The sequence below is a fragment of the Panicum virgatum genome, chromosome 7N (assembly GCF_016808335.1).
Source record: "Panicum virgatum strain AP13 chromosome 7N, P.virgatum_v5, whole genome shotgun sequence".
NCBI classification, from domain to species: Eukaryota; Viridiplantae; Streptophyta; class Magnoliopsida; order Poales; family Poaceae; genus Panicum; species Panicum virgatum.
The window spans coordinates 42,375,219-42,512,660 of NC_053151.1; the positions used below are offsets into that span (position 1 = coordinate 42,375,219).

The 137,442-nt window shown below is 48.0% G+C and overlaps 12 protein-coding genes, 5 long non-coding RNA genes, 1 other non-coding gene and 2 pseudogenes across 28 annotated transcripts; 14 read left to right on the plus strand and 6 right to left on the minus strand.

Moving 5' to 3' along the window:
• The first annotated feature begins 6,491 nt into the window (after positions 1–6,491).
• LOC120681280 lies at positions 6,492–8,024 on the plus strand. Its single transcript, XM_039962792.1, has 7 exons — positions 6,492–6,498; positions 6,663–6,739; positions 6,826–7,076; positions 7,157–7,300; positions 7,384–7,500; positions 7,640–7,727; positions 7,839–8,024. The coding sequence occupies exons 1-7, from the start codon at positions 6,492–6,494 to the stop codon at positions 8,022–8,024; spliced, it is 870 nt and encodes a 289-aa protein (XP_039818726.1).
• A 23,587-nt stretch (positions 8,025–31,611) lies between these two features.
• LOC120683424 lies at positions 31,612–34,157 on the plus strand. Of its 3 annotated transcripts, none has more exons than XM_039965509.1 (7): positions 31,612–31,714; positions 31,889–31,910; positions 32,458–32,781; positions 32,874–33,028; positions 33,121–33,190; positions 33,313–33,364; positions 33,568–34,157. In XM_039965509.1, the coding sequence occupies exons 1-7, from the start codon at positions 31,682–31,684 to the stop codon at positions 33,596–33,598; spliced, it is 687 nt and encodes a 228-aa protein (XP_039821443.1). In that variant the 5' UTR covers positions 31,612–31,681; the 3' UTR covers positions 33,599–34,157. The 3 variants fall into 3 exon arrangements, with proteins under 3 accessions (XP_039821443.1, XP_039821442.1, XP_039821441.1); XM_039965508.1 differs by having other exon boundaries at positions 31,615–31,714; positions 31,889–31,915; positions 32,463–32,781; positions 33,514–34,157; XM_039965507.1 differs by having other exon boundaries at positions 31,617–31,714; positions 33,514–34,157.
• On the plus strand, positions 34,073–34,146 carry LOC120684148 (annotated as a pseudogene).
• Positions 34,158–34,359: 202 nt separating the features above from the next.
• On the plus strand, positions 34,360–34,455 carry LOC120684152. The gene has a single exon (XR_005679132.1). It is a non-coding gene; the product is annotated as a small nucleolar RNA R64/Z200 family (small nucleolar RNA).
• A 2,880-nt stretch (positions 34,456–37,335) lies between these two features.
• On the plus strand, positions 37,336–38,188 carry LOC120681282 (protein SPIRAL1-like 4). The gene is made up of 2 exons (XM_039962793.1): positions 37,336–37,730; positions 37,858–38,188. The coding sequence occupies exons 1-2, from the start codon at positions 37,422–37,424 to the stop codon at positions 37,939–37,941; spliced, it is 393 nt and encodes a 130-aa protein (XP_039818727.1). The 5' UTR covers positions 37,336–37,421; the 3' UTR covers positions 37,942–38,188.
• Positions 38,189–41,775: 3,587 nt separating this feature from the next.
• LOC120681425 lies at positions 41,776–43,543 on the minus strand. Its single transcript, XR_005677865.1, has 3 exons — positions 43,030–43,543; positions 42,247–42,919; positions 41,776–42,155 (listed from the first exon to the last, which is right to left on the minus strand). It is a non-coding gene; the product is annotated as an uncharacterized LOC120681425 (long non-coding RNA).
• A 445-nt stretch (positions 43,544–43,988) lies between these two features.
• LOC120681283 lies at positions 43,989–46,560 on the minus strand (annotated as a pseudogene).
• LOC120681424 lies at positions 46,288–47,171 on the plus strand. The gene has a single exon (XM_039962918.1). It carries the CDS (start codon positions 46,609–46,611, stop codon positions 47,020–47,022), a length of 414 nt encoding a protein of 137 aa, XP_039818852.1. The 5' UTR covers positions 46,288–46,608; the 3' UTR covers positions 47,023–47,171.
• A 2,430-nt stretch (positions 47,172–49,601) lies between these two features.
• Positions 49,602–50,590, plus strand: LOC120683685. Its single transcript, XR_005678881.1, has 2 exons — positions 49,602–49,988; positions 50,071–50,590. It is a non-coding gene; the product is annotated as an uncharacterized LOC120683685 (long non-coding RNA).
• Positions 50,591–50,658: 68 nt separating this feature from the next.
• Positions 50,659–51,825, minus strand: LOC120683686. Its single transcript, XR_005678882.1, has 2 exons — positions 50,975–51,825; positions 50,659–50,900 (listed from the first exon to the last, which is right to left on the minus strand). It is a non-coding gene; the product is annotated as an uncharacterized LOC120683686 (long non-coding RNA).
• Positions 51,826–54,702: 2,877 nt separating this feature from the next.
• LOC120683322 (beta-carotene hydroxylase 2, chloroplastic-like) lies at positions 54,703–56,787 on the plus strand. Of its 3 annotated transcripts, none has more exons than XR_005678767.1 (6): positions 54,703–55,223; positions 55,342–55,401; positions 55,504–55,710; positions 55,833–55,958; positions 56,045–56,184; positions 56,318–56,787. XR_005678767.1 is itself a non-coding variant. In XM_039965394.1 (6 exons), exons 1-6 carry the CDS (start codon positions 54,813–54,815, stop codon positions 56,387–56,389), a joined length of 933 nt encoding a protein of 310 aa, XP_039821328.1. In that variant the 5' UTR covers positions 54,703–54,812; the 3' UTR covers positions 56,390–56,787. The 3 variants fall into 3 exon arrangements, 2 of the variants coding, with proteins under 2 accessions (XP_039821328.1, XP_039821329.1); XM_039965394.1 differs by having other exon boundaries at positions 56,128–56,184; XM_039965395.1 differs by lacking the exon at positions 56,045–56,184.
• Positions 56,788–58,678: 1,891 nt separating this feature from the next.
• Positions 58,679–60,225, plus strand: LOC120681284 (serine/threonine-protein phosphatase 7 long form homolog). The gene is made up of 4 exons (XM_039962794.1): positions 58,679–59,172; positions 59,258–59,490; positions 59,642–59,900; positions 60,142–60,225. Exons 1-4 carry the CDS (start codon positions 58,768–58,770, stop codon positions 60,223–60,225), a joined length of 981 nt encoding a protein of 326 aa, XP_039818728.1. The 5' UTR covers positions 58,679–58,767.
• A 164-nt stretch (positions 60,226–60,389) lies between these two features.
• LOC120683525 lies at positions 60,390–61,289 on the plus strand. The gene is made up of 2 exons (XR_005678820.1): positions 60,390–60,465; positions 60,547–61,289. It is a non-coding gene; the product is annotated as an uncharacterized LOC120683525 (long non-coding RNA).
• Positions 61,290–62,887: 1,598 nt separating this feature from the next.
• On the plus strand, positions 62,888–70,616 carry LOC120681857 (mechanosensitive ion channel protein 1, mitochondrial-like). 3 transcript variants are annotated; one of them, XM_039963499.1, is made up of 8 exons: positions 62,890–63,090; positions 64,127–64,988; positions 65,530–65,801; positions 66,276–66,376; positions 68,041–68,148; positions 69,123–69,341; positions 69,705–69,835; positions 70,226–70,616. In XM_039963499.1, the coding sequence occupies exons 2-7, from the start codon at positions 64,207–64,209 to the stop codon at positions 69,807–69,809; spliced, it is 1,587 nt and encodes a 528-aa protein (XP_039819433.1). In that variant the 5' UTR covers positions 62,890–63,090; positions 64,127–64,206; the 3' UTR covers positions 69,810–69,835; positions 70,226–70,616. The 3 variants fall into 3 exon arrangements, with proteins under 3 accessions (XP_039819435.1, XP_039819433.1, XP_039819432.1); XM_039963498.1 differs by having other exon boundaries at positions 64,163–64,988; positions 70,226–70,579; XM_039963501.1 differs by lacking the exon at positions 68,041–68,148 and having other exon boundaries at positions 62,888–63,090; positions 70,226–70,572.
• A 3,536-nt stretch (positions 70,617–74,152) lies between these two features.
• On the minus strand, positions 74,153–76,670 carry LOC120683362. Its single transcript, XM_039965436.1, has 2 exons — positions 74,835–76,670; positions 74,153–74,388 (listed from the first exon to the last, which is right to left on the minus strand). The coding sequence occupies exons 1-2, from the start codon at positions 76,260–76,262 to the stop codon at positions 74,269–74,271; spliced, it is 1,548 nt and encodes a 515-aa protein (XP_039821370.1). The 5' UTR covers positions 76,263–76,670; the 3' UTR covers positions 74,153–74,268.
• An 11,485-nt stretch (positions 76,671–88,155) lies between these two features.
• On the minus strand, positions 88,156–89,450 carry LOC120683539 (brassinosteroid-responsive RING protein 1-like). Its single transcript, XM_039965621.1, has one exon. The coding sequence runs from the start codon at positions 89,269–89,271 to the stop codon at positions 88,618–88,620; it is 654 nt and encodes a 217-aa protein (XP_039821555.1). The 5' UTR covers positions 89,272–89,450; the 3' UTR covers positions 88,156–88,617.
• A 16,242-nt stretch (positions 89,451–105,692) lies between these two features.
• On the plus strand, positions 105,693–109,140 carry LOC120681285. Its single transcript, XM_039962796.1, has 11 exons — positions 105,693–106,358; positions 106,437–106,604; positions 106,685–106,801; positions 106,938–107,505; positions 107,606–107,789; positions 107,887–108,073; positions 108,193–108,291; positions 108,389–108,535; positions 108,645–108,757; positions 108,864–108,936; positions 109,036–109,140. Exons 1-11 carry the CDS (start codon positions 105,726–105,728, stop codon positions 109,138–109,140), a joined length of 2,394 nt encoding a protein of 797 aa, XP_039818730.1. The 5' UTR covers positions 105,693–105,725.
• Positions 109,141–109,778: 638 nt separating this feature from the next.
• On the minus strand, positions 109,779–113,082 carry LOC120681286 (protein FAR1-RELATED SEQUENCE 5-like). Its single transcript, XM_039962797.1, has 6 exons — positions 112,960–113,082; positions 112,665–112,754; positions 112,483–112,542; positions 112,335–112,397; positions 112,120–112,209; positions 109,779–112,022 (listed from the first exon to the last, which is right to left on the minus strand). The coding sequence occupies exons 1-6, from the start codon at positions 113,080–113,082 to the stop codon at positions 109,779–109,781; spliced, it is 2,670 nt and encodes an 889-aa protein (XP_039818731.1).
• An 8,551-nt stretch (positions 113,083–121,633) lies between these two features.
• On the plus strand, positions 121,634–125,221 carry LOC120682907. Of its 5 annotated transcripts, none has more exons than XR_005678640.1 (3): positions 123,108–123,179; positions 123,403–123,457; positions 124,131–125,221. It is a non-coding gene; the product is annotated as an uncharacterized LOC120682907 (long non-coding RNA). The 5 variants fall into 5 exon arrangements; XR_005678639.1 differs by having other exon boundaries at positions 123,145–123,280; XR_005678638.1 differs by lacking the exon at positions 123,108–123,179 and adding an exon at positions 121,634–122,404 and having other exon boundaries at positions 123,403–125,221.
• Positions 125,222–129,818: 4,597 nt separating this feature from the next.
• LOC120682420 (BTB/POZ domain-containing protein At1g63850-like) lies at positions 129,819–132,029 on the plus strand. The gene is made up of 2 exons (XM_039964332.1): positions 129,819–130,665; positions 130,751–132,029. Exons 1-2 carry the CDS (start codon positions 129,853–129,855, stop codon positions 131,747–131,749), a joined length of 1,812 nt encoding a protein of 603 aa, XP_039820266.1. The 5' UTR covers positions 129,819–129,852; the 3' UTR covers positions 131,750–132,029.
• Positions 132,030–137,442: the final 5,413 nt, after the last annotated feature.

Consider the following 137,442-nt stretch of genomic DNA (forward strand, 5'->3'; position numbering starts at 1 on the left):
TTCTTCTTCTTCTTTTGCTTGTTCTGAATTTCTTCTCAACCTTCATAAGTTGATGGTGAGGCCCATCTTTGAGGAAGACCATATGCCTCATTGAGTTGATTTCCTTCAAGCATTTGTTCATCTTCTTTACTTGCTTGTAGAGGTTGGGGTTCATTGACTCTTTTTCATCATTTGAGGAGCTTCTTGCATCCTCTTCTTTCTCATCACTTGAGTTACCTTTGATGGCCATCTTCTTCAACTTTTTTAGGTGTTTGCATGCAAGTGCGCTATGTGTTGGTGAAGAAGATGACGCTTTTGCCTTGATGTCATTGTATAGCTCATGGGCGATCACCTTGTTGAGGACTTGATTTGGTGTCATTGTGTCGAGCTTTTTCTCATATAGAATTGTGGTCACCAAATCATAGTCCGGCCTTCAGAGTGAATGAAGTATCTTGCGAATGAGTTCCAAATCTTCAATTTAATTCACACATAAGGAATTAATCTCATTCACAAGAGTATTCAATCGTGAGTACATTGATTCGGCATTCTCATCATCAAGTTGCTTAAAGCTATTAAGCTTATCAATGAGAATATGATATCTTTCGTTGGCAACATCCTCTGTGCCCTCATGGTTCTCAATGATCGTCTTCCATAGCTCTTTAGCATTTTCACAAGAATAAACACGATTGAACACATTGTCACTAAGAGAAGATAAAATTATGCATTTAGCGGTGACATCATGTTGCTTCTCTTGTTGACCACCATTCTTTTTCATGCCATCACTCACTACTCTCCAAACATTTAGGCTCGTTGCTTGGAGATGGGCTTGCATTAAAATCTTCTAACGTTGGAAGCCCGTGCCATCAAACCGTGGAGTGGGTCTAAAAGAATCCATCCTTTCCCCATAAGAGCTAACTCACTAGGCGGGGAAGCCTACCGATCTAATGAACCGATAAACACAAATTTATCAATGAAATTGGTTTTCTTTGTGAGAGAAGTGAGTCCCTGCTCTGATACCAATTGAAAGCGATCGGGTGCTCTAGCCTAAGAGGAGGAGGGGGTGAATTAGGCACTATTAAAACCTTAACTTATGGCTCCAACTAGTTTGCACAAAACTTAAACTAGATCAAGCTATCTAGATGTGCAACTACGGTTAACCTTAGTGTAAAACCCTCATTCCAAAAGAGTTTTGCAACCTCTAGCCAATCCTAGCAAGATACTACATTAAGAAAGTAAAAGCACACAAGTTGCAATATGAAATGCGGAAGCTTAAATGGAGAGATGAGAGGAAGCGAACTCTCGACACGAGGATTTATCCCGTGGTTCGGATTGCCACAAAGGCGCCCCTACATCCACGTTGTTGAAGCACTCACGAAGAGTATCGCTTCCCGGCAATTAAGTCTCTTCCGTGAACACAATCACGGTCATCTTGATCCCAATCTTCACTAAAGGAGATTGCCCACGAAGGAGGGGTCTCCGTCCGCCGCAAAATGTTGTCGACGCCGCTCCACACCAAGCCGGAGGGTCGTTGACTTGCCGGCGAGCCACCAAAGCTCCAAGGATGGCCGGCGCACCAAGATACACTTTTGGTTCACTTTAAAACCACAGCACAAGGATCTAAACCTTTCTTGATCACTCACTTAAGAGCTAACATAATACTAACACTCACAAAGTTTGTGCTAAGAACTAAGGATTTGATCTTTATGCTCTTGGATGGCTTGGAGGTGTTCTGGGGTGTGTATGTGATGTCTTGGGACTCCAACAAGCTTCAAATGGCCGGGGGAACACATATATATAGGCCTCCAACTTGAACTAGCTGTTTAGAACCGTTGGGCACATTTCTGCGTAGGCATCGGAACTTCCGGTGCTAGCACATCGGTTCTTCCGGTCACTAATAGCTTGAACTAGCCGTTGGGCTTTTCTGACGAGTTCTGCAGCTGAAAAATTGTACCATCAGAATATCCGGTGGTAGCATCGGAACTTCTGGTGCTAAAGGAACTTTCTGGGGTCAAAAACATGCTCTCTGGACAATAGTACGGGCATTGCACCGATGCCCTTTTTTTAGTATCGGAATTTCCGGTGCTTATAGAAATCAGCTTCAAGGTGCTTCGTATTTTGCCCATAACTTTTTACTCCGAACTCCGATTTGGATGATCTTGTACTCTTTGGAAAGCTTGTGAAATTCTCCACCAGATTATGCTAAAGTCCATCTCATTTGACCAAATTTTGAGCATCGTAATAACCGGTGATAGGCATCGGTTCAACCGGTGCCACACAGAAATCAGCTTCTCCGTATTTTGACCATAACTTTTTACTCGGAACTCCGATTTCGATGATCTTGTACTCTTTGGAAAGCTTGTGAAATTCTCTATAAGATTCTGCTAAATTCCATCTCATTTGAATAAGTTTTGAGCGTCAGTTAAACTGATGCTTGTCGGAAGGTCCGATGCAGGGTCATAGGAAGAACCGGTGCTACTGATTTTTGCATAACTCGTCCAATTCAGAATTTCTTTGAGTTCTTTCTTCATGTTTTTCTTTGCTAACCATTTTTAATACATTTTTGGGACCTAGAAAGATTCACTTAACAAACTTGTTAGTCCCATTGATTGCGTTGTCATACGATCACCAAAATCACTCGAAATGACATAAATGGTGCTATCGCGCAGGCCGAGGCCACCGGGGAGGGCACGCTCGTCATGGAGCTGCATCCAGCGGAGGGGGCTGGAGGACGCCCGCCGAATCTGAGGGCCATGGTGCACGTCGCGCAGGCCGAGGCCGCCGGGGAGAGCGCGGTCGTCATGGAGGAGCATCCAGTGGAGGGGACTGGAGGACGCCCGCCGGATCCGCCGGCCATGGTGGACGGCGCGCTCGCCGAGGCTGTTGGGGACATCGCGCTCGTTGAAGGCGTCGGGAATGGCGACCAGGCCGGGAACGGCGGGCAGCTCGAGGCGCCGGCGCCTACGAAACCAAAGCATCGCTATGTCCACCCGATCTGCTACGATGACATGGTAGCGGCGTCGTTGATATTGTCGGAACCTCCCATGGGCGAAGAACCCATCTACTGCATGGACGAAGGACCCGATTGCATGGTCGAAGGACCGGCCGTCCAGGTTGAGGAACCAGTCCATCCGCTGCCGTGTTTGGGACGACAGTCAAGGAGCATAGTCTATTCTAGCGATGGCTGTCTCTCTCGTGGCGAAAAGAATCACTGTTTCTGGCGACATGCTATGCGCGATTTTGGTGGGGCGCCAGAGCTGCTTTTAATAAAAAACAAACGCGCCCCTCACCCGGTACTCACGACGGCCGCTAGGAGCACTGCCCCTAGGGAGGTCAACTCACAGCTGGAAGACCTCATTGAGACAGTTTCTGGAGCCACGGAGAGTGCTTCCAAGTCTGAGACGGTTTCTGGAATCACTGAGAGTAAGTCTGAGATTGTTTCTGGAGTCTCTCAGAATGCTTCGAAGAAGAAGAAGAAAAATAAGGACGAAAAGAAAAGAAAGAGCGATGGACAAAGTCTCCAGTCACATTCTGCTCCTCAGCCGAGTCCTGCATTTGGAAGCTCTTTGAAAGATGATGAGAATACCACCGCCACCATGGGCGAATCTAGCCCCTCAATTGGCGACTAGGCCGGGAACGGCGGGCAGCTCGAGGCGCCGGCGCCTGCGAAACCAAAGAGCCGCTATGTCCACCCGATCTACTACGATGACACGGTAGTGGCGTCGTTGATATTGTCGGAACCTCCCATGGGCGAAGAACCCGTCTACTGCATGGACGAAGGACCCGATTGCACGGTCGAAGGACCGGCCATCCAGGTTGAGGAACTAGTCCATCCGCTGCCGTGTTTGGGACGACAGTCAAGGAGCATAGTCTATTCTGGCGATGGTTGTCTCTCTCGTGGCGAAAAGAATCACCGTTTCTGGCGACACGCTCTGCGTGATTTTGGTGGGGCGCCAGAGCTGCTTTTAATAAAAAACAAATGCGCCCCGCACCCGGTCACTGAGATAGTTTCTGGAGCCACTGAGAGTGCTTCCAAGTCTGAGACGGTTTCTGGAATCACTTAGAGTAAGTCTGAGATTGTTTCTGGAGTCTCTCAGAATGCTTCGAAGAAGAAGAAGAAAAATAAGGACGAAAAGAAAAGAAAGAGCGATGGACAAAGTCACCAGTCACATTCTGCTCCTCAGCTGAGTCCTGCATCTGAAAGCTCTTTGAAAGATGATGAGAATACCACTGCCACCGTGGGCGAATCTGGCCCCTCATATCCACTTTTGCCAGATAAAGGAAAAGAGTTGGCTCCTTGCTCAGATACACCAGCACATTCATCAATGCAAGGGCCCAATGCTAAGCCGCTTGGCTTCAGCTCTTTGCGTGGTGAGTTTTGCCACACAAGGATCATTCGATTTATGGGCAGGAAGTATAGAATTCTCCTTCAGGATAAGGATGGATCCTGTTCCTTGATCGCAATTTGTAAGATCATGTGACCCCATGTTTCCTTGCATTCAAACTAACTGGTAATATAATCAATTTAATCATTCATCTTCTTTTGCAGCAAATTACCTTATCCTTAAGGGAAGAATGACTTTGCCAAATTTGATGGAAGTTTGTTTGGAAAGCGTAGCTGAGTTAGTATATGTTGAAGTCTTCAAAAACATGAAGGTTCGGTCTGATCTCAAAATTCTAGCTTTCTGTTTTTTTTTTGAAAAAGAACATTAAGGACATTACCATGTCCTGTAGAATGAAGAATACTCAGAGGTGATGGATGTACTGGTGCAATCAGCTAAGGGCCTGGATATTGATATCCTCTTTTTAAGGTCCGTGGTTAAGTGAGGTTTTAATATAGTAACATGTCTTCCATTTATACATTCTGATATACTTTGTACGTGTAGTGTTGATGGCTTTGAAGATACACCCCAGTATTGTATCTTCGGAACCCTTGGTATCCCATTATACCACTCCTGCGTGTTAAACCTTGATTTGGAGGTATGCATCTCATTATGAACTACTATATAATACCCTACTTGTTTCTATTGGAATTTTGCAGCATTGTAGACATTTGTGGGTATATATAATTGTGCTTGTCAAAATCAAATTGCAACTGTAATATTTAATAATCAGTCAGTGGGGCATCTCCTATTTAGATATAGAAGATACAAGATTGGGAAATGTCTTTGAGCATGATTGCCCACCTATTACATGGATCAATTTCGCATTGTGGTCATGCCAATGTTTTTTCTTAGGTTTTGCATAATATTTTTATGGTATGTGTTGGATATTGAGGTGGCCCTAATACCCACTAAGTTGAGGATCTACCCCTATGACACACCAACTCACTCCAGAGTCGGTCAGCTTCTAGTTACTTAGTGTACCGGGTCCTTTTGACTGCAGAGCCGCCTTTTGCTTCTAGGAGGCAGAGCCTACCAACATATGAAGCTGGCTTCCGGGTGACAGAGCCAACCTTCGATGAAGCCCATACCCTTTTGTGATCCCGGGTGACAGAGCCAACATTCGATGGATCACAACTTATACACTAAGTACTTAGGCTTAACCGGGAGACTAACACTTATAAAGACACTTACTTTATTGGAGCAACAAAGTTACAAAGGAACACACACCTTTAAGTGGCTAGCCTAGCACTCACCCTTCTAGCCCTACCACAACTCATCTACCTTGCTCATGGATGGATGTCATGGCAAGGAGGAGCTCTCTATTTATAGGGTTACAAGGCCATTGGATTATTGACATGTGGCAAAATCATAGCCCTTGATCTAAATTCTACACTCTTCCATGAAAATATCTAGTTCTAGAAAAATCTTTGATTTACTTTATTTAGATATTCTAGAGAACACCATGGAAAATATCTTATCCTTGAATTGTGGAGAAGAGTGTAGAAGTTTGACTTGCTTCCTTCAACAGTATGTTTGTGAACAGGAAGATGCTTCTACATTTTCTGCTATTGAGGGAAGGAGTTTTGATCAGCTTCACCTTTATCATTATAAACAAACTGGACCTTCTTCTGTTATGAGTGACATTGAGAAAACACAATGTGGTTATTCTACTTCTCCATCTATCAATAATTTTCATTTGTCAATATATTTGTTGATTAATACTTTGGTTTTGAATTATTTGCAGTTGACCGCATTGACAGATTTCTAAAGGTGGCTAATAGTCAGACGACAGATTATGGGTATGTACTGTATGCCATTCTTATATCTGATTCCTACTGTTAGTTGTTACTTAAATTTGAGAACTGTAAACATTGCAGCTTCTCCAATTTGAAAAAAGAACACCCATGATGGAAACCATTTTTGTGTTCTTCTTTAAACAAAAATACTTATATCTAATTCCTACTGTTAATTGTTAATTAAGTACGAGATTTGTAAACATTACAGCCTATCTACTTTAAAAAGGAACATTCATGATGGAGATCATTTTGTGTTCTTTTGTACATATCATTCTTAAATCTGAGTATCTGACCCCTACTGTTAATTTGTTAACTAAATGTGGGAGTTGTAAACATGACAGGTGCAGCACTTTAAAAAAGAATGCGAATAATGGAGATCTTTTTGTGTTCTTTTGGAGCAACCATTTCACTATTGTTCTCAAGGTATTTATAATTTACCAATTGTGGCACTTAATATTCTAATATGTTAAAATGCTGCTAGAATTTATTTTCTTCTGCTCTTTAGGAAAATGGAACTCTTTAAGACTTCTAACGGATGTGAGGCACCAAAGTAGCAAGTTTGCATGGCAGGTTTTTGACAATGTACGTGATTTAAAAATTCTATGTTTCATTTGTCTTAGATTATATCTGTTCTAACTGCATTTTGTTTTATGATTGAAAACAACTAGCTTAATGCATGTGGGGAATTTCTGGAGGATGTATTGATATTATCAAATTTAGGAAAAGATCTTGATGTAAGGACTGCTCCTAAAGTACTCTGGAATACTCCGGTTACTCCAATTCCAAGTGTAAGCGTGAGTTCAAAATCAGTAGAAAAGATACCTTTGTCTTGTGGTCGTTTCAAAACTCAGTTTGCCTCATTTTTCACTGGAAGTGAAGACAAGAAAGTTGAGAATAAATTTCTTGAGTTTTTAAGAAGGTAAAAGTTTAATTTCTTTGTTTTCTGTGGTTTCTAAATTACGTTGCCAAAAATATTAATAACATATTTACTGTTGTCAAGTACAAACAGAATGGCATTGTATATTATGAGCCAATTATCACTACCTTGAAGAAAATGGGATGCCAGGAAATGTTTGTTTTTTACGAACATATTGATGCTGTCGATCCTGAATTTGCAAGATCTTTGTGCATGTGTTATGAGAGGTACTTCAACTTCCAAATTTCTTATTCGCATGCTATGGTAACAATTATATCGTAATATATATAAATATATTTGTTTGCTTCAGGGTTCGAAACAACCTGAGTCATGCAGTCAAAACCTTTATTAGAGAGGATCTAGGTGATCCTGATTTTCATTCTGAACATCTAAGTGTTCGCATCTGTGATATGCCAAAGCCTGACAGGTAAGACACGACTCTGCATTTGATTGAATATAGCAACTTCTAATTAAGTCTGAATGTTTGATTTACTTTGACAGCTTCAAATTAAATTAAATTTGATTAATCTTAACAGTTTTATGTTCATGTCATTCTGTTTGTATAGGTGGATTCCAGCTAAAGAATTTTTTGGTTTAGCCGGTAATCATCCAGCTGAGGCCCGCACCATTGAGTGCATTGACTATTCTCTGGAGGTTACACATACTACCCCCACAGGGAGAATAGCTCTTACAAATCTTCTCATAAAGTTGTCAACAGACCACATGAATGGCAGGAGTTATAATGGAAACTTTACACTCGATCAGATTTTGGTTAATGATGAACTCGAAGTTGATATTGCTGCTCAAGTTTGTTTGGAAACGACACCAACGACAAGGCAACTTGATTTTGTCAGAGTTGCTACTGATTTTCTTCCTGAATATGCTGTTTGGAAACAATTGCCAGGTTTTTTCTTGCATCTTGAAAAGTCTAGGTCTACATTGATAATTTGAGATTTGGCGCAAGTATGTTGCAGAAGTTTCACAACTTTATAACTGCACATCCTGCTCTTAAGGCATCTTTGGTCAGGTTGGCAGTTAAGCTAGATGCATACACCTTGCCCTCTTACGAGAAATTATAAATACGACACCTTGGAATATTCCCGGGTTGAAATGCTGCAATGATAGTTCCGTGCGCTTGCGGATTTATTCTTACTGAGCTATCATGATTGGCGTAACTAAGTACCATTACTTAAGGACTGTAATTCTTGCACCCACGGCGCCGTGCTACAGGATTGCACTCGTAAGTAATGACTTTTAGGAAGGCCAATCAGGCACTTCTAACCATTATTACCAGAAATGCAATACCTTAGCCTTTGTCGTTAGGCCAAGAGTTACTCTTCTGAAGTGATGGTAGTTAGATATGCTAACAAGCATTTCTGGCGTCATTGCCGGGGATGGACTTTTAGTCTATCTTTTGTGATGACGTTAAGAAATGTCAACACTACATCCAATTTTCCATGTATTTTTTTCCATTTAAAATTGTATATGTTCCTTGATATTTGATAGAGAGTGCAGCAGGGTTAGTTTTGAGCAGGGTGGCATGCTTGTACCGAGCTATGTGGACAACTTTGGCCTTACCAACTATGGAGGATGTTGTCAGACACGTTCAACCAAATGCAGTTGAACATGGTACATACAAGACGACATAATAAAGAGTAACAATAAGCATGTGAATGATACACAAATGAAACGAAAATCTACTTCACGGCACTGCCACGAACTAGCTGATTGTCCTTGTTGAGGCCGAAGTGGCGCTCCTGGTTCCTCTTCGCCGGATCCTTCCTTTCCTTCATTATCTTGATGCATAAGAGATAGTCCGAGCATTGCAATTCTGACCCAGCCGGCCACATCCCATGTAGTGTGCACATTTGTGCAAACATATTGGTTCACAGCGTAACGTTTACCATTATCTTGCTGCACACGAGATAGTCCGAGCATGGCAATTATGAACGGGTCGGACAAATATCCCTCTTGGCAACCACACATAGGGTGTGTTTAGTTCGGTAGAGTGTAAACGCAAAAAAAATTTGCGTTTCGAATCTTTCCAATTTGAAGCACTAAATGAAGTCTATTTACAAAACTTTTTTGCACAGACGGGTTGTAAATCGCGAGACGAATCTAATGATGCTAATTAATCCATGATTAATCAATAATTAGCGGATGGTTACTGTAGTATCATTGTTGCAAATCATGGATTAAGTAGTCTCATTAGATTCGTCTCGCGATTTACAGCCCATCCATGCAAAAAATTTTATAAATAGACTTCATTTAGTACTTTAAATTAGCAAGATTTTTTTTCACTTTAATGCGTTTACGATTTTTTTGCGTTTACGGGGTGGAACTAAACACACCCATAGTTTCTTGGAGTGGAGCAAGCCTGCCATAATGCAGAACACATGTGCATTGGTGCTGAATTTGCTTCAGTGGACCGCACATTGAATGCAACTCGTTCACCTTCACTTTCCAGTCTGCCCCTCGACACATGTGAAGGCCTCTGACCTATCGCAATGGCATCTGACTATCCTGACTATTTATTGTAGACCTATCCCTCTGTTCACATTTTAGTGGTCACATAAGAAAGTCTGACGCCTTGCTGGTTGAACTCAAGAGAACGTCCGACGCCCTGCCTGATGGACTAATGAGATCGTCCGGCCGCACCAGTTCGGTGGGGCGGAGAGGTTTGCTTGTTTCAACCCAGCTAGGTTAACCTTGCAGATTTTGTTCGTCCCTATTTTTACTCTTTTAGCATGAACTTGCTGTCTGTGGGATGACACAGCTAACTATTATCAAGACATGTTAACATGTGTAGTTAGGATTAGTTTGATGCCTAATGTTATTGTTGCATGACTTGCTTTGAGCAGTGGGATACCGCTGCTCACTACTACAATGAAGTCATGTTAATCATCTGCAGTTACTTGCTTTTTAGTTGGGTTTTTTTTTGAAACTTTTTTGTTCTCGATATGGCTCAAAACTTCGTTTTTGAGTATCATTATTAGATTGGTGTATTCTTATCTGTATTAAGGAACAGCCATATGCATTGATCAATGCAGAAGCTGGGATATTAATATATTCCCCTTTCTAAAAGCATCTTGGGGACCAAGAAGCAGCCATAGCTAGCACAGTGTCTTCTCCAGATCCATGGACCGAAAAAGTAAAGACAAGGTGTAGCGAAAATGGTCATTCATGCCATATTTCAATATAACGTTTTGGTGATTGATATAGACAACACAACACTTGGACTAATATGATTGTTAAGATGATCATTCTCAGGCTTTTAGGTTCAAGTGATGACAAAGAGAAGATAAGCGTAGCTAGGCCCGAAGCCGGTTAAACCGATGATGAGCAAATTGTACTCACCGGTGCAATGAACCCAGAAGCTGAGGCTAGGGTTTTGCGTCGGTTGAACCGACAATGAAGATATTGAATACGTCGGTGCAACGGCAGAAGAAGACCAAGAGAAATGCATACATCGGTTGAACCGATGATACACCTGTCGGTGTCCCGGCCCGGAGGCCCGGATCCCAACTGGTGAATGCTGCGTGTTTTCTCGTCCCAGATGATGATGCAAGAGGCAATCACAGTAACGCACGGTTTACCCTGGTTCCGGCCGTGGGGCCGTACGTCCAGCAAAGGGGGTGTGCGAGGGCACTGTATTATCTTGCACCCGGAGTGCTTGTAGTAGGGGGTACAAGCGAGGCGAGAGAGGGAGAGAAGCTCCCAAGTCTCGGCTAAGAGTGGAGTCGGTGGAGATGAGTGCTCTGTAGACCTTGCGCGTCCTCTTGAGGAGAGAAGCCAGAGAGGCCAAGCAGACTAGAGTCCAGACCAGAGAGATTAGCCCGCCCCCGCTAAAGGAAACCCACCTCCTCCTTTTATAGGCATAAGGAGGGGTGGTGTACACGAGTGGGGGCATGGAGGTCGTCGTTTTCCCTTGAATCGCGGGGTTACAGTGGTCGGATACTGTAGGATGTACACTGTGGGAAGGCGGCGTGCGTCGCTGTCATCCTGGATGTCGTCCTTCGTCCTGTGAGGATTGCGCCGTACGCCCTGCAGTGTTCCGGTGGTAGTAATGGCGCGGGATGGCCCCGGACTTCCTGGTCGGAGTGCTGGCGTGCACACTAGAAGGTCCGGGGGACGCGTGACGTCGCCGGGCCTTCGAGAGGAGGGAGGATGTCCGGGATGTCGGCGGGAGCAGTACCGAGCCCGTCTTGTCCCGCGTCGCAGGTCCCAAGGCGCTGCCACAGCGTCCGGGATGGTGGTGTGGTGACCAGAGTCAATGGATGGGACCCCGGTCATATCTACTGTGGGAGTGGCGGCCTGACGCCGCCCGTCCTTTGAGCCATGGTGGAGTGGCTGGCTTTGAATCCCTTCGTACGGCGAGCGGTTGGGCGGCGGAGCCGTTTGTCCTTTGTGCCGAAGGACGGCCTCGAGCGAGGCGAGAGATGAGACACCGCTCGAGGGTAGATCCGCTACCCTCGAGCGAGGCGGAGAATGAGTTACCCGTTCGAGGGTATATCCGCTACCCTCGAGCGAGGCGGAGATTGGTTTTCTGCTTGGGGGTAGTTTCGCTACCCTCGAGCGAGACGGAGATTGCCCAGCGGAACCGAGAGGGACCCTCGAACGAGGCGGAGATTGTTCAGTGGGTTCGAGGGGAATGTGAATGGGCCGCACGCTGGGCTTCTTTGAGTCCTTTCCTTTCTTCCGGACGGGAAGCAGGCCGTGGGCCTTCGTGGGCCCAGTTGCTTTAACAGGTGTTTGTGTTTTTTAATGCGATCTTAGTACCCTGTTTAGGGTGTCCCTAATTGTGGTACCCGACAGTAGCCCCCGAGGCTTTGGTCGAGTCAAGGGATTCGGCCAAAGGGTATTTCGGCGATTTCTCCCTTGATGTGATCGGAGACTGCCGTGCCCCCGCCAGGCGCGCCGGGGCGCCGGCCCGGCGGATGTGACAACTCGTCAGACGGGGTAGTGCGCCTGCGGGCAGGGTGCTCGAGGCGCGTGCCCTTTTGTTTGTTTGTTTGAAGGACGAAACGTGTCTGTGTGCTGAGGGGGGCCAGGGCGACGGTGGCGCCCGATGCTTGGCAGCTGGCGCTTTCGTCGCGCTGCCCCGCACGCAGGGCCTTGGCCCCGGCGTTCCTGGTCGCCTTGCGGCGCGCCGTTCGAGGGCAGCCGGCCAGAGCCAACGCTGCACCGCTTGGCGTCCAGGGGCTCAGCTCTGCTTTATTTCGTTCGGTCGCTTCTCGGCGCGGTGACTGAGGGCATCCTTTGTTCGTGGAGTGCCGCGTTGTCACGGACGATACAAGCCTCCGCTCTTCGCCAATCGTGAAGCTTTGTGCCCGGCGCAGCTATAAATAGGGGTCGTGGGGTTCCCTTTCTTCTTCAACCTCCCAACTCTTTTTTCCAGCGTCGCCCAACTCTTGTAATGTTTCCTTTGCCTTCTCGTGACCGGCCCCCGGACGGGGTGGCCTGGCTTTTTTAGGCTTTTGGCGCTAGAGGAATGCTTGCGAGCGGTTGGGGAAGACCGGAGTGGGCGTGCGCTCCATCCCTTAGGTTCAGTGGGATCAGCAGAAGAGCATTGGGCCCGTGGGGTCCTGCTTCTGCGATGTCCCCTAGCCTGAAGGGGGATGGAGACGCCTGACCATGGCGTTCATCCCAGGTTGGGCGGCTGTTATTTGCCTCGTCCCCCCAGGCGACAAGGTTGCTCTCGGGGAGACGGTGCGGAGGGCGCTGTCCGCCAGCTCGACCCCCCGCGTAGTCTTCGGTGGAGGAGACGCTAGAAGAAGGCTTGCGAGGAGAGCATCCCGCTGGACCCGTGAGGTCTGGGGGCCGCTTCTCGCATCCCTAGCAGCCTCGCTGTTGCGTCAGCTAAGGGCTCGGTGCCTATCTTCGTCGTTTGCTCCTCCCCAAGACAGGGAAAATTGCCACACAGGTGGCAATGTGTTTGTATCTTTTGATGGCTTCGCGCCGGTAACCGTTTGTAATCTTTATTCGCATTGAGCAATAAAGTCCCCTTTCTCCTCTGCGGGGAGGATTACCGAAGGTATAGGGGTGTACATAGAGTTACGACCCTCGAATATGTGTGAAGTCTCCTTCGCGGGGGCGCGTCAGCGCACCCGCGGGTGTAGCCCCCGAGGCCTTGGAGGAGCGTTTGTGCTCGTCCAAGGGCTACAAACGTTGTCCCACTGGGTAGCTTTACTGGGATGGCCGTCCAGCGTCTTTTTCAGCCGGCATCGGCACTTTTTCAGCCGGCCTCGGCATTCTTAGTGCTGGTACAACGACCCGGCGTTCAGCTTAGCCATTAGGGGAGCGTACGTTAATAGCGGAGGGTTTGATCAGACACATGGAGCTTCACAATGGACGGTCGTCGACTTATTCGAGGGTGTGGTTTGTACCGTGGCGTGCGGGGATCCCCCGAGCCCAGGCCCGTGTGAAGGCGTTCAGGGGAACCCTCGACTTTGATTACGACTCTCGTCGCCCTTCCGCAGGGAGGAGGGGTGAAGCACACCATGCTACCCATGCCCGGGCCGCGAGCTATGGCTGCTTCTGTGAGCTATTAGCGGGTTGTTCAAGCGGACGTCCGTGCCCCGTTCGATAGGGGTCGGCTCGTGGTCCATAGACATGTCTCATAAAGCGCTCGCGAGGGTTCGCTAGGCGGGGCTCGAACCCATTCGTTAGGGTTCGAGGGCTCGATGCTCTCCCTCGATGGGATCCCCCATCTAGGCACCCTCGACCGGCCTTGAACACTGCGTAGGATGTCTCGAATTCCGCGTTCGAGGGTAGCTTGTACGGCACATCCCTGCAGTCCCTGACTCTGGTGATCTGGGGCGCCTGTCGAACCCCCTGAAGGGCCAGGCTTCGACCCCCTGATCAGTAGGGCCTCGAAACGCGACTCCTTCGAGGGTAAAGGGACCCACAGGAAGGAATATTCCGTCGTGATCTGAAAACGTTGCAGAGTCGCGAGCCACGCGCGTGCGCGGGTCTTCCGCCAGTAGCGGGTGGTGCGGCCCGATTTGTGCGGCACGGTGTGGGCGCGCCTTTTCAGGCGACAGCCTCGGGCAGACGAAGCGGCGTGGGCGGCGGCTGACGGATGGGATAGCGCAACAGTCGCGCCGCGCCCGCCGGTTACCGTGCCACATTTGTCGGGCGTGCGTGCGTGGGAGACTCCGCGGTCGTGGGGCCCACCCGTCAGCGATAGTGAAATCTACCGCATTCAATGCGGTAGATTTGGGCCGTGGCTACGGATGCGCCCGACTAGGTGAATAAATACGAAGAGAAAGTGGGCATTTTGGGTTCACCTGGCCATTTGCCTTCATCCTGTTTCGCCTTCTCCGCCTCCGTCGCCTCCTGAACCCATAGCCTAGAGCGAGAAGGAGAAAGGAGAAAGAGAAAGAGACTTAGCCATTTCGGAGCCTTCCTTTTCGCATCCCCCCTCGACTCTCGGAGATGTCGGACATCCAGGAGCCCTTGCCATGGGGGAAGTCCTCCGCCACCGAGGCGGTGCTGGAGCAGCTGGTCGCCGAGCGGCTGCTGCCGCGGAACCCGGACTTGGGGGCTCCGGCGTGGATTTCCCCGCACCCGGACGAGACCGAGCCGAAGCCCCCGCAGGGCTACGTCGTAAGCTTCGTGCGCCTCCACGAACGGGGCTTCGGCGTCCCCATCAGCAAGTTCATGAGGGCCCTGTGCGAGTACTACGGAGTGGAGCTGCACAACTTCAGCCCCAACTCCATCTCGCAGGCGGCGGTCTTCGTCGCCGTCTGCGAGGGGTACCTCGGCATCGACGTCGGGATCCACCTGTTCCGCGGCGAGCTCCTCGTCGAAAATGCACGGAACCAGCCGAGGCGGTTCGCGCGCGCCGGTGGCCTGACGCTCCATGTCCGCCCGAACCGGAGGAACCTTTACATCACAAGCAAGATGACGACAAACAACTCCGGGTGGAGCCGAGGGTGGTTCTACCTTCGAAACTTCAGTGGCACGCTCCCGGCGTTCACCAACAAGGTTCTTCGGGAGCGTCCGGCGAAGTGGGACTGGGGGTGTTGCCCCCGGCGCAACAAGCCAGGCTCGAGGGCCTCACCGATGCGCTGGCGCGTTTGGCGAGGAAGGGATTGACAGCGGCGGCCGTCATCGCGAACTTTCACCGGCAGAGGGTGATCCCTCTTGTGGAGAGGGCCCTGCCGATTTACCGGCTCATCCCCGGGAGCAAGGTCGAGGGCTCGAGGACGTCGAGCAAGCTTCTCTCCCACACCAACGCCGCCCGAAGGGCGAAGTATGCGGTGGCGGAGTTTCCCCAAGATCCCGCGGATCTTTGGAGGATCAAGATGCGCCCCGAGCCGGGGTATATTTCCCTGGTGAGTTTTGGCTTCGAACTCGTCGTGCATCGTGTAGTTCCCCTTTCCTGACCCCATCTCGGGTGTGTTGTACAGGGTTTGAGATGCGGCACCTCGAGGCCCCTGGTCCCAGAACAGCGCCCGATCAATCGCCTCCACGCGGAGAAGATGAAGAGGCGGAAGGATGCGGCGGAGGCAAAGGCCGAGAGGAAGAGGAAAAGGAAGGCGGCGCACGACAAGGCGCGCCAGCTCGCTCGGGCGGAGGGGAAGCCGCAGCCCGCCACACCTGAGTCCTCGGAGGAGGACGAGGAGGAGGCCTCAGACGCCGAGGACCAGGCTCCGAGGAGGGGACGGGGAGGGCGCGAGCCCCCCACCGTTCTACCTGTGGGATGATGAAGAGGGAGCGACCGTGGCGCCAGAGGAGCCGAGGGCCGCAGGGGGGTCATTGGCGAACCTCTCCCTCGAGGGTGCGGCGCGGGGGTCATCCTCGCCGGCGGCCGGCGAGGGGTTGCCTGCGCCCCAGTTGCTGATCCGTGGCCACGAGGCCGCGGCGGGAGAGGAGTCGTCCGTGCTGGCAGCCTCGAGCCACCGGGCCGACACGAGGGGTGCAGCTTCAGGGCAGACTTCGAGGGACAGCACGATGCCCCGAGCCCGGAAGACCGCCACGAGGAAGCAGAGTATGAGCGCTCGATCTGGGTAAGTATTTCGGATCTCGTTTTCGTCACGTATTTGGCGGATTTCTCGATCCTGCTCAACTCGCGTCTCTTGATTTCCAGCCCCGGGGCCGTTCCCAAGGACGCAGTGCGGCTTGCCCCGGCCAAGGCTCTCAAGACCGGGGCTCGTAGCACTCCGCACACGGCGCCGCAGCCCCCGCCTGCCTTGGATCTCGAGGCGGCGGCCGCTAGGCTACGGGAGGCAGTGGCCCGAGGGGCCCAGGCGGCGCAGCAAGCCCGGGAGAAGGAGGGTGACGCCGGTCAGAGCGACGCCGGCCACCATGGCGCCGAGGCGGCTGCTCAAGCGGTCGACGCCGAGGAGACCGGCTAGGGCAGTGCCGGTGGTGCCGCCCAAGCGGTCATTGATGTTGAGGCCGGTCAGGGCGACGCAGATATCGCCGCCCGATCGGACATAGAAGGAGAAACTGGCGGGGGCGCGCAGGAGCACCCTGCCGGCCAAACTGCGGAGGAGACCCCCGTCTTCGAGCCTTCGAGGGCCGAGGGCGAGGGCCTCGCAGAAGACATGGCGCAAGAGGCGCCAGCGGTAGAAGGAGCCCCCATCTCGGGGCCCACCGAGGCCCGGGACGAGGGTACCATCGCGATAGTGCCCGTGCCCACGGCGCAGGAGGGCGCAACGGCGGTGGTGGAGCTGCCAGACAGCAGCGAGTAGTACGGGGACTCGATGGATATCGACCCCGCTGCTGCGGCGAGCGCCGCCGCACATATTGCCGAGTTCGCGTCGGCCAGCGCGGGCGTGCTCGAAGCGGGGGCGTCGGAGGGGAGCCACCTCGGGGTTATCGTCCCGTCCGGTGTCCCCTCAGAGTTCCTTCGCAAGGAGCAGGAGGAGGAGGAGGCCTGGAACAAGCAGATGGGCGTTGGGCGCGAGATCTTGCAGGCCCTCGACCGCGCTTATCAGCTTCATCAGAACGCGGATTACCAGGTCAGCCAGGTAAATATTTCCCGCCGAAAATTAATCAGATTTGGTTTTAGTTTTTTGCGTGTCTTCACCCACGCCGTCCCCCTTTGCAGCAGCTGAGAGAAATCTCGCGCGAGAAGAGCGCTGAGATGAACCGGCTGTACTCCCAGATGAGCCAGCTCAGGCAACACAACGCCGAGCTGGTGCTCAAAAATATCGATGCCAACACAAAAATGGCCGATCTGGGAGCGCGTCAGCAGGCGCTGGAGGAAGAACTGGCCCGGGTCACCGATGAGCGGGACGCCCAGAGGGCGGCAGCGGAGCAGAAGGCCCGGGAGGCCGAGGCGCAAGCCGCCGAGCTGCAGCGCCTTCGGACGGCGCTCGAGGATAGAGCTCGGGAGGCTGAGGCGCAGAGCGCCGAGCTGCAACGCCTCAGCGCCACTCTCGAGCAGCAGAAGGCCGAGCTCCTCCACAAAGAGGTGGCCATGGTTGCGCTCGCCGGGACCCTCCAGGAACAGGGTGTGGCCCTCGAAGAGAGGGAGGTGGCCCTCCAGAACATGGGGGCTAGCCTTAAGGAAAAAGAAGCCTCCTTGTCCTCGCTCGAGGGGGCCGCCCGTACCCAGAGGGAGGAGGCGCAGAAGAACATGGCGGGTGAGTACCTTCGATTTTTTGTTGATTTGTTTCTTTTCGTAGCTAATGTTGATTTCCTTTACTCAGAGCTGAGGCAAAAGGTGGCGGACGAGACCGCGGCGAAGGAAGCAGTTCACACCGCGCTCACGGTGGCACAGATGGAGTTTGCTGAGCTGGAGCAGACTGCCGTGAGTGTGTGTCAAGAGCTCGAGGGGGATGGTGCCGTCTCGGGCAGTTCGGTGATCAGCCGCCTGCGCGCGTTAGGCGGCCGGATTGCCGAACACGCCAAGAGTACCTTCCGCCTCGGTGTCCTGCGGGCTCTCGTCGTGGCCTCGACGCATTACCTCATGGATCTCCAGAGGGTGTCGTCGGGGTACGTCGTGCCCGATGATGCTGACGCGGACGCCGCATCGGCCATCATGGATGAAGCCGACGCGGCCGCGGAGGAGTTCGCCACCGTCCTTGCCGAGAAGCTCGAGGCGGACATCCCTCCCATCGCCGAATTCGACGCCCCTGAAGACCCGCAAGGGGGGGATGGTAGCCTGTAGAACAGTTGGGCCTCGAAGCCCATGTAAATAGATTAGTGTTTATGTCATAGTCGCACTTTGTTATCGCATCCGATGAGTACAAGAGATTTCATAATTTGAATGTGTGGCCCGTCGAGGCCTTGTGTGTTCGAGCCTGTGTTTCTTTACTTTATTTCCGTGTTCTTCGTATGCGACTTAGATAAACATCTGCGAGGAAGTTCACGTTCATAAGCAACATAGGCGTAGGGTGGTGAGGGGGGTGCCGTATCCCGGAGGCGTAGGCGGCCCCTCGACTCGGCCGGCCCCGTACCGTAGTTGCTTACGCCTCGCGTCCGTTTTTTCCAAGGATACGAGAAACTTAGGGTCGAGACGGAAATATTTCGAAAAACATTGGCGACTTTTTGGGGACGTTCGGGGGTTCCCCCCGTAATAGCCCCCGAGGGAGGCTCGGCTTTGCCGAGGGTAAAGCCGGGCGTACCTCAGTGTTAACGCGCATCCTAGCCTTCGAGGGCCCGGACGGTTCCCAAAAACAAGCCAGTAAAGCGTACTTTATTATTTCGGGAAATTGAAGATACAAGTACGAGCAAATGCACAAAAAACTTGAAATTTCTAGGGATAAAAACGACGTAGCTGTTGTATATTCCAAGCGTTGGTGAGGACTTCGCCTTTTTCGTTGGCCAGCTTGTACGTGCCGGGCTTGAGCACCTTGGCGATTATGTACGGTCCTTCCCATGGAGGTGAGAGCTTGTGGCGGCCCCTGTTGTCTTGTCGAAGCCTTAGCACCAAGTCCCCTTCGTTGAGGTCTCGGCGCCGGACCCTCTGCGCTTGATACTTTCGCAAGGACTGCTGGTAGCGCACAGAGTGGAGGAGCACCATGTCTCGAGCCTCGTCCACTTGGTCTAGTGAGTCTTCGCGAGCTCGCTGGTTTCGTTGCTCTTGATATGCCTTGAGCCTCGGCGATCCGTACTCCAAGTCAGTGGGGAGGATAGCCTCGGCACCATAGACCAGGAAGAACGGAGAAAAGCCCGTGGCTCTGCTCGGGGTCGTCCTCAGGCTCCAGATGACCGAGGGTAGCTCCGTGAGCCACCTCCGGCCAAACTTGTTCAGCTTGTTGAAGATTCTTGGCTTTAGTCCTTGGAGGATCATGCCGTTGGCACGCTCCACTTGCCCGTTCGTCTGCGGGTGTGCCACAGCCGACCAGTCCACACGTATGTGGAAGCTGTCGCAGAACGCCAAGAACTTCTTGCCTGTGAACTGGGTGCCGTTGTCGGTGATGATCGAGTTCGGGACCCCGAACCTGAAGACGATGTCAGTGAAGAATTGGACTGCTTGCTCGGATTTGATCTTGCCGATGGGTCGAGCCTCGATCCACTTGGAGAATTTGTCGACCGCCACCAGCAAGTGGGTGAAGCCCCCGGGCGCCTTTTTTAGCGGACCGACGAGGTCCAGTCCCCACACAGCAAACGGCCATGTGATGGGGACCGTCTGCAGGGCATGAGCCAGGAGGTGTGTTTTTCGAGCGTAGAATTGGCAACCCTCGCAAGTCCGTACGACGTCAGTGGCGTCGGTGACCGCGGTGGGCCAGTAAAAGCCTTGCCGAAACACGTTACCCACGAGGGTGCGTGGCGCGGCGTGGTGGCCGCAGAAGCCAGCATGGATGTCGCGGATCAGCTCCCTGCCCTCGGGGATGGGGATGCATCGTTGCAGGACACCCGAGGGGCCACGCTTGTGTAGCTCATTGTCGATTAGGACGAAGGACTTGGCCCGCCTGGCGAGGCGTCGCGCCTGAGCGTGGTCCGAGGGTAAGATCCCTCGAACTATCCAGTCAAGGTACTGGACGCGCCAGTCTTGCGAAGTGGGGGCCTCGTCAACTTCCATTGCTTCGGCCTCGTCCGAGGAGGTGGTCCCGAGGTCAAAGTCCATGGGCTCGACCCCGTCCGCCGGGGGGTTCCCGCCGGAGGGCCCGGCGGACAAGGGGCTTGGCTCCGTCGGTTGATTGAACTCGACGGAGGGCTTGGAGATGTCGCGAGTGAAGACGTTCGGGGGGACGGTGGTCCGCCCTGAAGCTATCTTGGCCAGTTCGTCGGCGTCCTCGTTATACTTGCGCGGGACATGATTGAGCTCAAGGCCGTCGAACTTGTCCTCGAGGCGGCGTACAGCGTTGCAGTACGCCTCCATCTTCGGGTCGTGACAGCTAGACTCCTTCATGACTTGATCGACGACAAGTTGAGAGTCCCCGCGTATGTCGAGGCGTTTGACGCCAAGTTCGATGGCAATGCGGAGGCCACCAAGGAGGGCCTCATACTCCGCCATGTTGTTCGAAGCAGGGAAATGCAAACGGATTACATACCGTATGTGTTCGCCGAGGGGTGAGATGAAGAGGAGGCCGGCACCGGCGCCGGTTTTCATCACCGACCCGTCGAAGTACATAGGCCAGCATTCGCCCTGGATTTGCGATGGGGGTAGCTGAGTGTCCGTCCACTCAGCCACGAAGTCAGCCAAGATTTGGGACTTGATTGCCTTGCGAGGGGCGTAAGTGAGTGTTTCTCCCATCAGCTCCACAGACCATTTGGCAATTCTACCCTCGGCTTCCCGGTTGCGAGCTATCTCTCCCAAGGGGAAAGATGAGACCACGGTGACGGGGTGAGCCTCGAAGTAGTGGCGCAGCTTGCGCCGAGCCAAAACCACTGCGTAGAGCAGTTTTTGAATCTGTGGATAGCGTGTCTTAGTTTCAGACAACACCTCGCTGATGTAATACACTGGTCGTTGGACGGGCTGAGCATGGCCCTCCTCTTGTCTTTCGACCACGATCACCGCGCTGACCACTTGGGTCGTCGCGGCTGCGTACAGATAGAGGGGCTCGCCGTCCGTAGGCGGTGTGAGAATGGGAGCTCGAGTGAGCGATGCCTTCAGCCTTTCGAGGGCTTCTTGAGCTTCGGGGGTCCACGTAAAGCGCTTGGTTTTCCTCAAGAGTCGGTACAGGGGTAAGCCTTTCTCGCCGAGACGCGAGATAAAACGGCTAAGGGACGCTAGGCATCCCATGACCCTCTGTACCCCCTTCAAGTCTCGGATCGGTCCCATCCGAGTGATGGCCGAGACTTTGTCAGGGTTGGGTTCGATGCCCCGCTGGGAGACAACGAAACCCAAGAGCATGCCTCGAGGCACCCCGAATACGCACTTCTCAGGATTTAGTTTTACCCCTTTGGCCCGTAGGCAGTCGAATGCGATCCTGAGATCAGCAACCAGGTCGTCCGCCTTCCTGGATTTCACAACGATATCGTCGACATATGCTTCTACGCTGCGCCCGAGATGGTCTCCGAAAACATGGAGCATACACCGTTGATAGGTGGCTCCGGCGTTTCTGAGGCCAAAGGGCATCGTAACGTAGCAGTACATGCCGAAAGGTGTGATAAAAGAAGTCGCGAGCAGGTCGAACTCTTTCATCTTGATTTGGTGGTAACCGGAGTAAGCATCAAGAAAGGACAAGAGCTCACATCCCGCAGTAGTGTCTACAATCTGATCGATTCGTGACAAAGGAAAGGGAACCTTCGGACATGTCTTTTTTAAACTAGTGTAGTCTACACACATCCTCCAGCTCCCACTCTTTTTCTTCACTAATACTGGGTTAGCTAGCCACTCGGGATGGAATACCTCTTTGATGAATCCGGCCGCCAGAAGTTTCTGCAACTCCTCGCCGATCGCCCGGCGCTTGAGCTCGTCGAAGCGTCTTAGGCACTGCTTCACCGGCTTGGAGTTGGGTCGGACATCAAGAGAGTGCTCGGCGACCTCCCGCGGTATGCCAGGCATGCCCGCGGGGCTCCACGCAAAGATATTTGCGTTGGCGCGGAGGAAATCGACGAGCACCACTTCCTATTTGTCGTCGAGGGTGGCGCTGATCTGCAACACCTTGTCGTCGGAGTGGCTTGGGTCGAGGGGTACTTTCTTGATACCCTCGGCGGGCTCGAAGCTCCCGGCGTGTCGGTGCGTGGAGTCTAAGGCCTCGCTCGCCATTTTGTCGAGGGTGGCTGCGAGGGCCTCGTCCTCCGCTTGAGCTTCCGCGCGCTCAACGCACTCAACGTCGCACTCGTAGGCGTGCTCGAACGAAGAGCCAATGGTGATGATGCCCTTTGGACCCGGCATTTTGAGTTTGAGGTAGGTGTAGTTGGGGACGGCCATAAACTTGGCGTAGCAAGGACGACCAAGGATGGCATGATAGGACCCTCGAAATCCCACCACCTCGAAACTGAGTACCTCCTTGCGGAAGTTGGCTGCTGTGCCGAAGCACACAGGCAGATCGATCTAGCCGAGGGGTTGGACTCGCTTCCCCGGCACAACGCCATGGAATGGTGACTTGCTGGGGCGAAGCTTGTCTAGTCCGATCCCCATGAGCTCCAAGGTTGGGGCGTACATGATGTTGAGGCCGCTGCCTCCGTCCATGAGCACCTTGGAGAAGCGGGTGTTGCCGATGATGGGGTCGACAACGAGCGGGTACCGTCCCGGATGCGGGACGTAGTCGGGGTGGTCCTCGTGGCCAAAGGCAATGGTATCCTTCGACCAGTTGAGGTAGGATGGCGTGGCTTTGGTGACGGAGAAGACCTCGCGGCGCTCGCGCTTGCGCTGCCGAGAAGTCATGTTCGTCGTTGCTCCTCCAAAGATGAAGAAGGTGTTCTCCACTGGGGGGAACTCGTCATCTCCACCTTTGTCGCCCGCATCCTTCTTCTTGTCTTCGTCGCGATGTGCGACGCGGTTATAGTACTTCTTGAGCATTTCGCACTGCTCGAGGGTATGGTTGACCGGCCCCTTGTGATAAGGGCACGGTTTCTTAAGCATGTCCTCGAACTGGCCACCGCCACCTCGAGGGGGCCTCGAGGACCTTTGCGGTCTGGGGCGGCAGCGAAGGCCTCCTCGGAGTCCTCCGCCCGCCCCGACTCACGCTGGTTTGGTGGGACCGGCTTCTTTCCCTTCCTCCCCTGCTTCAATTTCTTGGCGGGGGCGTTGGGCTTGACGCTGCCACCCTCCGCGGGCGCATCGTCCTTGCGCTTGCTCAATTTGTCGTCGAAGATGGCACCAACAGCCTCCTCGCCGGCGGCGAAGTTGGTGGCAGCGTCGAACAACTCGTTGGTATTAACGGGTCGGCTTCTCGCGAGCTCATGCACCAGATTCCTGCACGTCGTACCCTCGAGGAAAGCGTTAATGACCTCGACGTGGGTGACGCTGGGGAGCTCGGTGCACTGCTTGGAGAAGCGCCGCACGTAGTCACGCAGGGATTCGCGGGGCTTCTGACGACACCCTTTGAGGTCCCAGGAGTTCCCAGGGCGTACGTACGTGCCCTGGAAATTGCCCACGAAGATGTGGACCAAGTCGGCCCAGTCGTGGATCTGGCCCGCAGGCAGGTGCTCGAGCCACGTTCGTGTGGCGTCAGCAAGATGGAGAGGAAGGTTGTGGATGATGGCCGCGTCCTCCGTCGCGCCGCCTAGCTGGCATGCTAGGCAGTAGTCGTTAAGCCAGACTGCAGGATCAGTCTCGCCCGAGTATTTGACGAGGGTGTTGGGTTGTCGGAAGCGCGGGGGAAAAGGCGCGGTTCGAATCTCCCGGCTGAACACCCGGGTGCCCGGAGGCTCTGGTGACTCACCCCTATCGTGCTCGGGGTCGAAGCGTCCACCTCGTCGAGGGGTGTACCTCCTGCCGTCGATGACGTTGCGGGCGTCGCCGTCGCCGGCGTGTCCGCGAGTGTCACGGATTCGCTCCCTTACGGGAACTCTCCCGATGCGCTCGTGCACCGAGGGTGCCCTCGCAGCGGGCACTACGGCTGCCTTGCCCCTCCCCTCTGGGGGTGTGTGCACAGAAACCTCACGGTCCTGGTGCGCAGTCCCATCACACTGCTCCGGGGCCTTCGTGCGTATGCAAGACGCAGAACTCTCGGCCTGCTGCACGGCAGCTTGCTCGATGAGCTCCTGTGCCTCGCGGCGCAGGTTGCGACCCGAGGGTGTCGATGGCTCGGGCATAGCTTGGAGTAGGTAAGCCGCAGCGACGAGCTTCTCCCCCGCCGTCTTCAGTTCTGGCGATTTGTCGACGTTGTCGTCGGCCATGATGCGCTCCCGGGCGACACGTCCCGCCGGCTGGGCATGTGTACCGCGCGCGGTACGCTGCTGCTCGAGTACGGCGCGCAGCTCCTGGGTTTGTTGACGCTGCTCATCGAGCTTGGCTTGAAGCTCTTTGAGCTGCGTCATCTGGGCTTGTCGCGCCGCCGAGCTTGACGAGGAAGGTGCTGCAGGTGGGTTCGCCGGTTGCTTTGCACGCGCGTTTGCCCCGGCGTCCCCGTCGTTGCTTGGGGCGTTGTCGTTTTGCTCGCCCGCAAGGTCCACCATGAAGCATTCCCGGGAAGGATCGAAATCCCCCTCGCTGGAGTCTTCGGAGCAGGTGAGGCAGTAGGCCGTCGCCAGCTGGAACGAGCGAAGAGCGTCGTGGTCGTAGACCCCGGAGTAGTCCTCGGCCTCCTCGGCCGCGAAATTGTTCATGAAGAAGTTGACGTCGTCGGCGATCGAGCTCGCCGTCTCAGGGTAGGATTCGTCGAGGGACGACGTCATGAGGTTGCGGATCGATAGAAGATGATGACCCGGCAGATCCTTATACTCGGTGAGGTTAGTGCTGATTGAAGAGGTGTAAGTACGGGCGGCAGTGTTGCGCATCCCGAAGGGGAAGGGCGAGGGCGAAGTCGAGGCCCCCCTGGGAGACTTTAGCGCCGCTGCAGGTGACGGTGTCGGCACAGATGATGCCGAGGCATGTGATGACGAAACGGTAGCCCCGTTCACCTCGATGCTGAGTTGCGACATGCCAGCCTCGACCCACGTGGGGGAGCTGTGGCATGCCGCGCGACGATGCTCCGCGCGCGCTTGTCGCGAACGCTGACCCGAGCGCCTGTCGCGCCGGGCTGGCGTAGTCGGAGCGATGGGGTTGCGTCTGGGCGAGAGGAGCCGCATCAGGTAACCGTTGCCGGTCGCTCTGAACTCGAGACTCCCGAACCAGATCACAAACCCAGCGGGGAGCGGATCCGAGACACCCATGGGGTATGGGTTGGATCTGCTCGCCATCCCTGGAGATCAAATGGGAAAAAAGAGAGAGAAAAAATGTCACGCGGCTCCCCTACCTGGCGCGCCAACTGTCGGTGCCCCGGCCCGGGGGCCCGGATCCCAACTGGTGAATGCTGCGTGTTTTCTCGTCCCAGATGATGATGCAAGAGGCAATCACAGTAACGCACGGTTTACCCTGGTTCCGGCCGCGGGGCCGTACGTCCAGCAAAGGGGGTGTGCGAGGGCACTGTATTATCTTGCACCCGGAGTGCTTGTAGTAGGGGGTACAAGCGAGGCGAGAGAGGGAGAGAAGCTCCCAAGTCTCGGCTAAGAGTGGAGTCGGTGGAGATGAGTGCTCTGTAGACCTTGCGCGTCCTCTTGAGGAGAGAAGCCAGAGAGGCCAAGCAGACTAGAGTCCAGACCAGAGAGATTAGCCCGCCCCCGCTAAAGGAAACCCACCTCCTCCTCTAATAGGTATAAGGAGGGGTGGTGTACACGAGTGGGGGCATGGAGGTCGTCGTTTTCCCTTGAATCGCGGGGTTACAGTGGTCGGATACTGTAGGATGTACACTGTGGGAAGGCGGCGTGCGTCGCTGTCGTCCTGGATGTCGTCCTTCGTCCTGTGAGGATTGCGTCGTACGCCCTGCAGTGTTCCGGTGGTAGTAATGGCGCGGGATGGCCCCGGACTTCCTGGTCGGAGTGCTGGCGTGCACACTAGAAGGTCCGGGGGACGCGTGATGTCGCCGGGCCTTCGAGAGGAGGGGGGAGGTCCGGGATGTCGGCGGGAGCAGTACCGAGCCCGTCTTGTCCCGCGTCGCAGGTCCCAAGGCGCTGCCACAGCGTCCGGGATGGTGGTGTGGTGACCAGAGTCAATGGATGGGACCCCGGTCATATCTACTGTGGGAGTGGCGGCCTGACGCCGCCCGTCCTTTGAGCCGTGGTGGAGTGGCTGGCTTTGAATGCCTTCGTACGGCGAGCGGTTGGGCGGCGGAGCCATTTGTCCTTTGTGCCGAAGGACGGCCTCGAGCGAGGCGAGAGATGAGACACCGCTCGAGGGTAGATCCGCTACCCTCGAGCGAGGCGGAGAATGAGTTACCCGCTCGAGGGTATATCCGCTACCCTCGAGCGAGGCGGAGATTGGTTTTCTGCTCGGGGGTAGTTTCGCTACCCTCGAGCGAGACGGAGATTGCCCAGCGGAACCGAGAGGGACCCTCGAACGAGGCGGAGATTGTTCAGTGGGTTCGAGGGGAATGTGAATGGGCCGCACGCTGGGCTTCTTTGAGTCCTTTCCTTTCTTCCGGACGGGAAGCAGGCCGTGGGCCTTCGTGGGCCCAGTTGCTTTAACAGGTGTTTGTGTTTTTCAAAGCGATCTTAGTACCCTGATTAGGGTGTCCCTAATTGTGGTACCCGACAACACCGGTCAATTACGTCGGTGTAGTTGTCCAGAGAGTTGGTTTTCGGAAACTCTGGGACAGTTACATGCACCGGTTAAACCGGCGATGAAGATGCATTCACCAGTTGATTACGTCGGTTGATTAAGGTAGCCGTTGAAGTATAACGGCTAGTTGGAAAAAGGTGTTCACCGGTTAAACCGGTGATGACACAAAGTGGATCATCGGTTTAACCAGTGATAGCGCTTTTTGTCAGCCACTTTTCCAACGGCTCTTTTGTGGTGTGTGGGCTATATATACCCCCCAAGGCAGGTTGCTGCATATGGTTGGACACCAGAAAAGTTGAAGGAAGTGTTGCCCAAGCAAACTAACATCTCCAACCATCCTAGCAAAGCTTAGTGTCATATCTAGCTTGTGAGAAGCTTTGAGAGAGTGCTTTGTGCACTTGTATAGGGATTAGTTCTTGCGAGAGCTCCCTTTAGCAAAGTCTGGCTGCGGCAAGCAATCGTGTACTCGTCGTGTGACCCTACGACTTGGTGTGGAGCGGCAACGACACTTTGTGCGGGGAAGGAGACCCCTCTTGGTGAGAAGCTCCAATAGTGAAGACATTGCCGTTGGTGACGCTTTGAGAGAGACGGTGGCGGTGGCCTTGTCTTGGTGACTTGGCGCCACTTAGCCTTTGCTTGCCGGAAGCCTTGGTGGCGAACGCAAGACGGTGATCAAGCGAAGAGACTCGGCATCACACTTGTTCTTGTTGGACAAGTGGCCGTGGACGTAGGGAGGGACTTGGTGTCCTAACCGAACCACGTTAAATCGTGTGTCTTGGTGTCTTCACGGGAGTTTGCATATTCTCTCCCTTACCTCTTTACTTACCGTATTACGTTTCCGCATTTACTCTATCTTGCGTGCCTTTACTTTCCTAGTTAGTTTGATTAGGATTGGCTATAGGTTGCAAGTCTTTTAGGGGTAAGTAGAGAGTAGCATAGATAAATCTTAGTCATAACTAGCATGTGTAGGACGTGTTAGGTTTATCTTATGCAAATAGATTGAGCCCTAGGATAGAAAGCGATTAGCGACCCTATTCACCATCTCCCCCTCTAGGGTCGGACACCCCGGTGATCCTTACACAAGGCCCAACACAGGAATTTGGTATTCGATCTTCTTTTTTTTTTGTCCCAATTATTCTTAGCAGCACGTAATAGGCTCAGTGGTCCTGCTCCTAAAAAAAGGGTAAAGTTAAAGAAGAGGATTGCGGCGATTCAAACGGGATAGCACGAACTTTGGGTCTCTGCTCGAGAAATCTAAACGGGATAGCACGAACTTTGGGTCTCTGCTCGAGAAATCTAAAAGTGAAGAGCCCAGCAGATGGGAATCGCTGTTTTGCCTCAGTTATTGGCTCCTGACCTGCTGAAATGTTATCAGAATGGCACTGTCATCCTGCGTATGGCAACCGGATAAACAATAGTAGTACTTTACATGCTGAATAGGCAAGCTGTTCAGTTACTGGAAAATTCCGTGCCTGTGCGTGCAACCTGCATGGTCACTCGGTCTGCCGTTGGCCCGTTGCAGTCATTTGATTGGTCATGGCACATGCGGCATGCCACCCACTTGCTTCATGTTTGGAACATGCTTAATTGAACGAGTCCTTGACAGTTTCACGACATCCTTGCGCGGGCAAGAACGTTCTGGTGCTGTTGCTGTAAATGAAATGACTATTAGTTACTCCCGTCCTAATTGCTGCTGCGACGCATTACTGCGCAAGTGGCTAATAATAATGTATGTAGTCGCGTTCCTCCCGACAGGACTGTTTGGTGCGACACTTCGCCATGCCTGAAGTCTTCTTTCCACGATGGTTCAAATCAACCGGCAAATGTTTCTGCGTGTTTCGGAACGAAGTGTGCATGTCTTGGAAAACAGCGCGATGATTCTACAAACAATATTGACGGCACTAGAATACCATGCTGATGACATCCTTTTCTCCCGAATCGAACATACGTACACATGGCCTTCGTGGACCTATGTTTCAGACTTCGAATCATGTACTTGTCTTGTTTGCATTCCAGTGTGTTCGCTTCAGGTTGACCGTAATGTCAGTCAACAGTCGCCGTCCTCCAAGTGGCCCAACTTGTCAAGTGGTCCCCACAGGAGAGCACAGTGTCTTTTCCAAATTCGTGGGCCTAAAAGATCCGGGGCTTCGATCATGGCCCAATAATACTACACCCCTGCCTTATTTCCATGGGCCTGAAAAATAGTAAAGAGTTTCCATCGAGGCCCACGGTACTAGCTAGAATTTGGAATTGGTAGTACTTTATTTCGTCTCAATACTCTTGCTCCTATCCACCCTGGGGAAGAAGAGCTGAGGGCACTCGGACACTCTCCGAGCGACACGCGGCGGAGGGAGACGTCCGACGCGAGCCGTGGGCTGCCGGCTCGGTCATTTCCCGCGACACTTTCGCAGCGAGTGGGGCCGCGGCGGTCTGCCGCACCGCCTCCCCCGCACCGCCTCGCCTGCACCTGTGTCCCGCCGGGTCCCCTCGGCCCTCGCCCAGTCTCCATGGGAGGCCGCCCGTTCCCACTCCGCCCCGGCCACCCGCGCAAGAAGCCTCCACCGGAGCGGCTGCGTGACCATGGTGGGCCGGAGCGGGGACGGTGCGAGCTCCTCCCTCCTCCGACGCTGCTGCTCCACCAGCGCGGCAAGTAGAGCTCGGCCGTGGCTCCTGTGGGCGGAGTTCGGCCGCCCCTAGCTTAGCCCCCGCGCGCCTCTCCTCCCTGCGGCTCAAGGCGTCATCCCCATGGGAAAGGAGGCCGCCGACCACGGCGGCGCCCAGAAGCAGCGGCGGCGGGGGGGGGCGATCTAGCGGCGCCACCTCCCGCCACAGGCGTGAGCACCTCCACCGACGGCGGCGAGCAGGTTGGAGGCATGGGCAGCTGCAGCACCGTGGGCGGCGGAGGCGCTGGCGGTGTGGGTGCGAAGGCGCTGGGGTGTGGGTGCGAAGGCGGCATGGAGGGACAGAGAGGCCGTGAGGGGTGGAGGGGAGGGGAGTTAGGGTTTTCATGGGCCGGGCTTTGATTTGGGCTTGGCCATTTTTCATTTAGTTTTTCTCTATTTCCTCTTATTTTTTGCTACTGTTTCCCAAACAGGTATAGTATTCCTTTGAAAATATTTTGTGACCAACAAACAAAGGCTCAATATTCTATCCATCTAATTCTTAACCAAAAAAAACATATTCACAACTTATTAATGTGAGCATTGTAGCGAAAATGGCCTCTCATGCCATATTTCAATATAATGTTTTGGCGATTGATGACACACGCAACACTTGAACTAATGTGTTTGCTTAGATGATATACTCAGGCTTTTAGGTTCAAGTGATGACAAAGAGAAGAGAGGCGAAGCTAGGCCCGAAGGGCCGCCCCTACGGGGGTTCCCCTGAAACCTAAAAGAAATCAAGTCACCGGTTGAACCGACGCCAAGCAAATTACACACGTCGGTGCATTGACTTGAGCACGTCTGGGAGTTTTAGTATCACCGGATGAACCGACGTAAGGCAAAATGTACTCATCGGTGCAATGACAGAGATGGCCTGCGGGCTAGGGTTTGGCACCGGATGAACCGACGATAGGAAGTTTGAATACGTCGGTGCAATGGCAGAAGCAGACCAAGGAAAATGCATACATCGGATGAACCGATGATGCACCGGTTAATGGCGTCGGTGCAGTTGTCCAGAGAGTTTGTTTTTCAAGGATCAGAGGACAGTTGCACTCACCGGTTAAACCGACGCTAACATTACATACACCGGTCGATTGCGTCGGTTGATTGCCCGTACACGTAACGGCTAGTTTTCAGTGGGCAGTTTAGTATCACCGGTTAAACCGACGATGGCGATTTGGGGAGCATCGGATTAACCGGTGTTAAGCACATTTCTGGCAGCTTTTCTCCAACGGCTATATTTGCTTGTGCTGCCTATATATACCCCCAAGGCCGCACCATTTGAGTGTGCTGGAGTTCAAGGAAGTATACAAGAGCTAAAGATCATCTCCAACCACCATAGAGCTTCATTGTATATCATATAGGCTTAAGCACACTTGTGAGAGTGCTTAGTGCTTGTTTAGGCTTAGTTCTTGAGAGAACTAGCTTGAGAGAAAGTCTTGCTGCGGCAAGCAACTTGTGTACTCGTCGTGTGACCCTCCGACTTGGTGTGGAGTGGCAACGACACTTTGTGCGGGGAAGGAGGCCCCTACTTGGTGTTAAAGCTCCAAGATAGTGAAGACGGTGCCGTGGTGACGCTTCGAGATAGACGGTGGCGGTGACCTCGTCTTTGTGACTTGGCGTCACTTAGCCTTTGCTTGTCGGGAGCCTTGGAGGCGTGGCAAGACGGTGATCAAGCGAAGAGACTCGGCATCCCACTTGTTCTTTGTGAGCAAGTGGCCGTGGACGTAGGGAGGGACTTTGGTGTCCTAACCGAACCACGTTAAATCGTGTGTCTTGGTGTCTTCACGGGAGTTTGCATATCCTCTCCCTTACCGCATTACGTTTCCGCATTTACTCTTTCTTGCTTACCTTTACTTTCCTAGTTAGTTTGATTAGGATTGGCTATAGGTTGCAAGTCTTTTGGGGTAAGTAGAGGGTAGCATAGATAAACCTTAGTCATAACTAGCGTGTGTAGGACGTGTTAGGTTTATCTTATGCAATTAGATTGAGCCCTAGGATAGAAAAGCGATTAGCGACCCTATTCACCCCCTCCCCCTCTAGGGTCGGACACCCCGGTGATCCTTACAAGCATATTTTATGTCCAGCAAATAGAGAAATAATTACAAATTGATTTCTTCATTTTCTTTCTCACTTTCTGCCTTTCCAGTTGCAATATTTTTGCACCAGTCTACTTCGCGCGGCATGGCGCGCAATTGACCTAGTTAATCATAGCCACACGTTAGATGGCCACCTCTCGAACAACTGGTACAAGGCCAAAAGAAACCTGTGGCTTTGCTCTTCTGCTCTGCGTCACTCGACGCAGAGCACCGGCGAGCGCGAGAAAAGATCACATGGCCTTGCGCCATTCGACTCCCGCTACCTCTACGGTGACCAGCGGCGGATCCAGCAGGGGGGGCAGGGGGCTCCAGCCCCCCTAAGCTCCCCTAATTATACGTAAAACACTGTAGCAAAAATATCAAATTATCATTAAATTTTTACATAAATCAAAATCTCCATTGTTTCAGTCCCCCTTGCCTCTCATCTTGCATCCGCCACTGACGGTGACCACCGGCCACCACGCCCGTAGCTATGGCTGGGCAGAAAACCCGATACCCGATACCCGAACCCGAAAAACCCGAGCCCGAACCCGAAAAGTCCGAACCCGAAAAACCCGAACCCTAATTCGGGTTCCAACCCACGGTACCCGAAATTAATACGGGTAGTTCGGGTATTGGGCCACGGTACCCGAAATACCCGAACAACCCGAAATGATTTGTTTTTTCATCTATGATTTGATTTGTGTGCTTCAAAACTATGTTTATTAATTGTGATATGTGAAGTGTGAACTGTCACGATTTGGACGTGTGAAGTGTTAGTTAATTTCGTTTGAACTGTCAGTTTGGACGTGTGAACTGGATGTATGGTTGGGTGTATTTGATTTGATTTTATACTGCATATGTGGAGTTCCAGAATTTCGGGTAATTCGGGTAAAACCCGAACCCGAACCCGAATTTTCGGGTTCTTCTTTTTCCCAACTGATTTCGGGTATCATTTTTGGAAACCCGAAATTCCTAAAACCCGAACTACCCGACCCGAAAATTTCGGGTAACCCGAATGCCCGGCACTACCCGTAGCGCCGCCGCCGTCCTCCGATGGCCAACGACCGGTTCTGGTAGCCGGTTCCGGTTGCGCGCGCGGAAGCCGTCAGCCGGATCCCCTGCAGCGGGAGCAGATACCGAGACGTCCTCCCGCTCGGAGAACGCCGTCCTCAAGGCCGCATGGTACGGCTCCGAGCTCCTCGGCATCGCGGCGTCGCTGCTCCGGCCTGCGCCGTCGTCTACGGAGGGGGAGGCTGGCGGTGATGCAGAGGGAGGCGCGGCGGGGGCCCTGGACCGCGCGGGAGTGGTCGAGGCCATCAAGGAGGACTTCGCGCGGTCCTACTTCGTCACAGGTCTGAAACTTCTCGGATGGACTGACGAAAGATCACCGATATGATAGAGCTTGCTGCTTACTCACGCTTATTTGTTTTGGTTCGCTTCGCAGGGAATCTCACGCTGAGAGCTTACGAGGAGGACTGCGAGTTCGCCGACCCGGCGGGTTCGTTCAGAGGCCTGCAGCGCTTCAAACGGAACTGCACCAACTTTGGGTCTCTGCTGGAGAAGTCGAACATGAAGCTCACCAAATGGGAGGACCTGCAGGTATTTCGTGCAATTTGCCATGTGCTGCTGTTAATTTCTGATGAAAAAAACACTGATATGTGTTGCTTGCTGCTCGCTGCTTCTTGCTGCAGGACAAATCATCAATTGGGCACTGGCGTTTCAGCTGCGTCATGTCATTCCCGTGGAGGCCTATTCTATCAGGTAATTGTTCCGATCGAAGTTCATGCCCCACTTTGTACGTCGCAAAGACTTGCTGATTTGTTTCAGCTATTTATATTTGCCCCTGCACTGACATGGTGTTTGCTGTCATCTGCGTATTTCAGCAACCGGATACACTGAATACTACTTTGACGCTGAATCAGGGAAGGTGTGCAGGTACTGAAAACTCTGAAAGCTTCCTTTCCATCCTGTCGATACAGTTCAGTGATCATATTGACGAGCATGTTTTCTAGTTCTAGCTAGGTACATGATGTTCCACGCGTGTGCGACGAAGACTGACAGCTTTACTTTTTTTTTTCCTCCAGGCATGTCGAGAATTGGAACGTTCCCAAGATGGCGCTCCTGCGGCAGATTTTCAGGCGAAGCCGATGGGTCTGGGAGAAGCGCTAGCTAAAGGCATTCATCTAGGCAAGAATCGCAGCAGTATGTTTATATTCCAAATGTATCTTACCTACGTAGAGTTGTATAAGTTGTAACATACCTTAGGGATCACATCACATGTGCCAAAATAGAAAACTGAACTTAAGACAAGGGCCGACATGGACCGAGAGGAAATTTAGGCCCATCTCGGTCCGTATTCCAGAAACTTCCGACCATGTTTGTTCATGGGCCTGGCCCATTATACAAAGACGGGGCCTTCTAGGGTTTCTTGTATCGACGTCTTTATAAGCTGAAGCTCTGGAGCGGAGAGGGCTGGGCATTGCGGCGTTGGCTCCGGACTGCAATGGCGGCTGCATCTCCTCTGTTCCATCTCGAGCCGTTTAAACGGCATATTCATCTGATGCTCAATTTCTTTGTTTTATCTGATTTTCTTTTGGCAGTTTCTGCGATTCGTTTGGTTGCCTCTCTATGTGCAATGGTACTGGTCAGATGATGAGAGAATAACTGCAACAATATGATCCATGATCTGATTCTTAGTATTTAAGTCTCTGATGACCTATTTCCTGCCGTTGCTAGTTTTTCTTTCCTTGTCGTGGTTGCCTTTTCTTTTTCGTTTGTGAATATGCGCTGGATGTGATGAAGAAAAGATTGGTCCGTGTTTCTGATTCTCAATGACTGATAACCATCTATATTATTCTTCTGATCCAAGCAGCACCTTCGGTTGATTTTGTGCTTATGTCTTTGCTTGTCTATCTTCGAATGTTTGCCATTCATTGCGATGATGAATTATGAATAAACTTCGCATGTCAGACTTCGGAGATGCTTTTGGCATCCATGAGAAGATGTTTCATAAGACTGAGCAATGCAGATATTCGTTTCATGTCTAGAAAGCAGGATGTGAACAAAGTTTTCTTGGTGTGGGATATTTGAACTTGAACTGTAATAGTTTGTGCTGAGTGAATCATATCTGTTGTTACATTGATCTTGAACTGATAATCCCTGATAATAGTACAACCATGGTATTTACTAAATTCTACCACCAAATCAAACAAACATTATCTCTGATCAAATTCAGTAACGTTGACATTTTCAATTTATGCACGAAAGATTAAAAATATATATATAATTATGGTTAGTTGTGGTTGCCTTTTTGCTTGGTCCTCTTCAAATCAGATAAACATGTCTTATTGAATTAGATTAAAGAAAAATAATTCTGATTAGTTGTGATCGGTAACTATGAACCTTCCTTCTTTTTTTTTGCTGGATCCTCTTAGATATTGTCATGTAATTTCCTACTTTCCTGTATTGAGTCATGAATGGCAGGGTTTTGGATACCGGTCTAACAAGTATATGCCTACTCACTGTAGGTATATGTCCACCACCGTTATTTAACAAACACCAGTTAAGTTCCAAAAGAAAAAACACCAGTCTCATCAAGTTACTTCTCAACTATTCCAATTTGTATAGGTTATTTCAAACCAAAATTAGGTTATGTTTGGACCTTAGAAAGCCACAGTATCGGTATCGTTGTTAACAAAAAGAGGTTTGGAAAACTCCAAAAAGACTATTATTTTGATAATTTCAAACCAGAACGTTTGTTGCATGATTGCATTCATACGGAGTATATTATATCTCTATACTTGGTGAAACAGTTTGTTTAGATTGGCTGTGATGGGAGAGGTGGGCCGGGCCTGGAGAGTGCTACAGGGCTAAAGGCCTCCAGCCACACCACGGCCGTGTTTGGTTTTTTTCTGGGAATTACTGTAGCACGTTTTGACCGCTAATTTAGAGTATAAAATGAAGTCTAATTACAAAACCACCTCCACAACCCCCGTGTAAATCGCGAGACGAATCTAATGAGGCCTTTGACCGCGTGATTCGAGGATGATTACTGTAGCATCACTGTAGCAAAATGATCGATTAATTACCGTCATTAGATTCATCTCGGAAAGTTACACTCATCTCTGAAAAGTTTTTACAAATAGACTTTATTTAGTACTCCATGCATGCGAAATTCTTTTCTCGGGAATCGTGCCGGTAAAAAACCAAACACGACCCACCATGGCTCAACTGTCGCAAATCCCGTTCTGGCAAGCAATCTTTCTGATGCCGGGCAGGAATCAGTGGTCATTTTCAGACTTCAGTCTCAAGCTGTAAAAGCAGTGGCCTTCGCTACACTGGGCCGTGTTTGGTTACCCATCGAATCAAAGTTTACACAAAAAGACGAACGTCCGCATGGAGTACTAAATGAAGTCTATTTGCAAAACTTTTTCAGGGATGAGTGTAACTTTCCGAGACGAATCTAATGACGGTAATTAATCGATGATTTGCTACAGTGATGCTACAGTAATCATCCTCGAATCACGCGGTCAAAGGCCTCATTAGATTCGTCTCGCGATTTACACGGGGGGTTGTGGAGGTGGTTTTCTAATTAGACTTCATTTGATACTCTAAATTAGCGGTCAAAGCATGCTACAGTAATTCTGTGAAAAAAACCAAACACAGCCCTGATGTAAGACCAAGTAACTATAGCATTTTTTTTCACCTGTAATCGCCGAGGATTGGATGGTACATAGCAGGCTGGCTCCTATTATCAGTTACAGTTCAAGTTTAAAAAATAAAACGTGTTAGCTGCTTGTTAGGCCACGTTTAGTTCCCAAAATTTCTCTACAGTACCTGTTATATCATGTTTTCGAACACATGCATGGAGCATTAAATATAGTTGGAAAAAATAACTAATTACACAATCTAATTGATTCCTACAAGATAAATCTAATGATGTTAATTAATCTATGACTGAACATTAATTGTCAAATAAAAACGAGACGTGCTACAGTACCCAAACCTAAACTTTTTCACCAACTAAACACCCCCTTATTTGGGAAAAGATAGTCAATCCGGAGCGAGTCTTCAAATGTATCAATGGTCTGACAATGCAATGCAAGAGTGAAAGTTTCCTGAAGGGTTGCTGTCCTGTCACACTAGTTAGCCATGGACTACTCATGGTTCACACTTTGTGATTTTGACATGCTCACTATTCATGATTCAAACGCTGCGGTGCAGTGTCTGTCTAGCTCCTGTACGGTGCGAATATTAAACAACCACACGCTCACTAATCGAATCGGCTGCGCTGTTCAAGAATAGTTTCTGTTGGCACGACCATACACCAACCGAGTAACACTGCAGGATTTTAGTACAAATTATTCGTACTTTTTTCCTGTGAAAAGAAAAGTTTCGCACGATCTGATGTCTGTAGACTGTGGGATCACAAATCGAAATGCTTTTACAAGCCCTGGATAAGACTTCAAGCAGATCCAAAGAGAAAATGCTACGCAAACATGTCTTTCAGAGGGATTGGTTTACATAGAATTGAGAGTTGAGACAGACAAAAAACAACGTTTGAGCCGATTTCGCCTTTTTTTTTTCGAGAACACATAGGAAGACTGCACGTCAAATCATCCAGAGCTGTAGTAGTGAACGATAATATTAGAAGCAACCAACGTCGGATCAGTAAGTAAGAAGAGCCTAGAGTGCTAGATAGGGTCGAGATGGAAAATGAAGTGGAGGGTTAGTTGTGGTCCTAATTATGCACCATAAAACATTGTGAAATGGCCTCCTCATTCCTTTTTGCACAATTCACACATCCTCAGCTCATGTGGTTGTTGACCCATCGGTGTTGCCGATCGTGTGATGTGTCCAGTGTGCTCCACGCTCACATCAAGCTCTATAAGTAGCTCTAGCTGGCACTCTAGGCTACTTATAGAGGAGATGAGCAGCACAGCAGAGCACAACTTGTAAGCTAAGCCGGGAAAAAAAAGATAGGAAGAAGAAGATGAGCAGAGGAGGGATGAGCAGCGGCGGTGGTCGGAGCTCTCTAGGCTACCTCTTCGAGCCGGAGGAAACTACCCCGTATCACACGACGGCAAAATCCATCCCGGAAACCGTGAAGACTCCAGATACCAATCGCAGCAGTGCCAAGGATGAAAACAAGATGACGGTAGCTGAAGCCGATCAAGAACCGCCGCAGCTTCCTCCTCCGAAGAGAGAGGTCTCGAACCCGATACTCTCGTGCAGCAGACCACCTTGCAACATCTACCATACCAGCCAGTTAAGCTACAACAACTCTGGGTTTCTTATCACCGTGAGTAATAGACCTCCATTTCATAAGTCTTTATACACATCCGCACGTAACTAAAATTTCAGAATTCAGTTATGGTGTAACATGAACAGCATATCAAGTACATTTTCCTTCTACGCTTGTGTTTCAGGACCGACCATCGACAAGGGTACGCTGTGCGCCAGGAGGACCGTCGTCGCTTGGGTTTCTGTTTGGAGAGGAGCATGAGAAATGATTGATTGGATCTCATCAGTGCTAATCTTCAGAAGAATATGGCTGAATGTGTATGCATGTGTATCTTCATTTATGATTGCACGGTTTGTGTATAAATTTACTTCTGTTAGGTTTTTTTTTTGGTTGGGTGTTCCTATTTATTTGGTAATGCGGTACTACTGCAAGGGTGTTTCAAATATTTGTTTTCATGTAAATTTTTGCTGCACAAGCATAAGTTATATGGAAATTTGAGTCAGCTATGCTACTAATATCTTGAGTTAGAAATAGAAGGGCGGACCTGGTGCAGCGGTAGAGCCTACCGTCTGTAACCGGAAGGTCCCGGGTTCGAGCCACAGCCTCTGCATATTTGTGTGGGTAAGGCTTGGGGCTTAAAAACAACCCTTCCCAGACCCCGCACAGTGCGGGAAGCCTACGGCACTGGGTACGCCCTTTATGCAGTCAATCAATCTAAACTTTGATTGCAAAGCAGATTATTTGTCCCCAAAGCAGTTTTAAAACACTACATGTTTTCTATGGTTTTGTAGTTCCTAGACTATGTCACTATCATTTGTTTGTTTTAGGATCTTGTTAGTATTCTCATGGTTTCAAATTTGTTCCTAATATTCTGTTTTTCTTGGGTTATAATGATATAATATATGCTACAAAGCTAAAAGGAACGCAATCAAAAATAAATTTGATAATGATCAATTTAATTTAAGGATTTTATAGTTAGATAAATTCTTTCAACGAGATATTGGATTCATGATGGAGGTATATGTCCATGCTCCTCAATGTCAAAAGATCAAAGGTAATTTTGAGCATGTCTTTGCTAAAAGCCAAAAAGATGGAGAAATATGAATCAATTAAGCGGTTGCACTTATTTTTATAGAAGGGTTCTGACCATAAAAATGAATTTTTCATATGATTTGATCATAAATTTTGTTATAAAACGATTTTCACAACTTCTTTAGAAGGGTTCGAAAAAAATGCTAATATAAGATACTGCTGAAACAAATACAACCAAGGAGTGACCATATGATGCTGAGGGTTTTCCTTTCGTGGCTTGTTGGCCTACCATAAGTCGCACTATGCCCATCAAGAATCAATAATTCTATAGATGAATTGCATATTGATATTCATCATACGGAAATAAATTTTCTTGTGGTGGGTTCACCAAAGGTATAGACTCTCAATTTTCCGATAGGAAGCCACTATCATGACAACCCTGATAGATTGAAAAGACGACTATGGCACAAGTTAGGTTGTCGGTTAATAGGTATGAAAATATGCTAATTCGCTCACCCTTCTGTATGTCAGATTTAACCCGATTTTTATTGTGTTTGCTGCTTTACTAGTGTGATTTATTCTCACTTCATGATGGCTGAGATGAGCAAAACCTAATTTTGGCACATACATATTTCTTATCTTAAAAGTTACTAATCTTTATTATTTTATAGAAGTGTTTTTCACATGAGAAGATTAAAGAGGAGAAAATATACACTAATTCATTCATCTCAGGCTAGTTTTTCTTCCTCTGGACCGGAATTATTTCTTAAAGAAAACAGCAGTGCACCTATCTTGGGCCATTTGACAAGCCAGTGCCACCACAAACGCTACGCCCAATGGGCATTAATTCACAGAGCCAGCACCCTCCTCCCTCTCCCTTTGCTTCATGTGTGCCCATTGCTTCTTATACTCCCTTTATTTTTATTTAATCTTGCAAGCACAAGTTGTCCAATACATCAACCAACAAAATACTTGCAGCAATAGCTCATTAGAACATCAATCCCCATCATCTCATCAACAATATATCAAAGAACGCATATGCTTCTCATGCCAACTCATCCATATATGCAACCACTTGAGGTATAAATCAATAGCAAGCAAGATGGTGACTTAACCAACACAAATAGCAAGGAAAAATATCGAATTAAGAGTGGACAACCAGAATTACGTGGAAACCCCTTGTCGGGAAAAACCACGGGCGAAGGCGAGGCAAATCACTATGAGATGAAGCAATACAAGAGGTAACAAGGATGGGGAGGCTCCAAATTCCCCACGGATTTCACTTTCTATTGGATGGATTTGGTGGATCTAAACTTCTCCTCTCCTCTCCCTAACCCTATGTCTCTCCAAAGGGGAAGAACACGACTCTCTCTTGAATCCCGAGTTGGGAAAGAGGCCTTTAAAGGCAGTTTTTTAGAATAGCCCTCGGAGCTCTAGAATATTGCAAACAACCCCAATATTAGTATACAACATATGTAGGCTTTGTTTTCCTTAACAAATGAGCTAATGGGCTTCCAAATTGGTGAAATTAGGAGCTGCACATCACAATCAATCAATTTAAACTTTGATTGCAAAGCAGATTATTTGTCCCCAAAGCAGTTTTAAAACACTACAACGTTTTCTATGATTTTCTAGTTTGGAGACTATATCACTATTTTTTTTGTTTTAGGATCTTGTTAGTATTCTCACGTTTTAGGTAACAGGATCGCAATCAAAACTAATTTGATAATGATCAATTTAATTTAAAGATTTTATAGTTAGATAAGTTCATTCAACGAGATATTGGATTCGTGATTGAGGTATATGCCCATGATCCTCTATGTCAAAAGATCAAAGGTAAACATGTCTTGGTAAAAGCCAAAAAGATGGGGAAATAGGAATAAGCTTCAATTAAGTGGTGGCACTTACTTTTTTAGAAGGGTTCTGACCATAAAAATGATTTTTTCATATGAATTTGATCATAAATGTTGTTTCAAACGATTTTGACAAATTCTTTAGAACGGTTCGAAAACATCCTAATATAAGATACTGCTGAAACAAATACAACCAAGGAGTGACCATATGATGCTGAGGGTTTTCCTTCCGTGGCTTGTTGGCCTACCATAAGTCGCACTATGCCCATCAAGAATCGATAATTCTATAGATGAATGTCATATTGATATTCATCATACGGAAATAAATTTTCTTGTGGTGGGTCCACCAAAGGTATAGACTCTCAATTTTCCGATAGGAAGCCACTATCATGACAAACCTGATAGATTGAGAAGACGGCTACAGCAAAAGTTAGGTTGTCGGTAAATAGGTATGAAAATATGCTAATTCTCTCACCCTTCTGTATGTCAGATTTAACCCGATTTTTATTGTGTTTGCTGCTATGCTAGTGTGATTTATTCTCACTTCATGATGGCTGAGATGAGCAAAACCTACTTTTGGCACATGCATATTTCTTATCTTAAAAGGTACCAATCTATATTATTTTACAGAAGTGTTTTTCAGTTGAGAAGATTAAAGAGGAGAAAATATACACTAATTCATTCATCTCAGGCTAGTTTTTCTGCCTCTGGCCCGGAATGATTTCTTAGAGAAAACAGCAGTGCACCTATCTTGGGCCATTTGACAAGCCAGTGCTACCACAAACGCTAGGCCCAACGGGCATTAATTCACAGAGCCAGCACCCTCTCCTCTCCTTTGCTTCACTAGTACCTTGCGCGCGCGCGCATAGAATCCTTAGTATTTCAGATGTAATTTTATTTGCCATATAATATGAAATTTTGAAAATGTAGTTGAAAAGCAGGCCAGAGTAATTTTTGGTGGGCCGTTGAATGAGTAAAGAGATGTCCAAATGGGTATATATTTCTTGGGCTGCTGATTGGGTCATCAGATACAAAAATGTAGAATAGTCTTGGGCCTCATTCTATGTGAACGAAGGCCTCTAATGCATATACGTTTTTTTAGCACAGTTTATATAGTGTGTAATTTGTCTTAAAAAGGTAAAAGAATATGTAATTATGCACACGGCGCAATATTCATATTCGTTATATTATATATGAATTGTCGTACTTATAGATAATCAGCATAGGACAGTTTGGACGGAGGCATTAAATATTAATCTGTTTCTTAGTACATCGAAATAGGTGACTGGTGCATATCTAGCACTGTTTTCACAAGAATGCGTTCAATTAGAACAGCGCACAACGTTCATTGAATAGATAATCTAAACAGTAGTCTTAGCAGCAGCATAATGACTTAATAAGTAGATCTAATGAGTATGACTTGGTGGATGTGTACACGTTGCAGCTCCTGTACCCATAAGGTGAATGACTGCAACGATGTAGTAGAGCTCTAGCTGATCAGCTCCCAATTCCTGAACATTAGTGGGTTAAGTCGTATTGGCCAACTTCAAAAGGTTGTTCTTGTAGCATAAAGGTAATTTGCACCTGAAAAATATGTCTATAAAACAAATGTTTATACATGAAAAGCACTAGATTTTTAAATTTGAGTAAAACAAATAAGGCAATCTATTAATTTTACATTTAGATACCTTAAGATTGAGTATGAACCACAATTTGTGAACTCTCATTGCCCTGTGATGCTGAAACACCTGCAGGTTCTTCTCTAGGAGTATAGTTCGTCATTTTAAACCAGAGAGTCACAAGGATATCTTCAAGTTTGAAGCAGCCATGTCAAATCGCTTTTGCAGAATGGACGATTGCAAATGCGACTAGGTGTACTAAAATTGAATTTCTAAATCTAACTTGGAATGATCCTTCAGTAGATGGCAAGAACCACCAGAATACAAAAATCCATATCAAAGTGCCCGATGCAATGGTAGTACACGTCTAGATACACAGATATGAGGAAGATCTTGATTTTTTGTAGAGAGTTGGGAATATAGGTGGTTATTGCATTAACAGGGTAGTCAATGCATTGTGATATGTATGTAGCTTTGCTTGGGCAAATGAGGTTGAATAGGTAAATTAGCCTTGTCCATAGAAAAGAAATAATTGAGGCCCAAAAGACTACATTTACTAATTTAAGTGGTTTCTCTAGGCATTTTTCAATATCTACTGAAGTAACAAAGTTCAGTGCAGACCCTAAAAGAGATACTGACAGCTCAAGTTTTGGTTTCTTAAATTTTCTACCACTGTCTAAAGCAATTGTGAGTTCATCAGGAGCTGGAGCAGTTGGTTTTAATACAAGCTGATCTCTTTTCCCTACAGAGAAAAGAAGAAACAAAAATATACAATGTGCTTAGATGGTAATCGGTTTCATACACGCAGTGTAATCTGTAAACAGAGAAAGGAAAAGAAATCAGGAGAAGTACCTTTTCTTTGTTGGACATAGGAACCAAGCTCTGTTTTTTTTGGCAGTGGATGGATAGCTAGGTTCAGTTGCATTGCTTTTGCATTGTGTTTTATCACCGGAAAGAGTGATATTCTTTAACAGGTCCACCTATTGTGCAAGTGCTATATATGGTTAAAACAAAGCCAAATCTATAGGTTGCAAAAATAAAAGTTGCTACATTTTGGGAAGAAATCTTATCAGAGAAAACACATTTAGTTGAAGAGATTACCTTGGGTTCTTCTTGAATCTCATCTAAAGAGGTGTAATCCCTGCTCATTTGTTCTAATTTTGGTGCAAATCTTAGTGGTGGAGCAGTGAAGACTTTAGAAAGCTTGAAACTCTTTTTACTATCTGGTTCCATTGTGCTACTAAGGGTGTGTTTAGTTCATTTTGCAAAAATGTGTAAAGATGTAAACAGGGCATTTGAAGTACTAAATGAAGTCTATTTGCAAAACTTTTTGCATAGATGGGTTGTAAATCGCGAGACGAATCTAATGATGCTAATTAATCCATGTTTAATCAATAATTAGCGGATGGTTACTGTAGCATCACTGTTGCAAATCATGGATTAAGTAGCTCATTAGATTCGTCTCGCGATTTACAGTCCATCCATGCAAAAAGTTTTGTAAATAGACTTCATTTAGTGCTTCAAATTAGCAAGATTCCGTTTCACTTTAATGCGTTTACGGCTTTTTTGCGTTTACATGTAAAGATCTAAACAGGGCCTAAGATGGAGTTCTGGGGGTTGAGTTGACTGGATGGGTCTGTTTTTGGGCGGTGGAGAAGTGGCAGGGGAAGTAGAAGGAGTGTGCGAGTGAGAAAGAGTGCTAGGGAGGACATCTTTTATTGTTGGCTGCCAATACATTGGGAGTTGTAGTACTACCCAGACCGAGAACAGAAGTAGGAAAATTTTGGTCATTCTGCCACTTGTACCTTTTCTTTTTTTTCTGCAGGTAGGATGCTACACAATCAAAATAATGATGTTGTTATAATGATGCTATAAGTAAATAGACAAATATTTATGGTAGAATATTAGAGTATATGTGCATTCTAAAACAAAGAATAAACAAGGTTGCTAGAAGTGCATGTGTGACTGCAGCAAACTAGGATGCATTCAGACCTAGATTCTTATACAAATTGGAACTCTGGAGAAGAAAATTGTTTGATAGATTAGAAATTCTAAATAATGCTAAACTTTTTTCCCTTTTGAGAGAGTTCTAAATATATATAAACTATATGCTCTCTGTAAGTTTAGATAAGAGAACCATATCATTTGGATCCTGTATTATCAGATGAAATGGAAATAGATTGGATAGAAGAGCAAGCATGGACTCTAGTTGATTTGAACAAATAATTTATGAAATCTTAGGAAAATCAATTGAAGTAGGGAAATGTGAAGCAAAATAGTTTTCTTGCTACATACCTGAATTTCAGACTGAATCTGTGTTTGGAGAAGGCAGTGTCTTGAAGATGCATATAGAGTTCACATCAATATAGAAGAGGGACAGGGGAAAACAAATTACCTGACATATTATTTCAAGGTCTGACTTTTACCAGCAGTGGAACAGGGGAAAACAAATTACCTGACATATTATTTCAAGGTCTGACGTTTTGTGCACTAAAGCAGATCCTTTGGATTTGCTTGCTAGCAAAGCCAAGTAACGTTCTTCTGAATTAGGAGCAAATGTACATAGACCTGATTATAAACAAAATATTAGCAGCAAATACGGCAAGTAGGAACAAAATTAAAAGCTTTTGACTTAGCTTTTTCAATTACCTTCCTTATCAGATGGAAGTCGACTCCGCAGATACTTCAATAATGCAGTTGTTGGTCCAGAAACCAATTATGGCAGGAGGTCGTCTGTCTGTCCAGCCTTAAAAAACACCTGCTCATCAGGAGGAACTCATGGTCCAGTCCAACCCCTGTCATGCCTTTGATTTGCCTGTAGCATCTTCGTGTTTGTTTTGTGGTAAGTACAAACAAATCTGATGCCCGTCTGATTATGATCATGCCGTGCCTACATTGTCATCAGTGATGCTCCTTGCTGCCTGTAAACAACAAGGATCCAATGGCATGGCAGTTGGTCATGGTGGTTTCGGAGAATTTCATTCTAGTTTGTGAATCAAAAAGGAACCTCTCTTGAACCATGACCGCCGCCCAGCTCGCCGGATGGGCTGCTCGTGGTTTTGCAGGAGCTCGTCGATGCTCCGTGGCTGCGACAGCAGCGGCCCTGAGAAGTCCACCCTGTCCACCTTCCCCTTGTACTTCTGAAAAAACAATCACTGTTCCCAAATCACGCATCAGAGAAACAAATTTCCTTCAGTAAAAGAGACTGTCAAAATTCAGAACACAACACTGAATATGAAATGCTTTTGCGTAGTGAGAGTGAGACCTTCCCGTTCTTGAGCGTAGTGAGAGCGAGACCTTCCCGTTCTTGAGCTGCTTGGCGTCCAGCGTCTGCGTGAACCTGTTGTTGTTGTAAGCTTCGGAGGTGCTGAAGGCGTCAGCAACCTGTGCCTACCGCTTGATTATCTCCTGCTTCTCCACCTTGTATGGTGCTGCGGCGGTAGTGGCCGCCGCCGCCGTTCTTGCGGCGTGTCCTCCGGCATTGTTGTTGTCACCTGCCCTCTTGGAGCCGCTCCTCTTCGTTACCGTGGCCACCGCCGTGGAGTCGGGCCGGGGCTTCTTGGCCCAGGCGAAGCCGGTGGACTCGGCGAGCTGCACGGGGCCGGAGAGCGGAAGGCGGTCCGCGACCCGGGGTGCCTCCTTGAACTGTTGGACACAGTCCTAGCGTACGGCGCAGCGTCACTGCCACCGCCGCCGGCATCACCGTGCCCGTGCCGCTTGCTGATCGCCGGCACGGGCTCCACGTCGACGAACAGCCGCGACTCGCCCACGTTCCTTGCCGCCGCGCCGCCGTGGGCGGCCACAGCAAGCAGCGATGAACAGAAGAGGAACGCACAGGGCGGGCGATGTCGTGTGGCGGCGCACCTCGGCGTGCACGTGGCTCTGGTTCGTGTCCTGCAGCTGCATGCTCTTGTGCCCCCTCGACGGCCGCCTCGCTGCCTCGCCGGCGTGGCTCCGGGCGTTGCTCCTCCTCCTAGAATCTTCCCGGAACTTGGCGTCCATCTCCTTGTTGGGCGCGCACTTGGGCAGGCTCGCCGGGTCGCACGCGTACGACGCCGTCGGCGTCGTGAAGTACCTTTGTGCGGGAGAGGCGTGACGGGAGTGGAGGGCCGGCGGTACTACCGGCGAGAAGGGAGGCTGGCGGTGAGGGCGGCCTGCGAGGACAACGTATACGCGCCCGTGCCGCTGGATCTGGATTCAGGGCGGCCGGATCTGGCGCCTGACAGGCCCCATGGCCGAGGGTCGGAGGAGCACCGCGGCGACGGCGAGGGTGAAGGCATCGCAGAGGAGCCGGCACACGCATCCGCAGCCCACCGGAACACTAGCTGACGCACGCGATCCCGCAGCGAAACCGCCGGGTCCCTCCGCCTGCAGGATCCTCATCCACGCGCGGGGGCGGGTGGGAGAGCAGCGAGCTATCCCCCGGTCTCCATGGGCAACCTCGCGTCGTGCACGATGCCGGCGCCGGCCGGGAGCGGGCGGGGCGCCCGGGTTGTGCTCCCCGACGGGCTGGTGCGGCAGGTGCCGCTGCCGGCGATGGCGGCCGAGCTCATCCTCGAGGCGGCGGGCCACTTCCTTGCGGACGCGCGCGCGCTGCGGCCCGGGCGGCGGATGGAGACGCTCACGGCGGACGAGGCCCTCCTGCGCGGGGGTCTCGACGCCGCGCTCCCCATGAAGCGCCTCCGTGCGTGCGTAGCGCCCGCCGACGTCGCGCGCCTGGCGGCCGCGGTGGTCGCCAGCGGGGAGAATGCGCGGGCGGCGAGGAGGAGATTGCGGCCGGGGTCGTCTCCCGCCGCCACGGCCAAGGTGGCCGCCGTTGTCGCGCCGCTCGAGGTCGAGGCCTAGCTCCGGGTGGCGCGGCGTCGCGAGACGTGGCCGCGCTCGGCGCGACGGCGCGCTCGGCCCGTCGCGCCGACGGGAGCCGTGGCGAAATCCGCCTCGCCGCGGTGGTGCGGGTCGCGGTGGCGGCGGCGGCGCGGGGTGGAGGGGGCGGGGCGGCGGCGGCGGCGGCGCGGGGTGGAGGGGGCGGGGCGGCGGCGGCGGCGGCGCGGGGTGGAGGGGGCGGGGCGGCGGCAGTGCGGGCGCGCGGGAGGTGGGGAGGGCAGGGACCAGGGTTCACCAAAGCAAGAAGTCCACATTACCCCCCCTCAAGTCTCTACTCCTATAATGTGGGAGTGGTTCGTGCGTCGGCTAAGCCGCGCGGCAGCGCGAGCCGGACGAAGCCGCCGCGGCACGCGAGGCACGAGTGCACGACCCGCAGCCCACGCCACAGCGCCCTCCGCCCACGCACCCAACCGTCTGTCCCAGCACGTCCCTACCTCCACGCTGCCGTCCGCCCGGCCGCCGGCAACCGCATCGGCGTGCGCACCCGTCCGTCACGCCACCCCAAGTCGGCCGTCTCCCCTGGTCGCCGCCTTGCCCCACCTGGTCACGGTGCCTGGTCGCCGCAGGCGCGAAGCCCCGCCGCCACCGATCGACACTCCGCCCGGCTGCTGCCTCCATCGGTCGCGTAGGAACTTCGCGACTCCTACACTGGTGACTGGCGGCCACTATGTGGTGCGCCTCCCTTGGATCCAGGTACGCCTCGGCCTCCCCCAGATCCCCCCTCTCCTCTTTCCTTTCCTCCATTTCCCGGAGAGCGCGGCCGACAACCACTCTAGGGTGCGCCTCCCTCGGATCCCCCTCTTCCTCTTCCCCCTCCCTCTCCTTCCCGGCGAGCGCGGGGCAGCGGCCGGCCTGGCCTCGGGTGGGCGAGCGTGGCCTCGTGCCGGCGGCGGCGATGGGGTTGCGGCGAGCGTGGGCTGGGGCAGGCTGCGGCGAGCGTGGCCGAGAGCGGGCCGGTGGTCGGCCTGGCCTCGGGCAAGCATCACGCCGCACCGGCAGCGATGGGGCGCGGCCAGCCCAGCCTCGTGCCGGCGACGGCAAGCAAAGGCCTAGCGCGGAGCAGCAGTAGCAATGGCCTCACCGCTGGCCGCCCGCCTCCCGTGCCATGTCATAGCTCGTCAAGACCAACGACTGCCGCGCATTCCTCGTCGACACCCTCGCCCTGGTAAAGCCTCTACGTCCTGGGTCCTACGAGTGCTCGGGAGGTGTTCGGCGAAATGCTCCTCCTCCGACGGGGACGCTGGCGTGGGTGGGGGGGGCTGTGGTCGTCGCAGGTCAGGAAGCTCGAGTCGCAGGGAGTGCCCACCAAGCAGGCCGAGGCCATCACCGAGGTGCTCAACGACAGCCTCGACAGCATGTCCGAGTCGTTCGTCTCCAAGGCCGACATTCAGAAGGTAGTGCTAGGCATTGCGTGGCGGGCTGTTTCTTATCTTATGGTTTGATTTGATTTGGTTAGTCTATGGCTTGGGTACTAGCCTTCCTCATGTGTTGGTGGTACTTATTTGATTCCTTGTGTGCAGAGTGAGATGCTGGAGGAGTCCAATATCGATCTCCAAGTTCAAGTCGCAAGTGCAGATCTCGCATGTATTCTTCAAAGCTAAGCTGTCTCGTCGTGACCATTAGGCGTTGTTGGATTTTTCGCTCTAACTTGATCTTGGAGCTTGTACGAGTTTGTTTTAGAATGTTTAGTTTCTTTAGAATGTTCAGTTTCAACGTTACTGTGACGAAGGTTTATACAACCACCTTTAGAACTGCTGCTCATTATGTGATGACCCTATTAGTTTGAGGGATTGATGTATGGGAAATGGCGATTGTCGGTTGAGATCACCATTTGAATTTCTGCCTTTTCGGGGATCAGATTATGGCGGAGACGGGCGACGACGAGCCGGAGGCCGTCGACGACGTTCCTCACAGGCGGAGGCCAGCGGCACGGCCCCACGCCGGTGGAGGCCAGCGGTGCGACCACACGTATCACGGACGATGGGGCGAATGAGCAGGCAAAACAGATTGGAGACCGTAGCAAAGCACGGGTACTTTACTAGTTTACAGCAGCAAATGGAGTTGTCAGGTGTTTTTGAGCAACCATACCACATTAAATGTTAGAATTAGATTACAGTATTTTACTTTCTATGAATTCCTATGGTGCTATTGCCTATCCCTTTTCTGATGATGTCCAAGAAGCTCTCTTGATGTCCTGGAATGGATGAATTATTCATTGTGCATGGTCTCCAACTCATTCTTTTCTGTTGTGTCGGTTCTAGAAATGGCCGACAATTGATCTACTTGCTTACGTGTTATTATGCATCGGATCGGATATAGTCTAGCACACAATGACTCGAAGTGTCAAATGATTTATGAAGCATCAATATTAACACTTTTCGTATCAGATCTCAAAATTTGTTCATGAAGGATTAAAGGAAAAAACATGACAACAGATAGATTGCATAAGAAGGGAGTTTGATTACTGCCCTTTGGCATCTTGATGATACAATGAGAACTGACTAGTATTGACGAAGTCCAAGTTTCAACCCTCAAGTACAAAACCGCGCAGCCCACCCCCCGCGCGCCCTTCCCCCCGGTTTCGTTGCCGCGCCGTCCTCCGTCATCCCGCTGCGCCTGCCCGTTATCTCCCCCTCCGTCTCGCTCTTTCTCTCTGATCCCCAAACGATTCGCCCCTCTCTGTCCCTAGGTTCGATCTGATCCAGGAGATGGCGACCAACAGGAGTCCAAGCTCAGCGGGATCGAGTGCGACTTCAGGCCGCGGGCTCGAAGAGGAACGGAGCTCCGGGTCCCCTGTTCCATACAGGGAGGGGCCACTGCAATATCATCCTGCAGTGCACTGTGACTTCGGCCAGAAGGCAGCTCGATGGATTTCTTGGAGCCGCAATAACCCTGGGAGGCGGTACTTGACATGCATGAGGCGCCGGGTAAGTAGTTTTGCATCTTGTGGTCTCCTGCCTCAATTTGGTTTTGGACTACCAGCAGCTTGGTTTTGTTCGGATTTTGTAGGAGGGGGATGCGGTTTCTGGGAGTGGTATGAATGCGACACCACCACCACATTTTTGAAGCAATTACAAGTTGATTTGAGGGACAAGGTCTGGAGGCTGTCCAAGGAAATTGAAGATTTGATAGCAGCTACTTCAGCAGCAAGGACGCATGTTGAGCAAATGCTTGTTCAGAGAGAGCAGTCAGAAAAGAAGATGAGTGCACAAGTACTCGAATGGGGGAGATTATTAATGGAAAAGGATGCCCAAGTAGCTGCAGTCGTTGACAGAAGCAAGAAATTGGAGAAAGAAAGAGTGGTGTTGCGTTCAATAATTTTAGCATGTATCTGTGTTGTTATTGGAATGCTAATTAAGTAGTATGGTTGGTGTGAGTGTTTGCTAGGTTCAGTGGTAGATTAATGCTAGCTCCAGTCGTGTGTGTGTGCTCCTTGGATTAGTCCAAGCTTGTAAGGTCCAGGAGATTATTAATGGATGACTGCTATTTTGTATGGTTGATATGAGGAAACCAAGATGCAATATGCTCATGAATGTGTGTACTGTCATGAATGTAAGATAACAGAATATTTTTGCTTGTACTTTCACACACACGAACTAAGATAACAGAATATTCATTGCACTGGCATATAAACCATTAGTCTGCCATATTACATGATGAAGTACTGGTAGAGTCTAACATAGAAATCGACATAGCACTAGCATGGTTGTGGCTGTCTTCTCTGAGTAGAGAAATCCTATATCATTGCATTTCTTTGTTGCCTTTGAAGTACTGACAGTGCAGGGCTGCTTCCTCTTCTTTGTGCTAGTGACACTTTGCTGTGACATTGGCAAAGGAACCTGTGAATATGGAAGTTAGTATGTTATCAATTAATTCACACATAACTAGTGAAAGGTTTATTACAAGTCATCACCAGTGCATTTTGAGAGTTCGGATGTGATTGAGATTGTACTGGGTTCACATTTGCTGCAGATTGTGGTGGGTGCACATGGGAGTGAGATTGTGACCTTCCTGTACTCCTTGCACAAGTGCTCTTGTTGTGTCCAGGCTGCTTGCATATCCTGCACCTCGTAACAGATCCTACCTTTGACATTCTCTTGCCCTTTGGCTTCTCATGTGGTTCCCTTCTCCTCTCTTTTTTGTCTACCTTGCATCTTTAGAGTTTTAGGTGGTTGTGGTCTTGCCATTTGAGATGTGGGCCAATTTTGTATCCCTTCAACAGGCTGTAACAAATGACCATCTGTTTTTTGCATCTCTTTCACTATGAAACAGATTCACCGCTAGACTCACCTCTCCTCATGCTCTGTTGATCCAGATCCACCGCCAGGGTCGGAGTGGTGGCGTTAGGCAGCCAGCACTGGCGTAGCTTCATGGAGGCAAAACAGGGCGACCCCCCCTTCCGATTGGTTTGCTCCACGTCAACTCGCTGCCAGACGCCGCTAGCTAGCTCCTCAGCTTGGCTGCGCCGGCTTGTTCTGCTCCCACCACAGCGATTGGCCCCTGCTTATTTCAATCTCACGCTACGCCACTGGCAGCCAGGGAGGCCGCCGCCCGGTGCAACCATAGCCTGGTATGCTTGTTTCTGACGAGAGAGAGAGACGGATTGATGGGGAACGCGGGGAGTCGAGGGGGAGATAACGGGCAGGCGCAGCGGGATGACGGAGGAGGACGGCGCGGCAACGAAACCGGGGGGAAGGGCGCGCGGGGGGTGGGCTGCGCGGATTGAGCAGTTCGGGGGTGTCGTTCGCCCGGTTTCATACTTGCGGGTTGAAACTTAGACTTCACCAATATTTGAGGGGTGTAATGTGGACTTCTTCCTTCACCAAATCGGTGGGAACCGGTCCGGTTTGACCGGTTACTGGTCAAACCGGTCCGGCCCGGTTCTGGTCTGGATCGGTACCAAACCGGCACAAATTCAAAATCCAAATTCAAATTCAAAAAACGAAAAATCTTTAAAAAAATCTTAAAATACTTCAAGGTGCGACGGATTTAATGGTGTCAAATTTTCTCAAAAAATCATTCATTTAGTATAGTTTGCGAGGATTTGAAGTTAAACAAAAAAACGTGCATACAAAAGTATACAAATACAATATAAAAGTAGTAAAAAAAGATTGGATTGTTCATTTAGACTAAAACATGTTATATAAACATTCATTTAGTATACTTTGCGGGCATTTGAATTTAAACCAAAAAGAAAAAAAAAATTGAATTTTGCCGGTTACCAGCCAAACCGACCGGTATACCAATCCGAACCGTTTGCACAGGATTTTAAAAAAAATTGACTTCGACCGGTTTTCGGTCAAACCGGTCCGGTATACCGGTACCGGACCCCACCGGTTTGGCCGGACCGGTGGGTAACTTAAACCCTGGCAGGGACGCGGGGGGTTTTCCAAATGAGGGGGACGCCTATGCCTATCGCAGCCTTTCACGTGGGAGAGACGAAGTAAAGATTCAACGCGACGAATGTGAAAGCGAGAGACGAAGTAAAGATTCAACGCGACGAATGTGAAAGGTCGAAGAGGAAGCAAACTTTTACGGCGGCCAACGCGGAGAGAACAGGCCGTCTGAGACCGCACACGCACCGAGGTCAATGTGAACTCTGTAGTCGCTTTGACGAGGGGTGCCGCGAATGGCAGCAGAAGCCTTTGGACGCACATGAGGTGAGGCGGGGCACAGCGGCCGGGGTGATACCCAGAATCGCCTGTGCCGCACAAAGCAGATCGAACGGCGCCCATTTTTTGAGACGACCGTGGCCATGCCGAGAGGGCGCCGACTCCAGGTGCTCTAAAGAATAGAAATGTGTGCACATTGCTTCTTATATACTCTCTTTATTTTTATTTACATTTCATATTAGATTTGTGTTAAGTCAAACTTAAAAACTTTAACCAAAATAAAATAAAATAATAATATTTACAATACCAAATTTATTTCATTGAATCCACTATGACGTATATGTTGATAGTGTATATGTAGGATAGTATAGTTGTTGCTATACTTTTCATACTATAGACCTGATCAAAAGTTAGTCAAGTTCGACATATAAATAAAATAAAAAAGTCTAAATTACTCCCCTGAACTGTAGTCAATATTTGGATAACCCTCTAAACTATCGTTTGGTTCATTTTACACCCCAAAATTGTACCCTTTGATTCAAATTACCCCCTAATACAATTTGCCCTTTTCATTTCTCCATGCATAAATGGAGTTTTAAGCTGAAATTTTACAATATGATAGTACACATCATAACACATCTTAGAAAAATAAATCATATTTTTTATCATTATTTTGATAGGTTAGTATATTTAATAATAAATTAATCATTGGAGTATGAAATTATATGAAAAATAATGATAAAAAACTATAACAAAATTTTTAATAAGCATTGATGTCCACTACTACGCTCAAAATTTGAAATTAAAATTCAACTTATGTATGGAGAAACAAAAAAACAAATTATATATAGGGATAAAATAGACTAAATTGCATAATTTAGGAGTAAATTGAACCAAGTTATAATTTAAGAGGTTATTCAGACTATGTCTATATTTGAAGGGAGGAAATTTGACTTTTTCCTTAATAAAATCAGACGGGGCGGAAAGTATCATCAAAACCACACGCACTATGTGGATAACTGAGGTCAATGATCATTGTTCATTGATCACCAAATCTCGCTGACGCTGATTCCAGGAGCACGAGAAGAGAACATTCCGTCAGTGACGGAGAAGAGCGATCTCTATCACACGACAACCAGGCTGCTTCATTCTGTCCGGTGTTTTTTCTCCCGCTTTTTCTTGGTTTGCGATGCACTTTTCTCCGGCCCCATTTCGTGGCGGCGGCAGACAAAAGGCCGACGACCCAAGTGGTCGTGGGTTGCCCGTCCAGGAGAGCAGGGGAACCGGATCCGCTGCAGTAACGTCCCCTGCAGTTGGGTCACTGCCACGTGGGCCCCACTGCGTGCAGGCCCCACACGCAGTGACTCAACTGCGGGGGACGTAACTGCAGCGGAGCCTCGTCCGAGAGCAGGAGGGAGGGCGGGGGAGGCCAGAGCGTGTTACCGCCCTCGGCCACACAAAGCCCTCATGGCGCTGCCACTGTACACGGTATAAACTGGCCCGGATCGCGCTGGCCTCGCCGTGCGCTGGGAGTGGGTGGTGCTGGACTGCCAGCGTTCTGCACCGGGTAAATCATGCCTGGCATGTTGGCACGTGAAATGCGACAAGCCACACAGCATGCTCCCTGCTCACCTGCTGCCACTTGAGGCAGTGTTCGATTCATCTTTTATATATTCAGGCAGTTGTTTGACTCGTGTGGCAGATCTCCTTACCGTAACTTGAAAGGGATTGCCCAAGCCAAGATTGCTTCTAACAATCTCCTGCCGACGTGCAAAAAAAAAAAGTCGAGCACTAGACAGCAAATTTCGTGTCTAAGCAACTTCACCCCGCCGTTGGATCGAAATCGGCCGGAAGGCAGCGCAGGCCAGTCTTATCAGCGACATGGACACTTGTGAGCCAGTGAGAGTCACGGCACGATCCGGCCACTTCTTCCTCCCCGCGCACGCGTCGCGGAGGCAGCCTCTCGAGGTCTTAAGTGGCCTGCACCTGGTCTCCTCTCCCTTCCCCTCCAGTCACACTCCCCCCCCCCCCCCCCCCCCCCCTCACTCCGTCCCTGTCCGTCTATAACGTTCCTGTTCCATCCCCAGAAAGTGCGCGAGCGGGAGAAGCCCGGCGTCACACGGAACGCCAGCGCGAGCCATGGCCGCCGGACTCTCCGGCGCCGCGATGACCAGCTTCGCCGCCAACAAGAACCCCGCGCTGCTGGCCGCGGCCTCGCGCCGCAGGGCGCCGCCTGCCCTCGCCGGGCGCGCGCTGCCGTTCTCGCCGCTCACCACCGCGCGGGCCCCGCGCCGCCGCGGGCTCGGGACCGTCACGTGCTTCGTGCCGCAGGACACGGAGCGCCCGGCGGCCGCCCACGTGCCGGTGCCGGTGCCCGAGACGGCGCTGGAGGAGGTGGCCAGGGCCGCGGCTGCGCGGCGCGTCGCGGAGAGGAAGGCGCGGAAGCTGTCCGAGCGGCGGACGTACCTGGTGGCCGCCGTGATGTCCAGCCTCGGGGTCACGTCCATGGCCGTCGCCGCCGTGTACTACCGCTTCAGCTGGCAGATGGAGGTAAAGCCGGGGAGACACGCATCGACGGTTGCCTTTCTTTCTCAGTCTTGTCTCGTCGCCGGAAGGGTGTGAGTAGTGAAGCAATGCCGGAAAATTGACGCGGCCGTGTGCACTGCAGGGCGGCGAGGTGCCGGTGGCCGAGATGTTCGGCACGTTTGCGCTCTCCATCGGCGCGGCGGTACGCGTCCACCCACTTGCTCCGAAAGCTCGTCGTCTACTTGAAGATTTCGAGCTGAAATTCAGCTGATTTTGCCGTTCGCGCGGGCTGGATTGGATGCAGGTCGGGATGGAGTTCTGGGCGCGGTGGGCGCACCGGGCGCTGTGGCACGCCTCCCTGTGGCACATGCACGAGTCGCACCACCGGCCGCGGGAGGGGCCCTTCGAGCTCAACGACGTGTTCGCCATCATCAACGCCGCGCCGGCCATCTCCCTCCTCGCCTACGGCTTCTTCCACCGCGGCTTCGTGCCCGGCCTCTGCTTCGGCGCGGTAAGCCGCCACTCGCTGTGCCGGCCTGGTTGGTCGGACCCACCTGCCAGACTTAGGGACGGTGGCATCAGCCGCCACGAATCCGACTGTGGCCTCACCCTCCACGTGTCCGCCTCCCACAGGGCCTCGGGATTACGCTGTTCGGCATGGCCTACATGTTCGTCCACGACGGCCTGGTCCACCGGCGCTTCCCCGTCGGCCCCATCGCCAACGTGCCCTACTTCCGGCGAGTCGCTGCCGCTCACAAGGTACGACGGCGACCTCCCCCCCCCCCCCCCCCCGCTCATCATTTACTACACTTCTTAACTACAGTACCTCGTCTTGCCGCCACTAGTCCACTACCGACCTCAACTCATGATATTTTTTACCGCCCTTTTGCGCGTGTGTGGCTGGGCTCCTCGGCGATGTCGCGAGCAGATCCACCACACGGACAAGTTCGAGGGCGTCCCGTATGGGCTCTTCCTGGGACCCAAGGTGAGCGAGTGGTTCCCCTCCGTTTGTCATCGCCTTGCCTGTGATCGCGCCCGCTGCCGGCACAGGACAAGCAGTCAAGCACACACGACGCTCGCATTCTGCTGACGCATGTGGCTTGGCTTCGTGCCTGCAGGAGCTGGAGGAGGTTGGTGGCCTGGACGAGCTGGAGAAGGAGCTCGCGCGAATCCGCAGCCGGGGCATGTGACTTCGACCGGCGCGGCGGCGGCGTGGACGGAGCGCGCGGCAGGCTCCGCTCCAGGATTTTTGTTTTTGGTCGCTTTTTCGTTGATTCGATCGTGGGGGAGTCGAGGACAACGAGAAATTGGTTTGGTTGTTTGGGGCGTGGATGCTGTAGAGAACATTTGTAAGGTCTGGGGTCGGAGGGCACCGTTCGTACATGGAAGAGTCCGGTGCCATGGAATTGTTTTTTTCCCCTTTCCCCTGCCATTTTCAGGTCGGCGTCTCCGTGGAGCGTCGCACGTTCTGGTCCCCCTGTATTGTTCTTATGGCTAGGATTCTGTGCATAACACATGTAGGGAAATGTTATGAACCACATCAACGAAAGCAAAATTCAGTGGTTGCAAACAAAGCTGGAAGTTCAGAGGCTCCCTGCTCTCTCATTCAGAGGTGGTGGCGTCACTGGTCACCCCCTTGCTGTCGCCCTAACTAGTGACAAGTGCTACCATATTGTATGATATTTGTGCAAACCTATATCTCCAACATTGTATTTTCCATATGTATAGGTCATACAGAACTAAAATTCGTATTAGAATTCGGAAAAAAAACTTAAAGTGCACTTTTACGCTGTATCGCACTTTGTATCGCACTTGCGAGTACTTTAGGGAATGTTACGCTGTGGCACAGAAAAATATGGTCGATAATCGCAAAGTTTACGGATACAAGGTTACGGAGTATATGGAGGTAGCTTTCAAAAAGGCCCGTTTACATCGGGTGACTCCAGTTGGCTCTATGGAACGTCGGTACGAGGTGATGTGTAGGGACAAAGGCCGAATGGGGGGGGGGCGGCGTGAGAAGCATGTGCAGGAGTGTGTTCTCCGTCCTGATGCTTGTATTTTCTCATGTCATAAGCCAAAGCTGCTGCACATGCCGTGCACACATGTCATTGCTGCCTGTTTTGAAGCTGGTGGACTACAGCCTCGTATGTATGTCTCAAATTATTTCATGAAGGAAACCATTTGGATGACTTGGAGGCACGAGATTTATGGGTTCCGCATCCTGGGAGACTTCATAACTGATCCTGGACACAATGCAACTTACATTCCGGATCCAGATCCAGAAATGTTTCAAGGGGTGGGCCGACGCAAGAAGAAACGCATTAGAAATAACATGGATCGATCGGAGGCTGGTCGAGACGTCCGCCTCTGCTCGAAGTGCCATGAGACGGGTCATACGTACAAGGATTGTACGGCATTGAGTTATGGTGGCCGCACAGATGGAGCGGACCCATCAGAAGCAGCTCCAAATCCGGCAACGCAGGCAACGGGTCGTCGTGGCCGCCGTCCGAACAACGAAGCCCTTATGTGATCGATGACGATTGTAAACTGTGTCATTCGATATTGAATCATGTTCGATGTTAAATTATGTAATATTAAGAGCTAATATGTCGTAAACTGATTTCGTCTTGCCGTACGAATATTTGTTGTAATGTGTGGAGCAAATGTATGTTCAACTTTGTTGCTGTAATTGGAAATTGAAGTTATATGATATGTAATTTGTTGTGCATCATTTATTAGTTTATTACGTTATGTTTTATTTAGTATTTTATTTAGTATTTGTTGTATTACTTAATATTATTATGCTTAATATTGTTATTTATGTTCTGAAATTTTTTCTAATAAATCTTATTATACAGGTATGGCGCACGAGGAAGGAGCCACCCCTGAGTTGCTCAATGCTCTCGTCGACAAGCGTCACCGGTCGTACATGTCTGTTGTCCGTGGCATAAGCTTAGGGACGTTTCGGGCACGTGTGCCCATGTCGACGATGCCGATACACCGTCGTTGGGTTCCTAGGTACGGGTTACATTTGTCACATATTTTAATTGTTTCCGTAACCGTTTGTTCTAACTTGATGTTTCATTTTCGCGATGCAGGCTACGCGCTTCAGGTCTTCTCCCGATTGCGCGACTTGTGGAGGGAGATATGGCCGACCCTGCACGTCGACCTAGGGACAGGGCTCCACGGTTTCAGTTCGACATGTCCCTCCTCGCGGCACTTCTGGACCGTTGGCGTCCGGAGACGCACACGTTTCACCTCCCGGTCGGTGAGATGACCCCTACTCTTCAAGACGTGGCGATGCTTCTAGGCTTGCCGTATGCTGGACGAGCCGTGGGTGCAGAGGACGTGGGACTCTCGTGGCGCGATGACCTTTTGGCTCGGTTCGCCGGGGTTCAGCGCAACGAGCTAGCGTTGCCGTACCGGCCCTTGCCTGCGAACCACGCACACGGACCAATAAAGAGGTGGCTCCTACAGTTCAGTGTGAGTACATAAATGTTGATTCTTTCCGTACTTATATTCATACGTATTTGCATTGACGACTCGTACCATTTTGAAGACGGACTACATGAGGGCAGACGCAGACGACTTTACGGTTGCCAGGCACTTCGAGGCCTACTTACTGTGGTTGTTCGGCTGGGTCATGTTCTGCAGCTCGCAGGGTGACTCGTGCCCCAAACAGCTCATTCCTTTGGCGAGGTCGATAGCTGATACTCCACTTCACGAGATGCCACAGTTCAGCTGGGGTTCTGCCGTTTTGGCTGCGAGTTACAGGGGTCTTTGCACGGGCGTGACGAAGGTCTCAGCAGAGGAGCCCATTTTTGTTGGGTGTCCTCTATTGTTACAGCTATGGTCGTACGAGCGCTTTCCCATCGGTAGGCCAGAGATGGACTTCGAGCCGTACGTCCAGCTGTCCGCAGACCACGACGACGTCGACAAACCTACGATGGGTTCGTTGTGGTGCCTCAGGAGGGTACATTACATCGTTTGTTTTACTTATTGTTACATGCCTGCACAAATGTACGATTTAGCGGTTAACTTATTTTTTCGTTATGCAGCCTTCTTGGGTCGACGTGCAGACGAGGAAGTCGTACCACGACTTCGTGGGACAGTTTGACGCTCTTGTGGACACGGACGTGAGGTGGACTCCGTACACTGCAGCCGACATTTGCGCCCGGGCACCGAGCGGTCTTTCGTCCTTATGCCTACGAGATCACGAGTACTGGATGACAAGGAAGCCGATCCTTTACGACATCCACGTCGAGGAGTACCACGTTCACCGGGTTATGAGGCAGTTCGGTCTCTACCAGCAGACCCCGGTCCCGATTGTGCACTCAGTGGAGGCCCACGTTCATAGGTACCGAATAAATAGTTCTGTTAATAATTCATCTTTTTTTATAACCTACTATTTAGCATTGAATCGCTCAAGCTTTCTATTATAGGTGGACACGTCAGGGCCATCCACCAGGCTCGCGGTGGGCCGACAAGGTCCGTCCTTACGTCGACTCTTGGGCCGCGGCCCTCGACGACGTCGTTTTCGAGGATCGGCCGCACAACAACGAGGTGTTCGCGGACTATCTACGGTGGTACCTGCCGAGGACGCGCACACGTGTCGTGCACGTTCCACCAGAGGCTCGGATCGAGGCCGCAAGGGTGTCCGAGACGTACCCCGTAGTTCGAGACCAGAACTTCGCCATAGCGGTACGTTTCTCTGATTCATTTTGCAGTATACAAAACTGGTTGCATATGATGTTACTACTTTCTCGGTATAGTACGATGTCATACGAGCGATTGAGTCCGAGGCTTCGTCGAGTATGGGCCAGTACCATGACATGACGTCCGCCCAGCACCAGAGCACGTTGCAGAAGATCGTCGATATGTGCAAGCGATTTCGACGAGCCGTGACCTGTCGTGAGGACGACACCTTCCTCCCACCTCGCAGTTTGGGGCCGGTGCCTGTGCCCGGTCCATCGTCACGACGGTCTGCACCCGCGGCACAGTCAGGTCCACCGCCACCGCCACCTGACACGATGGCGACACCTTCGGGTTCTGCAGTTTGGCCCACGTACGTGCCGCGACCGGCACATTTGTACTCGGCAGGTAAATCGTACTCTAACCTCGTGTCACTTAAAATACCGTATCATGTTAAACTTTATTCATTAACTTGTACTTCTTATTCGTGTAGCGCCCGGCTCGTCGTTGTTTCCGTCGATAGATCCCTACGACGCCGGATCTTCGTCTCTTCGTCGTCCAATACACGATTTAGGTACGTCTAAGACCAGTTGTTAATTTGCGATAACAAGTACATTTTTAATTGAATATTGATGGACAGAAGTTTGTGAATCAGAGTACCGGCAGGTGGGAGGGACAGACGACGATGAGGAGATTCAGGAGGTGGACGACCTCGCGCAGATGGAGTGGGTGAACACGTTCTTCTCTTCTGCACCGACGCAGGAGGTCGTCGGCACTTCACAGCTGGGGGGTGCCCCACTCGCGACGTAGGACTACAGTCAGGTGGAGCAGATGCCTGTTCCTGAGCAGGGTCGTCGGTCCACTCGCCAGACCATCCCGCCGAAGCCACTGACGTACTCGCAGCACCACACTAGGGCGGGCCAGGCTACAGAGCGACGCGGCAGGAGGAGAGGTGGCAAGCGCGGACGCATCTAGTTTACAGGTTGTAGCTTGTTAATTACTTTGTTCCGTCATACTATCTTATGTACACCTGTGCAGACTATGATTGGATGTGTCCATTACGTACCATTACGTGGATCACTAATCGTGATCAGCAATATATGGAGTGGTTGAAGAAGGTGAATGAAGATTTACGCAAAGGCGAGCGTGCAAAACCAGACATCGCGGGACGTGATAAGGGTACTGCCCGTGAATGATTGATGTTATACTGCTCCGTCTGAATAAATAATGTAATGTTTGTTCGAATTACCTAAGGCATGTTAGGTTTAGTCTTGGACCTCGTCACCGTAGTTTGCAATAGGTCCTGACATGTCATGTCATGTGTTCTGTGCGTTGAATTATGTGGACCACTATTTAATTTGTGTTCAATGTATGAACGGTGATTGTTTTGATTATTTTTATTGTGTGTACTAGCCGATATATGCCCATGGAGTTGTCATCGCGTCGGTCTGAAAAGTTTATTTGTAGGGCAATGCTTCTGAAAAATCTAGTTGAAGATAGTATAAATTACACAATGCAGATTAATTTGACATTGAAATTACAATAACAATTGCACTGGCATGTACATGGAACACGCTAACGTCGTGTTCCATCTAGACCTAACATGTCTTAGGGAATATGAAATTCGAACATTACATGATAGTCATCTACTGAGTACACCGAGGATACTTCCCCTTTCTAATAGCCTCAGGTCCCGCCTCCTTCGCACGGCGTGCCCTCTCTCGCTTCCTTTCCCTATCAGCTTCACGCTCCTCCGCCTGCCGACGTTCCACATCTGCGAACCTCTTCTGGATCTTTTCTTTATCTTTCTTGCGTTTCTCCTCCATTTTTTCCTCTTGCAGCATTCGCTGCCACCTTTCTGCGGCCCACCTTGCTTCGCGCTCAACGTGTTCCTTAGTTTCGGTCGATTACTCCGTGTCCAGCCACTGTATGAAATCACAAAGAGGTGGTGGACTCTATTTCCAAGCCGAGTTAGAATTAACTTACTGAACTCCGAAGGCGCAAACTAGATAGTGCGAGCTGATACCTTCGCTTTGTCCTTGCCGTAGCGCTTTGGCGGATCGTACTCGTATTTCTCACACATGAAGAACCTCCTGCCGAAGTCATCGTCCAAAACTTTGGACTCCATCAGCTTGCACAACGAACCGCAGAAGCACATTGGAACCTGCACTCCTTGAGGCACAGGTTCTCTAATCTTGTTCCACGGAATGTAGGTAGAACCAGAGAAAGACATGATGATCATGCGGGGATGGCTAAAGACTTCGTATGAGATGGATATTGACTTCATATGAGATGGGGCGATGTTCTATTTGTAGATGGAGCTATTTGGTCTATAGGCATGGTTCACGCATGTCTATCGCCGTTTCAAACGGCGGTAGGTCCTCCCACATTTTTAATTATAGTGGGGGTGCAGAAGAATCTGATGCAAGGTGACAGGACATCGTAATTGAAACTCATGAATATCTCATAAAAATATATTTTCACAGACTATTAGAGTTAAATCTAATTTATATAAATTTTTTAAAAAATATTTCCCTAACCTCCGCTATCTCCATTATTTTCTGAAATATCTCTAAACGTAAAGAAAATAATTACAGTTCAGACAGCCTATAAAATAATTATATAATTAATTACAACAATGAGAGCATATAAAATAATTAAAAAAATTGTGGGAATACCTACCGCCGTTTCAAACGGCGGTAGGGCACTGGCCGTCTACAGGACGGCTACAGCCGGCTATAGCCGCGCTGTAGCCCGGCGGTAGCAGTTACCGCCGGTTCGTTTGGCGGTAAGGATCTACCGCCGGATGAACCGGCGGTAAGATCATTGGCCGTGTTAACTCTTTACCGCCAAACGAACCGGCGGCAGGGTGACATTTTTGCAAAAAAAATATAACGACATATATTTTTGATAAATCGAATAAAAAATAATATAAAAATAAAAAAAGCCGCATCACCGTCCCTTTGCTTTTGGGCGGGGCCCGCTTTCCTTCTTCTTGTACGAGGGGGCAGCGCTGCAGACTGCAGTGGTGGCGTGCTAGGAGGGGGCCGAGACCATCCGCCGCGGCGGTCGCTTCCTCTCCCCGCCGGCTCCTCCACCCACCGCCTCCAAGTCCACTGGTTCCGCCACACCGCCGCTCCTCTCTCTATCCAGTGGGTGGAGATCCATCAGGAGTTGACTGCGGTTTCTTCGTTTGCTGGTAAGTAATCATTTCTGGTTTTGCTGCTTGGATGGAATCCCTTCTGCGAGTGGGTTTAGTTCTCGATCAAACCGAATACTCCTTCCTTCACCCCCGCTCCATTCAGTTGGTTGTGGGTTTATGTGTTGTGGCGCACTACTAGTGGAACCCACCCTCCAGTTTGGGGCTCCTCGAGGTTGGTTGAATGGTTGACACCATAGGTGCCCAACAACGGCGCGGTCGCAGTTTATTTTCTTTGAATACGCAATGCTTCTAGTTGCCTAACCTAATTTTGATTGCGCCAATGACACCTAGTTTTCGTGATTCATGAATTTTGGGGGTTGGCGTTTGATGGGTAGCGTTAGTGCTCAGCAGCGCGAAGCGGTGGATTTTCTGAATGATGGGGATGCTGTTTGAACCTGAACTGTCGTGGTGCTGATATCGTTTGCAAATTGCAATTGAATGGAATCGTGGTTGTTGCCCTTTTGTTTCCAGGCATTTAGACATTTAGTATGCTAGTTGCCTTGCTAGCACTTGTGTGTTTGACCTGTTATGTTACGTTTGGTGTTAGCTCTATAGAAGTTCAATTCCAATTTTAGGATGCCAATCATGGAAGCTGCTGTTATGCTGGGATACTTGACACTCTGGTTATTTCCTGAAGCAGATGTAGTAACATTTGATATGAAGTTTCTGTAGCTAGATTTTTCAGATTTATCAGCTAGGTGTCATTGACTCCGTGGAACTTTAATTTCTACTACAGGAATTTCAGATGCACTAGTATGCTTCTATAGGTTTTAATTTGCTGATGCCGCATTGACATTTAATGCTCATGACACTCCCATTGAGATTGTCCTCATAACTCATAAGCATAGTGAAACATATAAGTCATACGGAAATATGGTTCATCCTTTGTTTGCCATTTTTTTGCTAGCACAATTCTGAATTATCAGTAGCTAGAATATTTCATTTGTACAAAAAATAAAAATGTCTGAACTGTCTTATGGCTTTGATTATGTGGGTCTGTGAAACTCGCATATTAAATTGTTTCATGTTTCAGGACAAGAAATTCTCCTGGCATCTTTGTTTTTTTCTGAAACCTTTCTGTGGATATCAAGCTGGCATTAAAAGTAGCTCCAAATGTCAGGGATTGCAGCAATTTGGCGTCGGTCATGTCAATTATCTACTAGTCAGAGTCTAATGGAGACATTTTGTTGCCCATCTGTGTCTTCTGGTGCTTTGAGGTGGTTCAGCAGCTCTGCTAAGTGCTCAAGAAAACCTGATATTACAGTTGTTGACCAGATTAAGGTGGTGAGTTGGTATTCTGCAGTTAATGATGTGGCAAGGACCAGAAGACTGCCCTTTTCAAGTCATATGGACGCTAATTGGTTGATTGCGCCAAAGTCCAGACATGGTGCATTGCCATGTTTCTTAGGCATTTCAAGCTTCCATGGTGGATACTCCTCAGATACTGGAATCAAGCCAGAAGCTTCTCGGAGTACTGTCACTAATGTTCCTTCTACAGAAAGCTCTGAGGTTGGCACTGCAGGTGGTGGTGAGGGTTCTTGGATTGAGATCTTGCATAATGCTCGCAAGTCTACAGTAGATGCTACCACTGATGCAGGCAAGAAAGTTAAGGAACTGACTGATGCAGTTACACCTCATGTCCAACAGCTATTTGATACATATCCAAATCTTGAAAAGGTAGTTGTTCCACTTGGAGGAACGCTGTGTGGTACAATGATTGCATGGTTGGTCATGCCTATCATTCTAAGGAGGCTTCACAAGTACACGTCACAAAGTCCTATAGCAGCACTTTTGGGGAACTCAACCAAGAAAGATGTTTTGTACCAAACTAGTCTCTGGTGTGCTTTAGAGGATCCTGCGAAATATCTTATCACATTTATGGCATTTTCAGAGATGTAAGATTCTAGTTAACTTTCTGAAAAATAATTTATCTTTTTCTGTCCTAAATTCCTGATGGGAGTATTCTTTGTTAAAGACTATTTTCTTCATAGTTTTGCATCTTAGTCTTTTAGTTCTAATTAATTGTCCAGTTTATGTCTTATTTTGGCCTATAGTGGACTAGTGGTTTCAGTATTGCTGCAGCCATGTTTGTTCTTTTCTGGAGAACCTAGAGATATGCAATCTTATTTTGGCCTATAGTGGTTTCAGTATTGCTGCAGCCATGTTTGTTCTTTTCTGGAGAACCTAGAGATATGCAACTACTACTTAGGCATTCTGTCTGTTTCTTCAATGTCACCAAAGTTTCATCACAATATAAATATACATTGCCTTTTTTACCTTGCTGATTCGTTATTTATTAATGCAGAAATGCAAAATGCATTTTTCTCTGACATTGTCTTAATAATTATGGTCTGGTTAAAAAGTGATATTTTCTTATGATATAATGTTGTGTTCAGAGATACTCATATGTGTGGTTGTCTTGTTTCACTTCCATAGGGCCACACTTATTGCACCAAGCATATCAACTTATCTTCCACAGGCATGGAGGGGTGCATTTGTGCTGGCTTTTGTATGGTTCCTTCACAGGTGGAAAACCAACTTCATTGCTAAAGCTATGACCAACCCAGATGCCCCAAGTGTGGACCGCGACAGAATATCAGCATTTGATAAGGTTTCTTCATTGGGACTGATTGGACTAGGAGTAATGGGTCTTGCTGAAGCTTGTGGTGTAGCTGTTCAGTCAATATTAACTGTTGGTGGTGTGGGAGGTAATGTACTTTCATAAGTAAATTCCTTATTTCTAGATTCCTAGTCTTCCTTCCAAAAGTCTATCCAGCTCACTGTCCACATTTGTAAATCAAGATTTTGTTGCACTAAATAATTACACTATAGTTTGTCCTAGTTCTTTTCACCTTTGAACAAATGAAATGTAAGAACTCAATAAGTTGGCAGTATGCATGGGGAAATATTTTACTTGCGTTGCCTTCCTTTTTTTTCATTCAAAGAATCTCCTACTAAGATACATCTTTAAGCAAATGGTCCTTTGTTTTTTCCCTATTGGAATTAATTCTTGCAAAGGAAACAGTAGCATATATATTAGGATACTATGAATTTTTTGTTACTCCTACATGATTACATGGGAAAAATGCAAAAATAGTGGTTTGGAAGTTTTTGTTCAGCAGCCTGCAACTAAATCATACATTTAACAGTACTGAAATTTTCTTCTGTTTTGTATACTTTAGGTGTTGCTACTGCTTTTGCTGCTAGAGATGTCCTTGGTAATATTCTCAGTGGGTTCTCCTTGCAATTTTCTAAGCCATTCTCAGTTAACGACTACATAAAGGTATTTCTAGTAGAAATAATGGTATAATATAATACATACCAAAGTTGTCAGCTGAAACTTGCAATTTTTTTTGTATCTTTCTCATTTATCTAATTGCTTTTGTGTATACACTTGTCTGCTGAAACCATAGATTCATAATGGTATTATACATACTGTTAAGTTCTAAATTTCATTGACTTGAGGACAGTGTGGAACTATGGATAAAAAATATTCAGCTACTATTTCATGATAGATGTTGATAATAATAAAAGAACTATTTGTGTCTCAACTTGCATGTATTAAGGGGTTTTCAAGTCACACGTGTGATTGTGGAGTAAAAAACGATGTATTGTAAAGGATGGGAAAAGCAGTATTACTGGTAGAAGGAATGCTATTTTGCATTCATCATAACTTTATAAGCCATGATGTGGTTCTCGTGTTTGTCTTAAACAAACATATTTTGCTTGGAGCATGATGATGTAAAGGGTAATTGGTTCTTTCATAGCTGAAGCACAGTTAGTGAATCATCCAAAATCCAAAAAGATGCCTCGGGTTAACAGGTGCCTACTGATGGTTATTGAGGAGCTTTAAGAAGAAAATATGGACAGGTGTTGGGAACTGTTCAAACATTTGTGAGCATTGCTTTTCCTAAATTGGCAGTTTTTATTAATGCTTCTCATGGTATTTGTGCATTGAGCACATGTTAGTTCTGATATGCGGGTCCAAGTCTTTTTTTTTTTCTCGAACACGCAGGAGAACTGCGTATCATTGTATTGATAGAAGAAGAAAAGAGTCATACATAGACCCACGCACACACACCACACCCCCTTGACAGACCTAGTATCTTATCACTTGTTACATACTGAACAACGACCAGCTAAAGCACCAGCTAACTACCCTCTCCCATAGCAGAAAGCAGGGAGAGGTCCCTAGCTCCCGCTAAACTCCACAACTGCGCTTCATCCATGGCCAAGATAACAGTAGTAGCCACGTTTGGGACAGTCCCATTGAAAACACAGTCGTTTCGGTGCCTCCAGACGCTCCAGGCCCCAAGAATAATGAGAGAATTCAGGCCCTTCCGTAATTCACCTGCGACCGGCTTCCGCCTTCTTCCACCAGTCATCGAATGAAATATCTTGGGGTTGGGGGGTGAGTGTGGAGAGGCCAAACCGCCGGAGGAGAGAGAACCAAAATTGCCTGGTGAATACGCAACCAACGAGAAGATGTTGGATATTCTCCTCTTCTTGATCACACAACAAACATCTGGCTGGGTGGGGGAGGCCTCGTCGAGCAAGTCTGTCAGCAGTCCAGCATCGATTGTGGGCGGCCAACCACATGAAGAACCGACACTTGGTAGGAGCATGAGATTTCCATATTCTTTGTGCAGGTCCAAAATAGACAGCCCCTTGGAATAGAATCTCATAAGCTGATTTCGCCGAGTACTCTCCAGAGTCAGAAAACCTCCAAATGTGTCTATCGGGAATCCCTTCCTGCGGGGTCCAAGTCTCTTGTTTGTTTTCAGTAGCTAAGATGGGAAAATTCAAAAAACACCCCCCTTTCCTCTTGTGTTTGCCGACAATGATAAATGACCAATTTGGACTGGACATACTTATTCTTTGCTTTTAGATGCTCTTAATATTATATAATTGCTGGCTCACACTAACTAATAGAAATTTACATTGTAGGCGGGGCCAATAGAAGGCAAGGTGATCGAAATAGGACTCACTTCTACTTCATTGATCAATCCAGAAAAGCTCCCTGTCATAGTACCAAACTCTTTGTTCTCCAGTCAGGTATTATAACTGTTTCTATCGCTGGATGTTTCTTAGATTTAAAACACGTGTGTGGATCCAAATGTCCATCAGTGTGCATGCTGACATAGTGACATATACAAATTAGTCATCTATACCTACATGGCTGTTTATGAGTAGAACACACAATTATATTTTGACACTCTTTTACATGTACTCCCTCCGTCTCATGAAGAGTGCAATTCTAGATTTTTTTTTTCAGACAGATTACTGGTGGCATGAAAAGACTCTCATGCCCTCATTTGTTTGGCACATATGGTTAGTTTTGGCATGCAGTTCAAATCTGGGCAGTAGTTGAGATCCAATCTCTAGAATTGCACTCTTTGTGGGATTTTTTTTTTCAAACGTAGGAGTGCACTTTTCATGGGACGGAGGGAGTATGTGTTTTCCTATCCTAATTTAGCTGGATGCGTTAGATTTTATGATGGCACAGTGAATTTTCTTACTTGGCATATTAGCAGCCTGGATTTCGTTGGTTAAATGACCATAAATGAGACACAAATGTGCACACTTTTACTTCAGTTTATGTATCTATTCTATATGAATTGTTAATGATTTGCTCTACCAACCATGCTTGATGAATCGTTATTTGGCCAGTGCTCTAGTAGCTTCTAAAACCAGCTCTTCCTATTTTTTAAATTAAATTTAAATTTTAGAGTTTCTTTTTTAAACAACAAACTTCAGACTTCTGGCCCTAGCTGGAATTCATGATAGCATAGAAATTATGGATAATATATTTATATCCTATAAAACCTTTGCAAATATTTCTTTTCTGTAGGAAGTTTGGAATAAATATTGTGTCTAATGCTTCTGTTGATTAGTTAAAATTTGCTACAAATCGTTCATGCTGTACTTCAAAGAATGCTGTGAGGATTTCTTCCGCATTGTTGTTCTTGGTAAGTTTGGTAGGGGCCAACCTCATACTGTCTTGACATGATATTCTAAATAATTTGCAGATGATAGTAAACAGATCACGAGCTGATTGGCGAGCTAGTGTGACAAAGATTCCTATAAGAATTGAGGATATTGAGAAGGTTCCGTCTGTATCAGAGGAGATAAGGGTTATGTTAAGGTCCAATCCAAATGTGTCCAATAGTGATGTTCCTTATTGCTATCTCTCAAGATTGGAAAGTTCATATGGAGAGCTCACCATTGGATGCAACCTAAAAAACATGGTATGTTTGATCTGTTCTACATTTATGCTGCTGTACCAATGGCTATAGTATGTTATGTCATCTTCCCTCCTCAAGCACGTGTAGAAGCTTTGTAAGGCAATAATATTGGAAAGTATTGATAGAAAAGGTATACTAACATCACTCTCATATGCTCTAATATGGTTGAAGTTAAAATAGTATACTAAATGTATCCAAGGTCATATACTTATCTTGCAACTGAGGGGGTATAAGGTTTGTTCAGTTACACAAGTTATAGCCATGGGCATAAAACCATGCTAGTTTGGGTACTCACTGTTATCCTAGTGGATGTTTGGAATGGTCCTTTCCTCTTCAATCCTAACACAAATATTTTATGTCTTGCAGAGAAAAGATGAGTGGCTATCTGCTGAACAAGATATTCTTTTGGGAGCTGCTAGGATTATCAAATCGCATGGCATTGAACTTGGAAGCACTATGCAGTGCTGTTAATTCACTCCTCTGGGACTTAAAGTTGGGTAAGTACATATTTGGCTCTTTTAACCTGTAGGTTGTTAATACTATCCATAGCTGTTATATTTAAAAAGCCATGAAGCCTTAAGTGCAACCAACACCAAGATATGTGTAACATTTCTTCTCTGATCCCTCGGTTTTGTTCTTTTTTGGTTACTGTCTATGGTGAAACCATGAACAAGTCAACAAACACAGTTTTTCAACTTCCCACAAACTGCTTCAACCGCTGTTAGGCAGCTTTCCTTGTTGGTTATTGTACCTGCATGCTAAAGGCGGCCGACATGCATTCAGCCATTTTTTTTTTCGAAGTTAAAATTGTTGGTTTATCAGAACCAATTTTTCAGATATCTTCACTTTCGCTATCTTGTTGATGAGGGAATTGCATCTATTGGCAGGTATATTCCGTTAGCCTACAGAACTGTGGAACTGCGTACTGACCTACTTGGCGGTGGCGCCTGAAGTTTTGCTTACGGGGCGTTGGCAAAAACGTCCGTGTGCTATGTCTTTGGACCATCTGACACCTCTTATCACCGATAGATATTTTGTTACTACCGTTATCTCTGGAACCTAGGTATGGTAATTGACCCGTTTCTGTGTGGTGTGGGTGTTGTCCACTGGGCGTGGGTGAGCGGATTGTTGGCTCCATTTTGGTGAAAATGTCCGGTTTCAACCTCGAAACGTACGGGTTTGTCAAGCTGTAACCTGACAATCATCTCGAATGAATAGCGTTCGACATTGTCCATTTCTGCCATGCATTAGCATTTTTCTAGTGAATTATAACGTTCACTTTTTCTTTAATCCTCGGACCTCACTATGCTAGCACCTAAGCATGTGTGCCAGAATCGTCTTGAACAAATAAATATTGTGGTATGGTCGCAGTCCTCTCAAAGTCTGTGTGTCGTAGACATTGCAGGACACGCGTAAATGAAGGAGGCTTGTATACTGGACAATGTGATTAGATTATTCTTCCACAATTAACTAAGCGAAGATTCGAACCATGAGACGAGGGGTTTAACAGGGGAGTGAACAGGGCTATATCCGGAAATTAGCCACAGATTGGGAGATAGAGGTCCAGTTAACACGAAATTTAAGCGAGGGAACTGCTGTCTCTGTTTCCATTCGGAGCGTTCCGAGTTGTGAACGAAGGTGCTGTTTGGATTCCACATATTTTTTTAAGTCCATGTCATAACAAAAAGAATCTTACTATTTTAAAGTATTAAATAAAATTTGTTTATAAATTTTTTTGACAGCTGATTGCTAATTCGCGAGACGAATTTAATGAGCCTAATTAATCCATAATTTGCTATAGTGATACTACAGTAACCATCCACTAATCATAGGCCATGTTTGGTTCTAAACTTTTTTCAGAAGTCCCTATCACATCAAAAGGAATTTTACTATTTTATATTATTAAATAAAATCTGTTTATAAATGTTTTTATTTAATACTTCTAAATACTAAAAAGTCTCTGGGATTTTTTTAAGTCCCTGTTCCAAAACACCCTCATAAATTAGTATATCTCATTAGATTCGTCACGCAGTTTAGTCTTAGGGTTCTACAGTTAGTTTATAATTAATTTATTTAATATTTTTAAATACTAAGATTTTTTTGATGTGACACAGACTAAAATTTAGCAAACCAAACAACCCTGCAGTATGTGGTTCAAATCGAGGTGATATCAACGTCATACTGTTTGCATGTGAGGGACTGAGGGCACACTGAGATTGACACACGTCCTGGCGGCATAAAATACTCGGTTGATTTAACTTTTTATTACTTGTTTAGGAGTACGACGTTAGGGCGTCGGCATCGACGGCATGGTCCATGGAAACACCCCTTTTCCTGCTCATGTGCTTGCTGGATTCGGCTTTAACTAGTAATCGACACATCACCACATACTGTCAGCAGCCTGTGCAGCATGCGGCGAACAGATCGTCCCGTCGCGTGTTGTAACGCTGCCACCTGTTGAGGCTGCCATCGACGAAAGCCGTCCTTCTGATGGTTCGGAGCAATCAATGAACGTTAACGCACACACACTGAACTGATAGTGAAATGAGCTCTGACTCTGAGGCACTAAATTCGGTCGTCCAAGTCGCCGGAAAGGCTAATAAAGCCACCGAGCACGATGCCGTGGGCTTTCGCCACGGCGGCAATCGGAGTTTTATTTTTATTTTTATATTATATTATTTATTAATTTTTCAAAAATATATACCGCATTTTTTTTTATCTACCCTCCTGTCGCCAGTTCAACTGGCGGGGGTACTGTAGCGATGTTATCGTCAATTCATCCGGAATTATTTTGATTTGGGTAGTTCACTTTTAAAAAATTATAACTAATTTATATAAACTCGGATGGAGATAAACTTTATATGAAAATTGTAGAACTTTCTAGTTCAAACTTTTTTTATTTGGAGCCATCTTGATGCTTAAATAATCGATAAATGCTCCGGATCTAAAATTTAATTTTGGATCTGAATCTTGTGACAATTATTTGAGCACCAAGGTGGTTTCGAATGAAATAATTTTGAACTACAAAGTTGTAGATCTTGTTGAGTTCTATAATTTCAATATAAATTTTATCTCCATACGAGTTCATATAAATTAATTATGATTTTTTGAAGGTATGTTGTCCAGCGTTCAGACCAAAATTTAAAAATCAGATCTGAAATTTGTGTCGACTATTTGAACACCAAGATGGCTTCAAATGAAAAAAGTTTGAACTATAAAGTTGTAGATATCTTCGAGATCTACAATTTTCATATAAAGTTTATCTCCATCCGAGTTTATATAAATTAGTTATGATTTTTTGAAAATGAACTGCCTAGGTCAAAAGAAATTCCGCCGGATGAACCGGCGATAACATCCGGCGGTATGCCTTTACCTCCAGTTGAACTGGCGACAGCAGGCCAGATCTGCAAAAAAAAATTTACGGTATATATTTTTGAAAAATCGAAAAATAAATAATATAAAAATAAAAAAACTCCGGCAATCATGGCACTGCCGAGGCACGCGGGGCCCAGGCCGCACGGGACGAGATTTCTCCACTGGAGCTGGACCGCTGGGAGATTTCAGTAGTACTGACAAAGGGCCCGTTTGGTAGAGCTCCGGCTCCTCTGGTGGAGCGGCTTCTCAGGTGGAGCCGAAGTCGTTTTGAAAAATGTTTGGCAAAATAGCTCCACCAGTTAGATTGAGATTGTGAAATGTCTAAACTACCCTTTCTTTTTTCTTTTTTTCCATTTGCTTTCTTTTCCTTTATTTCCCCTCTTTTTCTTTTCCTCTCCCTTTTCTTTTTTCCCCTCCTCCTCCTTATCCATTCGGCGCACCTCCCCGGCGCCCGCCTCGCTCTCGCCGCCGCCCAACCCTCCCACCTCGCTCTCGCCGCCGCCTGCTCCCTCCCAGCCTCATGATCCTGCCGCCGCCGACCCCCTCCTCGGCCTTGAGCTCCCGCCCGCGCCCCCTCCTCTTAACACGGCAGCCTGCGCCTCCTCCTCCTCCACCCATCGCAGCGGCCCGCGCCGCCTCCTCCTCCACCAATCGCGGCGCCCCGCGCCTCTTCCTCCTCCCAATGCAGCGGCGGCTGGCGCCTCCTCCTCTACGCGTCCGCCGCCAGCCACCTCCTTCGCGCGGCCGCCGCCGGGCACATCCTCCCCGACCCCGCTGGCCCTCGCCGCCGGCCATCTCGTCCCCGCGGGCCACGCTCCAGCGGACCCCACCTAGGGGCAGGTATGACAAAGGGTTGATGGAGCCGCGCGGAGCCACCAATTCCTGGCTCCTCGCGTGTGGAAGCCGCGAGGGGCTCCATGGGCGGCTCCTCGCACGGAGCTGGTGCACAACACACCGTTTGGCAAGACTCCTGCTGAAGCCGCGTTTGGAGCCCTGCCAAACAGAGCCAAACACAAGCGCCCAGGCCAGGACAGACCAGAACCCCTGTAGCCACCACCCGCCCCACACCCTGCGGCCTTCGTCCTGCGATGATGAGTGATGGCCTGCCCTTCCCTGCCCGAGCGGATGGCGAGCCACGCGCTATGGACAAGAGCCCCACCCTGCCACTGTTGCGACGCAGGCGCTGTGCTGCCTGCTGAATGCTGATCCCTTGCCTCATCTCCGTCAAGTCCCAAAGCGTCAAAGCGATATACAACCAGCGTATTTCTTTCAAAAAATATACAACCAGCGTAGCCGTTGGGGGGGGGGTGGGGGCGTGTTGACTCGCCATGGCAAGTGGCAGGACGCCCAGCCCAAACTTGGAGTCCTGGCTTGGTGGCGCTTTGCAAACCGTAGTTACATCCCGTGAGTTTCGGCAAACACGCGCGGGAAAGAGATGCTGATGCTGAAACGAAGACTCTCTGATACCCACCCTCCGAGAAGAATAGATTCGTACAAGCAAAGAAGACAGAAAAGAATTCTGAATATCCCTATCTTCATCTATATCTAATGAAGCTTATACTGCTGCTACCTGGGTGAACTCGCCTTCCCTGCATACGCCTACATCGATGGTCATCTTCTTCCCGCTCCCCTCCTTGGGCGACGAAACCACTCTGCAGCAATTTCGCCTGGGAGACTGCAAATCCATGTGACAGCGCATCAGTAACACATTTAGTAATAAAAATATCACAGGTGGGAAAAACCTAGTGTCCAGTTCCAGTTTTTTATGGAGCATTGCAATTTGTGAAGGTTCTATCTTGGCATTAGGAAAAGTTCTGTGTTGGCATTGCGATTCTCTTTTTTAGCTCTAGGTTGCCTTCTAGGAAGGAGTTGATTGCTAAAACACTAGTACTCTACAATCTTGTTTTTTTTTGAAGCCTGTACCCTACAATCTTGTTGATTACGCGTGATAAAAGTTTTTTTTTTGAAAACTTGATAAAAGTAGCTGTACGTGGCCAACAATGCCAAACTGATGCCAATGCGTGCATGGCCAGTTGGCCTTCTCTCCAAATGGCGATGCACATCATGTGTTGCTTAGTATAGAATAGAAAAAAAAAGGAATGGTTTGGCATGGAAGGTTACCCTGTCCCAGAGCCCGGGGTCAGGCCTCTTGAACACGACGATGTTATCAAGATGCGCGTCCGGGTCGGCGATGTCCCACCGGCACGCTGGCCGCGTCTCGTTCGGGTGGCGCCACCGCTCGTACCGCGTCACCGTGGTCTCCCCGCCGTCGCGGTCGGGCGCGCGCCGCGCCGACGACATGTAGTACACGGCAGGCTTCTGGCACGGGCTGCGCGCCATGGGCCTCGTGTTGAACGCGTACGCCGTGTAGTCGGCGCGGGGGTACCAGTTGAGGAACGTGCGCGCCGGCATCTCCATCTCCCGCGGCGACATTACGCCCCTTGCCACCAGCACCACGAACCCCCACGCCACGGACACCGTCCACCGGTTGGCGTCGTCGTAGCAGATGGACTGCTGCATCAGCCCCGCCGTGTCCAGCTTCACCGGTCCATCGAACAGCCGCCGCACCGCCGCGGGGCGCGACCTCGCGTCCGGGAACAGGGGCTTGACGACGTCGAGGTGGTGCAGCGTCACGAGCGGCGCCACCGGGTGGGCCGCGAGGAGGCCCAGCAGATCACCGTACACATCGTACTGGTGGAACCCCGGGTGCTTGGTGAGCGGCACGCCCAGCTCCGCCATGCACGCCTGGATCCGGTCGTCGCTACCGTAGAGCGCCGGGTAGCGGCGGATGCAGCCGTCCTGCATCCGCGCGAGCGCCTCGGCCAGCGGGCGGCTGATGGCGAAGCCGCCGCCGCCGTACGCCATGCCGTAGGAGAAGTAGATGTTCTGCAGGTGGCTCTCTGAGAGGGAGCCGATGTAGTAGGGCTGGCTGTGGTCGAACTTGTTGAGCACGGTGAGGAGATTGTCGGGGAAGAAGATTGTGTCGTCATCGCCCATGACGAACCAGCGCACCTCGGGGAGGCCGAGGCGGAACGTCTCGGAGACGATGCGGGAGATGCGGATGGCGGAGCGGTGGCCCCGGCGGTGCGTGTAGGGGAAGGCGGAGGTGTCGTCGGAGATCCTGATGGCCGGGAGCCCCGTCCGCGCCGTGGACATGTTGGACTCGCGCACCGCGCGGTCGAGCCACACGTAGCCCCGCATGGCGCCGCGCAGGCGCCACCACACCTTGATGTACTCCTTGCGCTTGTCCCACAACCGCGACGACGCCGCGATGCCGAACACCACGTGCTGCAGCGTCGTCGGCGTGGGCGCCGCGGCGGCGGAACCGGGGCGCTTCTTCTCCTCCGCCGCCGCGGCCGTGAGTTTGGCGGACGCCCCGGAGACCGACACGGAGGAGTCAGGCGGGCAGTTGGAGGCGGCCGGCGACGCGGTGGCGAGGAGGAGGTGGAGCGTGTAGAAGAAGTAGAGCGCGGTGAGGGGGAGCAGGAGCAGGAGGAGGGAGCGGAGGAAGGTGGCGGTGACCGTCTCCTTCCCGCCCCCTCCCTTCATCCCGGTCGCCGTGGCCGCCGCTCCTCAACCCTCACCGTCTCACCCCCTCCCCAACAACACCGTCGCTCCCTCCCCAACTTGCCCGCTCGCCGCCCGGCCCGATTTCGCCGCCGGCGGAATCGGAATCAAAATCAATGGGATTTCGCAGGGGGCGAGAGAGGCTCACACCGGGTCGCGCATTCCTCTCCGCGTGTCGCTCCGCGCCGCCACCTCCTCCTCCTCCCGCCCCCTTCTCTCTCTCCTCCGCTCGGGTCCGAGGCCGGGGAGTGTGGTGTGGTGTGGGGGATCGGTTCGGTGGGTGGGTCGGCGAGCGCTTCGGTTTTTCGTGCCCGCTTTTGCCCACCTTTTCTTTTCTCCTGTCCGTGCCGCTGGTCTGCTGCTGCTACATGCCTTGCCTAGGCGCTGCCGCTAGTGCCGAGTATTTATCAGGTCCCGGCCCGGGGAGATGAGATTTGCGGCTGGCGCTGGGGGTTCATCGGAGTGGTTTGGCCGCATTCCTTCATTCGAGCCTTGGAGGCTGCCTGGGGCTCTGGAGATTTTGTCATTGGATCTGAATCGTGCCTGCGTTGCGAACTGGGTTTGGGGGAATCGCGTGGTGGTTTGAATTTCCAAAAACAAGATTGCTGATGAGGTTTGGTTGTATTAATTTGGAAATTTGGAATGTACTACGCGGCTTTGAGCTCTGCCAGCATGAAACAGCTAATGCTTTTCGTTTTTACATGCTGGCGAGTGTCTCGAGCCCGCTGTGCTGTTCCATCGTCATCGCATACTCATCTGCATGAATAATCACCAACTGCGGTGATACGGTGTACAGGTTACTTTGTTATTAATATGGCTTATAAATTTTTATTAGGATCGCACTTCTTTTAAAAAAATTACGCAATATTTTCCATTAATAAGCCACTGGTTCAGTGAGATCACGAAGCACCAAGGTTACATAGTTTGGAGGGGAACCAATAACGTACGTGATGGACTGGTCAAGTCCTCGAATAGAGTTTAGGGGAGCTTATTCATCTGCGTACGGAACAGCTTGGAGCATGAGAAACATTCACTATATAGTGATATGAAACGGTTAGGTCGAAATGAGTATCATTGGTATTAGGGGCTAAGCCATTTGCGTCGCTATTAGGATTAAAATTGTTATACTGGCACAAGTTATAAGCGCTCATCTTTTTTACTGGAAGAAAGAAAGCGGAAATACGACGACAATGGACCAGCACTTTTGTTTCGTGCTGGTTGGTACACTCGGTCCACGGAGTAGTAAAAAGGAGAAAAGGGGAGCGGTTACCATACCTTGGTGGCGACGCGCGCTTCTTCTTCCATGCAAAACCCACGTGTTGGTCGTCCAAAAACAAGCTCACGTGATGCTGCTCAAATACGGCATCTGGTGTGTGTTTCTTTCCGGGAATGTCTATACCACACCCGGTTTTTTTTTCCTTTTTTCACACTGATTTTTTTACCATTGGATCAAGATTTGATGGTGGATCTTCCTTGCGCTGTTCATTGGTGCGGGAGGGTCTCAACGGAGCCCCATGCCGACCGCCGGAGCCCGTCGTCGCCTCCGCCACTCCCTGGCCCAACCGGCCTCCTTCACTGCCCAGCCGGCAGCGCCACCGCCCACCGCCGCTAGCCTTACCGTCCCATGCTAGCAACCTCCACCGGGCGAGCCTATCACCCTCGGCCTTCTTCTAAGCTCGGCAATGGAGGTCGTCGGAGTTCAAACCCCAACCTCGAACCCTAACTTCACCGGAGATCTAGCCAGAGGTGGAAGAAGGTCGAGAAAGTCTTGGATTGGTCGGAAGAGGAAGAAACAAAAATCTAGATGTGAGATGGAGAAGAAACACCTAGTTATCATATAGTTTTCCAGTTCTTTGCTGTCTCAAGTGATGGGATTATGAACGATGTCAATCAATATAATAGTCCATCTTGGGACACACGCCACTCTTTTTTTTACGATTACATAATACAATCTAGATACTCACAACGCACGCACCCTCATACGCCAGTCTTTTTTTTTCCCAATTACATAGTATAATCTAGATACTCAGGACGCACGCACCCTTGCCCTTATGAATTGTCACCTCACTGTCAACGGAAATGTGATCTACCACTGAAAGCATAATACTGTTGAATACTAGAATATTCGCTTCCACGAGGAGTCAAACTCCATGATGTGAGATACTACTGGAACTTTTATAATTGTTGTGTTCGCTTGGCTGTGGCTTATGACTGGTGCTGATTTGTTATGAGAGAATAGTACTGCTGACTGGCTGGTAGCTGGTGGTTGGTGTTGATTTAGTGTGAAAGAACAAGACTGCTGGCTGGTTGGCTGACAAGCCAAGCGAACACAACGAATATAAGCTTCTTTCGCATCACTCCCTATTTTGACTTCACTGAGAAGCCAAACTAGCGCGCTTATAGGTTAATTACTTGCAAGTACAATAATGTGTACGTAAGAAACGATATTCTCAAGTCTACAACAAGCTAAGAAGTGTGCACATGCCCGTGGTTATGGCAATGCGGCAGCACAGCACGACTGCAGGAGAGCAAAAGAAAGGACTTTGAAAGGGACGAGGCACTTGATCCTCCCACTCCTACTACCCAGCACTTCAATGCCCTGCTCATACCTTTTAGGATAGGTGTGCCCCTGCTTCCAGGATCGATCGTGCTAACATAGTACCCGAGATGACATGTTCCATGAATACAACTTTTGAGTTTTGACACGATCGAGAAGGTCTCCGGTGCCGCTGTGCATGTGCTGCCACCGAGAAGAGAAGGTACTTTTGAGTTTTGACACGATAAACCTCACAAGAAAAACAAAAAAGGTCACATAGAATGTTTTGACACATATATGGAGTACTAAATGAAGTCTATTTACAAAACTTTTTGCATGGATGAGCTGTAAATCGCGAGACGAATCTAATGAGCCTACTTAAGCCATGATTTGCAATATTAATGCTACAGTAACCATCCGCTAATTATAAATAAATCATGAATTAATTAGCACCATTAGATTCGTCTCGCGATTTACAATACATCTGTGCAAAAAAATTTATAAATAAATTTATTTAGTACTTGAAATTAGTAAAATTCCATAGCAATTTTTTTTTTGCGTTGGAAGGCCCGACTCTATGAGCACGGAGCCTGAGATCTTGGCGGTCGGCGGAAATAAGCCTGCCGCCGCCTGAGATACTTTTCACAGAAAGTATTGTTTTTTTTTTGAGGAACACAGAAAGTATTGTTAGGGCGCGGGGAATGATCGCTCGAGTGCGTGAGAGTGACGTGACCGGGCTCGGAAGCACTAGCGGAAAGCCACCTAGTAGAATTTTAGAAAACATTATCTAAGAGGGGATCCGAGCGAGATTTGGGCGTGTGAGCAGCCAGTTTCTTGCAAAACAAAGGCCGGTCCCTAATCATTTCGAGAACCAAAAAGGGTGGCTGCCCCTGCCTTCGCACAGCTCGGTGCTGTGTCGCCTTCGGCGGCCTACCATTTCGTGCTGCTCTCATTTTCTGGTCAATAACTCAAGGCGCGGCAGGGAATGTTGCCTGTTGGTGCGTAAGCCCATATCCCCGATCGAGGGGCGTGCTGCCCCCGTCCCTTTCCTCGTTCATTTCATTGGCTATAGACTGTAGAAGGGTCCTCACTCGATGAGCTTTTTGGCCCTCTCAAGTCAAACTTATTGTTTTCTTCTAAAAAAATCCAACTTATCTGCAAGTTGGGAAATGGTCAAATCCATAGCATAACTTGACTGCCAAGTCCCAAAACAGACGCGCGGGGGGGGGGGGGGGGGGGGGGGGGGCTCGGGCTCGACTAGCGCAACGCCAAATCCCAAGAGCTGGAGAAGATCGAAAAACGCGCGGTGTTACCTGAACCGGACGGCACGATACAGCGCCTGCTGACCCCGACGAAGTGAGTTCCTACGCTGAGGGAGGCGGCCATCGTACGTGAAACGGAACGGCACGAGATCGGGATGGAGCTGGCTTCCACTCCACCCCCGAAAAAAGCCATTCCACATGCACGCGCGTCCCACCCGACTCGTCACTCGTCTTCGTCTCCCATGTCACGCTCGTTGTCGCGCCACGCGAGCTGCGCGGTCAAGCGTGCACGGAACCGGGCCGTCGCCCATCGGCGACACTAGAGTCTTGTCTTGTTTAGTTGCAGGTTCTAAAGTTTTTTAAAAAATATTTTTTTATATTTGAAATATTAAACATAGACTAATTATAAAATAAATTACAGAACTCGTATTTAAATCGCGAGACGAATCTAATAAGTCTAAATAATTTAGCATTAGAGGTTGTTACTGTAGCATTACTGCGGCAATTTAGCGTCTAATTACGTCCTAATTAGGTTCATTAAATTCGTCTCGCGATTTACAGATAAACTGTGTAACGTGTTTTTTATTTCATTTAGATTTAAGTCTTCATGCAGATGCCGGAATTTTTTTTTGAAATTTTAAACTTTGCAACTAATCAAGGCCTAGCCTTCTTGTCGATCGATCGCTGTCGCCTTCGTGGTCACACGTCAAACTTTGCGCGTGAGCTGCCTGTCGGACAGTACACGCAGTAGGATCCATCCTGCAACACGTCATTCGTATATTACAGAGCGATGGACATCGCGCCTGCACGAGTCGATATATTGCCTCCATTGCTGCAATGGTGCGGTGTAGAGAAGAGCGCACCCAGCCGGCCCAGGTGCAGTGCAGCCAAGCCCAGCTGCAGCCGCCACACACGAGCATGGATCCAAACGAGCTGTTTTTTTCTTTTTGAAAGATTTTGGTTCTTCCTCACGCCGGCGATCGCAGCCAGCAGCACCGCCACCCATCCCACCTGAAGCCTCCGCCGATTCACATTTCCAGGTGCGGCTATGGCCCCCAACGCACCCCGTACCAACGTCTCCTAGCTGCTCCCGCGGCGGTGGCACCTCGTGACACTGTGGCTCGCCGGAGAACCGTCGGATTCCGGTCGCCCCCTCCCGCAATCTCGGGGACCTTGTATCTCTCGTCGCATGCGTTGACAATCAATCCATGACCTTCAGTTTTTCTGGTTAACTGAACAGATTTTTTGCTGGCATGGTGGATTGGTTGCTTCTACCTTGGAAGTTCGCTGGAAGATCAATCAGAGGCCCGTTAATCTCAATCAACAATTCGGCGATACATTATTTGAAGATAGCAAGTTCGGTGCTGCACTGAGCTGAAGCTTCCACGGCAATGAATTCAGCTATCGTGCTGCCTGAAATGTAATCTTGACATGATTGAGTTTTTCTACGAATAGTAACAATTATAAATTCTTGAACAGTAATCATGATGCTTTAGCAGTCACAATGAGAAATTAGTTCGCGTCCCCTTCAGTTTCGTTCCTTCAACCTGATAGAAATTTACACCTTCATGATGTCTCTCTGAAGATACAAATAGCCCATCTCTATTACTCCGCTTATGCCTTGCATTTGGGTGTATTTAGATCTCTCCCTAAAAATTTAACACCCTGTGACATAAAAGGAAATCTTGCTATTTAGAAGTATTAAATAAAATTTGTTTATAAAACCTTTTACACTGATAAGTTGTAAATCGCGAAACAAATATACCTCATTAGATTCGTCTTGCGATTTACAACTCATCTGTATAAAAAAAATTATACATACTTTACTTAATACTTCTAAATGGTAATATTTTCTTTAAAAAAAATTGGAGAGGCACTAAACACATACCCATTGTTGATGACTAGCTGTGTGAGGCAGAACAGAATATGCAGGCTTCCATGCATTGATGAAAATGCAGGTTAGGATGGGTTGAAATAGATATTTTGTGCAATATGATAATATATAAATGTGAGTCCCACATTAAGAGTTGACCATAAAAATTAAAAACCAAATATTCACACCATAAAACTTTATCGAATTGGACTGAAATATATTAAAGATAACTCATCATGACTATGACTGGTACCAGTGGCAGAGCCACGGCGTATGCCCGCGGCATACCCTATGGGCCAGTAGATGACCGTGTTAGCAAAAAAAACTTCCGCTTCCTATTCTCCTAGAGAGGGCATGAGGCACGACGCGCTAGACGCCAGCCGCTTGCGGCCTGCAGCTTTCCATCCCCTTTGCCGCATAGCATCCGCCGCTACCCATCCAGAGATAAAGGCCAGGGCTCTAGCGAACCAGTCCGCGGGTCCAGTCTCCAAGGCAAATTGCCAAATTCGTGTGAACGTGTCTGATTTTTTACTCAGGTTGTGATTAGTTGGTGAAAAAGTTTGTGCTTGACACTGTAGCACATTTTGTTGTTACTTGATAAATAATATCCAATCATGGACTAATTAGTCTTAAAAGGTTCATCTCGTGCTAATCAGTTAGATTGTGTAATTAATTAGTTTTTTCAACTGCATTTAATATTTCATGCATGTGTCCAAAAATTCGATGTTTCATACATGTGTCCAAAAATTCGTTGTTCCGTGCCTGATTGCCTCTTTCATGCATGTACCCGTTGTATGTTCTTGCAAAGGCTTTAGGTCAAAATAAATTAAGACATTTTCATCAAAGTGATAAAGGTGACATAACAGAGACTTGTATGAAGATGAATCATCTTTGAACTATTTTATATGTGTAAGCTTCCTTTATGCACATTTTAGATCTACATATTTTATAGCTCTTAATTGTTGAATTTAAGACTTCACATGTTATTTATACTAATGTATACCAAAATTTTTAGTAGATTTTGATTTGTTTATAGAGTATACCATTTCTATATGAGTTATACCGAATTGTATATGAAAAAATTGTCGCGGCATACCCTATATTGAAACTCTAGATCCGCCACTGACTGGTACCTACATTGTGCAAAGAAGTGCGACTAGAAGTACATGTAAGCCCCCATGTCAAGAGTCGGATCATGAAAACAAACCTCGGTTACATTATAAAATTTATCAAAATTGATAAAATTAGTTGGAGATGACTTCGTATGACTGATAGCTACTCTGTGTAAAACAGTGTGACTAGATCTAAATGTGAGCCCCAAATCAAGAACCGGATCTTGAAAATAAAACCTCGCGCTCATAATAAAATTTTATTGGAATTGACCGAATTTTATTGGACATGACTCAATATAACTGTCAGCTACTGTGTACGAAGTAGTGTGGCTAGATGATCTTCATGTCAAGAGTGGAGGCGCTAAATTTCTATATATACAGTTAATATGGGTTGGAGGGTTTTGTCATGGCCACTCAAGGTGGGTAATCATCTAGCAAGGCCGTAGCCACTCTGAGTAGTATATGGGCCTTGGGCCAGAATCCGGCCTGTGTGCTGAGTATCGGGAATTTTTTTCATTTTTATATTTAAAAAAATTAAAATTTCAAAAATATATGGCGGTTTCGAAAAATTTCAAAACTATACCCCTGTCGCCCCTGCCTGGACGACAGGACCTAAATGTAAAAAAAATTACATTTAGGTCCTGGCACCCGGGACGCATTAAACAGCGAACTTGTAAAATCGATATAAAATCGTAGAAAAATCGGAAAAATACAAACTCAACTGTTCTGGATTTTATGAAACAAGATCTACAACTTTTGTTATATAAAGTTTTTCATTTGATCAATGTATCTTGATCTATTTTAAATACTAGTTTAATGCACTTTTATTTAAATCTCAAGATCCATCCTTTGGATGCAGGTCACCTTTGGCTAGAGTGTTGCATATGGTGAGCATAGGCTTGTACAAAATTGGTAGATCCAGAAAACATTTCTAGAATAAGTTTTTAAATTAAATCTTACAATATGTCTAGTTTAAATGGGTTACTTATCCATGCTGCTATACTGAGTTTTAGAAGCCATAACTTTTACAGTACCATTATTTTATTTCCTAAGAGCTATAAAAAAAGTTTGGTAAATTTTAGATAAGCACAACTAGACCAAATGAATTATGACTAAGGTAAATGCACTAAATCAAGAAAAATAGTTATTGTACCTAGAAAAATTTGAAATAATTCATTTGGTCTAGTTGTGCTTATCTAAAATTTACCATATTTTTTGTAGCTCTTAGGAAATAAAATAATGGTACTGTAAAAGTTATGACTTCTAAAACTCAGTATAGCAGCATGGATAAATAACTCATTTAAACTAGACATATTACAAGATTTAATTTAAAAACTTATTCTAGAAATGTTTTCTGGGCCTACCAATTTTGTACAAGCCTATGCTTACCATATGCAACACTCTGGCCAAAGATGACATGCATCCAAAGGATGGATCTTGAGATTTAAATAAAAGTGCATTAAACTAGTATTTAAAATAGAGCAAGATACATTGATCAAATGAAAAACTTAATATAACAAAAGTTGTAGATCTTGTTTCATAGAATCCAAAACAGTTGAGTTTGTATTTTTTCCGATTTTTTTTACGATTTTATATCTATTTTACAAGTTCGTTGTTTAATGCGTCCCGGGCGCCAAGACCTAAATGTAATTTTTTTTACATTTAGGTCCTGTCGTCCAGCCAGAGGGCGACAGGCACCTTGTCGCCCCTTGGGCGACAGGGGTATAGTTTTGAAATTTTTCGAAACTGCCATATATTTCTGAAATTTTAATTTTTTTTAAATACAAAAATGAAAAAAGCCGAGTATGGGCGGGTATAAAGTGCCTCGGCCTTGTAACAGAAAGACAGACAAGAATAAGATTCTGAATCGTTCTTCTTCTTCCTCTGTTCTTCTTCTTCTTCTCTCCTCTGTTGCCAAATTTGTATCCTGAATCAGTCAATTGGAGATTGAACCGTGACAGGTTTTAATTAGCAGATCTTCTAATACCATAGTTTTAAGCATTAAATGGGACGGGACGGGTTGGTTATTTAGTTGAACTTTTGGGTTGGGGTGAGTTGCATTTGATTTCCATAAGCATTGGGGTGCAGGCCGAGCCCGTAGCCCGCCGTCGGCCTGCTGACCAGCCCAAACTTTTCCTTCCGTCGGTCCAGGTCCAGCCCACTTCCCACGTGCTCTTGACCGGCCCAGCAAGCAACCTATTCAGCAGGTTCCTTATACACACGTCCTATAAACAACACCGGCAAAACAGTGTGATCGCATTTCCAAACCTTGGGCAACAAAGAGGGTCGAAATCCCCACTTTAACCGTAAGCTCGAGTACAACCCTGTGGTGTCACGGCTGCGCTCGATCTGTAGCTGTCGATGCCGTTGCCATCTGACATATCCATAAGACCGGTGATGGGTGCGCGACGCTACAGGTCCATTCACGACGTTGCTCGCCCAGCAGTCCCCGTGAAAATGCCAAATGCCTGTGGCGTGCAAATCAGGGCCAGGCCGCTCAGCAACCGCAACACACCGTCAGGTCCCGGCAACCTGCCGCCGTCTGGTGGATAGTGAGGGCCCGGCAAGATCTTCCGTCCGGCCATTATCGCGGAAATAGGAGAAAATTTCGCGAGATCCGCCGAAGCAAAGCAGTGGACCTGCGACCTGCGCGAGACAGTGGCTGCTGAAATCCAAATCCGCTGCGCCTGATTCGGCGCCCTCGTAAATCTTGATGGGACGGCACAAGTGTCGAATCAACTGCGGATTACGACTTTGCTTAAACGGAACGGGTGCAAACTGCATCAAAATTTCCTCGCTGGTGTTGCGTTTCAGATCCAGGACGTCTTTAAACTCTGAACGGTAAAGTGGCACGAACATTGAGCTTGGAGCAGGACGGTGCTCATCCTTCTGAACAGTTCAGAACGGGTCGTAGAGATACTGGCAGGCAGCAACACTCTTCGACGACGTATGCGTGTGTGGACGTGCGTTGCAGAGATTTTTCACATTGCGCAACCCACGGACGGAGACGCGCTGCACTCTCTCCTTGTGCTTGTGCTGCTCGGCTGCTCGCTGTGTGGGAACGGCCGCTGCAAGCGACGCTTGCCCTTGCCCGGCGCGGCGCTTCAATTCATTCTTATCCGCTGTAGCGTGAACGCGATGGCATGCCACGGCTTCTGCCTTGGCGGGGCACTCGCCCATCGGGGAGTGTGGGGTGGGGTGAAAACGATGGATCGTGTGGTGAAGATACTGCTACTGGTACGGGGCGGGCCTGCTGCTAGCTGCGTACCGTGTCGCTCACTGATGAGCGGCGACCCCATTTCTCCGATTGCTTTCGAGAACACGATCCTTGTCCATATCATTAGCGAGAAAAGCTCGCCATTTATATGCCCTCAAACTCGCAGTCGCCACGTTCCAAGATAACACCGGCTTTGGGCCGCGTCCCTGTCAATTTTTTTTTCTGCTTTCCCGGTGCGAAAATGACAGGCAACGATCGGTCGAAGCACGCCCATCGAGCCACTGTTGGCCGCTGCTGTGCGCGGCTCGGCGTTTCGGAATTGAACCCGAGACGCAAGCGGACAGGCGAGCCCGTCCGTGGCCTGGATCGGCGAAGATGGCCGCGCCCTGTTGCTTCTTCAGAACAGGATCGTACGCCGCCGGGAGGGGGGCCGCCTTTGATTCCCTCCGGAGGCAGCAGACACGGAGACGGAGAGAGACGCGGCCAGCGGCCAGCCGTCATACGACGAGGGCACGTCGAAAGCTGGTTGGGCCCAACGAGTACGATAATGAGCGTGTGAGCCCACGGGCCCGGGGGTTTGATGTGTCATTATTCCCCTACGCCTATTATATGAGCTCCGAGTTCGGTTTTGGTTCCATTCAGTGCATGGATCGAGCCTAAATGACCCCACCTTTGTGTTTTTTTTTGAACGTCGAACGGCCCCGCTGCGCTCCTTTTACTTTCCTTGCCCTAAACTCCTAACATTACTTTATCATTCTTGTTGGCTTGTGTTAACTTGCAAGCAACCCCTCAAAAAAAAAACTTGCAAGCAAAACTAGGTTAGATTCGTATCACAGGCGCTGAGGCGCAGTAGTACAAAATGCCAGTGCTGGTACTCCATGGAGTTATGTGGTTAAGCTGCCAATAATGCGCTCCTAATCAGGAACCGCCGCTGCTCAACGTACGCACCCTTTTGCCGATACCCCTCTTTCGGTGCGCGAGGGCCAGGGTCGTCCAGGTGACCAGGTCCAGGCCAGGGGCACGGAGTGGGGGTGTGTATCTATCGCCTGGCCGCCTGGCCGAGCCTACCAACACCTGTCAAGGGCTCTGCTTTCAGAACGAGACCGCATAATTTTCTCCTCCTTTCTGCAGATTATGCTACCAGTACGAATCATGGTGTGCAGGTGCGCGCTCTACCAGTCTGCCTGGGCGTTTGGTCGCCGCCGGGCGGCGGCTGGTAGGCCGCTCGCGTCTACGCATCAGAGAGTCTCCTTCCCGTTTCGGCGGAAGATTGGCGGTGCAACCGTGCAAGTGGTTCTCGGATTTGAAACTTCCTCGGCCGCGCACGTACCTGGGGGCTGGGGCACCTGGCAGGCCGGGCGGGCCGCTGGCGGCGGCCGAGACGCACTGGTCACTTCGCGTCAGGGGATGATTGGATTGGGCTCTGGCGGAAAGGAACAGACGACTTGCGGATTTGCTTGCGTCCCAGGCTGCCTTGGCCCTACTGCCTGTAATCGTGTACTGTTACTGCTTGGTAGCCCCGAGCTGCGAGCTGAGCTTCTCCTCCGCATCAGAGAGCGACTGCTAGCCATTTTTTCTGCTCGAGAACACCTGGGTTGCACGAATTCCTGTCCCTGAATCCGTGTCAGGGGGCTGATGGGAAGCGCCGTGGCAGCAGCTCCAGATCCGCGCCTCTTTGTGATTTCCCGTCGAAGCAAAAGAATTTCGGGTACAGGTGAAAACGCATCGCGTGCGGCGTGCTTGGTCCAAATAGCGTCGTTTCCAAATAGGAAGGAGGGAAAAGGAACGGAGCCGTCCACGCAGGACTGGTAGAAGAGGAAGAAGAAGAAGAGAAGCTGAGCGGCTTGGCAGCAAAGCGAAGCGAAGCAGAGCGGAAATGGGAAGGAGCAAAGGGGCCCAAATCTTGGATCGGAACGCCTAGCTCAACAAAATTAATCCGCGGAAAGATTCACAACTCCACAAACTTGGAAGACGGAATCTACCTATGCACAAGAGGAATCTAATCTTCTAGCCTTTTTTTGGGGGGTGGTCGCTTTGGAACGAGATCCGCTGCAGTTGAGTGCCCTGCAGTGGTGTCCCTGACACGTGGGCCCCACACATGCAGGCCCACCTGTCAGTGGCCCAACTGCAGGCTGCCGAACTGCAGCGGATCCCTTTCCGGTCGCTTTACCCATTTTGCCTATGTACACAATTCGAGCCCTCCGCTTCTGCTGTGCCTCCGCTGCTGCGCTTCTCCCTTGTTCCTCCCGCGGAAGGCGGCGGCGACCGATTCAGCCGGTCCGCGGCCGCGCATTCCGCAGGGCCGGTCGCTTCCGGGCGGGCGGGCGGGAGCGGAGTTCACTGGTAGCCGCCGAGGCCGCTGAGCAGCAGCTCGTGCGGCCGCAGCAGCGTCGGGGAGGGCACCGGCGTGAGCGGCGCGCCGAAGTAGGAGAAGTCGAAGTCGGAGGCGTCGGGCACGCCGGCGGCGGCAGCCCAGAGCGCGCCGGCCATCTCGTCGGGGATGAGCGGCGCGCGGCAGAGCGGGCAGGTGCGCTGGTCGTGCTCCATCCAGCGGTCCAGGCATCCCCGGTGGAAGGCGTGGCGGCAGTTGCTTAGCCGGCGCACCTCGTCGCCGCCGCCGATGCCGCTGAGGCAGACCGCGCAGTCGCCGCCGACGCAGGCCGCCAGCTCGTCGAACCGCACCACGGGGAGCACCTCCTCGATGACCATCGCCGGCACCGCGCGGAACTCCGGCCGGCGGTGCTGCAGCGCCAGCGCCTGCGCCGGCGCGCCGTGGTCCCGCCCCAGCTGCGGCCCGCCGGCGCCGCCGTGGTTGTGGTGGTGGTGGTCCTGCAGCAGCTCCTGGTGGTCGTCCCCGAGATCCAGCAGGTCGCCGAGGCCCACGGCGTGGAACGCCGAGAGGAGGAAGCGCCGGATGTACCCCAGCAGGAGGAGGAGGTGGAGCAGCTGCTTCGGGAGCACCAGCTCCGAGTAGCCCACCGGGAAGCCCATGCCGCGGCCGGGACGGGGCGCTCGCTCGCCCGGATTTGCTGGCGTGTCTGTCTCCCGGCTCTCGGTGGTGGTGGTGGTGGAAGGGGGGAAGGTGGGGGCAAGCAAGATTTGAGGCGATGTGCCCGCTCCGCTTCAGAGATTTGCCGATATGGCGCGGTGGCGATGCGTGGACGGGGAGAGGCAGGGCAAGCGGGCGCGCGGTTGCTATATAAAGCGCGGGGCGGAGAGGGGAGGTGACGCGGAAAGGTTGGAGGGGGGCCGCGCAGCGCAGCGCCGGGGGATCGCGTCGTGTGGTGGGCTCCCCACCTCCCGGATGCCGTCCGCCGCGCGCGCCTCCCTCGTGTGAGCGGAACCGAGCCGAGCCCCAGACCGACGCGCCGGCCCCCACGGCCCCACCGCAACAGCGTCGCGCCGAGACGCCGGGTGGCCGCTGCCACCGCGCGTAGCGCGCCCGGTGGTCCGCCCGCCCGCTCCCGCTCCCGCTCCCGCCGTACCCACACTGCCCCCCGCCCTGCCGGGTCGGTGCAGCGCACGGTTCGCTACAAACGGGGGGCACACAACACAAGCGCCTGTTGCCTTTCGTGTACGGGTGCACGCACCTCCTCCGCACACGTACCCGTGGCTGCTGTTCTTGTTCACGTGAAATACGCAGCGCCCGTGGTCCGCAGTACGCGAGCGGTAACAGTCCATTACTGCCTGTCTGCCTATCAGGCCCGAAGGGGTCAAAATTTCTCAGCAGCCTATGCGTTCAGGCTCAGCGACGCCTGATCTCCGATCCAGCTATTCAAAAATTAGCCTGCTCCGTGAACTGGGAGCTCTCATCCTCGTTCTCCCTCACTACTGATCCCTCCCTTTCGGACCGACGACGAGGGGGACTCGGTAGGGGAGCTCGCAAGTTGGCCTGGCCGCAGGGGAAAAAAAAAAGAGAAAGGGATGGCCGCACGAAGGTTCTTGGATTCTTTTGCTTTTCGACCATGAGACGAAAGGGACCGGCGGGGGGAGGAGCAGGAGGATAGAGGCATGGCAGGCAACTCGCTCGCTGGGTGGCTCGGGTTGAGCGCTTTGTCTCGTCGCGGGGAAGGGAGCTCGCGTGCGCTGCTGGTGTGGTGGCCGGGTGGTGCTGCTGCTGCCGCCGTCTGCTCATCATATGCCGCGGGTTTACCATTTCTTTTGGCCGGGTCCGCTGCGCCTAATATTTTACGATGCCGGTTTTCTCAGGTCACTTCGCGTTGCATCACGCTCAATCTTCTGTGTACAGTGTACGTGCGGGGTGATTCATAAAAAATTTATGCACTCCATCCAGGTGAAAAAGGCCGGCACACGTCGGTTTCTGCTTGCGTTCTTGGTCTGGAATTCCTTCCAACTCATTTCACCGACCCGACCTCTCCTGAAAAGAATCACTAAGGGGCGTTTAGTTTCCAAAAATTTTCAACTCGAAATTTGTGTCTTTCTCTTTGGACATATGTATAGAGCACTAAATATAGTTAAACAACAAAACTAATTGTACAATTCGGATGTACACGACGAGACAAATCTTTTAAGCCTAATTAGTGCATGATTAGACATAAGTGCTACAGTAACCCACATGTGCTAATGATGCGGTCAAAGGCCTCAAAAGATTCGTCTCGCGGTTTCTAGATGAATTCTGAAATTAGTTTTTTAATTAGTGTCTAAAAAACTCTCCCGACATCTGATCAAATCATTGATGTGACACCCAAAAAATTTTGGTTTGGGAACTAAACACCCGGAAGACATATTTTCAAAAAAGAAAGGAAAAGTAGTAGAAGACAAGGTCGCCACTGTCGCTGTCTCTGCTTGGCACCAACGGATTGGTGAAAGGAGTAATTTACAATCTAGCCGTAGAAATCAGGCAAAATTTGTTTGCGGGGATTACCACTGCACCAACTCCGGCTGGATCAGTGTTTCAGACCTGTGTACGGACACCTGAGGTCATAAGTGGTAGTTAGCCTCATCATCAGCTGCGTCTTGATACAAAGCAGGAGTAGCACATTAATTACTTGCTTGGAGTATATAACTAATCAAAGCGCTTATGCATGGATTACGGACAAGGCCCTACGCCCCTACTACCCAAAGTGCTCGTGCGGTCCAACTCCAACCACCTGCAGACTGCAGTGCGGACGCGCTAATCGACTCCCTTTTTCGGTGCTTGCCCAAAGGGATGTGATGCGAAGCTCAGTTGATGTTTGTTTAACCCCGGTCCGTCGGTGCATTTTTTTCCCCACACAAGTATCGCAAAAGTGCCCGTCGGTCGTGCATACTCTATCCGTTCCAAATGATAAGGCGTTCCAAGAATATTAGAGAGTTAAAGTTTTTTAAATTTGATCAAATTTATATAATAAAATAATAACATTTATGATACCAATTAAGTATTATTAGATTCTTTGTTAGCTATATTTTCATAGTATACTTATTGATGTCATAAATTTTTGTGTTTCTTTCTATAATTTTGGTCAAATTTTGAGATGATTTGACTCTCCAAAATTCTTGAAATTACTTATAATTTAGAACGGAGGGACTAGTTAATTGCTACTCGCAGTACGGGTCAACAGTATTGCGAGGTCTAAAGGCGATCAGGAACAGATGAATCATTCCGTTCCGTTCGAAATGGTCATAGGCAGGGTAGCGTGTCCTAGCGATTACTCATTTCTAACCCCCGTTCAAGAAGGCAGGCCGGCCGGCCATCTTTATCCGCCACCTCGACTGGCCTTAAAGAAGGAAAGGAAATGGCGCGCGCGCTGATGTAACGGCTGGATCTTGAGAAGATTTGCATCGGCGGCAGCTCGTGTGCGTGTGCCCATACAATAATAATCTTCAAGGTCTTAAGGGCTCTTTAAGTGTGAGCTGACAGCCTACGTTCTTGGCACTTGATTGCTCGATGGGTGAGTGATCAGGACAGCTAATGCCGTTCGGCACCGTGTTTAATTAGTCCAGTCTTAGGTTTGGCGCGAAACTGGGTAATTACACGCTGTACTGCTAGCAGATTGCATTAGTCGTCAGTGGTGAGTGAGCAACTGAGCACACCGGCCAGGTCACGGTCAAGCGCCATCAGTACACTGTACATCCCTTTTGGTTAGGGAAGGAAAATGAGAAAAGGTCCGGCAGCACATCATTAATCGAGAGTAAAAGAAATGTGTGGCATGAAAAAGTAGCAGTAGTATAAAGTAGAGTAGGCAGGACCAGGACCCCCGGGGGGTTCGAATTTCGGGTGCCATGCCCGGACCGAAAGGGACGTCCATCGGCCGGTCTCTCCGCAGTCAACCAGTCTGACTTGGACTTTCAAAGTCTGCAACTGCTTTCTAGCTATCGTGTGGAAAGCGAAAATGCCAGACAGCCCAACTGACGTCACGGTTCATAGAAGCCGGTAGAGAGAGTTGACTTCAAGCTGCAGAGCCGGCGGTTGAACAATGGGAGCGGGCGCGGATCCAGCAGGGGAGCACCCTCCCCTAGGGCCCTACCCCATTCCCATGTATGCCACGAAGCCTTTCCGATGCACCCAAAAATTTTCAGCCGTGGATGAAAAGAGGAAAAAGAAAAGAAAAACAAGATGGAGGAGGAAAAAAACAAATAAAACCTCATATATTAAACTTTTGGATCCGCCGTTAGAGCATCTCCAACAATCAACAATAGCTCCTACTTTGAGTCCCTACTTTGTTGGGTAGAGACTCCTCCTATTTTTGGGGCTATAATTTTTAGCTTCAACTCCAGCAACAATCTTAAATTTTAGCCCCTACTCTTCTCTGACATGTGGAATCTATTTGTCACTGCCTCATCTAACTTCACTTTTTTTTCTTTTTTTTTGGCTTCCCTGCGCATCCTCTCTCTTGCCTCTCTCTCACATCTCTCTCTGCATCTCTCCCTTCCTGGCATCTCTCTCATCTCTCTCTCGCCTCCCAATCAGGGTTTATGTTACCGACCGGTCCGGTCAAGCCGGCGGGGTCCGGTACTGGTATATCGGACCGGTTTGGCCAGAAACCGGTCCAAACCGGTCGAAGTCAAATTTGAATTTAAAATCCTCTGTGCAAACGGTTCATACCGGTATACCGGCCGGTTAGACCGGTGTACCAGCCGGTTTGGCCGGTTTATCGTTGATTTAATGATATTTTCCGACGGTTAAATGTGGTTCTCCGGTGTGAAATAAAAAGAAATTTCGGCATGAGCTATACACATATTAATGTAAATGACCACACCAAAGCAATAATTTATAATCATGCATACAAATACAATAGTAATAAGCGTGCATATAAATACCGAGTCATACACTTATACACATCAAATAAAAGTTCAACGTAAGAATGGGAAGACCCCCATTTGGGATGTGGTTTGGTATTCGGCGGTGGACATCAAAGCGATACCTCGCACTCTAAGCAGCTCAGCCTTGAAGTGTTGCCAAGTTTGTCCCGTCCACGCCGATGTTGTCTGCCATTCCTGAACTAACATAGTGTAAAAATGGGGGTCTTCCCATTCGTACACCCATCTCGTCGGTGGCTGCATGCTGATGTCAGGAATGGGGTAGTGAAAAGAGTGCCTGGAATCGCTGTAGGAGGAAGTAGAGTACTGTGGAGTGTCGTAGTCCGTCGGTCCACCTGTTCTCCTTTGTGATTGCGGTGCTCCATGGTCGGTGTCCTGAGTAACATGTGTGAACTGAGTCTCCCCTGCAATCAACCATATATCATAATTAGTAGTCAATACTCATAATCAGAAATATGTGTGCATTTGTATGTGTAATGTATACCTGTGAAACGAACACCACGAGCACCACCACTACCACCAGCAGCACCACCAGCACTACTACCACTGCCACCACCACCAGCAGCAGCATCAGCACCGTCACTATCATCACCATCATCGGCCGAGCTGCTATCCTTGGACTCCTGATACGGAGGACTACGCTCACCTTCGCCATCATCAGTCTCGGTGTCGCTGCTCACTGGTTTTGCTGTTCCTTTGACTTTTCGACGCTTCGGGTCACCCTTCGTAGGCCCCTTCTGCAACTTTCTCTTCCCTAGGTGAGTGTCACCCACATTTTTACGTGCCCAATCGCTGATGGAATCATCCCCCGTAGCCTCACGTAGATCCGACACGTTTATTTGATCTCTGACAAGATGGGATGGGAGAGGGATGTCGCCGTCATCATCATCCTCGTCCAGAACTGGAGCCCGATTAGATCTACCATATTCCATCCATTTTCGCACCGGATTATTCTCATCATAGAAAGAAAGATGGGCCAGCTGGTCAATGAAATCACCTTCTTCACACATCGGTGGGCCGGAGACCTCCTCAAGTCGGAGACGAATATTGTAGTTGACATAGACAAGCTTATTAAGTTTCTTGTGCGACAACCGATTGCGAATCTTTGTATGCAGCAAGGCAAAAGCACTCCAGTTCCGCTCGCATCCACTGGACGAACAATATTGTGAAACAAGCTTCATGGCAAGGTACTGCAGCTTTGGAGTGCTTGATCTGAACATCATCCACCAGGACGCTGCATGTGCAACCGAGTATGTAAGCAATATATTCGAATAGAGAAAACAACAATGTCGTACGGAGTAACTCTTACATGGGGATGTCTTTGGGTCCATCGCCATCCGCATTGCCATTTCACTGCCATACTCGCCAACCTTCTGCCGAAACACGTCAAACTCCTGCAATGCCTGCACGGCGCTCTGGAGATCCGTCATGTGCTGAAATGTATCCTTGAGTCCACAAAATATTTATTGAGTTGGATCAATTGTATATGCATACCTCAGATTTAGGACAGCAGCTGCAAAATATAAATCACTTCAAATAAGCATAAGGTCAATTTGATCAGCGAAGCGGAGGAACTTGTATATTGGTTGAACCGTGTCGATGATATATTTCAATGCATTCCACCACTCCATACTTGCAAAATTTGCATGAGTAAATCTACCATCTTCGGTATTCGCCCATTTGCTGTGTTGGAACTCAATAGATGCCATCCACTGCATGAAATGATCACGTTTCCGATAGATGCTCTCTAGGAACATGTAGTTGGTTCCAAATCGAGTGGCATTCCACTTGACCAACTCACCACCGATTGCGTTTGAAAGGCCCTCGTTTGGTTTTGGTAATTGAGTGACAACTTAGCTGGACTAATAAGTGTTTATGTTGAGATACACAGGTGATTAGTCCATACAAAGACACTAGTATGAGCAACATGTGACGTGGAGGAGAAATTGCTAAGGGTTGATGCTATGCTTATATAGTGTGATGGAGGAACTCATTGCATACGAGACATTACATGTAGTCATGTGACCAATGTGGAGAAAATCAAGACAAGGCTTGGCTTGATGGATCGGTTGCAATGGTGAAGGGCAAGTCAAGGCTTTGAAGCGAGGGACCGCGTGGCGGTGAAGCTTGGGCAAGACTTGGCGCCGATGGACCGAGGCAACGGTGAAGAGCGAGCAAGATCAAGTTCGATGGACCAAAGAGGTCATGTGATGATATGGAGTGGATCATATCATTCAAAGAAGATCAAGCTAAGTGTTGACTCATGATGATAATCAAAAGGTTTGATGGAGTTTGGTGCTTGTGTGGCATCAACATTTGGGAAGATTAAATGGAATGCGCAAGGCAAAGGTATGACTTGTAGGGTATTTCATTTCACCGGTCAAAGGTTGTGTAGAGAAGTGCATGACTGGATTTAGAATAGATGGTTGTACTATCAAGAGGGGCAAACTTGTTTGCATATCGGTCATCTAGTGCCACTTGAGCGATCTAACATTGCGATGTTGCTAGGATCAAGTGGCGTGGTGAGATCAAGTGAAAATCCTTGAAAATAATTGTGAAAATGCTAACACACATGCACATGCTGTTGTTCACTTAGTGTTGTTGGCACATTTGTAAAGAAGAAGTTGTTGGAGTTGATGTTGATCAACTTTGGGAAGCAAAAAAAAGTTTTTCGGTGTTCTCCGGAAACTAGGTTGTCTCTTGGAGTGAAATACTGCTTTGATCCATTGTGTTTTAGATCTAATATTCAGTTGGGTTGTGTAGTCATCTGAATAAGCTTTCCATAGAGTCCAAGATCACCTAATTTGGACATCGGAGCTAAGAGTTATGGTCATTTTACCGAGGTACATTTCTGCTGGAAATATACCTGCGGACGGTCCGCCCCAGGGGGGCGGACGGTCCTCCGTTGTCTCGTTTGAGCTTGAACAGAACCGTTTTTGGCTCTGTTGGTGGTCCAAAATGAACTGCGGACCGTCCGGTCCATGGGGGCGGACGGTCCGCCCATAAAAACTGAAACGGGCACAGAAACTTGGTCTTTCTGTATGGAGTGTCCAAATGAACTGCGGACCGTCCGCGATTTGTGAGGCAGACAGTCCGCCCGGGCTGTAACGGTCGACTCCGAGAAACATTTATTGAGAATATAGCCGTTCGATTTGAAATGGCGGACCGTCCGGCCCTTGTGGGGCGGACAGTCCGCGAAACCCCTGTTTTCACGGAATTTTTGTATAACGGATAGTTTGTAGGCCTCCCTCTATAAATAGAGGGTGTGGCCGGCCATTTGAGGTGGCTGAGCACTTTGGGGACTTGCTGTCCCTGTGTGAGAGTGCTTGAGAGCCCTCTACTCACTCTAACTTGATAGTAATCATCCGATCGAGTGAGAGAGCGATTCTAGTGCGATTGCTTTGAGAGATTGCATTGAGTGGCATTAGGTGATCGTGTTGCAAGCCGGTGTGCTTGTTACTCTTGGAGGTTGCCACCTCCTAGATGGTTTGGTGGCAAGAGGCTCCATTGAAGCCCGCAAGAAGATTGTGCGGTTCTCCGAAAAAGAGATTGTGAGGGGTATTATGCTCACCCCGCGGGAGCCGCGAAGAGCAACTCTAGTTGAGTGAGATGTGAAGAGCAACAAGTGGTCCGGCCGGATCATGTGCTAGAGCTCGGTGTGAGCACTCCACGTAGGAGAGTGTGACTTGAGAGTCACCGCTAGCAAGAGGATCGGCGGCAACCTTGGAGCTTGTCTCAACGGGGATTAGTTTGGTGGCAACCAAGTGAACCTCGGGATAAAAATCACCATGTCAATTTTATCTACTCTTCTCAGTGGTTTGCATTCTCCAAATCACAAGTCTTGTATTTACATTCATATATATCTTGTGCTTGTGTAGTTGCTCTCTAGTGATTAGTTAGCTTGTGTAGCTTGCTAATTATCTTCTTATTTGTGTAGCTAGAAGTAGAGATCCTAGTGTAACTAGTTAGTTTGTGTAGCTTAATTAGTTGCTCTTGCTTAGATTGTGTAGCTAAGCAAGTTGAGCTCTTGGGTTTGGATTGTGTTTCCTTGTCCGTGAGCATCTAGTGAGCTTAGGTTTGGCTTTGTGCTTTTGCTCATTAGAATTGTGTAGGAGCTCCCCCGGTTTGTGAAGTACTAGTGCTTAGTCTTGTGTGGCTTGGCATTAGAATTGTTATGAGAGCTCTTGCTAGCTTGGTACTCCATTTGCTTTGTGTGTGATCTTTTTGGAGGTGCCTTAGAGTCATAGTTAGAGGGGTGAAGTCTTGGCTAAGCGAATAGTTTCAATTCCGCATAAGTTTCGGTTAGCCGGCGCAATTAGTTTTAGAAAAGACTATTCACCCCCCTAGTCCCCATCTCGACCCTACAGCGTTCCTCATCATTGTATTCAACTGACTATGATTGTGTAACCAATTTGAAATTCGTTTGCACTGCTTGATCATAACACCATGTTCAGGCCTTCGAGCTATATCCTTCAACATCAAATTGACAGTGTGTGCTAGACAAGGTGTCCAAGCTATGTGTTCATACACCTCACTTAGTAGTTCCTTGCATGCTTTCTTGTAGTTCGAGCCGTTGTCGGTGACTACGTGCACGATATTCTCCATTCCAATCTCTTCCACCACCTTTCGAATCTCCTGCAAACAAAGACAGATTGTTTAGTAACATGTCAAAACATACTCAATGTGAATGGAACATGTTTAGGGGCTACCTTGAGCAAATATGCAGCATCTTGAGTTTTTTCACTCGCATCAATAGACTTTTCGAACCACATGACCCCATTGCAATATAATAAAAAGTTGATGACACTCATCCTCATCGGGCCAGTCTATGAATCACACATCAACGTGACGCCAAATAAGAGCCAGTCTTTCTAAAACTTTACGTACCTCGTCTTCAAGTCTTGCTCGTTCTGATCAAGGTACTTGCCATCAATATCCCGTCCAGTGGGTGATGCGATACCTTCACCTGCAACCATATGAAAATCATGTGATACAAGAATGTAAGCTCATATGTGTCATTCCAATGAAAGGAAACTTACCCCACTTCTGTGTCTCCCTGACCGCGCTGATAAAGTATGGACTGTCAGCCTGTCTTTCAGGTACTCCTGCAATATGGAAAAATTTTGACCAAGCTTTACCAATAGCTTCCTTTGCATTCTTACCCTTCTGCGTCCAGGAGCCTGTATCAATCCTTGGTTGTGTCATTCCTCTTCTCCCACCAGCTGCCAAGTTATAGTCCTCCACCACAGGACTCTCCCTCAGCGAAGTGGCCCTTCGAAACATCCTCTGTATAGCATTCCCCCTCGTCGAACCACTACCCCCTCCACGCTCGTATGCACCTCCTCTCTGTTCCACCCCCCGCCGGAACTCTGCTTCCGCTCTAGATAGATCCATAGCACGCTGCACCTGAGCCTCCTCATCTTCTTCATCACCAGGATAGTTTCCCTCCGCTGCAGACTGCTCCCGTCTCAACCTCTCTCGAGCCCGGTCAGCAGTTGCCTTCCTTGCCCTATCAATGTCACGCTGAAAGAAGTCCCGCACATCAGGTGGCACATTCCTACAATAGACCACCTCTGCCCCGCGCCCAGCCAAATGTTGTTTCAATCTAGTCGCACCACCTCCTCCTTTCTGCGTACGACAATAGTTGCATCGCCATCCGGAATAAAGATTTTCACCGTGTTCCCATACAACATCTTTGCCTGCCATTGTCTATCTGCATACATGGATAACAAAAACATATCAATCACATAAATAAAATCCTAAATCCTACACTTAAATCTTACCTAAATCATAATTCCTACACCTAAATCTTACCTAAAACCTAAAACATATCAGACATACACCTAACTCTAACCTAAATTCTAAAACAAATCATCTAATATTTTAAATCATACACCTAACCAATCATTCCATTAAAAAATTCCACTTCATACATTATCTCCCGGTCGCACCGGCTTACCGGTGCTACCGGCCGGCTAGCCGCCTCTGCGCGCTGGTCAGCGACCAGATTCGAGGCCTGGCCGGCTAGCCGGGCGCGACGGGCGGCTTCCCGACTGCGGGCGCCGGTCGCCTCCTGGGGGGCGGCGGACAGGGAGTGGGTGGGGGGGGGGGGGGGCGGACGGCTTCTGGGGGTCGCGCGAGGGGGGACCTCTGTCAAGAATCCTATCTATGCATGCAGAGCGCCGTGGGCCTTAATGGGCCGTAGGTTTTTTCTTTTTCTTTTTCTTTTTTGATTTAACTTCAAAATTCCGCAAACTGTACTAAATGAATGAATTTTTGAGAAAATTTGAACCATTAGATTCGCGTACCTTGAAGTATTTTTAGGAATTTTTTTAGGAATTTTTCATTTTTTAATTTAAATTTGAATTTTGGCCGGTTTGATACCGGTCCAAACCGAAACCGGGCCGGACCGGTTTGACTGGTAACCGGTCAAACCGGACCGGTTCCCACCAGTTTGGTTAACCATGCTCCCAATACATCTCTCCCTTCCTGGCATCTCTCTCATCTCTCTCGTCTCTCTCTCGCCTTTCTTGGGCCGATCTATCTTTCTTGGGGGGAAGGAATCGAATCAACCTCTCTTGGCCGATGCCCGGATGAGCGGGATCTCGGCCGTCACGGGCGAGCAGGCGGAGGACGCCATGCGAGCAGGATCTCAGCCGGCCGCGCGGGCGGAGCTTCACCGTGCGCGAGCTGGCAGGCGGTCGAACGAGACGCAGGCAAACAAGATCCGTCGGCTTTGCAGGCGAGTGAGCTCCAGCGACACATGGCGGCATCGGCGGCGGAGCACCAGTTTTGCGCCACGGAAGAGCGGCTCGTGGGCGGAGACCGCCGTGAGGAATGCGCGCGGCTCGCCGGCGAAGGCCGTCGTGCGAAACTGTGCGGGGAGGAGCTGTGCGGGAGGAGTAGGGGCCTCCCTATGGATCCGCGGGGAAAGGGGCTCCCTAGGGGAAAGTAGGGGGCTCCCTAGAGTAGGGACTCAGTTAGGGTCTCTGCTGGAGCATATTTTTTCAACTTCGACCCTACTTGTTGAGTAGGGACTCAAATAAGGTCTCTGATGGAGATGCTCTTACCTAGCAGCGGAGAGACGGTAAGGGATCCAAGGAACAGGTGAACCGTGCACGTATGCCTGTTGCTTTATCTTATCTTCTACTACTACCACCATGCCTAGCAGCTGCCTTTCCATGTAGGAGTAGGTCTTGCGGCCAAAGAGAAAGAGGATTCCCTCTTATCCCGTCCGGGGCTCAGCTGCTAATTATAAGCTGTGTCATTGGGCCAGATTGTACTTTAAAACGCTAGGACGCCGTGGAGCTAGCTTAGCGTGCGCTGGATATGCATCGACGCCGTCACGCCGGATCGAGAAGTCATGGTCGTCGTCGTCTCGGTCTCTCGGAACGCCACGTCCAATGCGGTTCAGGTAATGTGGCCTCCAGCGCTCACCAGCTGTTTCCTCGCTAACATCACGCTCCACCAGGACGTCACCAGCTTATCCTGCTGCATCCAGATTCCAGAATCCATATACTCTTTTTTCCCCCCTCAGAATACTGCACAGCCAAACACGGATACAGAATTACAGACGCTGATGACCCTTTGTGCAAATACTTCCAAGATTGGGATGAGACGGACTATAGCTAGCAGCAGGGCGTGAAGTTTTCTTTTCTTTTTTTACCTGCGCCAGGAGAAAGCTCGGACGCAAGTCCAACTGAAGTACGCAGCCAGCAGCCAAGCCAAGAGGTGGCAAAGACACAGCTAGCCCTCTTCCTCCGGCCTCCCCAAGAAACGCGCGCCTGCAAGAACAAGAGCCGATCGATCGAGAAGCCGGGGTCGCTTTCTCCGAGCCTGTAACAGTTCGATGCACGAACGCCAAAATAACCGCATCGTCGCCGGCGGCCTTCGTCACAGGTTCGTCGTTCGCAGTGCAGGTCAGGGGGGAAAAAAGAAGAGAAAGGTGCCAGGAAAGCAACACCAGGTTGGTGAATCTGTCGCGTTTCCTGGTGCGCGAGCTTCGCTCTGGTCGTGGCACATGGTGCATTGAACCTGCTGGCTGGCCCGGCCCGGCCGGCCTCCCAAGCGAACGTTCAAGATTCCCATGATTACAGTGACCGGTCCGGGGACTACTTGTACTGCTGGGAGCTCCTACAGCACTGAAACGTTGCACTCTAGCTCCTTTAGTGTAGCGGTAGTGCGGCCGCTGTGAGCTATTCTCTTCGTTCCAAATTATAAATCATTCCAAAAATATTGGAGAGTCAACATTTTTCAAATTTGACTAAATTTATACAACAAGATAATAACATTTACAATACTAATTAAGTATCATTAGATTCTTTGTTAATTATATGTTTATAGTATAATTTTAGTCAAATTTTAAAATAATTTGACTCTTCAAGATTTTTGGAATGACTTGTAATTTGAAATGGAGAGAGTAGCTCCTCCGTCCGTATGATTGACCTGGATGCCCGTTTTGCCCGGTGCAACCCCGCTGCCCGGACCATACGCAAATGGCATGGCTCGCGTCGCGTCTGAGTTCTGACCCCCCTGCCCCTGCGTCGTTGCGTTGCGAGCTCGCGACGTCTGCTTCTCGTCCAGGTGCCGTGCTTCCGGACAGTGTCGGCGGCTAATTAATTTCACTCCGCATCAGGGCAAGGCTAACCACGCTGAGCTCGATCGATCTGTCGCCCGCAAGTGAAATAATCCAAGACGGGACACTGATGCCCGGTTCCGTTCCGTCAGCGCCACTGCATGGTTGCATTGCAGACCAGAGAGTGAGAGACGGGCGGTCCGTACCAACAGGTAGGTAGCAGATCCGTGCCGGGGGCGTGGCCAAAACAAGTGTCAGTTCACTGTTAGTAGTAGTAGTAGACTAGGAGTAGTAGTATCTGTTTATAGCCCGCTCGAATCAGATGAAGTCTGCACCCGCTTCACCTCACAAAGCATATTCGCTCTGCGTATTCTTCAGTGTGTGCTTGCTCACGGTCTTTCTTTAGATTGAAAGCGCTCTCATTCAGATCAGGGGCTGTGCGCTTCATTCCTCTCCCAGCTGTGTCCGCGTCACCCACACAAGACGCCGGTAGAGTGGCTGCGCAGCAGTAGGGACGGGGTAAAATCTGACTTGCCAACAAATGAAATACTAGATCTCTTGAAAGCGAGAGATGTTTTATTGTGTAGCTCGCCGAGCGAACATGATCCGGGACACGAAATCGTCCCCTCGCTATCTGGGATATGGATTGCGTGCGTTGCGATGCGCAGGCGCCAAGGAAATTCGTGGAAGTGACGATCCGAGATGGTTCGAGCAATCGAGTAGGTTCATGCCAATCGGGATTCCCTTCGGCAAGTCAGGGAACACTGTTTCCGTGACTTTTGAGTCTCTGTGGGCCGTCCGATCTGAGATGGATGGACAGGGTTGATTGCTACAGTACCCTGCTACAGTATAAAACAGTCCTTTTTGAACAGTGTTCCGTGAAACAGTGCCAGCTACAGTGATTTACGGTAGGGATCACTGTTCATCCAGACTCAGATCCCTGTTCATCTTCGTGCCTTCGCTTCTTCACGTCAGTGAAGTTGGACCCGGTTCATGCATCGCAACCACCTGAGAGAAAAAAAGAAAATGATGCACGAGGTCCACGAGGGACCATCGATCACTGTGTTCCCAGGGCGATTATGTGGTCTCAAATCTGAAATAGTGACCCAACAATGCACAGAGCTGCCTGCTACTATCGAAGGCGGCTAGCTAGCTAGCTAGGGCCATCTTTGGCTTCGGCTGTAGATGTATCACCACCACTTGCGCACAAGACGGCAGGAGAAAGAGACTGGTGCATATAATGTCCAACCATTTGGCCATTTTGGAGGCCCTCCGAATTGTCAGCCGCTAGTCCTAACTGCACGCTGCAAAGCAGATTAAAAGCAAAGCAAACAGTAATCCACTGTTTGGTCTCGTGACGTGTTCTGTTCTGCCATGGATGCGCTGTCAATCCTGCTCATGTAGGGTTCACGGAAAGGACTTGCATGATTGATCTGGATGAATGGATCCCAACACCTGTGGAATTTAGCGATCAAGATTCTCCTAGATCCTTGCGCGCAACAGGACAAAAAAAACTTTGTTCCAAGAGCACATGAAACCGGATTACGGAGATCTTCTTGCATAATGTAGATTAGCTAACAAAAATCAACCACACCACCAACTGCAATTATATGCCTCTGTATTATAGTACCTTTGATTCCATAAGGTTTCGGGGATGCAAGGGTCGTCACCACTGTCCCCATGAGATAAGCTTCACGATATATTTGTATTGTTTTTCCTAACGAACATGCCCTGGACTAGTTTTTGTTCGGCGCCTGCATAGAGTGAGTGTGTGCTTGCATAGCTAAAGAAAAAGCGTCACAAGTGTGAACATAATTTCCAAGGTATATTATACAAATAAACTTTTCGAGAAATGGTACTAGACACATCACCCAATAGTACACTCGCCTGCTTTCCGGCGATGTACGCATAATCTACAGATAACCCGGAGCATAAAATCTTCAGTTCCTCCATCTTGCAGATTTTATTTTTATTTTATTTCCTTTTCGGCACTGAGTATTCTATGCAGAACAACAACCGGCTTGTCGCGACTCATCACGTAAACACGAAATCGGTGTAGTTGATTTTTTTTTAAATATTCCTTTATTATTATCTATACTAAGTTCGAGTTGATTAATGGCGACGTCTTAAAATCTCGTCGCTTTATTTCTTTCAAATCAATGGCCGGTTCAATTCCTTATCCACAGTGATTCGGCAAGACGTTTCAACCGAACGAAGATGTCAGCAAACCGACGCGCGTGATTGTTTAATAGTGGCGCCCGTGCGGGCGTGCGTGCTTTCCTTTTCGTGCACCCGCTCTCGGCCGGCAATGAGGTTGGCAGCCATGCACGATGCGACTTGCGACGTTGACGGATTCTGTTGTCTGCACTGCGCAGCAGAGGAACGGTTCGTGCATGTCTGTAGGAGTAGGTCCAAAACAAAAGGAACGTGATGGGTCTGAAATTCTGCTGGCTTGGGTACTTGGGTTGGCAACAACTTCGAAGTCCAAGCCTCCACAGTAGTTCCAAGCATCTGATAAGATTGTGGCACGACTGCGCCTTAATTAATCGCCGGAGCTCTGATCTAACAGAGCAGCTCACGCTCCTGCGACCAAAGGACGCCGGCAGATCGTCCGCCGAGATACGGCACATGCGTGGAGCCGGGGACAGCCACGCACGCGCCACTGGGAGCGCCACGACGCCACCCGCATCCTGCCACCCTCCCCCAGGGAATCTATTCTTCGCGCGCTACTGCAAGCCGACCTATCGCAGAAAGGTTTCTAGCTCCGCCAGCGCGCCTTCTTTTTTCTCCCGCGTTTTCTGCGAACGGCTCATTTAACTTTCAGCCCATATATACCCTGGTTTCGTCTTCCATTTTTCCTCCGGCGGCTGTTTCCATTTCCCGACTCATGTCTTAGGGTTTCGGCTTGCGATTTTCACTCGCCTTTCGGCAACTCCATTTCGCCGGGGTTGAAGGTTCGTTGCTCATATTCTCCCTTTGTTTTTGCTGTATTCTTCTCCTAATCCGTGCACTAATCTTGCGCATTCGTACGAGTTGTTTGTTTTTTTTTCGAATCAATTTTTTGGTCAGATCCCGCAATCTGTCTTCAGCTCGCCGTAATTTTTGCTAAATACTATTTTACTTCATGATTATATTCGTCTAGATCTCGCTGTAGATGTGTATTTTATCATCTCCACATCCTCCTGGTTTAGGGATTGCTCGTCGTATTTTGCAGTTAATTTTGTTTTCCCTCTGTGTCACTAGTAAATTTTTCTCTCTATTGGATTAACCATTATTATACTCTATTGTTAGATTTCATTTTTATCAGATATTTACTATCATGGTGCAGTAGATTCTCACCAAATTAGTATACGTATATATTTGTGCTTTCCCTTTGTGTAGTTTTAGTTATCAGATACATTTGTATTCATTTTGATTAAGTAGATTTTTGAATATGGAATACTGATATGCATGGGGGGAATGTTGATGTATACTTCTCTGTTTTTTTGACAAGATGCCAGTGATACTTGTATATAATCTTAATGTTTTTAAACTGAAATGGTTCTTAATCAATTCATACTAATCAATCTGTGTTTATTTTATATTTTTTTCCTAGCTACGGGGTACAAACATGGATCGTCTGAAGATTCGCTTTTCCAGTAAGCGTTTTACAGAAGTAATTGATTCTCTCTCAGAAGATCAAAAAGCTTTTGTTGTTAAGAATGGATTTCATAATCTTTTGGCTGTTCGGAAGTTCAGTGTACCTCTCCCTCTGCTGGAATGGGTCATGGGCCAGGTTATTGTAGATCACTGTGAGTTTAAGCATAGAACCAAGTCTTTCAAGCTCACCAAATTTATGGTTCATCAAATGCTGGGAATTCCTTCCGGAGACATCCCAATTGTTCTTCATAACCCTGCCCCCAAGATACGTGACCAAGTTGCTCAGCATACTTCTTTGTCTAGGCATGGTGCTAAACTTTCAATTGCCGAAGCTGTTGCTAAACTTCTTGATGACCATGTTGAGGATTCTTTTATGATGATGTTCATGCTTGTGGCCCTTTCTACTATCATTTGCCCGTCCACTCAGAATTTTGTTAACATGAGTTATCTCCCCTTTATCTGTGATGTTGATGGAATTAAACAATATGATTGGTATTCTCACATTCTGAACTATATGTTATCTGAGGTTAAGAAATATCAGGGTTTTATTTCTTCCAAAGATGAGGGGAAAATATACGTTGGGTCCTGCCTGCCTCTTATTGTTGTAAGTTTTTGGTTTCATACGCTACAAAGTTGATAGTGTGTTTCTTATCTTTGTATTTATCTATATTTTTTTATTCAGATTGCTTACATGGATTCCCTTGACATGACTCGTCATTATGCTAATCATCGTACTTTTGTGTATGATGTTCCAAGATTTTGCAACATATCATCTGATGATTTCATGTTTGTGGCTAATGTGGATAGAGATTTGTCAAACCCTGGTCGCCCTTCTTATGGCATCATCGGGGTTAGTTTTTTCTTCTGAATTTTTTTCTCTTTGAGACTCACACTACATGTGCAATTAACTCGCTTCTTTTTTTACTCCAGTTTCGTCCTTTCTCATGCTCTCCATATTTTGAGGCCTCTGCTAGTGTTGAATCCTCTGCAACTCGTAACTCTATTGATTCAGATCATATTTCAGACTCACCGCAACAGTCATTTCAAGTAAGTGTTCACTTGTTGTTGCTCACTTTCTGTCTTTTTTGTTTATTGACAAGCATTCTATTTTTTTATATGTTTTGTTTTTCAAGCCCCTGGTTACCATGTGCGTCTTACATTTTTATTCATTTCTGTGTGGTAGATCTTACAAAGCATTCAAGGTTTAATTGAGAAGCATTGTGATCTACTGAAGTCTGATGTGTCTGATGGCATTCTTCAACAAGGGCAAACAGTTTATTCTGATATTCCAGCTTATCTTCGGCCTGCTTTCTACAATCGTTTGTCATTGCTTTCTGCTGATATACTGTCCTGCCTTCCTTCACCCAACTGTGCTATTGTATCCGATGACATTGGTAACAATGACAATGTTCTAGCAAACAAGGATTCAACTTTTTCATCTGCGCAATCTCTGAGAAATGAACATGTCACACTTGAAAAGGATATCAGCAATGATGATATTAACTATGCATCTTCTCCTATTGCACAACAAAGTTCATGTCCTTTTATTCCAGAATCAATCAGTAACCCTATTCATTCAGTTTCCGAAGGAAGAGTTTGTGGTACTCCAGCTCATCAAATTTGTGTTAATCCTACATCGATAATCAATTCTGTTCTTGCTGACATTACACATGCAAATACACCAGAGTTGAGTTCTAAAACTGGTTATGATTCTGAAGCATGTATTGATTGTTCTCAAACTATTTCCAAAGGTATTTAAATGTTTTTCCCCCAATTTTTCTGATCTTTTTTTTTAACTCTTCTCTATTTTTTTCTTGATGCTTATACTGGCTCTCCCCAAATATTCTGTAGTTAATGGTAAAAGGAATCGGAGAATGGGTTCTAGTACCATTGACAGGAAGCAAAGAAAGAAAAGAGCAGCTATTCCTATAGATGATGGGCAGGACTGTGTCAAAATAAAGTTAACTCATCAAATGGAATGCTCTTATATCAAATATGTTCGTTTGAATCACTTTGCCGAAAATGATGAACAACTGTAAGTTAATTGGGTCTAATGTTGTATCTGTAACAGTTTAATTTTGTAGAAACCTCTTTTTGTTAATAATCTATTTATGATAATGTTTTTTTTGCAGCCCTACCTTCATCTCTATTTCTGGTTTTCAGTGCTCTTATGATTCATTTCGTCTCTCCCTTCAGCCTAGAGGCTTTGTGGACAATGATCTGATGTCAGTTTATGTGCAACTCTTCAATCATGAGCATAAGCATATTTCTGGAGGTCGCTTTGATCGTAACAAAATTGCTTTCACCCCCTTCTTAGTGGTATTTGGTTTTTTTATCTTCTTCTGTTACCTCTATTTTTTTTTTTGCCTGATCTGTTTTTCAAATTTAATGTATGATATTTCCATCTAGTAAACATATCAATCTTTTTTTTTCTACAGGACAAACTCGCAGTTGATTATAAGACATATGTCCTTCAGTCTACCGAACCTGAGCTTACTAGGATAAGTCAAGAAATGGAAATGTCTAGTGCTGACTTGGTATTCTGATTTTCTTTCACTCAAACTCCAAAATTATCTTTATTTATTTCATTATTTTATCTATTTCACGATTTCATAGTAACACTTTTTTTTGTAGCTTTTGTTCCCTTTGATATTGAATGATCATTGGATTCTTATATGCATCAATTACTTGGCCAAGGAAGTTCAGGTGCTTGATCCCGCAATACGTGTGTCTGAATCTGTGCTCCCCTACAATTCACTGAAACATGTCGTAGATAATGTGGTATATCCCCTAACTTCTTTTTCTATATTTGTGTGTTTTATGCTCTACATTTTTATCTGTTAATAAATCTTTTTTTTCTGCTGTCTCACGAGATCATTGTTTTTTAAAGGTTTTGAACTTCCAAAGAACATGTAGTGTTGCAGAAATATTTGACAGAGATTTCCTGAAATACACATTCCAAGTACCAAGATGTCCTAAACATAGCAGCTCAATGTTCCAAAAGTATTTATCCCCCGTCCCCATAAATTTTCACTTTTTTATGCATTTTTTTCTCAGCACTACCGTGGATATTATTTTTTCTTTATAACAATTTTTTCTTTTTTCCCAGGTTTGATTCTGACATATTTGTGATGATGCTAATGTACCATTGGAATGGATCATTTGCCAAGAAGTTTGCTCATGTAAAGCTGCTCCCCTTTTTGACATGTTTTCTTTTTATTTTTATTCTTGACTTCATTGTTTCTCTCTATTTTCCTTATTTATTTAATGTTTTTTTTCAGCTTGATGCGTCTAAATTTCGGAAGTTCATTGCTCACAAGTTGATGACCTCAGACCTCAATGAAGCTGCTGATCATTCTACTCCACTAGAAGAAGTGGCAAACTGAATTTTAATTTTCTTTTTGTATCGCAAATCAAAAACTTTAGTCGTGAACCCCCCCGCGGCCTCTTGATGTAAATATCAGTACTATATTGAATACAATTTTCCCTTTTTGATGTACCAATACAATGTTGCGATGGATCAGTATTGTTTTTAGCCCAAGCTCTTCCTGAGTACTTTTATAACATTTCTGCAAGAAAGATAATACAGACTTTATTTTACAAATATGGCAGTCTCATTTCTTATTCAATTGTTATAACCACCCACCTATAACACTTTTTCTGTGCTTAATTCTTATATTTGTTCGAAACAATGCAGAGTTTTTCTCACGTAACTTTAGTATATGTTCTAATAATTTTTTACGGAAGTCTCACACAAATTCTTTCCCATACTCAAACTGTTCCAAGCATAAAACACAAAACGGAACATTCCAACAGTACATACCAAGACATATTTCTTCCGAATTATTCTACAGTACAAGATTCATACAAATAAAAGTACATTCTCAAATCTTTTTAAATGCAAGTACAACCTGCCTCTATCAAATGTGAAGATCTACTATAACATACGAATTTTACATTATCATTTTTTCTCTTCCGAAAACTCATGATTTTATCTATCAATTCTGTAGCATTCCTCTCTCTATCACATTTGTGTAACATCATCCACTTCTCCATGTGTCTTAGTTGACTTCTTCTTTGCTTTGGTAGCCCCGGTCTTCACACCTATTTTCTTGGTATTTGGTTCTTCAGTCTCATTTTTCTTTCCAGTTGTTTTGGCCTTTTTGGCTGCTTTCTCAGCATCTCTTTTTTCTTTTGCACTCTGTTCAGATGGTCTAACCAATCTATGACCCTTATCCACACTAACAGTTTGTATAACAGGTGGATCTTTGTAACTTCCAACATCACTTTCTTTACCAGCCTCCCCTTGACATCCTATTCTTTCAAATATATTTTCAACCTGCCTCATAAATTCTTCACTCTTTTCTTTGTCCTTGCAAACTTTTGAGCACATATCTGACAATGAATTCATCATCATGGCATGCCTCAGTACTGGTTCATCATTACATTTTCCAAATTGCTCCATTTCTTTCTTTTTCTGTGATCTCAGTTCAGTTTCCAGGTAGTCCTTAGTCCACCTGAGCTTGATATAATTTTCTGGAATTCTGTAAATGCCAAGATGTGTAAAAAGCCTAAGAATATGACAGCACAGTATTCCATCTCTTTGGTACTTTTTGCATATGCAACTGAAAGTATTTGCATCTTTGTCAACTTCTATATAGAATGTTCTTCTGTAAAACTCAATTTTATCATGATCCATCAGCCTATGCACCTTGTACTTCGCCCAACTTTCTTCTTCTTCTAGTGAATATGCTGAAGAATTGTATAACTCCATTTGAAATCTAAGATAAATGTTTCTTGTATATACTTGTGCTGCATGGCGCTCAATCATTTGCATTGTAGCATAAACAGGTTCTTGCACATTCGACTCAAACCTGTCCCTCCTTTCTATTTCAGCCTGTTCCTCTTCATAGATCTGACATTGTTGTAGGAACGTTTCAATTGAATCCTTCCTCATGACATAGTCCTTGAATGATGAATTTGTACTCTCACTTCTTCCAGTAGTCTTAATAAATGGACAAAAGACATCCATAAAGTAAGCTGGAGCCCACATACTTCTACATTTCCACATCAATTTCAGAGTTCCATTTTCTTTTGCGTCATATTTCTCTAAAATCTCTTTCCAACCTTCATCAAACTCTTCTTTACTAATCGATCCATATATTACCCTTTCCAAATCTTCCGCCATTCCAGGTCTTTCCTTCAAATATGTCCCCAAATTCTCCCTTGCATTCCTCATAATGTGCCAGAAACAGTTCCTATGTATATCTGATCCAAAAATTTCTGATATGGCTTTCTTCATAGCAGCATCCTGATCTGTGATTATTAATTCAGGTTTCTTCCCATCCATTGCTTCCAAAAGAGTGTTAAACAACCAAGAGAATGTTTCTGCTTTCTGATTTTCTAATAGAGCATATCCAAACACTATAGTCCTGCCATGCCCATTAATGCCAACAAGCGGAGCAAAAGGCATATTATACTTGTTTGTACTAAATGTTGTATCAAATGAAACAAAATCCCCGTATAACTTGTAGTTTAGCCTTGAAGCTGATGCTGTCCAGAATATGCTTTTAACAGTATTTTCTTCATCTGTCCTCATTGTGTAGTAAAAGCCAGGCTGTTCTTTTTGAAGCTTCTTCACAAAAAGCATGGTGCTATCAATATCTGTGTTTCTAATCTTGTTCTGTCTATTAGCTTGCTTCAAATTCTTTAGTTGCGTCCTCCCAAAATTCATGTACTTGAAATTCCCCTTCATTTTTCTAAATATCTGCATTATTCTCCTGGGTTTTATCCTTGCTTCTTGCAAGATCCTTGAAAATTTCTTCTCCTCTTCAGTCATATACCTATGGTTGATAAAAAATTTTGTCAACGAAGGACTGCTCACCAATGGATGATTATGAACTAAATCCACATCTGTAAACTTCCATCTCATCTGCTCCAACACAACTATTATCTGCATTTTGCAGCTGGTCCCCTTAACAACTGACCTCTTCCTTTTTTTGGCTGGGTTCTTAGGTTCTACAGCTCTCTTACTTTTGTTGCACATCAGAAATACTTTCTTGTTTTTGTAGTTCCTTCCTTTGAACACTGAAAACCCATTCAGCTGCCCATATATGTTGACAAATCTATGTGCTTCTTTTAGAGTATCAAAACTCATCCCTACAGCTGGTTTCTTCAAACCTTCTGCTTCATCAGGGTCTGGAAACAAATACTCTTCATTATCAGCAATACCGTCTTCACCTTCATCTTCAGAAATTTCAGTACCACCCTGCATATTAGTGAAAACTTTTCAACACTTTTTATTTTATCTAATCTCAACAAATGAACATAATATCACCCCTCCCCCCCTTTTCATTGTTTTTTACCTCTGAATCCGACTCTTCGGGTATATTTTCAAATTGATCCAAGCAGAATTCCGCTTCATTTGCATCATCATCACCATTTAAATTTGTATCCTAATATTTTTCAATACATTGATCAGCAACCAAACTTATTGTTTTATCACACAACCAAGTGATGTATCTCAATTTAGAAAAGATTTTCTTACATCGCTTCTTCTTTTCCCACAATAAAGCATTACAGGCCCAACGTCAATGGTACTTGATTTCACCATATCCAATGTATCTTTTTCTTTTCCATCATCCTGCAGTTAAATTTACTTACATAAGTCTTTCTGGAAGCATCATTTTCAGTTATTCAAACCACTATTCTTGGTATTTTTTGCTTACCAGGTTCTGTTTTCCAGTACTGCTCATAGAATTTTGCGTAGTGCATCTGTTCTCCAAACTCTGCAATAGGAAACATGTACATCTATATGACCATTTTTTTGCATAACAAAGCCATTTTCATTGTTTCAGTTACAACTAAATTCATTCGCAGATTTGATCCATTCTGGATCTTCTCTTTTTACCTTTTTCAATTCTGACATAACTCTCCGAAGCTCTTCTCCTCTTTGCGTTTGCTTCTGAAAATTTCCCCCCTCAGCAGTATCAAGTACAGCCTGTGCATCATTAAGAAAATAAACATTGTATAATAATGACCTGTTTCTCAAATAATTCTATCACAGTATCATCCCCTTTCTTTTTCTTGCACTAAACTTCCTAACTTTTCATCATTTTCATGGTACTACCTGCTAGGTTTTTGCATCTAGAACAGAGCATTCTCGGTACACATGACAAAAGGCTAACAAGCCAAGATCCTCATACCTTTGCAGATTTATTCTCTGCATTCTCTTCATCATCATCGTCACGGGACAGAGATTCCTGGAGTCGTAGATCGTGGACCATTGCGTCGTCGCTCCCGCCGCCGCCGCCGCCGCCCTCCAGCATCGGCCACAGGTTTTTTCTTTTTTCCCCCTTTCTCAAGTTGTGAAGAGGTAAGGGCACTTTAGTCTTTTTATTATTTTTCCGATCCCACTCCTATTCAGCCCATTCCCTTGAAACAAAACATTTCGTAGACCTCATTTCCATATTGCCCACACTACCCCCCTCACTATTCCCGTGTTTTTGGTCAAACAGAAGTGAGATCTGGGGGAGAAGCCTGCGATCGATTGCGACCTTATGGATCTCAACAAATCAGGCAAGCCACACCAATCCTCGTTGATTTTCCATTCTCCCTCTCATTCGCCCTTTTTATTGGTTTTCTGTTACGTTAAACCACCAGAGAGAATCACAGCAATTTTTAGTCTCTCAGATCTGCGATTTGAATACATCAATTCCCTTTCACTATATGTCAGCATTTTTAATCATAAACGCGTGCAGTAGGATATCACTGATCTGATTTGCTGCATCCATCATCTCAAGAACATGTTTATTTTTATCTCATGGAAATCAGCAGCCTCGCTTTGGTTTATTATTATTTTTTTCAGGGTTTTAATTCTCAAGCACTACAACTATGGAAAAGAAATTCGACACTTCGTGTTTTAAAATGCCAGCCCAAACACCATCCCACAGAAGTGATGTGGGCAAGGTTACTTTATTTTTTATATTTTTTTACAAATATGAAGCTAGATTTTCGATGTATTCTGATTTTCTTTTTCAAATAGACATAACTTTTGTTATTCTTTTTTTTCTTAGGATGTCTTAATGAACCATTCCATATTCAAGTTACTACATGTTATCAGCAAATTAACTCCAAGTCAGAAAGAAGTAGTATCAGATATTGGGTTTTCTTCCATTCTGGATCTTCAGTGCTCAACTATTCCAATGAATTTAGTGAAATGGCTAGCAGATCATTATGATACTGTAACAAATACAGTACATTTTGCTACTGGTTTTTCTTTTGCACTGAATGCTCAAGTGGTTAGAACAATTCTAGACATTCCAATTTCCCCAACACAAGTTCAATGCATACACTCAGACCAGTCATTCAACTTCTTCAAAAGTCAGATTATATCTGTTGGAAGCACACCATCTGTTGATGAGCTGGTCGCCTCGCTGACACCCAACACAGTTGGAGATCAATTTGCAAGGACATTCATGCTCTTAGTCTTGTCTTCATTCCTTTGCCCAAATGGAAAGAATTTATGCAGCTCAAAATTCTATTCGGCTATTCTATCTGTGCCTCAAATTAATCAACAAGATTGGTGTTCATTAGTTGTCAACTATCTCAATTCTTCAATCCAGAGGTACCAGATTGCAAAGAGACAGAATGAAAGAACACCTATCTTCATTGGTGGTTGTATCTTTGTCTTAGTGGTAATTATTAGTCCACACACCCCCTCAAGGTCATTTTTGTTTCTTTTTTTCTGGAAGATTGTGCTATTTCAAACACAAATTTTATATTTTGCAGGTGGCTTATTTGGAATTTCTATACAGTTCTGAATTCAATTTTGGTTTGGCTTCACCACGACTTAAGTATTGGACAACAAGTGTTATTCAAACATATGCTCTTCTTGATTCAACATCCAGTTCATTTGATACTTTTGGAAGACTTCCTGTGAGTAAAACAAACAATTAATATCCAGTTTTCTCATTTTATCTTTTCACTTTCTCTTATCTTTTTATTGCCCCCCTATTTGTTCTCTGCCCTTTTTAACGACACAAGTATATATATATATGCTACTGAACATGTAATTATTTTCTTGCTGACAACATTATTTTACCATTAGATTAAACATCTTTGCTGCACTCCATTCAAAGATTGTTTCCAAGAACAAGATAAATCCTTTCATGTTTCAGAAGAGCTATCTAAACTTATAAAGGACAACTGCCCTGCAGAAAAATACTCAAATGTAAGTATGAAAAATAATTCACAAGTCTACAGAGAAATATTTTTTATTCACATTAATGCAATCATTATGTGTTTTCAGGTAATGAGGGAACTTTCTGAACTTTCTGAAAAGTTCCACCAGTCCATATTTCAGTCATTGTTGCCAGATATCTCAGCTTTTGTGAATAGAATTCTTACAACCATTCATTCAAATAGATGTTCTACAACTGCTCAAATTTCACCAGATACTTTCAAACACCAAGAGAAGAGGCAAAAAACAATGAACTCTGAATATGATTCCCTTGTAAAGTCCTTCCAACCTCTGCCAGTTCCCACTCTCTCAAATTCGGCAACAGAATCTCAAGGCTTGAATGTTTTCGAACAATTGGTGGAAAAGCTTTGCTCAGAATTCATTGATCTCCCTGACAACACAGATTTTGATGGCCCTCAAACATGTTTACAAGACTTCATCGATGACCTGTTGCATTTTCAGTATGAACACAATAACAAAGACCAAGAAGCTGAAGTTGATCTGCGCGCCCTGGTTCAATTCAAATACGAAGGTACTAGACATTCATCGATGGCCTATTACTTTTTTTTGCCAACTGTTTTACCTTTTCTTAATTTATTTTGTTTTGTTAATTTTCTTACAATCAGATCTCATATTGAGCAAAAGAAAACCTGAGGAAAAAGAAAATCTTGATTTCTTCATCCTAGAAAAGGTACAAGATGCACAAGACTGCAATGACAAAGATAAAGCCAATCAAGACAGTTTCAACAATCAAATTTCTGTTGTACCCAAAACCAGTGGCAGATTCTCTTATGGTGCAAAATATGGTTATTCATTGAATGAGGCTATGCTTGGCCCTTCAACAAGACAAACCACAGATCACAATTTCCCAAATTTTGATCTACTTGATCAAACAGAGAAATGCAACCAAACATCTCTTCAGCATGTAGACTTACCTTCAACAAGTGGGTTAACCAAAGGATTCGTCAAATGCAGAAAACTAATCAATGAAAATGAATATGGCTCTGTACCAAATGCAACAAATCCTCTGGAGTACAAGCAAACCATTTTCCCAACAGAAGTTGAGCACATTTTCTACTCCTTGTTGACATATAGCATATCTAAAAATAATTTCAGGTAATTGTACTGTCTCTTTCTCATATATTAGATTCTCAGTTTACTTTTCTTTATTTTTTTATTCTTTTTGTTATCCATTCTTAATTTTTATTTATTTCTAAAGTCCTAGGATTTTTGAAAAAGATGGCATTTGGGTAGATCAGAGAACCATATCTTTATCAATGATGTCAGGGGGATGGTTCCACTTCCGTGTCATGGACTGCTTCTGCAAATTGTTTGACTACAATCAACACCTTCAAAATAATCAAATCTGCAAGCTACACCTTCCAAATGTTACAGCTGTAAGAATTCATATCCTTTTTTTCACCGTTCTTTCTTTGGCTTTTTCAGATTATTGCTTTTTCTTCACATGCTACAATTTTTTCAATATTGAATGAACTCATTTCTGTTTTGCAATATATTTTATTTTCCAGTCTATTCTGATGGACACATCCCTTGATACGAAAAAATACAAGACTGATTTCTTGCGTATCATTGGCGTGCAACCTGAAAAAGATGGACTGGTAAGTTTGAAAAGATTCAACAATTGCTTCTGAACCTCGGAACCTACATTGGCTGAATTTGGAACTTTCTGAACCTTTCTTCACAACATTCCAACAAAGTTATTATGTGTTTTCCAAAACTCATGAAATCCAACTATAGTTTGCAACTTTTCACCATGGTTGATTCATTTTTTTGTTTCAGATCCACATTCCTTGCTTTATTGACAAACAATGGGTGCTAATTGTGGTCAATTTTAGCAAAAGAAGGTTTGATGTATTATCCCCAGAATATGGTGCTGACAACACAATGAGAGTGATTAATTCCGTGATATACAACTTTAGAGTTTTGTTCATATTGGCTTTTCCAACTTTTGAAACTTTCAACATTCGTGACTTCAGTGTACGGTATAATGATGTCCCAAAACAGCAATCAAAGTAAGTGATTTATTTTTTTCCGCTTTCTATATGATTTGTTTTCTGATGGCATAGTACATATAAAATTGAATAAAATGTTGAAATATTCTTCCCATTTTTTTATTCTGCTGTAATCTTTTGACATGTTCTTTTTTTTAAGATCGGACTCTGGTATTTTTGTCACCTATTTCATGGAAACCTTTGATGGAACAAACATTGCTTGGTTCACAAAGGTTAATATAATTAATTTCAAATAGACATTAATTTTTATTTTTTTCATTCAATTCCAGTTACATTTTGTTCTAAATTTCATTTCGTTTTTTTTCTTTTCTCTTTTTTTTGTCAATGTATCAATGTGACATCCAAGCCCTAAAGGAGAAGAAATTGTTTCAGTTAGTTTTCAGCAAAGAAAACAAAGCAAGACCTTTAGTAGTTTCAAACTTCAGGCGTCAATATGTTAGTAAATTCTTTCTTCTAAAATTCATTTTTTCAAAGTTACTCCTTTGTCAATATTGTTCTCTCATTAACAAATAATTTTTGTTTCTGCAGAATATAGGAGTCTATTAGACCTATGACAAATGCGAAGAATCATTGGCTCCAAAAAACATTCACCGCTGCAGATCTATTTTTTTTTATGTCTTGTTTTCGACACTGTAATGTAAGACCAACTGTTAAGAAATGTGTTGGTTCTCACGAGACCAAACAAATGATACTGCAGAATAGTTTTTACATTTGCTCTTGTTTTCGACAGTGTTTCTTTTTAAATCTGTACTGATCAATTTGCCAGGTTCTATTAGTACCACAGTTATAGTATTTCATAATTCTGAGTGTTCTGGAATATTATCAAAGTTCCAAGGAACATTTTATAATGTTTGGGAACATTTAAAAATGTTCACAAACTAATTTAAAATGGTTAGAAACATTCCAAAAATGTTCACGTGGAATTTGTTCTGGAAACAATTCAGAATGTCTAGGAACATTTAAAATGTTATGGAACTTTTTCAAAATGTTCCGGAACTTTTTCAAAATGTCTAGGAACTTTTTAAAATGTTCCACCAAACTTTTTGCCACACGACATTTCTAAAATATGTTCCGGAACTTTTAAAATGTTTAGGAACATTTCAAAAGGTTCCGGAACTTTTTTTAACTGTACCGAAACATTTCCCCCCTCCCCCTAGAACATTTTTGACTTCTTGGTGAACAATTCGAAATGTTTTGAATGTTCTAAATATTTACTCTTGAGAACTTTTCTAATGTTCTGGAACATTCTACAAAGTTCCAAGGAACATTTTCAAATATTTAAAAATATGTTCCGGAACTTTTAAAATGTTTAGGAACATTTTCAAAATGTTCCGAAACATTTTTAAAGTGTTCTGGAACATTTTACCCCCTCCCCCCAAAACATTTTGTGACTCTTCGGTGAACAATTTGAAATGTTTTTAATGTTCTAAATATTTACTCTCGAGAACTTTTCTAATGTTTTGGAACATTCTCCAAAGTTCCAAGGAACAATTTTAGAATTTTTGGAAAAAGTTCTGGAACTTTTTAAAATGTTCACGAGGAATTTGGTCCGGAACATTTCAAAATGTCTAGGAACTTTTTAAAATGTTCCACAAAACTTTTTTCCACAAAAAAATCTAAATATTAAAATGAATTACATATTTTACAAATATGTTCCGGAACTTTTAAAATGTTGAGGAACATTTCAAAATGTTCCGGAACTTTTTTTAACTGTTCTGGAACATTTTCCCCCCTTCCCCCAGAACATTTTTGACTTTTTTGGTGAACAATTCGAAATGTTTTGAATGTTCTAAATATTTACTCTCGAGAACTTTCTAATGTTCTGGAACATTCTACAAAGTTCCAAGGAACATTTTTAAATATAAAAAATGTTACGGAACATTTTTAAAATTTTTGAAAAAAGTTCTGGAACTTTTTAAAATGTTCATGAGAAATTTGTTCTGGAACATTTCAAAATGTCTAGGAACTTTTTAAAATGTTCCGCAGAACTTTTTGCCACACGGCATTTCTAAAATATGTTCCCGAACTTTTAAAATGTTTGGAACATTTCAAAATGTTCCGGAACTTTTTTAAAATGTTCTGGAACATTTTGCCCCCTGCCCCCAGAACATTTTGTGACTTTTTGGTGAACAATTTGAAATGTTTTGAATGTTCTAAATATTTACTCTCGAGAACTTTTCTAATGTTCTGGAACATTCTACAAAGTTCCAAGGAACAAAGTTCCGTAACATTTTAAAAAATGTTACGGAACTTTTTTAAAATTTTTGAAAAAAGTTCTGGAACTTTTTAAAATGTTCATGAGGAATTTGTTCTGGAACATTTCAAAATGTCTAGGAACTTTTTAAAATGTTCCACCAAACTTTTTGCCACACGGCATTTCTAAAATACGTTCCGGAACTTTTAAAATGTTTAGGAATATTTTCAAAATGTTCCGGAACTTTTTTAAAATAATCATTTTCCAGCACTTTTTTGATTGTTTTAAGAAGAATGTTTAGGAATATTTAAAATAGTTCGAATGGAACAAACAAATATGTTCCCGAAAGGAACATTCCGGAATGTTCCAACGGAAACACGTATGAAGCCCACATGAGAAACAACGAAACAAAAAAAAGGCCTTCAGCCCAACAAGCTTTTCACGAAGCCCACTTTGAAACGAAACAATACGAAAAACAATACGAAACAAGCTTTCCTGGGCCGAGGCGCGCGCATCGCCCACGCCTGCCAGCCGCCAGCCTGGCGCGCGCGGCAGCCTTTCTGCGATAGAGTCGTTTCAATTCGCAGAATGCGATGGATAGACCGCCCCCCCTCCCCTGCTCCCGTGGATGGTACCACGGCCGCCGCAACAGCACCGCGACACGACAGGCACCCAAAGGGTGGGCCCCGATCACACATCGGCCACTCCCCTGCATGCACATGCACTGCGCCATCAGCTTGCCCGTGGAATCTGGCGCCCGAGCCGCCAGGCCAGGCTGCCGCGGCGCATGGCACGGGCGGACAAGAGGCGGGCGAGGACGGCCGCCCGGCCGAGCCTGGCGCGCCACCCACGTGTGTCCCCTCGGTCTCGCCCTAGTCCCGTCACCGTCGCCGTCGCCGTCACCGCTCACCGGCACGAGCTGCTCAGCCCGCCCGCCACGGCGCGTCACGGCACCGGCCGGCCCGGGGCAAGCCAACCCGCCAGGTTCATGCACCGCGAGAAAGGGATGTCGTCATGCCCCGGCGGCCCGGCCCTGCGTCGTCTAGTTCTCGCTGGGTGCGTGCCGAGTGCGTGGACAGGACGCCGGACGGGAGCACGGGGCGGCGACGACGGTGGAGGAGCATGTGATCCCAACGTGCCCGAGCTAGCTGTTACCTGTACGTTCTTGCCATCGGGATTGATTCCTAGATGGTTCATCTCCTTCGTCATAAAGAACGGAGCGTCGGCGTCCTTTTTTAGACGGAAGATGGTCGTGGCGCCGAGATCGGGATGTGCGTAAGATGGATGCTCCCAAGTGCGAGTTCTTTTTCATTGTGTACCAGCACCTTGGATACGAGATTCGTTCAGCTCCTGATTCCCAGTCGGTCCGTCCATCTGCTTGCGACTCTGTCGGTGTGCGTCTGCACCTCTGCTTATTCTTGCGGTTTGGCCTCTCCTGGCCCATCTCGTTTCGTCTGCTTCCGAGCTCTGCAAGCGTTTAAAAGTAGCAGGTTTACCCTTACGGATCGCTGCGTGACTCCGTCGGCGTGCATGTTCGGTTGTTCTCGTTCAGCTTGGATCACTCCCCCGTCGTGTACGGCGGTACCTAGTACTGTATATATATATATATATATATATATATATATATATATATATATATATATAAGATTACGAGTTTACGACGCATCTTCATGGGAGAAGGCTGGCGCTCCCGGCCAGATCGACGCGCACGCCGTCGAGAGTCGACGCACTTGCCACGGGCTGTGGGCGGCCGGCCGCCTGCCGAACATCCTAAACAAACAGTTGGATTGCCGTGCGGACAAGAGCTTGCCAGAACATCCTTATCGCCCGGAAAGAGACTCCCAGACCGTTGCCACCTGGCCCACCTCCCTGCTGCCATTGGTACGTGCTTGCATGCGACGGCACTTATCCTGTGGTGTCGGTGTGCAGTTTGGTTTGCTCCGCGTAGCGGGTAATGATCATCAGGTGCAGGTTCTTGCTTGACGGACGGGTTCTCCAACGTGGCAGCGTTTCGAACTGAACTCGATCACGTGCCAGTGTACCGTGGCCCTGTGGGGTACTCGCGAAAGAACACATATACAGGACTTCTCCAGGCCTTGCTGGGCCTTCGCTGTCTTAAAGAAGCCCACAAACCGCATTTTGGGCGCCAAGCCTTCCGGGCTACCACCACCAGCCCAGCCCCTTGACTTGCCAGGCCGCGGGCCAGTCCCTAATCCGTGCTGATGTTTGGTTTGGGCGGAAAGTAGCCTTCCTGAATGCAGAGACTATATATGGCTCGCGCGATAAATCCGAGTACCATCGCCTAAAGAAATCCCACCTGGACAGGTAAGCTAATTCATCTATTTATTTATTTATATACAAATTGAAACAATTAAATACAATTGTCACCAAAATTAATCTATTCATACCTCTCACAAAATAATCCTGGTGGCCTACATGTAAGGGCATTTGTTTGACAGCAGTCGTGGACAGACCGAAAAAATCTATAGCTGCGAAATGATTCCGCCAAATCAAAAAAAAGTTTTGTCACCCGCGGCTTCTTTACCCGCGCGAGCCTTCCGCTCCTCGACCCGTTCCTCACGGATTGCATTCCTTTCTCTCCTGCGTCGCCTCGCCTCGCCTCCCTTGCAATCCACCGCTTCCATTCTCCTCCGCATCCGTGACGCCATATGCGCTGCGAGGACGAGGGGAGGAGGGGTAGGATGACGCTACAGCCCGCCGCCCTCCCCGTCATGCCACCGCCGCCGCCTTCCCTTTGCGATGCCGCAGCGCGCGAGCCGATCCGCACCGCCGCCATCACGTCGTCCGGCCATCTCCACCTCCTCTCGACATTCTCCTCTTTGCGCCGCCGCCGCCGCCGCTCTCCCCTCGCACCACCGCATTGCCCACCCTTCCTGCCATCCCTCCCAACCGTCGCGGACCAAGATCCGGCGGGACGGGCACACGGCCAGCGGCTCGCGGTGGCCTGCGGGGCCAGCAGCTGCGGCAGGAGGGCGAGGCCCGCGTGGATCTCGGCGCCCTGCGACCTCAAGCTGTGGCCGCGGTCTCCTGTCCCCGCTTGAGCATGCTGTGAAGGCCTTCAATTCAACGCGGCCGGGCACGTGGATCTCCCGCAATTGACAACAAGCAAGCAACGACGGTCAGCGTCAGCGACCGCTACACCCGGCGGCGGACATATGCTGGTAGCGGCAGGGCCTCACCACAAGGGATGCGAAGCGGCTTGTGCGCAGGGGCGGAGCCACCACTAGGGCGAGCCCGGGCGGCCGCCCTAGGTCCCCTTGGCCGAGCAGTAGAGGATATCCTCAGACCTCAGTTCTCCACGCCGCCGGGAAGGGAGCAAATCGCGGCGGCGCTTGCCAGAAGCGAGGACGACGCTGAAATTTGAGAGGAAGACAGGCAACCGCGTACTGGGCCGAGACTTGGTGGCTCGTGGGCCGAGTATTGGGCTGCGGGACGCTTCAGGCTTCAGCCCAGCGCAGCCTAGGGTTTGCGTGGGGTTTGGTGGCCGCTTGGCCAGCAGCCCAAGCTAGCCACGCGACGCGACCACACCCCCGGCCCTGCCCGCCTGCGCCTGCCGTAGCTCGTCGCCTCGTCATCTGGCCTTTGCGCCCGCCGCCCGGCCGCCCGTCGGCCGTCGCCCCAGCCGGCCGTCGCCCCATCGCCCCGTCCGACCGTCCGGCCGTCTCGTGCACCGCTGCAGGCTGCCTCGGGCGGCCCTCGGCGGCGGCGCCTCCCGCCGGCCGCGCGCCTGGCCACCTGCTGCCTGCCTCGACTGGTGGACGGAGGTGGAGGCAGCCGGGGGGGGGGGGGGGCGGGGGGCGGCGGCCGGTGGACGGAGGGCGGAGCCGGCCGGCGGCCGGCGCCGTGGGTTGCGGCGGCCCTGCGCTGCTGCGCCGGGCACCGGCGGCCAGCGAGCCTGCACGCGCGCCTTCCGTGGCGCGTTGCACTGTTTCACTGGTACTGTTCTGCCCTAGGTCACTTGTCAGGCTGGCTTCGCCACTGTTGTGCGCCTTGCCGGGCCGATGGCGGCAAGCTAGAGATTTCAGTCTTTCAATTTGGTAATACAAATCTAACGATGGAAATTTCAGAAACCGCACACTTTGCTCAAGCTAATTACCTTTTATTGTTCAACTTGGCAGCCTCAACACTGCTGATTGATCTGTTTTTCCCTTCCCTGCAGGGCGTTCGGTTCATCTCTGCCAATAGCATGAGATTCCAATCATCATCATCACATGGTACGTGATAGGATTCCTAATTTATCTAGAACTTCAGCACTTGATTAGTTTAATTATTCAGTCAGTTCATGTCTTTCGAGAGCCCAATGTGCCAGACATTGTAGTAAATGACTAATGCATGAACAATTAGGTGGTGGTGACTGCCAATACGTCAGTAATGACCAGGACATTTGGATGCCTCTTGTTTATCACTCTGTTCGGCTTTCTCTCACACCAAACCAGCACCAGCCACCAGCCACAGCCAGCCATTAGTACTTTTCTCTCACAACAAATCAGCACCAGCCACCATCCACAGCCAGCCGAACAGAGTGATATGTGTTTCCTATCAATCACTGTTCTGCCCCATTTATTAAAATATTCTCATGGAAAAAACAAAGCTGCTTCTAAATTACATGGAGACTTGGCATGGATTGAATAATAAGCATTGAACAATATTCAGAAGATATATTGGTCCTAATCATTTAGAAAATGCTACTGTATACACTTCTTAAACTGAACTTTCTTAAGCTGTATTTCTGTAATATGGCTTTATGCACAGTTTGGCATGATAAAATGAGTCCAGGTATCTTGAGATATAAAATCATGGCACAATTTTTTAAAACATATTTACATGTTTGTAAACCCTTGGTAAATACAATTGCTTCTGTCTCAAATTTTCACTTCAAAATTGCAGAAGTCGCCAACCTTTTTTGCAACACGTAGCCAGCTAATTTTTATACCGGGTTGTTTGATTTGAATATTGTAAGTTTACTCAAAATCTTGACATCTTTATTACGGATGAATAATATAATATAATATGTGGATAAAAGTAATTACGGTATGGACTATGATTTATGCTAAATTGTTGGTTAATTAATCTAAATATCTTGTCTCCTAGGTTCTTTATATAATTGTCACATATCAATCATTGCTATAAGTATAGTGTTATTATTTCATATACCTGTCTAGATAGACTGCATCACTGAAAACAATCATTTGCATAAAATGAGATGTAGGTTTCAGACAATACCATTGCATTCAGGTCTTTGAAAACTGCCAGCTCTTATCTGAATTTATGTCCTTGCTGTAAGCTAACTCAGCATCAGCCATTCTCAGGAATATTATCACAAATGTAACTAGGTGAAAAATACTATTCACTACCTGAAATTTCAGTTTGCTGTGCTGAAAGAAATGATCAACGACCATGAATGGTGAGGTTCGAGTATTCAGATCCGGGCGCAATTAGATACTCCAAGAGTTTATTTTCAAAATCAAAGGTGATGGTCATGGAAACTTGCTGGTTGTTTGTTACAATTTGTCATGTGCTATTCACTTAGCTTCCAGTTGGTCTTATAACTCACTGTCAAAAAGTCTCAACTTCTGAAATTCTTATTTCTTTCCTCTACTTTGGATAGAATGTGTAAGGGTGCAATGTAACTGAACAAAATATAGCATTTTTGTTAGTAAATATGTAACTTTATTTATTTATTATGGATCCTACAGTTGCTGCAATCTAAGGTGGTAAAGATAGCTTGGCAAACAAAAGGATGCTTATTGCAGGTGGTCCTTTCATGCTTCTCATTGCACGCATAGACGAAGTGAAAATTCCTAATGCTGATTTTGAGCACTATGCAATATTTCAGGTATCTCACAAAATATTTAATTGTTGCTGCAGATATGTTTTCCGTTATTACATATTCTTGATGTAATATTGAGAAAGATACACACTGGCTTTGAAACCTTGGTTTTACAATAAGACAAAAAAAAAACATTTGGACAGAGAAATCTTGGTGTCTACCCTGGCTTTGTTTCTTCGGAAAATAGGTGGTCATTTGTTCTGTTTGTGAAGTTGGCTTCCTAATTTTATATGGTATATATTTGGTCATTTCTTTCATTGAGCGCTATAACATCTGAGTTATAAGACCAGGTATATATTTGGTCATTTCTGAACTTCTGAAATTCTTATTTCTTTCGAGTTGGCTCAATATATGGTCATTTCTTTCATTGAGCGCTATAACATCTGTATATGGTGGGCTTTATTCAAAAGAGGGTATGAAATAGGGAATAAGTTTAAAATGGTGCTGGCTTAAAGCTTCCTGCTGCCAGCCATTCTTGAATGTTCTTAATTCATCTCGACAATATTTTAAGTTAGCCAACTGGTGTTGCACCAATGCTACCCTCTGTTGCAATAGATAGTCCTAAAATCAATACATGATCTGAATCAATTTATCTGCACAACGGAACATGGGATTGCATCTCATACTTGGGAAATGGAAGATCTGATCTAAAGTGTGGTTATCTCATTCTCATATCATGCCCGTGAGTAACGGTGGTGGCGGGTGGTTCTCGCGAGGAGCTTGCGGCCGCGCGGGGATGGGGTTGGGGAGCGCGACTGCGTGGTGAGGTGCGGGGTGGTGCGGACGGGTGTGTTGAGGTACCGGAAGCTGACCTCCCGCATGCGGCGGTTTTTTCGGGCGTCGGCAGGACGGGCGGGTTGGGCGTGACAGAGGAGGAAGAACAACCTTGTGACGGAGAAGTTAGCGGAAATCTGACGGAATGTTAGTTTAAAGTAACATTCATTCGTGTGCTATTTTACGAACGGAGATCTTTTAATGGTATTTTACGGAAATGATGTTCTTTTGATGATGCTATAGAACCAATTTTCCCAATTTGTTTTGGTGACTCAAGGACTAATTATTGGCCGGTGCTGATACGCATGCAATAGTTGATATCCGTGTACAATATACACAGGTCACTTGACGTACTTCTCCATCTGAAATAATCACACGTGACCGGCAGTCTTTGAGCTCTTTAAAGCAACTGCTTTGCATATAATTGCATACTGGAATATTGCATAACTGTGTATAGCTTGCTGAGTTATACGGAGGATCTTTTTCCAAGTTGTTGGAGGCCTACTAAGAAATTTATAATTTATCTTGCAGAAGTTATGTGTCCTGCCCACATTGTTCTAACCTCTGTAACACGGATACGTGACTTTGGGAGCGTATCGCGTATCGGATACATATTCTCTGAGTATCCGATTTTTGTTATTTTCGCAGAATAATGGATATGTGGGCCGATACGTATCTGGCTTGCGGATACGGCATAGGACGAACTAGTGGCGCTCCGGCTTGGGCTCCTGCTTCGGCGCGGGATGTTGTTGAGCGCCTCGACGAACCAGTGGCGCTCCGGCTTGGGCTCGAGGAGGCCGGCCGGCTGCCGCGAGGGGCGGGGGCGACTGGACGGGAAAGAGGAAGACGGGGAAGAGGAAGACCCTCAGCCGGAGCGTGGGTCCGCGGTTGGAGCCGCCGCCGGAGCCCGGTGCGGGGCGCGGAGTAGGTGGAGGCGGTCGTACTCGAGGACGAGGTGCTCAAGATCCTCATCGTTGGTGATGGAAACGAGCGCGTCGAGGTCCCCGGCCGCACGCCGCCGCCCGCCGCCCTCGGCTTCTCCATCCGCTGGGGAAGAGAGAAGGAAAAGAGAAGGGGCGTCGCTGCGTCGGGAGAGAGGGGAGATGGGGGGCACGCCAGCACGGGGAAGACTGAAGAGATAAGAGGGGGGAGAGAGAGGAGGAGGATGAGAGGAGGGGGAGGAGTTCGGCTGTTACATGGGCCAAAGAATGGGCCAAAGAAGAGGGCAGTCCAAATTAGAAGAAGAGGGCAGTCTAGATTATATCTGACCGTTGAGTACAACTACTTTCACAAATTTAATATGCGCCATTATTTATTTATTTAAAAAATAGTAAAATATATCCGCGTATCGAATTTTTTAGAAAATTACTGTATCCGCGTATCCGTATTCTTTCGATACCGATACGCATATCTGTATCCGTGCTACATAGGTTCTAACCAGTTTCCACGATAGAATGGTGACATGGTTTTAGGAAAATTATTGCGGACTTTGACCAAACCATGAGTGCAAAATTTATTGATGTTGAATTTGGCAACAACTTCTTGATGGTCAATGGAGTGCTTGAAAATCGTGATAGAAGTGCAACAAATCATCACATTTACATTCAGTTTACGTTATTTTATATTTTGCAATTTCTAACTCACCAAGGATCATGTCAGACTGCTTTGAAGAGTGTGATTGGACAAACATCAGATAGATTGAACATGACACATCCTTGGATACGAAACCTTGAACTTGCTATATAATTTTTTATCATTTAATTGATGCAGATTTATTTGTGAACCGTTAATCTACTATCTAGTTTTTTTCATAATTCTATGTGTTGGTATGAGTTCGTTTATTAGTTTATATTAGATTAGTTTCGATTGCTATGAAATTAATCAATACTTTTTAATTTTTAGTAGTTATTTGATACAATCCCGTTATTTTTAAATAATTTTTTAAAACATATACACGTGCACCTCCACTAGTTAAGTACATATACTAAAGGGCCAAGATTTGGGGGCTCCTCATGAGTCGTGGCCCCATGGGGGGCCCGAGCACTGTTCATGCGGGTCCCACATACTATTCATGTGGGACCCATGTGGGGCCCACGTACTATTCAGGCGGGACCCACGTGGGGCCCACGATTCTATTAAGTTAGTCTCTTTATCTTAAAAAAATATTTTTCTTCCATTATTTGACAATACAAAACATATTTAACTACTTCCTACGTACAAAAATAATAACTAAACTTTGTATACTACATTTACATGTGGTAGTTGTACTACTTCTTGGGTTTTGATTTCCCTCCGTAAATCCACAAAATATAATTAAAATGTTCATTCATTTCTAATCTTATTTTTTTCCTACTAAAGTAATTAAGCTATACCTACTGACACAAAAAAATTCCTAAGGAAAAATTGCATGTACCTCTATACTACAATGCTTGAGATTGGCACGCTCTCAGACACAAAACTACTATGCCGCTTTACTGTAATTTTTAGATCTAACTCAATACATCGATACGATGTTGCTTCGAACATAGTAACGAATAATATCTTTCTATTAATATTTTAGATCCACGTTTTTAGTATAGGCGCGCGTAGCGCGCCAACCTGACTAGTAATATTAAACTTTCAAAGCAATCAGATGCTTAGAGCGAAGCCCAGCATGTCATGTTTCCACTGCTGTTTCGGCTCACGGTTGGGCCCAGCAGTCCATTATGTTAAGCATTGGCAGCCTTTAAAGGCCGTTCCGCGCCCCCCCCCCCCCTCCCCCCACCCTTTTTCTTTATATTTTCTATTTCTATTATATCCTTTCCTTTTTTTCTATATCACTTCCTTCTTTTCTTCCCAGGTAATTCTTCTCTAGAAATAAGGATGCTAATTTTCTAGTTTCAGTATATATATATATATATTTATTGAGGATCCAGAGAACTAACTACAAAGTGTGGTTTTCAATCACAATTTCTATAAGTAATTAGAAGCAATAAAATTATTTGTCACTACTAGTAATATATTTAAAATTTTCTAAATGGATACTTCTTTTAGGACGGAGGGGGTACGTAGCTTAAGTTAAAATTTCAACTAAATCTACCACAAACACATGTGGAGGTAGTATGTAAAGCATATAGAGTATTACATCTGTTCTTATCTATTTGCGTTGATTATTTCAGAACTGAATTAAGCGAAGTCAAACCGTAATTTGTACAAAACTAGCTCTAGCTAGCTTTTAACAAAAAGATAATACACTCACTCTCCTCATATTCTCTCTTCTATATATGCAAAATAATGAGTTATTCTTAGGATCTGTTTGGAATAAAGAAATGCAAAATAGTGGAATGAAAAATAATGCAGAATATGAAGGAAACCTCACTCGGTGTAAAAACATAGGGTTAGAAAATACACGCCCCGTTCGATTTGCTGGCCGGTGGCTTGTTGCGGCTGGCTGGGCTGTAGAAACAGTTCCCGCTGGTAGGGATAGGGACTTTCCAGCTGAACCAGCCGAGCCGGCCTCTTCTCCACCAAACCGAACGGGGTGACAGATGTTTGGTAAAAACATGTGTTTTGATCTCAGAAATGTGGATTGCGCAGGAATTTGGAAGTTTGATGTAAACTCAAGTGGTCACTGGTTAGAGTAAACACAGCAGTAACCATATTTTCTTTTCCTTTCCCACGAAGCAATAGAAGATACGGGGAACCATTTGAAGAACATGCCAACTGGGGACGAAACTGGACGCCCGTTGTTGAGTTGTGGATCAAGGATCATCATTAGCGCCCGCGCGTGCAGCCGCGGCGGTGAGCCGGTGAGTCCTCCGGCTCCGGCGCCCGCCCGCACTGTACCCACCACGGCGTTAATCGCGCCACCACCATCCGTCCGCCAGTTCCAACGACAGCCCGCCGCGGGTGGTCCCCGCCATTACTCCCGGCCCCGGCCAGGCCTCAAAAGACGACAACCGCTTCCCGTGCCCGAGTCCCCCCCGCGCGGCGAGAATCCCCACACGTCCCACCGGCCGGCCCAATATGGCCGCCTCATCCAGATCCAGGCCTCTCCCCAAGCTCTCCCCCTCCCACCTCGTCCCCCTCGACCTCTCCACCTCCTGGTGCTGCACGCCCCACGGTCTCGGCGGCCACGCCCACTCCCACTCCCACTCCCACCCCTCCTCCCCCGCCCGCGCCGCCGACGTTCCCATGGATCCCCCGCCCGCCGGCTCCTCCGCCTCCGCCTACGCCACTCCGCCCCCTCCGCCCTCGTACGCGCCGTCCTACCCCTCCAGCTACACCAAGTTCAACTCCGCGCTCAACGCCGGGCTGCTCAACCCCATGTCCCCGCCGCCGCTGCCGCTGGACAAGACGCGCTCCAGCCCCACCCTCTTCGACATGATGGCCAACGAGCAGGACTACCACCCCCGCACCGCCGCCGGGGTCCACTCCATCCCGGCCCCGCCCCAGCCGCACCAGCTCCAGCCCGCGCGCTCCATGGACCGCCAGATGCTGCTCCAGGACCGCATCGTCGACCTCATCGGCAGCTGCAGCCCAGGGAACCAGTTCAACGACGCCGACTCCTCCGACGTCCGCCTCACCCTCACCTCCAAGGACGGCCTCTCCGTCACGCTCTGCGTCCACCGACCCATACTCGTCGCGCACAGCAGGTTCTTCGCCGCCAAGCTCTCCGACCGCTGGTCCAAGCAGCAGCGGACGCTGCCGCACATCGTCGAGATCTCCGACTGCGACGACGTCGAGGTCTACGCCGAGACGCTGCGCCTCATGTACTGCAAGGATCTACGCCGGAGGCTCATGCGGGAGGATGTCAACAAGGTCCTTGGCATTCTAAAGGTAGCACAACCTTCTCTGCTCTCTCGTGTGTCTCAATTCGATTCCGTGCCATTTCTGCTCACTGATTTATTTGTGCCTTTTGCAGGTGTCCGCGGCCATTGTGTTCGATGCCGGGGTGCTATCTTGCTTGGAGTATTTGGAGGCTGCGCCTTGGGCTGAGGACGATGATGAGAAGGTGGCTGCATTGTTGACGCAGCTGCACCTCGAGAACTCAGGGGCTGGAGAGGTGCTCAAGAGAGTGTCCCTGGAATTGGCCCCTTCGGCAGTGGTTGAAGAGGCAGATGTAGGAGGGAGTTGCAGTGGAGGTGGCAATGCTGGCGGTGGCGAGGAGGTGTTGCTGAGGCTCCTGCAGATTGTCCTGGAAGGGAAGGATGAAAAGGCGAGGAGGGAGATGAAGGGGCTGGTTTCCAAAATGCTCAGGGAGAACAGCACATCCCGTGGCGGCGCAATTGGTGGTGACCTCCGCAAGGAGTCACTCTATTCAGCGTGCAATGGGTGCTTGTCCTTGCTGCGCGAGCAGTTTGCTAGGACTGCAGGGGGTGATCAATCAGAGGTGTCGCAGATTGCCAGGCAGGCTGACAACCTGCATTGGATGCTTGACATCCTTGTTGAGCGCCAGATTGCCGAGGAGTTCTTGAGGACATGGGCAATGCAGACTGAGCTAGCAGAGATGCATCGTAAAGTGCCAGCAATACACCGCTATGAAGTGAGCCGAGTGACGGCAAGACTCTTTGTCGGGGTTGGCAAGGGACAAATCTTGGTGTCCAAGGAGGCCCGTTGCCAGCTCTTGAGCACCTGGTTAGAGCCCTTCTATGAGGACTTTGGATGGATGCGGCGAGCCTGCAAGGGGCTGGACCGGCATTTGATAGAGGATGGGCTAGCAAACACCATCTTGACACTGCCTCTTGCAACTCAGCAGGAGATTCTTCTGGCATGGTTCAATCGCTTCCTCAACTCTGGGGAGGATTGCCCAAACATTCAGAGAGGGTTCGAAGTGTGGTGGCGGCGTGCTTTCTGGAAAAGGAATTCTGAGCCAGAGCAGCCACCCCGTTTGAGGATCACTGCAATCTGCGAGAATTCTTGATGACATTGATTCAAATTTGACATGAAAGGTGGTGGATGTTGTGATATAAAGGTTGATTTTGTGTGATCTAACTGTTTCACTGGGTTCTTTGCTATGTTTAATTTTAGGCAATTAGCCAATTACACATGTTATGTTTGATCTTTTGCAAGTGCAATGTATTACCAGATCCAATGTACCACTATGATGTATCAATTTTGAATTGAAGTGAGGTAGAGTAATCATTTGCTATCTATCATAAGCAAACACAATATAAATTATTGTCTCGGAAAAGAACAACACAGTTACACTATTAGTTTCTAGACCTATTAAGCCTTTTTGTTTTAAATTTTCATCTCCGGACGGATGTGGCCTGCTCCCCGGCTCATCTAATTGTTTACATGTGGCCAGTTTCTTTTAGACTAACTTGTTTGCATAATTTGGCCTTCACCTTACAATGTTTGTGCAATTTTTAAGCCAAGAGGCCATGTTTGACGCATGTCCTTCTCCCTCTCCTTATCTGATCACTAACCAAGATGGCATGCATGTGAGAATGTTGCTGTACCAAACGGGATTGGATTGATGTTTGCTTCGTCACATTGTTACAGTATATTCTGTCCCAATTAGCTTGATTTGTTGTACTTGTCAAGTTGGTGGTGGACCGGTGGTTGAGCAGCTATGCCTTTCTGCGTGCGCATGAAAGAATCAGATGATCTTGTTAATTGTTTACAGGCCTGTAGGTGCTCCGGAGATTATTCTAATACCTTTCGGCCACAGCATTGGTTGCACCTGTTTTATAAAATTTTCCTGTTGAAGTGGTTAGCAATCAAGTAAGTGTCTTGGTTTTGTGCGTTTCACTCTTCCAGTATTTTGCTGCTTATATGTCCACTGTTGAGTACTTGAGTATTCTTCGGATTTGGGTCACCTTTCCCCACTGGAATTGGACTGACAAATACAATCCTACAACCATTATACCAGTTAGTTTTAAGGGGGGGAAAGGACATCAGAAAGTTAAGCCTAAGCTCCTATTGCGTACCTGAAGTTGTTGCCAACTACTCTACTCCGTACTTTGTAGCTTTTGGTTGAGATGCATTCCTTGAACCGGCTTAATCACTTGATGTCGTACCACCTGCTATACAGGTACATATCTGCTGGTTCTTTCTCCAGGAGCCAAATGGCTTCAGGTCTTCAGCAGCCTGAAGCTGCAGGTAGGTTTGCTCTGTGAAGTACTTTATTACTGCACATGTGTAGTTCTATTGTCTCACTGTTGTGGTCTCGGCCGTTATCAGATAGTCGAAGGAGTGTTGGAGGAACTGGGGTTGCAACATGAACATCGTGCTATAGGCTTATTTTTTATTTTATTCAGACTGAGAAATGTAGGCCTTGAACAAGACATTAGAGAAGTAGTGTAGCATGCAAATTGCAGTGTCCGGGAAGGATCAACTGAAGTCATTCAACTTGGATACCGAGCTTTGTGACGAACAAGTCCCTCGGCAGATCAAAGGGGGGAAAAAACAGTAAGGCTCGGCAGCCATGACTATAGGAGGAATACCTCGTTGTACTCACCTGCTCTGGTAGCTCTGCTAATCTGAATTTCGGGAAGCTGGCTTCATATGTTTCTACCTGCAAACATCGTTGGAGATGCCTTTGTTTCTGCAGTCTGATACTCTTTCCTCTGTTTGGATTTTTCGATCAGGTGTTTTTCAACAGTGTTTATTCTCTGCACCGTCCTATCGAGTTCTACTCGGTTCTAGTTACGTGGTTCCGGGCTTCCGGCCACATATATACCAGTACATTGATGCATGGATACTATTCTGAAGCTTATTCACCTAACAAAGTAGGATTTGATTAAGTTTCAGTTATTTTTATTTACCATGTTTGAGTTAATGTTTACGTTGATATATCTATGATTCGAAATGCACCCATTATAGTTTAGCTAATTGTTATTTATACGGGTCCACTCCCTGTGCAGTTTTTGTTTGTTTCTAATCTGTAACAGAAGCTATACAATAAAGTATTGTGCAGTTTTAATTGGCTGACATGAAACTTCTGTGCAGACTAGTTTGTCTAAAATTCGCTATCAATTTGAATGCTTGTACAGTTATATGGGCTTTCCAGACAGCGCTTTCCAAACGGGGACAGTAAGGGTATCCGTTCCAGGCTGGGCTTTTCAAGTGTGGGCTAGTGGAGGAGCATCAAGGCCACTGTCGGCCTTGGCAACTGGGTTAGTGCAGACAAGCTCCTGTGTGCTTCCACTCTCCCATTTCTTCTATTTCAAAACACACCTCCGAGATTTTTATACCACTTTGGTCAATAAGTGTGGCTGTTTCAATTCATTTCTGTTTACCTCTTATCCCAATTAGCCATCGACATGCTCGTCTATTTCCCCCCTTAGTCGAGGCTAATTCCGTTTTGACTGATCAGTGTAGATACAAAGTTCCCATTGGTAGCTTTGTTTAGTTGCATTTCACCTCCCCTGGCCGAACCCTCCCTTGCGGGTTACACTCACCTTGCACCGATCCTGTCGCCCTCAGCCTCGGCATGTCGTCTGCTTTTTTTTTTTTGGAACACATGTCGTCTGCTTTGATTATTAGCCCATGTGCACGTCCTAACCAGAATCTCCGACCTGGCGGAAAGGCCTGGAAACAATAGTTTTGCAGTAGCCGACAAGCCAAGTGGGTGAAAATTTTGAGCAAGGCAACTTGCCGAAAGGATCAGAACGTTAAGGCGTGTAGGTCTAGAAGATGACCGCGCGCTGCTTGCTTTTTACCTGCGCGCGGAAGGTTGGTTTACTCGAAAGCGCACGTACTGACACACTCGAGTCATGCGGTCAATGATACTCTACGTCGGCTGGGCCTGAGAGCCGAGGACAAGCGGTGTCAGGCCTAGGGATGAAAATGGTCGGCGCTTTCACATTTTTTCATCGGAAACAGAAATATACGGTCGAGAACACATTGATAACGGTCGAAACCCATCAAAACGGTATTTAAAAAACGATAAATATATCAAACAATAGAGCATAACATACATTAACTATATGACTTGACACACAGACACACCGTCTCGTTCCCCCCGCGCGTCGCTCCCGCAAGGCGACCGAGGGGCTCCCTCGCGCCGCCATTCTAGCAGCCCCCCACAGCCTCCTTCCCCTCCTCGCCGTCGCCCGAGCAGGTCTCCGGAAGCCGGGCGGCCGGCGAGGAAGGCGACGGCGGGGCGAAATCGGCCCGTGGGGGGCTCGGGCGCCGGGGCAGGACGGCGCTTGGGACCCTCGGCATGGCGGTGCACCGGAGCTTCGCCGGCGCGGATCCAGCCTTGCCACCAGATCTACTGGCCCCGGTCCTCTGCGCGACGGTTGGCGAGGTGCCTCGGCGCGAGCGGCGGTGGGTCCTGCTGCGCGGTTTGGCCCGTCAGCGCGTGAGGGCGACAAGCGGGTCTGGCGGCGGCGGCTTGGGGCACCAGTCCCGCGGCGTTGCTGCTTGGGGCCGTGCGCTGGCTGGCCCAGAGGCGGCGCGTCGCGGCTGTGCGCGGGGGCGAGCCCTGTGCGTGAGCCCGGCTCAGTGTCTATGCGTTCGGTTCCGGCGGCCATGGTGGCGGATCTGAGTCGGCGGCAGCTCGTGCTCCGGGTCCTCGCTTTGGGCGGCACCTCGTGGCCAGCGGTGGGTGCTGGCGGCATTTCTTCCCTTCGGCGACCGCGCACACACGAGGGTGCGGCATTTGGGGGTGGAGGAGCTCGCCGGTGTTGGCGCGGCGGTCTTCATCACGGGACTGCATTTGGTCTGTGGCCGACGGTGGCGCTTGACTTCATGGCAACGCGAGCGGCCACGTGCGGTGGCCGTGGGTTGGTGCTAGGTGGATTGGCGGCGGTGAGCGGCCCCGCGGCTGTGGGTGGTGCGGCGCGAGAGGGTGCAAGTTGACCTTGGCGTGTGGTGGCATGGCTGCGCCGCCGACCTTGGCGGATTTCTTGCTTTGCCGGGCTGAGGACGTGCAGCAAGGACGGGATTCTCCGGGCAAAAGTCTTGCCGGCTTTCTGCCGGCAGTGATGACAATGGCGTCTGAGGGCGTCGTTCTCCCTGTTGGGGGTGCCATGTTGGAGCCCATCCCTTCTGCGCGGGTTTCTCTGGGTGAAAACCTCGTCCACGTGTTGAACGAGCGACGGCGGCGCTTTTGGCGTTGCTACCTTGTTGAAGGCGTCGTTGGTGGAGACACTCTTGGCCAGGCGGCGGAAGGCCTGCTGATGGCTTGGCGGGGCGGCTTGGTGCAGGTGGCGAGCTCGAAGGGGATTGCCGAGCTTATGCCGCGGCGACCAAATTCATGCTGGCGACCGGGGGTTGCCTCATGCTTGTCGAGTTGGCTGCTTGCAGCGGACTACGGCGGCTGGCACTGCTCTGCAGTTGTCGGTGCGGCGTGGGACAGCGTCCGAGGGCGGCGCTTACGGCAACGACAAGGTGGGATGACTTGGCATGCAGCGGATTGTGGCGGGCGGTCCAGCTACGCTGTGGCTACTCCGGTGCGGTCCATCGTCGGAAGATGACGCAAGCGACAACCTGGATTGATTGGCATGGCGCTGGAAGCTGTGCGTGAGTGGGGCAATGAGACGATGTTGCCTGACGGACACGGCTTGGCTGTTTGATGGAGATCTTGGAAACAGGGCAGCACGATGCATCATCCTAATGGCGATTTTATATATGAATCCATGACACAGAGTACTGAGGCGGAAGTGGTGAGGCCCCGCATGCGGTGTCTTCGACGTGGCGACGAGAGCGAGGAGGAGTCCAACGGCGGGTGTGGCGAGGCCCCCGCGTGTTGTGTTTTCGCGGTGGCGTCTGCAAGGCAGCTGGCGTGAGGTCTGGATTCGGCGATTCCACTCTATCGGATGGTGTGTGGTTTTGCAGCGGTGCTACAGCGACAGGTTTTCCGCATCTTCTCCCTTTCGGCGCGGGCCTGTGTCTTCATGGCAACTACATGTGTAGATAAGTGGTTGGCCGCGGTGGCTTGGCCTCTTTCTATCTGTGTCGTCCAGCGGGGTCTTTTCAACTGTGTTGATGTCCCAATCCATCCGGTTAGTCTTTCCATGGTAGTCTTGAGTGTACCTCCGCTTTGAGTGAATGAGTTCCCCGTGTTGATGTCTCAATCCAACCGGGTGAGATTGAGTTGTTGAGTTTCCCGTGTTGACGTCCCAATCCAACTAGATGAGTTATGTTTTTCTTTTCTTTTTCCCTAGCTATGACCTTCCAGGGTCGTAGCCTTGTACTTTTCTGCTATATCAATGAAATGCGCACTATCTTGGGCAGTTCGTTCAAAAAAAACTATATGACTTAACACATCTCATATGCAAAATAGTGAAGATTCGATTAAGATATCAATCCGAATATCGAACCAATCCGTGATAACTGACACATAGTAGCATACACGATAGTATGGCACAAAGTTGCACACAGCATACGTAACATAGTTATACATGATCATTAACCAAATTCAAATACAGACTTAAACATAGACTAATATGCCATTAAGAATAGTGCTAGTGCAGGGCCGCAGGCTGCCTATGCCTACAGCTGAACCTCAGGCATGTCATCATCATCACCTGCCACATAATCATCATTGACCAGTTCTGAATATTCATCCTACAAATATAAAAATATATTAGTACTCATATTGTCATACCAAAGTAATACCGGCAGTCAATGACGGATTGGGCTTCAAATACGGTAATACCG

Bases quoted from the DNA above. Each gene is read 5' to 3' on its own strand.
- LOC120681280 (XM_039962792.1), top strand. The intron at 7,501-7,639 runs GTAAGACACGAC...CTGTTTGTATAG, and splicing joins GATATGCCAAAGCCTGACAG to GTGGATTCCAGCTAAAGAAT. The intron at 7,728-7,838 runs GTTACACATACT...ACACTCGATCAG, and splicing joins GCATTGACTATTCTCTGGAG to ATTTTGGTTAATGATGAACT.
- LOC120683424 (XM_039965508.1), top strand. From the start codon at position 31,682: ATGGCCTTGCGCCATTCGACTCCCGCTACCTCT. The intron at 31,916-32,462 runs AGCTATGGCTGG...GGCACTACCCGT, and splicing joins CCACCGGCCACCACGCCCGT to AGCGCCGCCGCCGTCCTCCG. The intron at 33,191-33,312 runs GTAATTGTTCCG...TGCGTATTTCAG, and splicing joins GTGGAGGCCTATTCTATCAG to CAACCGGATACACTGAATAC.
- LOC120681282 (XM_039962793.1), top strand. From the start codon at position 37,422: ATGAGCAGAGGAGGGATGAGCAGCGGCGGTGGTCGGAGCTCTCTAGGC. The intron at 37,731-37,857 runs GTGAGTAATAGA...CTTGTGTTTCAG, and splicing joins ACTCTGGGTTTCTTATCACC to GACCGACCATCGACAAGGGT.
- LOC120681424 (XM_039962918.1), top strand. From the start codon at position 46,609: ATGGGCAACCTCGCGTCGTGCACGATGCCGGCGCCGGCCGGGAGCGGG.
- LOC120683322 (XM_039965394.1), top strand. From the start codon at position 54,813: ATGGCCGCCGGACTCTCCGGCGCCGCGATGACCAGCTTCGCCGCCAAC. The intron at 55,959-56,127 runs GTACGACGGCGA...TGTCGCGAGCAG, and splicing joins GAGTCGCTGCCGCTCACAAG to ATCCACCACACGGACAAGTT. The intron at 56,185-56,317 runs GTGAGCGAGTGG...TCGTGCCTGCAG, and splicing joins GGCTCTTCCTGGGACCCAAG to GAGCTGGAGGAGGTTGGTGG.
- LOC120681284 (XM_039962794.1), top strand. From the start codon at position 58,768: ATGAGGGCAGACGCAGACGACTTTACGGTTGCCAGGCACTTCGAGGCC. The intron at 59,491-59,641 runs GCAGTTCGGTCT...TTTCTATTATAG, and splicing joins CACGTTCACCGGGTTATGAG to GTGGACACGTCAGGGCCATC. The intron at 59,901-60,141 runs GTACGTTTCTCT...CCCACCTCGCAG, and splicing joins ACCAGAACTTCGCCATAGCG to TTTGGGGCCGGTGCCTGTGC.
- LOC120681857 (XM_039963499.1), top strand. From the start codon at position 64,207: ATGTCAGGGATTGCAGCAATTTGGCGTCGGTCATGTCAATTATCTACT. The intron at 65,802-66,275 runs GTAATGTACTTT...TGTATACTTTAG, and splicing joins AACTGTTGGTGGTGTGGGAG to GTGTTGCTACTGCTTTTGCT. The intron at 66,377-68,040 runs GTATTTCTAGTA...TTTACATTGTAG, and splicing joins CAGTTAACGACTACATAAAG to GCGGGGCCAATAGAAGGCAA.
- LOC120683362 (XM_039965436.1), bottom strand. From the start codon at position 76,262: ATGAAGGGAGGGGGCGGGAAGGAGACGGTCACCGCCACCTTCCTCCGC. The intron at 74,389-74,834 runs GTAACCTTCCAT...ATGGATTTGCAG, and splicing joins ACCCCGGGCTCTGGGACAGG to TCTCCCAGGCGAAATTGCTG.
- LOC120683539 (XM_039965621.1), bottom strand. From the start codon at position 89,271: ATGGGCTTCCCGGTGGGCTACTCGGAGCTGGTGCTCCCGAAGCAGCTG.
- LOC120681285 (XM_039962796.1), top strand. From the start codon at position 105,726: ATGGATCGTCTGAAGATTCGCTTTTCCAGTAAGCGTTTTACAGAAGTA. The intron at 106,605-106,684 runs GTTAGTTTTTTC...TTTTTACTCCAG, and splicing joins CTTCTTATGGCATCATCGGG to TTTCGTCCTTTCTCATGCTC. The intron at 108,937-109,035 runs GTAAAGCTGCTC...GTTTTTTTTCAG, and splicing joins TTGCCAAGAAGTTTGCTCAT to CTTGATGCGTCTAAATTTCG.
- LOC120681286 (XM_039962797.1), bottom strand. From the start codon at position 113,082: ATGCTGGAGGGCGGCGGCGGCGGCGGCGGGAGCGACGACGCAATGGTC. The intron at 112,398-112,482 runs GTAAGCAAAAAA...ATTTAACTGCAG, and splicing joins GTACTGGAAAACAGAACCTG to GATGATGGAAAAGAAAAAGA. The intron at 112,210-112,334 runs GTAATGCTTTAT...GAAAAATATTAG, and splicing joins GTACCATTGACGTTGGGCCT to GATACAAATTTAAATGGTGA.
- LOC120682420 (XM_039964332.1), top strand. From the start codon at position 129,853: ATGGCCGCCTCATCCAGATCCAGGCCTCTCCCCAAGCTCTCCCCCTCC. The intron at 130,666-130,750 runs GTAGCACAACCT...TGCCTTTTGCAG, and splicing joins AGGTCCTTGGCATTCTAAAG to GTGTCCGCGGCCATTGTGTT.